The sequence below is a fragment of the Rosa chinensis genome, chromosome 2 (assembly GCF_002994745.2).
Source record: "Rosa chinensis cultivar Old Blush chromosome 2, RchiOBHm-V2, whole genome shotgun sequence".
Classification (NCBI taxonomy): Eukaryota; Viridiplantae; Streptophyta; class Magnoliopsida; order Rosales; family Rosaceae; genus Rosa; species Rosa chinensis.
In genome coordinates, this window is record NC_037089.1 from 25,278,300 (window position 1) to 25,422,478 (window position 144,179).

General features: G+C 38.2%; 8 protein-coding genes and 3 long non-coding RNA genes across 23 annotated transcripts in view; 4 read left to right on the top strand and 7 right to left on the bottom strand.

Moving 5' to 3' along the window:
* LOC112184001 overlaps nt 1-1,087 on the bottom strand; it is a 1,762-nt gene extending 675 nt beyond the window's left edge. Inside the window, exons 1-2 of the long non-coding RNA XR_002930002.2 lie at nt 868-1,087; nt 723-760 (exon numbers count right to left, since the gene is read on the bottom strand). This is a non-coding gene — a long non-coding RNA (uncharacterized LOC112184001). The remainder of the gene's footprint in view (nt 1-722; nt 761-867) is intronic.
* A 28,767-nt stretch (nt 1,088-29,854) lies between these two features.
* Nucleotides 29,855-31,180, bottom strand: LOC112190248 (zinc finger protein STOP1 homolog). Its single transcript, XM_024329670.2, has one exon. It carries the CDS (start codon nt 31,079-31,081, stop codon nt 30,038-30,040), a length of 1,044 nt encoding a protein of 347 aa, XP_024185438.1. The 5' UTR covers nt 31,082-31,180; the 3' UTR covers nt 29,855-30,037.
* Nucleotides 31,181-56,779: 25,599 nt separating this feature from the next.
* LOC112188449 (transcription factor MYB92) lies at nt 56,780-70,524 on the bottom strand. 2 transcript variants are annotated; one of them, XM_040515003.1, is made up of 5 exons: nt 70,434-70,524; nt 60,006-60,126; nt 58,144-58,483; nt 57,919-58,048; nt 56,780-57,745 (listed from the first exon to the last, which is right to left on the bottom strand). In XM_040515003.1, the coding sequence occupies exons 3-5, from the start codon at nt 58,274-58,276 to the stop codon at nt 56,959-56,961; spliced, it is 1,050 nt and encodes a 349-aa protein (XP_040370937.1). In that variant the 5' UTR covers nt 58,277-58,483; nt 60,006-60,126; nt 70,434-70,524; the 3' UTR covers nt 56,780-56,958. The 2 variants fall into 2 exon arrangements, with proteins under 2 accessions (XP_040370937.1, XP_024183334.1); XM_024327566.2 differs by lacking the exons at nt 60,006-60,126; nt 70,434-70,524 and having other exon boundaries at nt 58,144-59,204.
* Nucleotides 70,525-70,978: 454 nt separating this feature from the next.
* Nucleotides 70,979-77,507, bottom strand: LOC112188934 (tubulin-folding cofactor C). Of its 2 annotated transcripts, none has more exons than XM_024328178.2 (2): nt 76,374-77,507; nt 70,979-71,113 (listed from the first exon to the last, which is right to left on the bottom strand). In XM_024328178.2, the coding sequence occupies exon 1, from the start codon at nt 77,448-77,450 to the stop codon at nt 76,407-76,409; it is 1,044 nt and encodes a 347-aa protein (XP_024183946.1). In that variant the 5' UTR covers nt 77,451-77,507; the 3' UTR covers nt 70,979-71,113; nt 76,374-76,406. The 2 variants fall into 2 exon arrangements, with proteins under 2 accessions (XP_024183946.1, XP_024183945.1); XM_024328177.2 differs by lacking the exon at nt 70,979-71,113 and adding an exon at nt 75,307-75,833.
* Nucleotides 77,508-78,242: 735 nt separating this feature from the next.
* On the bottom strand, nt 78,243-80,387 carry LOC112188013 (50S ribosomal protein L29, chloroplastic). The gene is made up of 2 exons (XM_024327019.2): nt 79,938-80,387; nt 78,243-78,623 (listed from the first exon to the last, which is right to left on the bottom strand). The coding sequence occupies exons 1-2, from the start codon at nt 80,277-80,279 to the stop codon at nt 78,441-78,443; spliced, it is 525 nt and encodes a 174-aa protein (XP_024182787.1). The 5' UTR covers nt 80,280-80,387; the 3' UTR covers nt 78,243-78,440.
* A 3,660-nt stretch (nt 80,388-84,047) lies between these two features.
* LOC112188401 lies at nt 84,048-85,772 on the bottom strand. Its single transcript, XR_005806942.1, has 3 exons — nt 85,700-85,772; nt 85,431-85,608; nt 84,048-84,384 (listed from the first exon to the last, which is right to left on the bottom strand). It is a non-coding gene; the product is annotated as an uncharacterized LOC112188401 (long non-coding RNA).
* A 2,467-nt stretch (nt 85,773-88,239) lies between these two features.
* Nucleotides 88,240-89,616, top strand: LOC112183982 (F-box/FBD/LRR-repeat protein At1g13780). Its single transcript, XM_024322298.1, has one exon. The coding sequence runs from the start codon at nt 88,240-88,242 to the stop codon at nt 89,614-89,616; it is 1,377 nt and encodes a 458-aa protein (XP_024178066.1).
* Nucleotides 89,617-108,573: 18,957 nt separating this feature from the next.
* On the top strand, nt 108,574-112,882 carry LOC112186003. Of its 8 annotated transcripts, XR_005805552.1 has the most exons (7): nt 108,574-108,897; nt 109,555-109,633; nt 109,734-109,806; nt 110,172-110,208; nt 110,341-111,495; nt 112,211-112,291; nt 112,592-112,882. It is a non-coding gene; the product is annotated as an uncharacterized LOC112186003 (long non-coding RNA). The 8 variants fall into 8 exon arrangements; XR_005805555.1 differs by having other exon boundaries at nt 109,734-111,205; nt 111,301-111,495; XR_005805551.1 differs by having other exon boundaries at nt 109,734-110,496; nt 110,580-111,495.
* An 18,034-nt stretch (nt 112,883-130,916) lies between these two features.
* LOC112183985 (protein ALP1-like) lies at nt 130,917-131,657 on the top strand. The gene has a single exon (XM_024322300.1). It carries the CDS (start codon nt 130,917-130,919, stop codon nt 131,655-131,657), a length of 741 nt encoding a protein of 246 aa, XP_024178068.1.
* Nucleotides 131,658-135,494: 3,837 nt separating this feature from the next.
* Nucleotides 135,495-140,403, top strand: LOC112188004 (ubiquitin carboxyl-terminal hydrolase 4). Its single transcript, XM_024327000.2, has 6 exons — nt 135,495-135,851; nt 136,753-136,869; nt 137,395-137,493; nt 138,293-138,481; nt 138,872-139,053; nt 139,591-140,403. Exons 1-6 carry the CDS (start codon nt 135,735-135,737, stop codon nt 139,994-139,996), a joined length of 1,110 nt encoding a protein of 369 aa, XP_024182768.1. The 5' UTR covers nt 135,495-135,734; the 3' UTR covers nt 139,997-140,403.
* Nucleotides 140,404-141,854: 1,451 nt separating this feature from the next.
* The window catches only part of LOC112190644 (calmodulin-binding transcription activator 3), a 6,602-nt gene continuing 4,277 nt past the window's right edge, over nt 141,855-144,179 (bottom strand). For 2 of the 4 annotated variants that reach the window (XM_024330088.2, XM_040513910.1), the window contains 6 exons: nt 143,931-144,089; nt 143,592-143,768; nt 143,253-143,429; nt 142,914-143,090; nt 142,426-142,751; nt 141,855-142,290 (listed from right to left, as the gene is read on the bottom strand). In XM_024330088.2, the coding sequence (XP_024185856.1) occupies nt 142,683-142,751; nt 142,914-143,090; nt 143,253-143,429; nt 143,592-143,768; nt 143,931-144,089 (759 nt within the window). In that variant the 3' untranslated portion in view covers nt 141,855-142,290; nt 142,426-142,682. The remainder of the gene's footprint in view (nt 142,291-142,425; nt 142,752-142,913; nt 143,091-143,252; nt 143,430-143,591; nt 143,769-143,930; nt 144,090-144,179) is intronic. The other 2 variants (XM_024330090.2, XM_024330092.2) reach the window with 2 other exon arrangements.

Sequence of the window (144,179 nt, forward strand, 5' to 3'; positions counted from 1 at the left end):
ATGAAGAAAATGTATGATACAAGGCCCTCCCAATAAGTGTCAGTAAGTAAATGTATAAATAAAACCTTATTCATCCTACAACAGTAAGCCCTTATTCATCCTTACTATTAGGTACACAAGCACATATATAAAAGAGAATCTCAAAAGTCCCTCATTCTAAGACAATAGATAGAGTGAAAAATGATCTGGTTTAAATAACTCAGAAAGTATTCTCTTTTAGCAGGAGGCAAACTCAGTGAATCGGGACATTGCCAAACAGAGAAGAGACACCAAACATAGCACAAACCAAGCCTAGAATTAGCCCTTTCACCATTTGGTCACACAGAAACCATTGATAAAACACAAAATTGCAAAGCAAAAACCATGGAGTTAGACACAACACCAGAAAACGTCACAGAGAACCATCTTTTATGGTCAACACTATGATCCAACTATACAAGAAAATAATCTATAAACTGACGATAACAAAAGTAATGCACACAACTAGAAACATGAACAAAATCATGTAGGGATTACTTTACAGAAGCAAGGGTATTCCAAAGCATCCAAAATTTCAAGAATTTACTAAAGCTAAAAGCAAAACCCAGTAATAGATGCAAATCTCGGTGAAATTCAAAACAAAAACTTGCATGGCTTCCATGGATGAAGCATCTCATAGAACCAACCAAACTAGCAAACATTACCATCATGATAGGTTCTTAAAGACCTTTTGAGAAACATACCTTGCAAATTGAACACTGGAAAATTGACCGAAGAACACCTGTAATTTGCAATTCGACAAAAGAAAAAAAAATCAAAAGTCAAATCAAGAAAATAGAGGAAATTGGAAAAGAAAAAACTAACAACATACATTCATACATACTCAACCTTATGGAGACAAGAGAGTAGTCAATTGTGTGGTGATCAAAGGAGCAGTATCCCTTTTATATTGCCTTCGATCTCGCTTGGGTTAAGAAGAATCCTAATTAGGACTCCTCTCTTTTCTCTAAACATCCCGCCTAGATTTCCCGCCGTTGAGAGAAGATTGATAGCTCGAAGAACATTTTGCGGCTGTTTGAGGGAAGAACGGGAAGCACTGATTGAGTTCTTCCATAGGGTTTAGATATTTATTTATGTTTTTTAATAAATTTATAGATAAATATTAAAGAAGTAATAAGTTTAATGGATTTTACGTCAACCATTGATTAAATCCTCAATCTAATGGACCACAATTAATGCCAAAATGTTTGATAACAAAAATGTTCTACGAGAGTGTAAGGGAAAAAAATGGAATCAGAATCGTAATTATGGAATTATACTTATAATTAGTTTTATATATGATACATGATTATGAAATCACAATCATAATTAGTTTGTGTGTGTGTATATATATACACACACACATCTGCGACAAAAACAAAAAAATAGCAAAAAAGAACATATGAAATTTCCCTTTAAAAAAAAAAGGAACATTGAATCTCAGTGTCAAAAATATCAAACAACATAGATGATCTAATGATTCAATTGACTCGGGTCATAATCTCAGCATTTGGTTTACTTCCTGACAGGTTTCATTTTGGTCGATTAAAGGTTGTCTTGACATGTCGAAGATAGATTGAACAAAATGTTAATGATTCATACGAGATATAAGTCTCAGCAATAGAACCTTCTAGTAATTCTTTATTGCGCACATATTTTTTATATGTTCCCACCACCCTATGAATTAAAAACAGCTACTTAGTTTATGAATGCACACGAGAAAAATATAAATAAGTTCAAACAAAATAATATGCATTACCTCTCAATTGGATACATCCTATAGTATCCTATTGGGCCAGCAAGTTTAGTCTCGCGTGGCAAGTGGACAGCTGAATGAATCATGATGTCTAAGAATGTTGGATGAAAAATTTATCAATAAGCTTCGATGAATCTATTCTTCTTCATCTTGAAGGTATTTATAGAAATTACATATTGTAGCAAATAGAGAAGTAAACAAAATAAATATAAGTTGAATATGATTAGAATCATAATCCAATAAGGAATAGAGTACCTAATCAAACCAGTCTAAGTAATATAATTCAAGTAGGAAAGAAAAATTTCACCTCAACAAGAAAGTACAAACAATAGTAGAAACTTCATAAAGAGAGGACTTCTCTTCACCCAGATTTCCCTTGAGGGGATTACTCCTCACCCATATTCATCTTGAGGGGATTTCTCCTCACACAGATTTATCTTGAGGGAATTTCGCCTCACCCAAATCCGCCTTGAGAGATTTCACCCCGAGGCATTTTTCTCAAACAGATTGAGGTGCATCTCTATTAGGCCATTTCCCGACTAGAAACCGTTCTTAAATTTTACACCCCCACATAACCACCATATAGAAACCTTATGAATAATCGAGTAACTTTTTGATTTTTTTTCTCTTCTCACATTTGACAGATATTTGTGCATTTTATCGGGATATATCTCAAATATCTAATATATCGGAGAAATTTTCAAAAACAGTGGAAGATAAGATATTTTTCCTCTATAATATATCAGTAGGTTGTGAGAAAGTTCAAGTTGTCACATAATCATTAAGCGACAACCCTTAGATGTCGTAACCTAATTGGTTTTTTTGTGACAAAATTAAAGTTTTCACATAAACATTAACTGACAACTTGTACAAGTTGTCATCTAATTGGTTTTTAGCAAGGAAGTTCAAGTTGTCACACAAACATCAAGCTACAACCTGTAGAAGTCGTCACCTTATTAGTCTTTTGCAAGAAAATTAAAGTTGTGACATACACATTAACTGACAACTCATAAAAGTTGTCACCTAATTGGCTTTCAGTGAGGAAGTTCAAGTTGTCACATAATCATCAAGCGACGACCGGTAAAAGTCATCGCCTAATTGGTCTCTAGTGAGGAATTTCAAGTTATTACATAAACATTAAGCGACAACCCATTGAGATCATCGCCTAATTGGCCTTTTGCGATAAAATTAAAGTTGTCACATAAACATTAACTGACAACTCGTAAAAGTTGTCACCTAAATGGGTTTCAGTAAGGAAGTTCAAGTTGTCACGTAATCATCAAGCGACGACCAGTAGAAGTCGTTGCCTAATTGGTCTTTTGCGAGGAAATTAAAGTTGTCACATAAACATTAACCGACAACTAGTAGAAGTTGTCACCTAATTAGTTTTCAGTGAGGAAGTTCAAGTTGTCACATAAACATTAAGCGACAACCCGTTAAAGCTATTGCCCAATTGATTTTCAGCGAGGAAGTTAAGGTTACCACATAAACATTAATCGACAAATCACAGAAGTTGTCGCTAAATCAGTCTTCACCGACAAAAATATGGTTGTCACATAAACATTAAGTGATAATTCTCAGAAGTCGTCACCTAATTAATCTTTTGCGAGGAAGTTAAAGTTGTCACACAAACATTAGCCGACAGTTGGTAAAAATTGTTGCCTAATTGACATTTTGCGAGGAATGGGGTGTCGCATAATGTCAAATGGGCGACAACTGTCAATTTGTCGCAAATACCTATTTTATGCGACAAATTGGTTGTCGCCGATGGAATCATGTGCGACAATTGAAATTTCCTCGCATTTGCTAAGTTTTTGCGACGAATTTTTGGTTGTCACAGTGAAATTCCTCGCTTTTGCTATTTTCTATTGTAGTGATGAGAAGCTCTAAAGCTCATCATCTGAGAGATTTGGTATAAGCAATTCAACCAACGAACTCAAAGAGACCAAGGGACAAGAGAAGGCTAGGTGTACGGATATAATCAAGTACTAGAGATGAATCAACATCCAACCAAATATGTTTCCAATCTCGAACCCAAGCAAGCTCAATGGCCTTTATGACAGTCATTACCTCCGCTGCAATTGAACTAGGAATGTCAAGATTTGAGGCAAAAGCTCCAAGAAATTGACCTTTATAGTCCCGAAAAATAGCACCACAACCACCAATTAACTCCCTATTCATGTTTCCATGATCCATCAGAAATAATTTTCACCCAACCAAGAGAAGGTGGGAGCCAATTTACTTCAACTACTCTAGGAGCACGACAAGGTCGACATGGGGCTCCAAAAAACTTCAATATTCTTAGCTCTTGGACAGTATTATGCATGGGGCCCGTTGTAAGATGGCTAGCTTCTCTTATATGCCCAGATAAAAGCCTACAAACAGCTTGAACCGAGAAGCGACAACGATCAAATTTGGTTTTGTTTCTCACATGCCAAACAAACCACAAAATGGAGGTGAAGCAAATATCTAGCCGTAATTCCTTTAATTGAGGGGACTTCTCCCATCTTGTACACCAAACTCAAAGAGCTCCAAAATAGAAGAAGGAATCAAACCCAACTCAAAAAGTGATGCAAACTGATTCCAAATTGCCGTAGTAAATGAGCAAAAGAGGAAGGTATGATTCAAAGTCTCTAAGCAAACACCACAAAGATCACATTTGGAAACCCAAGCCACACCCCGACGTTGAAGGAAATCATCAGAAATAATTCTTCCCCTTAACACCTTCCAAACAAGTAAAGATATTCTTGGCAAAATATATTTAGCCCATAATCTCTTGGCCCATACCATTGGAGGAGTAGGATGACGCAAAAAAATATAGGCTTGCTTTGTCATTAAATCACCTGAATCTGAAGAAGTCCATATAAGTTTGTCATTTGTTAAAGGATCTGATGCAATGGGAACTTGATTAATCACATCACATAATGTTGGTAAATGAATTTGCAGCAACGGAGGAAGAACCCATGAGCCATTGTCTATATACTTTGACACCAAATCCGGGTTAGCTTGCATCACCACATTAGCACCAAAATAGTCATTAATTGGCCTACCCATAGAATTATCCCGCCAAAAATAAATCTCATCTCCAGAACCAATTAACCATTGAGAATTATCCTGAACCATCCCCCAAAACGGACGAACACCAGGCCATATAGAAGATGGAGCATAAGATTTTCTTCTAAAGAAACGATTGCGAATAAAAGAAATGTAATGCCCCGTACCTTAAATTCTTTTACCAGTTACATTTTACCGTGGTTGTCCAAGGAGTGACTCTTAATTACTTTAGCCCGATAAATTAGGAAATTCTTTGTGAATGTCGTAGGTTACGAAAAATTGAGTTCGTGGACACGTAGTTTGTCTAGATCGGAGTTGTTACGGAGAAGTTGTGATTTAATGATTGAAGTTACTATTCTTTTTCTTTTATTTATTTACTGGTTTCTAAAAGAGGAAAGTGGGTAAATAAGAGGAGAGAGAGTGTGAAAAATCGGGACAGAGCCCGACCTCCAGCCCTCCCCCTTTTCTTTTCTCTTCTCCGCGGACTGGACCCAAATTCCGGCGAAATCACCGCAGCTAGACCTTGTTGGACACGTCGCCGGCCATCGAAGCTTCCTCTCTTCATCCTCTTTCATCTCAGATACGTGATTTGTGTTGGGTAGCCTTGATTTGGGGAGGAATGCCGAACGGGTTTGGGAATTTTTTTGATTGGTTTTTCGATTTCTGGCGGTCTCTGGCCGAAAATCCTTGTGATTTTGGTTCTCTGTGAAGTGTTAAACATATTTCCAACCTTATTGCAGCTTGATTTGGCCGGAGGAAGTGGATTGATGATGGACAGTAGCCATCAGATTTTCCGATTTTGGAGTGAATTTCCGACCACTTCTACTTAGTTTTGGTTGTTATTACAGTATAAAGATTGTTGGGTTTGTTGTGGTGATGATTTTGGGCAAGATAGGTTTGCCGGATTTGGGGTTTGGAGTGATGGTTCGTGAAGCCACGCGCCGCCACTGTTGGTGGCGTGTGGAGGCTCCATTAGTTCATTACAAATGTTTTGTTTTAGTTGTTGAACTACATTTATTGTTGGAAGCCCTTGGTTGCCACTGTTTTTGCATATTTTGATGTTGGATGTGCTTTTTAGGGTGATTAAGGTTATAAATTTGGGTTGAGAACTTGTTGTCATAATTTTCGTGGTGAGTTGAGATCATTGAGAAATTGGAGAAATAAAAATGGATTTTAGAATGTTAAGAGAAATTGGAATTTTGGAAGAAAATATATTTTTTTTCTTTACTTTTTTGACTAATTGTTGGTGGCGAAATTAGAGATGGAATTGTGAATTGAAAAAAAGGAATGAGTTTTGATCTTGAGATTGTTTCCTCATTATGGTTAATTATATCATGCCCATTTACTACAGGACATACTGAGCCCTCGAGTGAGGACACGGGCAGGCAACAGGATTAGCTGCAAGACTCACCAGTGAGTGGACTTTTATTTTATCTAAATAATGCATGCAGCATGGTATTAAGTTTTTTTTTTATGGAATATTATTTGAGTAAATGTGGTATCAAGAAAGAAATGGATTTAAAGAAAAGAGTTGGCAAGGCTATCTTTAGCGCATGCGTATATTACCTGGTTGGCAGTCCCTTCTAGGTAATAGTCTGGTTGGCAGTCCCTTCCAGACTACATCCTGGTTGGCAGTCCCTTCCGATGCGTCAACTGGTTGGTAGTCCCTTCCAGATGACATGAGGTAGTTAGGTGGCAGTCCCTTCTAACTACCTGTGGCTAGTTGGCAGTCCCTTCTACCCACCGCATCCTATTCCGGTTGGCAATCCCTTCCGATGTGTCATCTAGGTGGCAGTCCCTCCTAGATGGCATGAGATGATTAGACAGCAGTCCTTTCTAATCATCAAATAAGTTTTCTTGAAAAGGATTGAGTTGGAAATATTGTGGAATCTCGCTGCATGTTGGTTTTGTTAACAAGAGAAATGGGAAAGCATTCAATTAATCGTTTCATAACTTATTTTAGTTTTGTCCACTCACTCTAACGGATTTTAAATGTTTTCCCCTGGGCCCTTCCTTTTTCAAGTGCCAAGATTTCAGATTTGCCGAGAATCCGAGATCGTGTCCAGGAACTTAAGGCATAGGAATCAGCGCTTCCGTTTTTGACTGTAGGTTAATACTTAACCTACCTTGTATGATATCAGCTTAGTTATGTAGCACTGCTCTGATAACCTTTTATTTTGGTGAATGTTAATGCTTGAGAATCTGTTATCGTATTGAAGTTAGGGTGGAATTCGTACTTACTGAATGTAACTTATACACGTGGAATGTAAATATTGGATTGTGCATGTGAGTAGGAGTTTATTATTAACTATGTCCAGGTTTTGTGAAATTTTGGGTTGCCTGTTTTAGGGGAGGTCTGCTGATTTTTCTGTAGAATTTCACCTAAAGTGGGCCCCACAGGCTCGTATCTGAGTTTCGGGGTGAAACTTGGGTCGGGTCCTGTCAGTTGATATCAGAGCACTAGGTTATTAGATTCTGTGGCCGATATCTTGTTATAGTTTTCTTACATACTTGATTGTATTTAGTACCTCCCAAGTGATGGCCCGACTGCAGCGGTTCCCCATCATATACTCTTCGGTGCTGAAGTACATATCAAGTGTGTAAGATGATTGATGTTGGTGTAAATACCTTGGTGTAACTAAATCATGGAAATTTCAGGTGGAATGAGACGCAGACGCAGATCTCGTGCTGGTAGGGACTCTTCACCCGCTGGTAAGGGTGATGATGAGCAGGTCCCTCGTGGGTTGCTACGGACCGTGGAGCGGTTGTTTGAGCGCTTTGTAGCGGCACTCCCTAATCCTAGTACTGACTATACAGTGGAGCATGCCAAACGCCATGGGGCGTATACTTTTTCCAGTGCTCCTACGGAGTCCATAGCAGGAGATTGGATTACCCGTATGGAGAGAGTATTCGAGTCCTTGGGTTGTCCAGCTGCTAGGAGGGTTCCTTTGGCTATTGATCTCTTAGATGGGGATGCATGGCTGTGGTGGCAGGGTACCAGGAATATGGGTTTTGACCCAACTACCATGACTTGGGAAGAGTTCTAGGCGGAGTTCTCGAATCGGTACTATAATTAGGCATCCCAGCATCGTCTACGACTTGATTTCATGCAGTTGAAGCAGACTGAAGAGATGACTGTGTTGCAGTATCAGGAGCGTTTCATTGCTTTATCTTGGTATGCACCTGAGTTGGTGGCGACAGAAAAGTTGAAGGTTGAGCAGTTTATTAATGGTCTCCTACCTATTTATCGAGACTGGTTGGCACCTCACGATTTCCCGACTTTTAAACTAGCTGTGGAGGCTACTATGAGATGTGAGGCCAGATACCTAGATGGTTCCCGACCTTTGGAGAGTGGCGGTCCCAGTCAGGGGCCATCCAAGAGGATTGCATCTAGTTCGGGTTCTGCATCGTCATCAGGCAGTAGACCGAGCAGTTCAGGTTCTAGCTCTCGGCAGCGCTTCAGGGGACGCTTCAGGAGGCCTGGACAGTCAGAAGGAGGCAGTCTAGGGGTGGCACTGCTGGTTCCAGTGAAATTTTTAGTAAACAGTCGATTCAGATAGACTATCCCCTGTGTGCTACTTGTGGTAGGTACCATATGGGCCAGTGTCAGGCATGTGTGGGGACTTGTTACCAGTGTGGCCAGTGGGGCCACTATAGGAGGGATTGCCCTCAGTTGACCCAGGGAGTCCTCACTACATCTGATCAGACTGTGGGTCAGACCACTGTGGGTGCTACTAGTACAGGTTCTCGTGGCAGTTTGTCAGGCAGGAGCAGCACTCAGCCAGGTCGAGGACAGGGAGGGCGTCCAGTGACCCAGGCCCATCTTCATGCTATGACCCAGCAGGAGGGTCGCACTGCACCGAACATCATTATGGGTACGTTAATTGTTTTTGGCCAACCAACTTTCATTTTTATTGATCCTGGAGCCTCTCATTCCTTTATGTCTAGGAGGTTTTCTTTCTTTGCTAATGTGCCCTCATCTCTCCTTCTTGGAGAATGACATGTTGTTTTACCATCAGGAGAAATGCATAGAATTAAATGGGTATATCGTTTTTGTGGAGTGTTTGTTGAAGGAGTTTGTTTAGAGGCGGATTTGATTCCATTAGTGTTAGTGGAGTTTGATGTAATCCTGGGAATGGATTTCCTTCGGATGCATCATGCCTTAGTGGATTGTTTCTGTAGTACAGTGTTGTTTCGGAGTCCGGGTAAGCCAATTGTCACCTTTTATGGTGAACGGGAGGTTCTCCCATCTTGCATAATCTCAGCTTTAACTGCTAAGAAGATGTTGAGTAAGGGTTGCCAAGCTTATTTGGCACATGTGGTGAATACAGATGCAGAAGTTATGAATCTTAGCCAAATTTCGATTGTTTGTGACTATCCAGATGAATTGCCTGGTTTGCCTCCGGTGCGAGAGATAGATTTTACCATTGATCTACTTCCTGGTACAACACCCATCTCTCAGGCACCTTATAGAATGGCACGGGCGGAACTAAAGGAGTTGTATTTACAGTTGCAGGAGTTAACTGACAAAGGGTTTATACGACCTAGTGTATCTCCATGGGGTGCACCTGTGTTGTTTGTGAAGAAGAAAGTTGGTACTTTAAGGCTTTGTATTGACTACCGGAAACTAAACAGGGTTACTGTAAGGAATAAATATCCTTTTCCCCGCATTGATGATTTGTTTGACCAGTTGAGGGGTGCTAAAGTATTCTCAAAGATTGATTTGAGGTCTGGATATCATCAGTTACGAATTAAGGAGGAGGATGTAGCCAAAACTGCTTTTCGATCACGTTATGGTCATTATGAATTCCTTGTTATGCCTTTTGGGTTAACAAATGCACCAAATGCTTTTATGGATCTTATGAATAGGGTGTTCCGCCCGTACCTTGACTGCTTCGTGATCGTGTTTATTGATGACATTTTGGTTTATTCTAAGAGTGAGGAGTTACATGTTGAGCATTTGAGTATTGTGTTGGAGACTCTGAAGATACACCAGTTGTATGCTAAATTTAGGAAGTGTGAGTTTTGGCTTGACCATGTGACATTCTTGGGTCATGTCATTTCAGCTGCAGGTGTTAGCGTTGATCCACAAAAAGTTGAAGCGGTGTAAAGTTGGGAAAAACCTATAAATGTGACCGAAATTCGTAGTTTCTTGGGTCTTGCTGGTTATTATCGACATTTTGTGCAAAATTTTTCTAGAATCGCCACTCCTCTTACCAAGTTAACTAGAAAGGGTGTTAGATTTATTTGGTCTGAAAATTGAGAGTGGATCTTTCAGGAACTTAAGAGTTGTTTGACTAGTGCTCCAATTCTAGCCTTGCCTGATGATAGTGGGGAGTATGTAATTTCCAGTGATGCCTCTAGACAAGGTTTGGGTTGTGTCTTAATGCAGCATGATAACGTGATTGCTTATGCTTCTAGACAGCTGAAACCGCATGAGTTGAATTACCCAACCCATGATTGAGAGTTGGCAGCTATTGTGTTTGCTCTTAAATTGTGGAGGCATTATCTGTATGGAGCCAAATGCCAGATTTTCACAGACCATAAAAGCCTCAAGTATGTGTTTACACAGCCAAATTTAAATTTAAGACAATGAAGATGGATGAAATTGATTGAAGACTATGATTGTACCATTGAGTACCACCCCGGTAAGGTGAATGTGGTGTAGGATGCACTCACTAGAAACCCCTCCGTGACTTTGTCATATTTAAAGGCCACTTGAGTACCGTTATTGTCAAGTTGAGGTCTACTGGGGTTGAGTTATCGGTTGATGAGGTTGGTGCTCTGGTGGCTAGTTTTCATGTGAGACCAGTGTTCATTGATAAAGTACGGGAAGCACAATCTTTTGACCCAAGAATTGAGGGGATTAAAGAAGGTGTTCATGGCGGTTGGGAACCTGGATTCTCTATTCGAAGAGATGGAACTTTAATGTTTGGAAAGAGACTGTGTGTTTGTAATGATGAAGCGCTTAAACAGGAAATACTTAATGAAGCTCATAATTCCGCGTATGCTCTACATCCTGGTGGTACAAAAATGTATCGTACTCTTAAGGAATACTATTGGTGGCCAAACATGAAAAGAGAAATTACAGCCTTTGTGAGTAAATGCTTTGTGTGCCAACAAGTGAAGGTGGAAAGGCAGAAACCGTCGGGTTTGTTACAACCCTTGCCAATTCCAGAATGGAAATGGGAACATCTCACCATGGACTTTATGTATAAGTTACCTCGTACCCAGGATGGTAATGATGGTATTAGGGTGATTGTGGATCGACTCACCAAATCAGCTCATTTCCTGGCGGTTCAAGAAACTTTTAGTGTAGATAAACTGGCAAGACAATATGTGAATGAGATTGTGAGGCTTCATGGTGTGCCCGAGTCCATTGTTTCCGATCGCAATGTCTTTTTCTTTTTCAGAGGTCCAAAGATGATGGTAACAATAGTGCAACTTAGATGTCGAAGGCATATATACATGTGAAGTTGTCAACAAGATGAGATGGTCGAAGTCCCTTTTTTTTTTTCTTTTTTTTTAAGCAAGGTTGAAGAATTCATAAATTGTTTCAATAATTTTCACTTTTTTATTTTTTAATTTATTTTTTATATGGGTTTAATAACTCACGAAGAACTGCTTTAATGTATACTAGCCCTTCAGCACATGTCGATTGGCTTAGAAAGAACATCACAGTCTCAGATCTCGTGCTCTGTCTAAGAGTCTTAGAGTGACTGAAGAGTCTTTCGTAAGCATAACAAGTCACTCTCAGTCTATAGCTGTGATATAGAAATGAGACTACTACCAAACCAAAGAAAGTGACATTACAAATACGCAAGCAGTTAGCACTGTGTCAGCATCTACAGAAAGACTTTGAGCAATTAGCACAGACACACATTACTGCATTAGACATATGCATATACGCGAGCAGCAGAGTCTCGCAAGTATACTACTCCCTGCATAAGTGAAAATTTGAACACAGAAGTGATTTAACTGCAAAGTAGTTCATCTTCACTCATTAATAGTACTACCAATATTAATAGCATCCAACTGACCACCATTCATTATTATCCCTCCAGATGGTCACTCCTACCGAAACGGTACAAGATAAATTAACCAGTTCAGCCTCCTAATAAAATCCAACATACAACATATCTTACAGAAACATTGGTAATATAACTTGGCCTAAGAGATAAACCCCTGCCAGTCGGCCGGCCACCAAAAACAACTTGGGAAATCCCAAACAAGATCTTCATACTTCCTGATCGTCATCCTCAGCAGAAGTTCCTTTGATGCTATTTTCCTGATATGTAGAACAAGATAAATCACAATCCACATTAACCAATTATGATCTTCATCAACTTTCACAAAAAGGGCCTAGTAAACATGAATCCATCCATCTTCAGGACTACGTCTAGCAAAATTCTAAATTTTTTTTTTAAAGAACATGGAGGTTTCATAGTTAAAGCCAATTTCTCCATCAGTCATAATTTCAATCTTGTCAATCTTATCCATCTGATGTAGTCAATTAACAAATGCAATCAAGGCAAAGTGAAGACCACATTTTGGGTTACTTCAATCATTTGAGCAGGCAACGACTATGATAAGTTTCGAGGCCTTTACATAAACTGAAGAAGCCGTACCACTATTAACTAACTATAGGTACCAGATTGACAAAATTAAAGCTACGGAAACCAAAGTGAAAATCGACACAAGCTATAGGTTGCTAAGATTGTAATTTAGCACTTTTTGTGACAGCAAATGAGAAAACATAAAGATTAACATGAAAAGCCCATAGATGAAGTAGTCCAATAGCTATTGTTTCATTACAAACTGTACCCAAAAAAAAAAAAAAAGATAAATCTTTGCATCTCACAAGGTTCACTGGTTCAGCAGCAAATAACAGAAAGAAAAAATATGCCTAATATTCTCCCTTCTATAAACAAGCTTTTGAGGTACCACTCCCCAACCAACAACCTTAGCCTATTAAGAGAGAGGCCAGGTTTAGTAGCATCCGTTTAAGTTTAAGATGTTGGACAATCTCCTTTACTAATCAAATGTAGATCTCATTTACAATGAGATTTGTTATTCAGGTAAAAGACTGAACTCGCTAGGACCAAAGAACTGCCTTACATATGCATGCATACTCATATAAACATTGCCATCCTCAAACCACCTAAGTCGGTTGAACTGACCAAGTCGATCTAATTTGTAACTTCCAGTAGATGTTGACACACAAAGAAAGCAATGTCATAGATCCTATCTGGTAAAGTTTATATTGAAGACCCACAATGTTTATAGACCCTATTCAACCACGCCAATGACTTCAATTTTAGCTTTCAATTGCTTTCCTTCTTTTTCTCTATGGTTAATTTACTTTTACTTAAGACCATCTCACTGACGAGCAGGAATTGAGGCAAAGAAATCTGGAATCCGAACTTATAACTGATATACTTGAGAACACCACTGCACACAAACATTAAGAAATCAGGAAAGAAATGAGTGAAACAAATAATTTTTAGTAGTAAATATCAAACTATTTATATATGTTGTTCAAGATAGATGGTCAGAATGAGAAGAATCACATCCTTAAGTTGTGTACTGTAACTTTAGCAATAGACATAATAGAGTTATAGACAATCTCCTAGTCATGGAACAAAATTCTTTGTATTGGCCAGCCTGTTAGACTATTTATTTATATTATGCAGATAAATGATGAGCATGGAAGTAAAGCTGGAAATTAAAGAAAATCTAGTAATTGATAAACAAAACTTACAGATGGTTAGATCAGAAATGCACCAGTCAGGTATGCTGTGTTGGTCCATGTATCATCTGGTTTACGCAGCTGCCTGGTAAAGTATCGACGGCGGTGGGTCCCGAGCAATCGGGTCTGGATCTCCAAGGTGGATTTGGAATCGACAGTAGTATTACTACTAATAATGTCATATTCAAATGTTATAATGAGAAGAAGACTGCCCATGTTTCCACATTGAGCCTTCCTTGTTGATGGGGAGAAGAATTTGTGCAAAACAAGGCAGACTTTTTGAGCTCCGAGATGGACAAATTGAAAATCGGTCGAGAAGGTGTCATCATACTCATCCCCTCGAAATTCATAACACAATTCTGGCAGCTGAAGAGGTTTGTTGATAGGATGGAAAGAATCACAGTTGTTTGGCATGAAAAAGGCGGATACAAGGAGGAGGTGCATCGTCAGGATCATAGTTAAACATTAGGTTGAAAGCACCAAGATTGGGATGATGGTGGCGGACGAAGAAAGGCCCATAGTCAAGAAAGGGAAGGCTGTTTCCTAGACAAGAAGGTGACTCTATCCATCCATTTTCAGGCTTGGTGTCATCAAAGCAAAACACTCCGGGCTGATGCCGCACCCAACCTAAGATTTTGTTGCTCCCCTCCAAAAAACACGCAGTGAAGTCCTCCGACTCTCTGCCGCGGATAAAGGGAGGCGCTTCCAGTGACCGCCACTTGAGGTCGTTTTCGGGGTCCAATACCTGAAAAGGCTGAGAGGGAGGAGTCATGCTAAAGGCGTCGTTGTCGATGCAATAGAGTTTGCTGTTCAGCTCCCCCAACAGCACGCATTGTTTAGCTGTTGAGAAGCTCTTGATTTTGGTTTTCGTTGGGGAGGAAACCTCGAATTTCCCCTGGATCGTTTCAAACCAATAAATATCTGTACGGTTAATAGTGGGACCCACAACGTCTGGCGGGGGCCTTCTACAGCCGCCGGCGACAAGAATTTTGGAGCCGAAGCGACTGTAATTGGAATACCATAAATTAACCTTGGACCTCTTATAAGCTGCCTCGCGCAACTCCACGGCAATATCATTACTAATAACATGGCTCAATCTGATGGGGCGAATAACTTGATTCAGGTATACAACCGCACCGCATCAACTCGACTCAAAGAAACATAAGTATAGAATCTTCTCCTTATTCAATTCCAATTCCATTTCCGATTCTGATTTCATGCTTTTCTTCTCCCATATATCTGCTGCTGCTAAAGTACTGGACCTTCTCTTCAATTTCTGCCTTGAAAGTGCAGCCACTAATCCTAACCCTAGTCTTGCTGCGGCTGTTCTCAGTTCCATACCTCAAAAACGCCTAATTTTTTTTTTTTTTTCCTTTTTGCATGTTCTTTACATTAGAGTAGCGCTAGGGATACAAACTTACCAAATGACATGGCACATGCCATATCATCAGTTTTTTGGAATTTCTGTTGACATGAATTTCCTTGTTGGATATAAAATAAATTTCATTTTTTTTAAGAATTAAGAAAACTTATATTAAACAAAATCACAATTAAAAAAAATATTGAATTAATCACTCAAGTTAAAGGCCCTAAACCAGTCTTCTAGTCTGTTTGAGCTGGAATTGGATAGTGGAGAATTGATTATCTTGTCTTCTGTTGTTGGTTTCTTTTGCTTGCTTCTAGGAATCTTTTAGTTTTCCATCTAGTGTTTACCAGTTCTCCTTAATTAATAGTTTTGAGAAGAGTAACCTATGCTTGGAAGGTTGTTCCAAGAGTCCATTTATATTTAGGAGTCTTGTGTACTGTAGAAGGGAGTCTTTGGGGGAATCAATCAGTTAAAGAGTTTCCTTGAGAAGTGTTTCTCCTACTCTGTATCTCGTTGGATAAGTCCATCGAGTGGTGAGTTTGTTACTAGAATCCTTCGGCAAACACTATAGGTGGTGAGTTCTCTGTATCCTAGGGTGTTGGCTTGGAAAGGGGTTTCAGTTTTATTTCATTCTGCTGAACTGGTATCAAATGTAGTGATTCCTAATCTTGTTAGAAGTAACTCTACTGTTCTGTCGATTGAGTTTACTTCAGTACGTGTTACATTCCATCAATCTCTCCATGAAATCAGTGAAGAAAACATTATGGCGGATGCATACTGTCACAATATTAATTCTTAAAACGAAATAAGAAATTAGACAATACATCTCTCGCCGCCATGATTGTACAAGTGATGTGGGAGGACAACACGTACATCCTCCCATAATTCAAAATCACTCCTCATATATCAAACGTTGAAAGGGGGGGAGCGGAGTAGTGAAATTGTGTGGAGGATGATTTGGGGAGTTGGAGTTTGAGGATAATATAATGATTCGGGTGGTAGAGCTGTGTAATACCACATATCACACTTATCCTCATCTCACGTGAATGCATTAAAGGATGCATAATGAGCACCTTCATATCCATCTTACAACAATATGTGAAAATTATGTAAGAATAAATATTCAAAAATGTATAAAGACATACTTAGTCTTTTGTTTTTAATCACAACATGTAGAAGATACGAACCGGTTTTTAATTCGCTTCGCCTTTTTAATGTAGTGATTCCTAACCTCCTTATTCTCCAGTTGCACTCTGGGAATATCAGCTCAAGTAATTCAACTGTTGTGTTGATTAATTCTGCTTACATTTCATCAATCTCTCCATCAGATTAGTGAAGAAAACATTATGATTTTCATCCTCCGATAATTAGAATTCACTCCTTGTCCTATCAAAAATTGATGGTAGGTTGAAAGGGGGAGGTGAAATTGTTGGGAGGAAGATTTGGGAAGTTGAAATTGAGGATGGCAGAATGATTTGGGGAGTTGGAGTTATGGACATGCATTCATATAGGTGTATTGACATGTTTATCAGTTGCACAACAACATGCACACATGCATCGAAATTTTTCCATCCTTTCAAAATGAATGATTGACGGGTAACATTTTAACCTGGATTAGATTCGGAAATATAAAGATGAACTTTGTAAATAGGTTATGACAAACTTAAAAATAGGAAAGAGAAAAGAGAGGTCAGGTATCACATAGATATATACCCGGCCGGCCCTCAAGGGATTCCTCTATTTTGGAGCTAAAGGCCATGATCTTCATATAGAAATATAGCACTACATAAGACAATTCAATCGGATTTGAGGTCAGAATCGAGCTGGCGGTAAAATGAATGTGTGAAACGTGGAATCATGCTATGAAATTAATTTAACTTAATAAAAAGCGTAATTTGTAGACTCAAAGTTCAAAGTTAATTGTGCTTTTGATGATGACCTAAAGTTCACATAATAGAACGTTCAAATTTTGAAATTCAGAATTCGATATCTGTTATTCTTCAAATAGGGAAGTAGAATTAAGAGGTAAAGTTCTAGTGAGTACGCATAACTTGTATTCACTTTTCTTACCAACGTTGTTCTATTTAAAGTCGTTTGATAGCACTAGAGAATTTTGTGATTTGGTGATCATGCATGTAATGAGCAAACTAGCAAAGTCATGATGCAATAGCCTTGTGATGGAGCTGATGAAACTTTTGCTTTAACGTCCGTTTAGCCTTGTGAATACCAAGACACTCATGTTCCCAAAATCAAGCATAGGCGCCATCTAAACTTGAAGTGGACATCTCCTTCTTTGGCTTCTTCATCGAGCTGAACAATGCAGCTTGTTGATTTTAAATTTTTCGAAGTTATTCCAATTATCAATGATGTAATTTCACGTGCTCAGCTTCAAAGTATTTAGTTTGTGAGGTTCATGGCATTGAATTTTGTCTTTTTTATCAAAGGTATTAAATTCTGCAATGTATACCCATGGCATGGTATAAAACTTCCGTCGTAAGATCTTAGCACGGTTGGCAATCTTCATGCCTCATCAGATCAACTAAAGCTTTTGAGCTCCGATCTTTATGTAACAGACACATCATAAACTCGGTGCCGAAATAGCCAACTATTGATAGCTATGATTTCAGCTCTTGTAATACTTCTTGCGCGTACTGCATTTACTTGGGTAAGACTCATTTGAATAGATTAATTACTGTACAATTCGTACCGAAACGATCCATTTAAACTTTACTGGAGTATTTTACTCCATAAAACTCTCATGCTACAAGCTAGCCTACAACATTATCTGATTGCATTTTTTGATGAACAATTTCTTGAAAGACATACAATCTCATTCATGGAAGCGACAGCCTTTGCCCATGCCCGCATCCTTGCTTTCATCTCTTCTTCTTTGTCCGCCATCGTAGTGTCTGCTTTACTACCTGTATTGTTCTGAATCTGAACTCCATAGCTTAAGCTTTGCTCGCTTAGAAGATATGGAGGCTCTTTCCAAGCACCATTCTCCAACTCTTCTAGATCAATCCCGGACTTCGCATAATCCATCCCTGCCATTGCATAAGCTTCAACCGACATTTTTTTCTCAAGTATTCTTACTAGGATTTTTTTTTTTCTTCTCTTTCTGGAAGTGATTTGAAGAAGATATTAATGCACAACATTTATATATGCATTAGTACTAGAAAAGGCACGGGCACTTCATGCTCAAAAATCAATGGGGAAGAAAGATAATGCTTCTGTCACTGCATATGTCATAAACCATCCATATGCATTCTCAGTGTTCTTGAAATTCCCGTGACCAGAAATGTCATAGTACGTCCTGCTATATGTAAGAAATCTCAGTGTTCACATGTTATCGTTGAGAATTGGTTAAGGATTGGTAAAAGTACTTCAGTTGATCAATCAAAAGTGATCCAGCTTTTGGCCATTACTACCCTCGTTTGGACAAGGAAAATCAAACTGCGACCAAATTCATTTTGTATTTTGTATTTTTCTGAATTTCTTCTTTCTTATCTTAGTAAGGAAATGTCAAAAATTTAAGAAGATGAAATTAAGCGAAAAGAAAGGGAAAAAAATTGCACATGAGTCCTACGTGCAATTTAGCATTTGTAAAAATGATAAGCTTCAAGAGAAAGATGAGTAACCCAACCTTATGAAATCTTGAATATATGGCGAAATTGATGAAATATAGTAAAATTAAAGAAGAATATTAATAACATGAAGGAAATGAGATATGATGATCAACTATAATCGCATACTTAAATTTGAAACTTGATAAAAACAGAAGGACTAAAATTTATTTTTACCATTTAGAATCTCGCTAAATTTATACCTATCAATCGGTGACGAGCGACTCATCATGCATGCTTATAATACTCTCAAAATGTATTCAGCTATTATTAAAACTTTCTTTCCCCTTCACGTGAACTAGCTTGGGTTTAGAATAAATCACCTTTACTTCCTAATTAATAGTTGGAAAGAAGATAAATTTAGTGTTTAGTAGCAGTTTTTTTTTTTGGTAAAAGGGTTTAATTAGTAGCAGGTTCAGGTGGGTGTATTGATGGAGTAGAGAAGGATGGTTATTTTTCTTCAAGCTCTATAAATCCACCTATATGACAGTTCAACTTGTATTCAGATGAGCTTGGATGGTACGTAAAATTAACCAGCTGACCTCAAACAAAGTATTAAATTTGTAAGAAAGCCGAGCTAAACTTAAGCTTTGAAATACTCGATCCGCTCTTAAAGTTGAGTTCGTTTCACAAACAAGTACAGCAAATATGAGCTCAAGCTTGAGCTTGATTTGCACCCGTCCAGCTTTACCAGACCTTGTACGTACTTGATAAATTGTATTCAACGGCTTAAATTTGGACATGCACATTGATACTCGACTTGACTCGACAACCATTAAAACCATGCCATCTTTTGTTTATAATAGAGGCTGATTTCACACATTGTGATTTATCATCAGTGGACAGTAAAAGCCTAAAGGGAGAACATACATTCGTATTTGTACGGAGGGGACTTAACAACGGGTCATAACTATAATTGATGTAAACAAAATAAATGGAGGCCACAAATACAACAACTAATTCAGTAATGCAGTATATATCCTCTAACACGTACATATTAGGGTTTCTCCTCTTAAAGTAACTCTTTTTAAATTATGGAAAAATTAGCTTTTACTTCTCAAAAACACTCAAATACAGACTCAGAGGATGGGAAAATCCATAGACAAAAAGCAACATCAGATTGTTCATGGAAATATTAGTGGGACTTATACATCTGGAGCTCAGGATCGCCCAATATCGGCTTTGTAATCTTCTCTAGTTCCAGCTAGGTTGCAACGGCTAGCTTCTATGTTGGTGACATTAACCCACATTTTCTTACTGATAACCTGAAGTTGCTCTCCTCTTTCTGTGCTTCTTCTTAATTTCTTTCCATGATCTGCTTCCTCTTTTCCTTTTTCTTGTTCTTCTTCATCTTCCGCTAGTAAATGTGGTGGAGACAACTCCAAGTCTCTACGCTCCCATTCTTCAAGATCTATAGCAACGGAAAAGCAATCTGCACCAGCCATAGCCAAAGCTTCTAATGAGACAGACATGATAATATTCTTGCTGCAGTTTTGGTATTTTGTACTCTTTGAATGTGAGCGCTGCAAGTTCAATTCTGTGATAATGAGCTGATGATCACTTGAATGACAATGAATCATCACATGCAATTATATAGGCGAGCAATTTTTATCAAGAAGAATCGTATTGGTTCCATAATTTTTTTTGGAATTAATGTTCTCGTGAAGTCTATTGAATAATGTGCTAGCTGGCTAGGTCAGGCTAGGCTTTTTATATATCTATACATGGCATATGGTGACGTAGGATCGATCAAAACCATGACGCAAGCTTGTTACGTATAGCTAGCTACTAACCTTGTATTTACAAGCACCAACTAAACCCTTCCAAGTGTAATGATTCATATTAAACGTGCTTGTTGTTCAAACTTCATATTAAGAGTCCCACCTTCATTTTAAAGTAACAGAAACTCGAAAGGTAAGATTTTGATCTTGATGCGAGTAATTTGGCAGAGATTAGTGAAAAAGAAGAAGGAAAAAAAAAAAAGATTAGTAATGTGTGTATGGTGTACCTATGCAAACAACATCAACTCAATAACATACATTAATTAATACTAACCTGATGATGATGCCATTATTCTCAAAATTAAGCCCTTCTATTCTGCGCAGATCGACGTATTAGTGCAATATATTATAGGGCAAGATTAATTATAAATTGCTGGTGATTTGTGAGAGTATGAATCCACTTATCGGGTTACATATCGAGTTATCTTTCTATTATGTCACTGCTATGTCAAAGCAAATGGAGTAGCCAGTAGAGCACTCTTGCTAGTTGGTGCTTGTTAGAATACAAGTATTTTGTAGATATTAGAGTTATACATTCGAGTTATAATAGAATACAAGTATTATGTAGAGATTAGGGTTTAGAGTTGGTGCTTGTTAGAAGACATTCGAGTTATATTTTGATGAAAATTATGCATATGTGTTGGTACGTTGGATTTTGTTGCTTCCTATTGCTGAAGTGCATGTTTCTTGTCTTGTATGGTGGAAATTCTAAGATATCTACATGTATGTGATACCCACATTTATAGATATGACAACAAATTTATTTTCATTGTAGTAAAGAGAATCATTTTTTGGGTAATTTTAGTTTAGGTTTAGGGTTTTTACTCCATCTATGATATTTTTACATGTTTAGAAACAAATTATTGTTGATGTGGTAATCTGGTTCAATTATATGCAAATGTGTGAAACAAATATAGTAACTTTGTTGTCAGTGTCGTAAATTATTGGTTCAATTAAATTATAATTTTGGTTCAGTTAGTTATAAAATGAGTGTGTAATATATTCATCCAAGTACAATAAACAACGCCATCTTGTATATCCCTTTTGTACGTTATTAAAAAAAAAAAATTAAAAAAAATTCCCATCTTCGGAGCTTGTAGTTCACAAATACAAAAGACTAAACAAAATGAAGAAAACACTTATGCATGCATGGTCTTCTGGCACTTGCATCAGAATCATTTTAGTTTCTTTGATGAAACCAAAAAATAAATTAAAAAATCAAATTGAATGCTAAGTAATACTTTACATATCCATATATATGCGCGCAAATTAAAGTGTGATGTTCCACAATCTCAGATTGAAACACAGCTTTAGCCATTCCACAACCTTAATCTACATGTAATAAAGATCATCTCTTTCAGCAGCAGTAGTACTACTCTTTTCTCTGAATTCGAAGAAGTGATGATCAGTATCATTACTTTGCTGATCACCATCATCATCAACCAACATATATGGCGGCGGTGGATCTTCGCCCCGCTCCCACTCTCGAAGATCAATACCAGATTCATTGTAGTCTGCACCTGCCATTGCCAGAGCTTCAATCGACATGATCCCTCGCTCAAGTTAATCTCTCAAACAATTACTATGCTGAAATCTCACAACGTTAATTTGAAGATATCTATCTGCTTATGTATTATGCTTCCACGGCGCGCCGTTTCTTATATATGGTTTTCTTCTCAGGGAAAGTGATTAACACGGGAAGGCATTGTATCCATGAACAAGACTGGAGCAATATTGGTCAATCCAAAGACTCTGACCATCATCATGACTTGGCAATTTGATTATGTGAATGCATTTAAGGGAGTTATTTCAGGGAACGACTCGTGCGGGAAAGTATTTGACGTCACTTGGGAAATCAAACAAAAGTTTGGCATGATTGTTTGCACGGTTGCATACGTAGTACTTGTCGACGTAGGAATTGTGAGAATATGGAGTGTCCTTTCACATTTGTGAAAATTAGAATTATGAAAATACATATTACAAAGATTTAGGCTTTTTTGCCAATTGCCAATTGGTTGGCATGTAATACTCAAATTATTTTGTCATAATATTAGAAGCAGGTTCATTTGCCTACATGTGCGCAACAATTATATATGTTCCACGTCACCAAACATAAGTTGTCTATATATTTAACTTAAATACGTGAAGAAGTGTGAGAATTAATGTTTCACATTAAAAAAAAACAATATATAAAAAAATTAGACTTCTTCATCCATTACCAATTAATATTTCAGATTACATTATAAATACTGTTCTTGATTTGAGACTATGAATTAACTACATAAAGTTAGTAAGTAGAATTATCTGTCTTAGTTATATGGGTTTGACTTGTCATTATTTGCCAAGTGCAGAATATACACACTAGTGTTGGAATTAATATTACTAAAAAGGGGAAAAGTCATTTGAGCGATTGCTATGCTGAATTTTATTATGTCATGCACTACGTTCGCTCAAAAAGAAAAAAAAAATATGCGTCTTGATTAATCAACTCCTCTCACCTCTTCCTCCCTCCCTATTATTCCAGAGTTTAGTTAAGAGAGATAGATTCTAGATAATTAAACAGCTATGTCATGACTTCCCAGAAAAGCTAGACCACCATTAGCTTCAGGTTTAGTCTAACAATCAGATCGATGCATGTAGATATCTAGCAGAATCATGCATCAGCCAGGGTAGTCTTTAGTTCAAACTTCAAAGTTCTAAGTTATGGAATTAGATTGCAGATTTCATAATCCAATTTTCGATCGGATCAGACTCATCTCAGTTAATAAGAATCGAAGTATCGAACTGGCGGAAGAATTAATGTGTGAAATTTGGAATCATGCAAACTAGGAAATTAATTTAACCTTAATTTTCTTAGAAGCGTAATTTGTTGAGTTTTGGAATTAGAATTAGAAGATGGACTCGAGTCACGGGACAGCAGAAAGTTTCATTTTCCCTAGCCTGTTATTCTTCAAGAAATTCAAATAGGGAACCATATGATATTTTCTAGATCACAGGCATTATTCTCGTGAGTACGGATAAGTGGATAACCTATATTCACTTTGCTTACTAATTAGCATTGTTCTTCTATTTGAAGTCTAAGGTTGATAGCACTATAGAATTTTCTGATTTGGTTATCATGCATGTATATGCAAAGCCATGATGCAAGCCCTGTTACGTAGCTGATGACGTTAATTTCCAACTTATTTATCAAACTGTCTATTTGTATAAGAATTAACTATTTTAAAGATGATTCATTTAAAACACATGGTTTTAAATTTTTTTTTTGGCTAGAAGATCATGGATAGGAGAGGAAAAAGCCTCCCTATCGCACCAATTTATTAATCAAAGAAGAAGAGTGAAGGAGGGGGACCAAAACCAAAACCTCTTAGAAAAAAACAAACAACAGACTTGTTTGGCTCCAAAACCAATCTGATTGCAAACATTCTCTTTTGAGTGTGTGCGCAAGCGTGCCAGCACCGCGGGGTGCAGTTGTCGGGACGTCCCTTGACCTGACTTCTTGATCAAACGCTATGGACGAGGAGAGCACCAACCTCGTCACCAGGTTCTTCTCTATGCCTTCCGGAAAAAGGACTTCTTGCCTTACAGATAAGGACTTGTGTTGTGATCTCTTGCGTCACCGAGTCGATACTTAACGTTGTAGGTTAAGCAGAGCAATCATCGGGAAGTGGGAGAAACCACAGGTTTTGCTAAAGCGTGACTTTAGTTTCGCTGGGCTGCGAGGGTGTTACCCTTGCTTCACTGGTTTTCAACTAGGTTGAAGGTAGGTTTGCTCGGGAGAGACTTTGATAATCTGAGAGATTGACTGACTGAGAGTTGTTTTTCTTTCGTCCTTGAAACCTGGTATTTATACCTTTAAGGTTACGATGGTTCCTTGCTATAGAAGAATTATTGATTGAAGTTTCCTATTCAATCTCCGCTACTTGATTCTAATAAGGGCTCGTTTTCCTTATGGATCTCGGAATGGGCGAAGCTATAACCTAAACCCAAGAAGACTTAATTTTGGGTCGCAGGTATCGACCCGCTACGCTAAATCCCCTAAAAGGATCTTGCCAAAAATACGTTTGGGCTCAAACAAGACTAACTAACACGAAATTGAGGTATACCTATAATGTCACTATTACAATATGATACTATAAAAAGGTGGAGGATCATCCCACCACACCAAATTAGAACAAGACGTACCATGATTTGCCAAACCATCAGCAATTTTGTTTCATTCCGAAAAAATATGAAAAGCACTAAAGCTCATCTGAGAGATTTGGTATAAGCAATTCAACCAACGAACTCGAAGAGACCAAGGGTCGACAAGAGAAGGTGTACAGATATAATCAAGTACTAGAGATGAATCAACCTCCAACCAAATATGTTTCCAATCTCAAACCCAAGCAAGCTCAATGGCCTTTATGACAGATTGACAGCCATTATCTCCACTGCAATTGAACTAGGAATGTCAAGATTTGAGGCAAAAGCTCCAAGAAATTGACCTTTATAGTCCTGAAAAATAGCACCACAACCACCAACTCCCTCTTCATGTTTCCGTGATCCATCAGAATTAATTTGCACCCAACCAAGAGAAGGTGGGAGCCAATTATCTTCAACTACTCTAGGAGCACGACAAGGTCGACATGGGGCTCCAAAAAACTTCAATATTCTTAGCGCTTGGAATGTATTATGCATGGGACCCGTTGTAAGATGTCTAGTTGCTCTTATATGCCTAGATATAAGCCTACAAACAGCTTGAACCGAGAAGCTACGACCATCAAATCTGGTTTTGTTTTCTCACATGCCAAACAAACCACAAAATGGAGGTGAAGCAAATTAGCCATAATTCCTTTAATTGAGGACTTCTCCCATCCTTTAGACCAAACTCAAAGAGCTCCAAAATAGAAGAAGGAATCAAACCTAACTCAAAAAGTGAGGCAAAGTGATGCCAAATCGCCTTAGTAAATGAGCAAAAGAGGAGGTATGATTCAAAGTCTCTAAGCAAACACCACAAAGATCACATTTGGAAATCATGCCACACCCCAACGTTGAAGGAAATCATCAGAAATAATTCTTCCCCTTAACACCTTCCAAACAAGTAAAGACATTCTTTGTCGTTATATCACCTGAATCTGAAGAAGTCCATATAAGTTTTTCATTTGTTGAAGGATCTAATGCAATGGGAACTTGATTAATCACATCACATAATGCTGGAAAATGAATTTGCAGCAATGGAGGAAGAACCCATGAGCCATTGTCTATATACTTTGACACTAAATCCGGGTTATCTTGCATCGCCACATTAGCATCAAAATAGTCATTAATTGGCCTACCCATAAAATTATCCCGCCAAAAATAAATCCCATCTCCAGAACCAATTAACCATTGAGAATTATCCTGAACCATCCCCAAAACTGACGAACACCAGGCCATATAGAAGATGGAGCATAAGATTAAGAAACCATTGCGAATAAAAGAACAACCCTTAGAGTGAGCAGTAAAGATTTCCCAGCAGCGTTTTAATAAGAGAGAGTGATTGAGAAGAACTAATTGCTTGAGCCCTAGACCACCCTCATTAATTGGGGAACAACAAGATTTCCAAGCCACAAGTGGAATCCCTCTTTTATCAATAGAGCCAAACCATAGAAAGTTACGGCACCAAACTTCATTTTTTCTTACCACAGACACAGGCCATTCGTGAACTTGAAAAGTGTATACCAACAAGGTAGAAATAACAGACTTAATAAGTTGTAAACGCTCTGCCATTTACAAAAGAGTGCTCATCCAGCTCGATAATTTTATCCTGATTTTGTCAACAATCTGAGTAAAATAAGAAGCATGAGGATTTCCATGAAATATTGGGGCACCCAAATACATGAATGGAGCAGACCCCAAAGGAACGCCCAAGAAATTTGAAATAGAATGCTGCCTTGAATACATACTCTTCCCAATAAAAATCTAAGACTTCTCCTTGTTAATGACTTGCCCAGAAATGGTACCATACCCATCAAAGAACCTCATAATCTTCAATAAGTTGCGCTTGTCACCCCGGCAAAATACAATAACATCATCTGCAAATAAAACATGAGAAGGAACAAGACTGCCTCATGGAGAAGAAATAAGCTGCAGTTGCCCTGAAGAAACGAGTAAAGTGATTCCACGGCTAAGGACCTCCTCTGCCAAGCAAAAGAGTAAGGGAGAAAGTGGATCACCTTGACGCACACCCCTCTCACATGAAAAATACCCCACATGTCTCCCATTAACAAGAAGAGAAAGCTTGGCAGACAAAAGAAATTAGTGCACCCACTGCACAAAAATATGGGTGAAATCCAAAAGCCAGAAGAACATGAAGAAGAAAATCCCATGACAGAATATCAAATTAGTAATATCAACCTTAATTGCAAGATTTCCTCCATGATATTTGGAGTCCAACAGATTAAAGCATGGTTTTAAAGTTGAGCACAAAACAAACACAAACAAATTAGTGTAGAACTCGAATCTGGATAGAGAGTATCACAGACAATACGAGAAAGATGGAAGGGGAAGAGGAAGTCAAACCGTAATCAAGCTTGCCTTGAAGGATCTGGACAAGTTCTTTCTTTCAATATAAGTTACCTAATATAAATCGGCATTCTTTGCTACCTCTAAAATCTGTGCAGTTGACAGACTAAACAGTGTCGAAACGGTTTCCATAATTGAGGTACAGTTTTGGTTTGATGTTTGTAAAACTAAAGTCACGGAATTGGCTTGTAGACAATAGTTTAAATACTGTCAATGATGTTTGAGTAAGAATTTGAAGACAACACTTAACAGTATATTTGATATATGGTCTATAGGCAGTATAGCTAAATGTATGAATTGGGTTCTTTGGTTAATCCCATCTTGTAAATCCTCGTATGACGAAGTGCTCCTAATACCTCAAAAGAATCTTGATGTAAGATATAGCCGGACCTCCCCCTCCAACCAAAATTCCTAACAATCCCATTGCCAGCTTCCCAAGGTAAGTTGATCTACATCAATTTGTTTGTCTGAGCCTTTGAAAAATTAAAAATTCGACCGTGCGAAAGGGGATCTTGATTCTCTATTGAACTTACAGAATGGATATGTGTTTCCCAACTAATGGAACTTATCAGTAGTCTTAGGAGTGCAGGCATGTTCGCATCCTAATATAGGATTGCAATATAACTTGAATCCTAATTGAAACTGCAGATCTTTGATGAAGTTATGATTTATTCAATTCGTCAAACCATCCAAAGTAAAATCATCACACATAACACAAGATCTGTTGGCGCAGTAAAACCCTCCAAAGAGGTAAACAACTGCGGGCACTATGCCCGTGAACAATCCACTATATGAATAAGAAAGTACATAAAGATCTTACACAACTCATCTACTAGAACCAATCTAGTGGGCAACGGTGTTTTCTCGTCTTTGCTACTTTCAGATCAGCGAACTTGTTCTCCTTTGTCAATCTTGAGATGACACAACTCTCATCTCGGTTGTCAATCACCTCAAAGGCACAAATCATGCATGAACTACCAACACACATGAAGCATAAAACCAGAAAACCTTTTTGACAGAAAAAGCTTGGGATTTGATAATCCTTCAAAAGCTAAACAAGGAACAGCTTATGAAGGATTCTCACATGAAACTTTAGCTCAATGCTTTCTGAAGATAAAGGCAGAAAATTCTCAAGAAGGCAACGACCAAATATTCTGATATGTTCCACACCTTGAACAACCCTAAGAGAAACATATATATATAGGAGAGTACGAGCTAGGGTTTCTGATGTACATGGGCTTCATGACGTCTTTTAAAAAGCATGGATTAAAATAGAATCATCATTTAGAAAAGCCCATAAACCAATTTAAGAAAGTCTGAATGTTTTGGAGAAAACCATCTAAAAATTCGCACATCAGTACAATAGGATTGAAAAGAGGATTGCATCCTATAATAGGATTTAAAGGCAAGTTCAGTCCTAACCACTTTACAAGCATGCACATGCATGCAAGACATACCTGATTGATGAGAGTTATGCATGAAGCTTGAAGCATTCCATTCTTGTAAGGATCCAAGAGTAGAAAGTTATTACATGAATATATGACTCTTGGTTGTTGTGCATAGGAAATGACAATCAAATAAACATTGAACTAACATCTATTGTGCTTGTTGTTATTATGGATTCAAGAGTTGATTTATCATTTAATCTCATAGCATATGCCCCACCTTATAACCTCACATATCCACGGCCCTTGTAACTCAAACACACTTGACCTCTATGAGTAACAGTCGAGCAAACGCAAGCACATAAAACCCTAGGACCCTGAAGAGAATCTTCCCAGAAGCCATGGATCCAGCTGATAAATGACACCAAAACCCTCTTGTTTCCATAATAGAAATAGTGTAAGAGAATCTTATCACAAAAACTTAGCTGGAACTTGACCAAAACCGTACGTGGTTTCCCATACAATATCCTCTCTGTGTGAATATCTGTGTGATGCTAATTAATCTGAAATGGCTAGTTTTTCTAGTAGTATAAATAGTTATGTACATCTCACCTTAGGAGGGTTTGCTTTGAAAACGAAATCCCCACCCCATCTTAATAATGCACATTGACTTCTCTCTGCCATTGCGTGCCAACAGAAGAAGCGAATCTTCCGAAAGGAAAAACGGCAGCACAGAGAATCTTCAATGTATTATAATCTCTACGGTCCCCAGTGTATCTACCCATCTCTATTGGCCTGCGAACAACTCCTTCATAAGTTATAGGCACTCAAAAACAGAGCATTTTCAGTAGACAATGTACAGAAATGGCCACAATATGATGCTATGTGCTCGCTTGCTCAAAAGCAGCTTTACCCGAATTATTCTGTGCTCCCCTTTTCTAAAAGTGGAATTTATAGCAAGTAGAGGTTCAGTTAGACAAAAGGCACAAGCCACTAAAATGCACTAAAAGCCAATAAGCCAATAAGCAGGTGGTGGAAATATTACAGAGTATCCAAAAGAGAGAGAAATAGTACAGATCTTATCCTAATTAAGCATTCCACAATTTTGGCCTCTCTTACAAAATAGCACTGGCCTCAAGACTTTGAGCTTGTCGCAAAAGAAACCCAAGTCACCCAAAAAACTACACACATTAAGCACCACACTATCCATAGAGCTTCAAAATAAAACCATTTCTAACCATTCTCATCCTTTGGGAGCTACAGAGACGCTAGAAGAACATAGAATGAGATTTACTTTGCGAAAAAGTTTACATAACATTAATGTATCATTGCATTAACTAACCGTAGAAAGACCGGCTCCCTTGGGGCCGGATTGAACTAGTCCGCCACTACATGGACGCAGTCTACCAGTGTATGAATCCGGTCTCTACACTAATGTATCGTAGGCGAATCCTTTCACGTACAACTTTCATTGCTAACAAGTAGAAATCTCCTACAGTTGTAATCCAACTATAACAATACTGCAATCTAAACCCAATCCATGATATCAAGCTACAACAGTCGAGAACAAACCATATTGAACGAAAAAGAATGTGATTTTAATAGAAATTGCAACAGAGATTGCAAAAAAAAAAAGAATAAATCTTCAACAACAAATTTGCAAATCTCCAATCACAAAAATTATTACACTGCATATACACAGCTCTATAATCTAAACACCTAAATCCAGACCCAAGCAAGTACCTGATCATCATCACTGTTACAAATCAACAAACATATCCTCCAAACAAAACCCTCCAATAGATCCCAACCCACTAAACAATTCCTCCGAAAAATCAATGTCCTCATAAATCGGCCTCGAACCCTCACCGTTCCACGAGGCCGTTCTGTGCCTTTCCTCTCCATCCTCCTCCTCCTCTTCCATAGCCGTGACCAAACAACTCCCGGCGCCATTGTTGTCGTCCTCCACGGCCGGCATGTGGCCCTCGAACAGCGCCATGTGCCCGAACAGCTTGCTCTTCCTCGAGAAGCTCGTGCCGCAAGTGCACCGCCACCGCGCCTCGCCGCAGTGCTTCAGGTGGCTCTTCAAGTCCGCCACCACCGAAAAACTCTTCTTGTTGCAACGATTACACGAGTACATCTTCGGACAGTGGCTCCGCTTGAAGTGATTCTTCACGCAAATCACCGACTTCAGCGCCCGGAATTTCGCGTGCCCCTTGTTCCGGTTGCAACCGACGTAGGGGCACGAGAACCGCGTGTTCCGTCCGCCGCCGGTATACACCTCACCGCCAACGCCGGCAATCTTCTCCGGCTTCGCCAGCGCTTCCGGAGTCTTGAACTGGTTGCCGTGGGCTCTCATGTGCATCCTCAAATTCGCGTCGCGCTTGAACCCCTTGCCGCAAATCTCGCAGTAGTGGATGTGCTCCGCCAGCAGCTCCACCGCGTCGACCTCCACGATCTCGGAGTCTCCGCCGTCGACGACGCCGTCGTCGTCTTCGTTGTTTTCCTCTTCTTTCTTGACCTCGGGTTTCCGGGTCGGGTCGGGTCGGGAGATGCGGGAGCAGGCGAGGAGGGCGGCGCCGTTGGAAATGATTTCGTGGATGGCGGAGGAGATGCCGGCTGAGACCATGTCCATCTGGTGGGGGGTGATCAGGGCGTTGTTGTTGATGGATTGGGTGAGGAAGAGCTGGAGGGAGTCCATTCGGGTTCGGACCGAGTCGAGATTCTGGAGCGGGACTCTCGGGTCCGGGTCGTCGGAGTAGTAAGCCGTCGGGAACTGAAGTGATTGGCCTGGAAACGACATCGTATCATCAGAAAGGGAGTGGGGGGTCTTCCTTTTCTTTGTTTATGGCTCTGGGTTGGATCGACTTGATATAAACTGAGACAAAGGTGGGGACTGGGGGAAGGGGGAAGGGGACTGCACGCGTGGCGAAAATGACTGGGCTGATCTGGGACCGTTCAACAAGGCGGGAAGTGTGGGACAGGGAGGGGACACAAGCCGTCAGATACTGTGATCGTGGATCCCACTAACGGAGTAGACCAATCGGAGATAATGGACCAGACTGGTGTAAGAAGCCAAGTCGTATCTGGATTTCTATGAATTTGGGGTTTCTTCTGGGGAGGTTTGGGTTTGGGTCCAAAAATATTAATAGAGAAAGGGGGTTGGGAGGAAAAAGGGTAGTGAAAGTAGTCAGAGAGGTGGGATTGAATATAAGAAAAGGGATGATGATTTTAGAACAAGACATGGTAGAGTAGCGTAAGAAAGAAGTGCAGTGTATCGGGTGAGACAGCTTGTGACTGACGATGTTATCCATGCCACTGCCGATGCCTGTGGATGAGGAAGCTGAGAAAGCTTCATAATTAAGCTTGTTTACCCATTAACTCTTCATTATGATTATATAATGTATTTTCACTTTACAATTCATTATAACACAATTTTCCGTAACTTAAATTATCTTTTAAAAATCAAGATTTATAAGAAATCAATTGAATCAGAGATTGTTTAACAATTCAATTGGATAAAATAAATGAATGATATTAACGATAATTATTATAATGAAACAATCATGTATTTCATATAAACCAATGACTAAGATGTCTCTAATTTGGTTGACTTCTTACAAACTTAATTTTTACATTATATATTTATGTTATAAAACATAAATGGTTAAATCATGACAATATGACATTACAAAGTGAATATGCGTTAAATCGCAGGGAAGAGGGGGTGAACTTGAGTATTATTTCACAATAATTTCATAAGAAAAAAAAAGGGAAAAAATAAATAAAAAAGAGAGTGAGAAATAACCAACTCCAAACGAGTAGACCCTAATAAGTCTCGAGCTATATAGGATTCAGTCAAAATATGAGTTACAGATTCCGGTCTTGACGGTTATCCATATAATAAGCAATAATTCAAATGAACCCGAACACATATAATATGGATGGCTTAATTTATTATGGACTTAGCTGGCAGCTTAGTATAATAAGATTGTACTACGCGTAATTTTGTTATTTAATTGCATTCTCCCACTTATATTTCTGTCTAGAAGTTTAGCAAAACAACCCCTATCATTTTATAATCTGGCCATAATGACATTTCCTGATCTCATCTGTTCATGTGCTTATTTCTCTTATTATTTGGCCTCAGAAAAGTTCACCTCCCTTAATCTGAGATCCCATATTCCCATTCAATAGTTTATTATCATTATTACAATTTGATAAGAAACACCACTTCTCTAAGAAATATAATGCACTAAAATAAGAGAATGCTGCTAACAAAAGCACAATTGTAGAACAGTATTGGTATGGGAAGGTTATTGCAGAGCATCTCGATCTGACAATTAGATGCAAGTACCATATAAAATAACCACCATATTTAACAGATTGGATGGAGAGTGATGCTCCGTCCTCTAAATTGTCCGTTCCTTTGTTTGTTTGTTTTTTTTTTTTTTTAATATTATTATTATTATTATTATTATTATTATTATTTATTTATTTATTTTTTTTTTTTTTTTGAGGAGGTTCCTTTGTTTGTTTGTTAAGCAAATGTTCCATACTTTAAAGTCAAATAATAATGCATTTTTTTTAAGAGTTCATTTTACTATTTTCTCTCGTAGAATTTTACAGTGAATGCTCTAATTAGTATGGATCACTTTTTTGATCAAACGTTTTCGGAATCGTGGTTTACCTTATATGCTCTGTAAAACTTTTTTAGGTTCGGTTGTTTTAGGGATATGTTGTGGGAAATTACATAAAATGAGCATGTTCCATAGTTTGTAAATAAAAATGACATCTTATTATAACTAAAACAAATATTTGATATGAGATATAAGGTGCTTCTTTATCTTGTCAGAATGTCAGCCATGCATATATGAATAAAACAGTATGAAAATGAAGCGTTATCCTCCATCTTTTTCTTGCTGTCTTTTTTCATATTTAGTTTGCTAAGATTGTATAAAGGTCTTTTCAAAGAAAAAAAAAAGATTGTATAAAGGCCTTGAAATAGAAAGCGAGTAAATGGCCTGCAAGATAACTTGGCTACCTCTACTAATAGAGGCAGCATTAAAGCGTTTGGTGCTACCAAATCGCTGATCGGAGTAAAGCGGGTATGAGATATATGATCTTTGTTCGAGTTTTCTTCATGGTACGTTTTTTGTCGCTTGTTTTAATTGACCTCCTATTGCTCGTATAACTGAAAATGAAAGAGAAGAGTGTCGAAATAGCTAGCGCCCTTTTACTTTGTGATGAGTTTGTGTAATAAATTATTAATTTTATTTCGGAAATTTTACGGAACCAATTTCAGAAACTTTCTTCTTTGTGATTTCTGAGTTTTTAAAGTAGTTCTATACGTGCCCATATTTGATGGTAGCTTCAAAAAGTGTGTATTGCCTTGAAATGAAGGACAGTCTAGTCTAGGTAAGAACTAAAATGTTTATTGTAGAACATAATATAGATAATAGATACAGGCATACAGCATACGAGCACGTAGATCCAGTAGGTTTTTCTAATGCGTAATATATGGGTAAAATTGGTGTTTGATTCTCGGTCGGTCTCGTTGATCGATCATGCATTATGGCTTTCCTATCAAACTGCCTTCGACTGCGAGTCTAGCTAGTAAGTAGAGCTTCTAAGAGCCTTCTGTACTTATTTTTCTTATAGTTTCATACTGGCCCAAGGCATGTAGCTATTACCTCAGCTTGAAAATTACACTGCATTGACAAACTGATTCTGTTATTTAAATTTACAATGACTTTTGTTGCGTTTTTTGTCTTGCAAGTTAGGTTCATAATGACCGACTAATTTGACTTATGACTTCTGACAGTGTTGCAATCCTGTGCAAAACGGATCGAATTTGCTTTAACAAAGCAAAATATTTCACATCCATGCATATTAGTTTGACGAAGTTATATAAATTCCTCATGCCTATGCTCTCTACGAAACTGCTTCTTCTCACTAAATTAAAATAGACTTCTACTTATTTGTTGGCCACGATAAATTGCCCTTCATATTATTGTCCTGTATAAAAAACTGAGTCCACCGATTCAAATTGAATTTCGCACCACTTGAGAGTAGTTCATGATCACCTTTGTTCAAGATCGAGTCCAAGTGTGAGACCAATTCAAAGACGTATGCGCCCTACCAGCACTCTGTTTGACTAACCCTAGCCTCAGTCATTTCTTCATGGCATCAAATCCTTTTGGCCTTCGGCTTAGAATAGGAATGATTCGTTTCATCTGATAACACTTTTGATAATCCTTTTGTTTATTGAGGAAACCATTGAATAATTGCACAAAGTTACAAGTTTGAAGAATAACAAATTTGCCTTACCAAACATCTTGGCCGGAAAACAATCAATGAGACTCTGAGACTCTAAGGTATTTTCAGAGATTCTGAGGGCTTGTTCATGGATGCTTTCGGCAGTTATTGAAGCCACTTTTGTGGCTTCAGAAAGAGGTTGGAATAAGCTTTGGCTAGAATCTGATCCAGCTCTAGTGGTTCATTACTTCAAAGCACCTCAGTTGGTTCCTTGGAAATTTAGGGTGACATGGGTCAATTACTTCCATTGTGCGCACTCCATGCAATTTAAAGTGACCCATATTTACAAGGAATGGAATGCACTGGCTGACAGGTTAGCTGATTTTGGAGCTACCAAAATGGGTTCCATGATTCCATCTGGTCGATTAACTCCTTACTTTTGTTGCAAGTCTATACATACGTGATTTGACATCAGTGTAGTCGATTAGTATTATTTTGTCATAGCATTTAGAGTTAGTAAAAATGTAAAATGTATTATTTTACCGTGCCTTATTTTACCCACTTCTCTAAAATACCAAACTAAAAATAAATAAATTTAAAAAACGTTAAATTAGGTAAAATAAGGTCAGAATTTTGTCCACACCTCTGGACCTCTATAACTAATCTCACCACCACACACTTCCCCGGCCATTCCTCTCCGCCACCATCACTCTTCATCGCCACCTTACGCCAATGAACACCCACCTTCAATAACAGCACCCACTCCTGGCAAGAAAACATCACATTCTACGCTCTACTGAACTATTGTATGATTTTCATGAGTAGAATTTCACACTAATTGACTGTTTACATTTAATGAATTCTGCAAGTTTCCACTAAAATAGTATATTCTTTCCAATAAAATTCCCCTGAAATTTTGGATGATTTTGGATGGCATATTGTCGTCAACGTTGCCTTTCCTTCCCCTCCTCCCATTATTGCCGACATCAATTCCTCGCAATATAAAATCAAGATCATGTTTGAGAGAATTGAGATTTGAGAGAGAATTACTGTGTGTTCTCATTGATAATAGGGGCCTCTTTATATAGAGGATTACAAGGCATAGAATTTGAATTGTACAAGGAAAGGTAATCATACAATGAATGAATATCTCTAGATTCTTCTAATTAAACCCTATTACCAATAAGTCAAGTAACCTAGAGTTTGGGCCAAACACAAAATAGAGTTTTACTTGAACACTCGCCCTTGTATTGCGCAAACGCGGTGCTTCTCTCATTGCCTAGCTAAAAACCTTGCCGAGTAACAAAAACCCAGTGGGACAAAAATAACCTCGGTCGAAGGGGAAAAAGAGCACAACACACCCTTATGCGCCTCCCTCTGATGACTACGATCATGGGAGTTCAGATAATTTCCACAAGCCAATTCTGGTCACATGTTTCTCGAACGTGGATTTGGGCAGTGACTTAGTAAACAAGTCTGCCACATTATCCTCAGATCGAACTTGGTTCACTTTGATCTTGAGGAACTTCTGTTGTTGCTGATTATAGAAGAATTTAGGCGATATGTGCTTGGTGTTGCCGCCTTTGATCGATGTAGCCTTGCTTCATTTGTTCAATGTAAGCAGCATTATCCTCATAAATGCTTGTTAGCTCATCTGTGGTAAACTCCAGACCACAATTGCTTCGAATATGCGTAACTATGGAACGAAGCCATATACATTCACGAACTGCTTCGTGAAGAGCAATAATCTCTGCATGATTCGAAGAGGTAGCAATTAAGGTCTACTTTGTAGACCTCCAAGATATCGTGGTATTTCCCATGGTGAATACATAACCAGTTTGGAATCAACCTTTATGTGGGTCAAAGAGATACCCAGTATCCGCAAAACCTTCTAAAACACTTATATCGTTTTGGGATGGGGAGAGGGAACGTAGTCCATCATGTGTGACGTCCCTGGAATTTGATGGGTCCGAATCCATCGTCTCTCTGTAGGGATAGAACAAGCTCATATCAATCATACCACTTACACTACAAGAAAACAAGCCATTTACAATGTGCAAAGCACACTGTAAATGACAATTTACGACGTGCAAACTCGGGCAAAAATGCGCCCTTATAGACGCGTCGTAAAAAACGTGATTTTTTTTTGTCTTTTTACTGTGTGCAAATGCACGCCGTAAATAACCCAAAAGCACGCCGTAAAATTTGGTATGTACGCCGTAAATGACCTAAAAGCACGTCATTAAACTTGATATGCACGCCGTAAATGACCATAAAGCGTGCCGTAAATTTTGGTTTAAGGCATGCTTTGCACGCCATAAATTCAATTTTTAAATAAATAACAAAATTCTTTGTTGTTCCAATGTCACCCAAAAACTTTATAAATAAAAACGAATAACAAATATGTCTAATTCTTTGCTTGTTGCAATTTCATAAGAGAACCTTCACTTGTATAAAAAGTTAAGCAGTATACAAACAAATGCTATGGAAGCAATCGCAAATGAAGCTTATAGCAAAACCAATACAAATAAAATGAACCTAAAGTGGTAGTGTAAAGCCACTGGGGTGGATTGCCTCAAAACATTCACTACACATTGCCACATTCCACTTCAAATACATCTTGTTTATTAAAAGAACAGCTTTACTTGGATCTTCATGATAAATTCAACACTTACGGATGCCTCTTGTTTCCCCATTGAAGTTGGAACTGGACAATATTAAATGACATTAATAAACAGCTACAAAATTTACTATTTCAGTTTAACCCTGAAGTTATTTCATAGAATTTTTAGATAATGCAAAGCTCTCAATTCTCAAAAAAAAAAAAAAAAAGATCAGGAGGAAACTATTGGTGCTCTAAAGTCAAATTAACACCAAGGAAAAGAATATAGAGATTGAATAGGGTTTACCATATTTATATTGAACCTTGTTGTAGCTATAGCAATCTATGGTGCTAAGAACACATCAGTCTGCAATTAGAAAGATCTAATTGATCAGATTTGCTTTAAAGAGCTCAAATAGTTTGGGAAAAAAATAAAATAAAATAACAATCAAGTCTCTTCTATTGCTTCAGAATAAGCAATTTCAAAAAGGTTCATTCACATAGATATTGAACTATTGCATTATTGCAACTAACTGATGTCATCTCACAATGTCCTAGAAACTAGTTTTATCAGTTCATATTGGTTAAACCAAAGACTTAGGTAGGAGTTAAGCTAACGGGATGTAAATACGAGAGACCATATACACGTACTTCATTTCCAATAGCAGATCCTTCAGCAACTTCTCAAGAGCTACAAATAAGAGAAATGTATAAGAAATAAATTATGTAATCATGAATGAGAAACAATCTGTAATGATTCACATGCTGGAAAACTAATGTATGTGATATGAATAAAAGCATTAGCACAACGAAAAAGTGGTAATTCACACATGAGATTAGAAACATACTACTAGAAGAGCTATCAATCTGCAAAGTGGTAATTCATACCAGCTGCTATTATACTAGTCCTAGAAATTACAGAATTTTAGAGATGCATAAAGACACAACTTTCTACGACACTCATTTCCTAAAACTTCTTATCCATCTACCTTTATAAACTACACAGTTTGATATATAAGATGTACACTGGTATCTTTGCCAAATATACCTACCTTATTCTAATCATCAGCGAATCATTATCAAGAAATCATTAAGGTAACTATCATTGACAGGTGACTTTACCTAAAAGCATGTATGGTATAGAAGACATAAAAAGGAGAACTAGATTTTCTTTTGTCTCACTTCCGTATCATTTCTCATTTTTATTAAGCTTATGTTAGAGAACATTAAATATATAACATTACAGGCCTTCTGGTGTAAAGCTAGTAGAGAAGAACCATTTAAGAGAATATATACTACAATATAATGGCTAAGGAATTGCAATTGATAATTCCAATAGAAGCTAAGCACAAGTCTTTCAATTGATAATTCTATTCTGAAACCCCAAACAGAGCTTAAGGGGAATTTAATCGAACACCTGGTGTGCGATAAACACCCATTTCCACAAAAACATATTGAAAAAGAAAACGATTCTAGAGTAGAGAGTAACAACAATTCAGACAAACTCTTAACACAGACTCTAGCTAAGCAACCAACAAAGATATCAATAGCAACATCAATGGCCTCATAGAAATTCCAAATAAGCAAATTCCGATCATGATAAAATAAGATAGAGGCGTACCTTTGAATTTGTATGGTGCTTCCGATCCTGCGAGAGCTTAATCGTCAATGATAAGATCTCACTACTTCAGGCGTAGATGAAGCTCAGAGAGAGAGAGAGAGAGCATAAATCGATTTAATTGAAAATGAATAAGGAATTTTAAGGTCCAAAGATGCAAAATCCAAATACAGAATCAAATTCAACAGAAAGATCAGAAAACCTAAATCAAAGCTTACCTCTGGCCTTTCGAATTGCTTGTGAATTGGTTCACCGATGGCGAGAGAAACGCTCTCCGGTTGCAGAATCGAACATGAATAAGGAAGATTTGGAGTACGAATCTGACCTCCTCAAACTCAGGACTCGAGCTCTTGAAGTAATCGGTGATGGCGGTGTGATGGCGTCCTACGTCTCGGTTAACGTCATCACGGCGGTGCTTGGGAGGAGAAATGAGACAAAGGAAGGTTCGGCTCTCAAGGCTTTTGGGAGAAGAAGAAATCGATGGCTCTTGCCGGCTTAATCTTCATCCTTTATCGGACGAGAGAGAGAGAGAGAGAGAGAGAGAGAGAGAGAGAGAGAGAGAGAGAGAGAGAGAGAGAGAGAGAGAGAGAGAGAGAGAGACCAGATAAGGGATAGCGGGGTTTGTAGTTTAAACCTTTGACATGAGAGGGAGAGATAATTAACAAATTTTCTAACGCTTTTTACTACACGGTGTGCTTTCGACGCACGCCTTAAATTTTATTCTAAAATTGTGAGTTTTACGGTGTGTATTAAATGCACGCCTTAAATAATACTCATTTACGGCATGTATTAAATGCACCTCGTAAATTACGTGTCGTGAATAATCATTTTTCCTGTCGTGTTAGGTATCGAAAGATATCTTTAACACCAGTTCAATGGCGTCGTGTTGGTACAGAGCTATATCTAGCTAGCAAGTTCATAGCCAATGAGATGTCCGGTCTTGTGCATTGTGCTAAGTACAATGATGCACCTATTGCACTTAGGTAGAGCACTTCTGCCTCTAGCACTTCTTCGTCGTCATCTTTTGGACGTAATGGATCCTTCTTTGGTTCAAGAATACAGACGACCATTGGGGTGCTTGAAGGCTTAATCTTGTTAGTATTAAAACACCTAAACATCTTTTGGGTATAAGCTGATTGATGAATCAGGATACCATCTTCACGGTGCTTAAGTTCCAAACTGAGGCAAAACTGTGTTTTCCCAAGATCTTTTATCTCAAACTCGGATTTCAAGTGTTCAGCGGTTTCCCTTAACTCTTTAAGGGTGCTAATTATGTTCATGTCATCGACATAAACTGCTACTATTGCAAATCCAAAACTTGTCTTTTTATGAACACACATGGGCATAGTTCATTGTTGACATATCCCTTACCAATCAAGTAGTCACTTAGATGGTTATACCACATTCGTCCAGATTGTTTCAATCCATATAGTGAGTTCTTCAATCTTACAGCAAACATACTCTGTGGTTTAGAGCCACTTGATTTGGGTAAATGAAGTCCATCAAGAACCTTCATGTATATTTCTGTATCTAGATCCCCATATAGATACGCAGTAACCACATCCATAAGTTGCATGTTCAGTTTTTTGGAAACTACCAAACTAACAAGGCAGCAGAACGTATGTCTCCTCGTAGTCGATTCCAGGGCGTTGTGAGAAGTCTTGCACCACAAGGCGAACTTTGTACCTTACAATCTCGTTTCTCTCATTACACTTTCTAACGAATACCCATTTATGACCAACTGGTTTGGTGTTGGGCAGTATTGGCACAACCTTTCCAAATACCTTTCTTTTCGTTAGAGAATCAAGTTCTGCATGGATCACATCTTTCCATTTAGGCCAGTCAGCTCTACGTTGACATTCGTCAATGGAGCGTGGTTCGATGTCATCAGTCTCAATAATCTCACGCACTACGGAGTACGCGAATACATCATCAAAGATGATGGAGCTTCTTTTCCACGTCCCATGTACACATGTGTAATTTATAGAGATCTCTACGTTCTCAAGGATAGGTTTTAACATTAAGGCATCCCCCAATGATGTCTCTTAGACATAACCATAATCCGGAACATTCTCATAGTACGGATTTTGAGTATTGATGATCAAAGGATTTGTTTGTGCCTCATTTGCTCTCTTTCGAGGGCGAGTATCCTTCGAACCAATTGGTCTACCGTGCTTCCTTGCGGGACCTGCATCCATAGTCGCCACATCATTGCCATTCTGGGCAATGGCGCCATCTCCTGGTGTCACAAGAATGACGTTATGTCTAGTATTCGGGACATCGATCCTTGCAGGCAAGTTTGCAACAGGTATGTGTGATCTCGTCACTTTGGCAACATTAGAAAATGCATTAGGCAGGGTGTCTGCTACGTTCTAGAGCTCGATTATTCTTCGCACTTCAAGTTCGGACTGTGAAGTACGGGGATCGAGATGAGACATAGTGGGGACAGACCATGACAATTCCTGTCATTCATGTTGAACATCTGTGTTCTTATCTCCCCCTAACGATGGGAAGACTATCTCATCAAAAGGACAATCCGCAAATCTAGCGATAAAGAGATCGCCTGTCAAGGGTTTAAGATAGCGGATGATAGTTGGAGATTCATAGCCAACATAGATGCCCATTCATCATTGTGGACCCATCTTAGTACGCTGTGGCGGCGTAATAGGCACATAAATGGCACACCTAAAAATGCGTAAGTGCGAGATATCAGGCTCGTATCCAGTCACTAGCTGTAACACAGAGTAAGATTGGGTTGTAGTGGGTCGTAGACTAATTAGCGACGTTGCATGCAATATTTCATATCCCCAAGCACAAACAGGGAGATTGGTATGCATAACCAATGTTCGTGCTATCATCTGTAGTTGTTTGATAGCGGCTTCTGCGAGACCATTTTGGGTATGAACATGGGGAACTGGATGCTCTACATCAATCCCCAGTGACATGGAATAGTCATCGAACATTTTCGATGTAGACTCGCCAGCATTATCAAGTCGAATGGACTTAATAGGATGGTCAGGGTAGTGAGCCCGTAAATGGATAATCTGGGCGAGGAGTTTAGCATAAGCAGCATTTTGAGTGGACAACAGTGCGACATGTGACCAGCATGTCGACTCATCAACCAATACAATAAAATATTTAAAAGGTCAGCATGATGGTTGAATTGGTCCACAGATATCTCCTTGGATTCTCTGTAAGAACGGAATGAGTATTTTGGGATCCTTTGCTTAGGGCTGTCTTGGTCCTAATTTTCTGAAGGAACAGGCTTTGCAAAATGAGCGAGGGGCTTTAGAAGCAACCAATGAGGATTTTGGTTAGGCCTGAGCGTCTGTAGCTCTATTAGAAGCAAAATGTATGACAACATCACCCATCATGGCGTTGGAACCATAGAAAGTGGCATCCATGGCGTCTTGACCATGGGGAGGGACATCCATGGCTTCAAGGCCATGGGTAGCACCATTTATGGCATTGTCACAAGGCACTTGGGCTGCCCTATTGCTTCCCAAGATAGCTGCAGCGCCAGATGCTACGATGGCTACTGTCTTACTAAGTCCGGGAATCAATTTTCGATTCTTGCTTCTTCTCACTCTGAAGAATGGATGTCCGTGTGAAGTCTTTAGTATACAAAGCATCATATCACTACCAGGATGTCCTACTCGGTCATGCCAAAGCCAGTATGTGTCAGAATCTAAGAGATCTTCTCTTATGACATTATTGGATTCAATTAGTTGAATTGTAGTGACATAAAGTCCACTAGACTGACACATAAGCTTCTCTAAGATGCGCTTCAGTCCACAATCATTAGAGGTAATGCAAAGGAACTCTTTTCCGTTCTCAGTATGTGTTTCCTCATGGAATCCGTTGGCTCTTATATCTTTAAAGCTCAATAAGGTTCAATTTGGCTTAGGAGCGTAGAGAGCTTCTGCGACTTTAATCAAGGTGCCATTTGGCAATAGGAATTGGGTCATTCCATGTCCTTGAACTAAACCTGATGGCCCAGTCATCGTAGTCACAGAGGAATGTGTAGCCAACATCTCTAAGAATAATTGCCTATGGCGTAGAATGGTGTGCGTAGTCGCACTATACGCAAGACATTGTAGTTCTCCAAAATTCATTCCTAAAAGAAAAGCTCGTAATTAAAAAGGAGTCATAAAGAAAAGAAATCAACTTTTATTAATAAGCCAAACGGAATTACATTATTGTTTCTTTGACCAAAGAAAATCTAATCTAATAAACTAGCTAATGCAAAACAATGACAGTCGTCTAACTTCTTTCGGTAATTCCAATGCAAATGTGACCAAGTGAGTAGAGAGATGTCAGTGGAGCGAGGCTCACTTAAGTACCACTTATCTCAAAACCTTCCTAGACATCACATTTACATTCAGTACGCCTACTTTGAACAAAGACTAATACCATTGGCATCTACTACAAAAATAATATAGCAATTGCCTACATCTCTTGGAAAATAAAAGGACTTAATCAAAATCGCTAGTTTCTTGGCCCTTGAAGTCATCCACCCTTAGAGCAACGTCATCGTCTTGATCTTCTTGCTCCATGTAGTGCGCCTCCCTTGCTTCACGATACGCCTTGTATGCGTCTGCAACATTCTGGGATACTCTACATGCTTTGGCTCAATGTCCAATTAATCCTCATCAAAGACAAACATCATTATGGTCAGGCTCCCTTGATCGAGGCGCTTTTGGGGCGCGATTTGGACGACCATTGCTCTTGGTAGTGTCACCACTATGGCCAGAGGCTTCGCCTCTCTCTCTCTTCACACGTTGACCTCCACGATTTCGTGCACGCCTCTCTTGGCGGTTTCCTTCCTCTTTAGGGCGAGAATATGGATCAGAACGTCCAGAATTGTCCCTACTCTTAGGGTTTCGCTCCTTGCGTCCTCCTTTAGGGGCGCGATTATAGTTAGACTCCGGAATAGACTTGGTTCCCATGGATCTAGCATTATAGTTCTTCATAAGGATATTGTCGTGCTTCTCAGCTATGTTCATAGCACCAATAAGCTCATGAAACCTTGTGATACGTCCTGCATTCATATCAATCCGATAATTCTTAGAAATCATCAGTGCAGAGACGGGGAAGGTAGAGAGAGTCTTCTCGATCAACTTCGTATCAGCAATGGTTTGTCTATAAAACTCCATCAAAGACTTGATACAAAGGGCTTCCGAGCTATAGTCAAGTATAGACTTGAAATCACAAAAACGGAGACTATGCCATCTTACTTCTAAATCAGGAAGTAGGGAGTCACGAACGTTGCCAAATCACTGCTCAAGTTCCACCCATAGTTTTTCTGGGGTCTTCCTCATTGAGGTATTCACTTTGGAGCTCGTCATTCATGTGTCTTGTCATGAGAATTATGGCTTTGGCTTCATTTGCCTCTCTCGTAGCTCTATTTGCTTCAAAAGCAGCAGCTTGTTGAGGAGTAAGCACGTCCTGACTTGGCTCTTGGATGGTTTCTAGAAGTCCATCAGCCTTAAGATGTTGGCGCACATCTCGGACCCACCTATGGTATCCTGCGCCAGTTGTCTCCAGTGGAACAAAGTTCAACTTGTTCAAGTTACTCATCCTGAAAAACAACACAAGATTAGAGTTAGTTTGGAGCGAAAAAGGCTACCACGAAAAACTATAAAATTTATGAGCGTAGTCGCTTCCAAGAAATTAGGGATTTTCTGAGCATAGTCACTTCCATGAAAATCCGATTCCAAGAGGAGTTTTGGATTAGATTGAAACAAAGATATATGTGGTCGATCATTTCTTCTCAACAAACTAGAAGTTTGGGGGACTCTATAAGCTCCAAGCTTGAGTGAGCACGAACCCCCACAGTTCAGCTTTTGGTCTCCCATATGAAGAAGAAAGGGGGGTAGAAGAAGGGAGGTTGCAAGTCCCCGATAAAAAGAAGAGAAATTGAATTGAAAAACTCTAAAAAAAAAGGGAACTTTTAGAAAAAAAAAAATACCTCAAAATAGGTCGCCGGAAAAATTAGTAGGAAAAGTTGCCGAAAAAAGTGGCCGGCGGTGACATGGCAGTACCGGTGCTGATATGGCAGGAAGGTGCTGACGTGGTGCTGCTGTCCCTGACGTGGCTGAGCTGATTGGACGCTGACTTTGGGCTAGTGCATGTCAATGGGCCTCATTACTGGGTTTCAGGCATATCCTCTCTTTTTCTGGGCCGAGGACTGCTCTGTTGCTCTGGGCCGAGGGCGCTTCTGGGCTGGGCTATGTGTCTGAGTGGATTGAAGCAACTAGAAAAGGCTGGCAGGCAGGTGGCGGTTCAAGGTGCTGTAGCTTCTGGTGGCCGGTTCTGGGAATTCAGGCCGGTTCTAAGAAAAACGTTTCCGATTCCGGCAATCTGGGATCAGGTTGCAGCTGGTGGTAGAAGATGTGATACGCTTGAAGCAAGCGCGCAATTTAACCCTGCAAAATGTAGTTGTCAGTATAGAATAAGTAGAGATCGTTCTAGCTGGGGATTGAGGGTACACCTGTAATTGCAAAAACAAATAAAGAATCAATAAAAGTAAAAAGTATTATTTACAAAAATATATACAAGTAAACACAAATAAGGGGGTTTTCGGAGGATTTTTAAATTAAAAATTAAAAGAAACAAAAATAAAATGTAAAAACATATATACAAGGGTGGAACGCAAGGAATAAAGATCAAAACCATATTCATATGCAAGAAATCCGATTACAATTCCTATAGTTGATTATCTATGTCATGAGAAAGAAGTTGACCATGTGAAACGTTAAAAAGCAAACGATTTCTCATTTTTTACTTTCCTAGCCTTGAGTAATTAATCTAACTGAAAGCACCTAAATTAATCCTATTGAACATGCAATCATAGTTTAGAAAGCTAGCTAATCAGGAACACATTCAATGCATGAAGAACAAAGAAATGATGTCAACCAAAGTACACAACCTAGTATGAAAAAGTTCATCTATTTGTAATCCTCCTTAATTGATTTCGACTTTTGTCCAAAGTCTTTACTACTTATGAAATAAGTTCACAAAACTATTAGGTGAATTGTTTACCTAAATCTAGCTCCAATTACATGCATGTATCCTAAGTTGGCCACCCAAGAACATAAACATGCAAAAGTTTTCTGTAATCCAAAATCAATCAAGCAATCTCACATAAGCAACATAAAAATCAACATATACACTACTAGAATTTACCCAATTGGTGTCAAACCACTTTTGTCACCTATTTTGAAAATTTCTTCACCCAATAGTATGAGTGACAAAATAAGTTTGTCACCAATTTCGTCACCTATAGTGCGTGACCAATTCCTTTGGGTGACGAAATGATAAGTTCGTCACCAAAATATGTTTAGGTGATGAAATGCATTTGTCACCTAATCCATGATATTCCGTCACCCATTCTATTTTAGAATTGGACTGATTTAAAAAATTGGAGCTAAATTTTTGGTAACCACCAAATTTCACTCAATGGGTGACGAATTTCATTTCGTCACTATTTTTAGTTCCACTGATTATTTGAAAATTTATTTCATATCCATAAATTTATAGCTTATTGCATGTCCTAGCATAAATTTCAATTCAACTGTCATATATTGCATTTCAAAGTGAATACAAACTAAGTATTCATATATAAAAAACAAATATCTGTAAGTACTGGACAGTACTTTACATCCAAAATGTGAAACTCCTAGTACACATTTCAATCCTTTCTAATCCTCTCTTGCTCATTTCATCAATATTATCATCCTTATCGCGACTAGGAAGGTGCCTTTGGGTCTCGACCTTGTAGCAATACAATGTAGCTCAAAAAGTTTGCCAACTGTTGTATAAGAAGTTGATGCAAAGCCAAAGAAGATTATATAGGTACCTATAATATCCCAAAGAAGAGGGTATGTCAAGAAACATGAAACACAAAACACTCCCATATCAATCTCAAAAGATGAAACTTGAAGCTTCCAACAATTTAATACCTTTACTGCATGTGATACAAATTACAAGGAAATATATCACAATTGACCTTAAATGGAGGAAAATAATTCATATGCAGATATGTAGGAATAGGAAGATCTTTAGCATACCTAAAAATGATGAAGATGATAACCCTAAGTGATAAAAATAAATATGTTCAAAATCATTTTGAAAATTTGCAGGGAGAAATTATCAACTGATAATGAGTTTGTATTGAAATGTCATTTAGTGTATATAATAGATATATACTCTATGTATATGGAACTAGTGCCATGGCAATTAATAAGTATATGCACATATTCTTTTTAACCAATGATATAGAAAATGATAGGAAAAGGAGCGAAAGAGAAACACTGACCAAAGTACTTGTAACATAACCACACTCAGACCAGTTTTATTCCCCACTTTTTTTCTTTCGAGGAGATAAAGGAGTCTTTAGCCAAGTGGAAAATGAAAAGCAGTACTATATATAATACAAAGAAGCTGTAAACTTGTTATGCATAGAGTAAAATACACAATAACTTTCAAAAAAGAAAACAAAGCACACAATGAACTTGATAAACAGATATGCTACTTTGTTATATTGAAAATGCAGCAAGAGCGGTACCCACTTTGAGGTTCCATGCATAAAGATAACTAAGATTATTGGCCCATGATTGATAAAACATTACAGGCATTTGCTTCAAGAAAGATAGAATTCTGTTTATACTAGGACAGAGCACTCAAAGAGACACTTGACATATCTTAACCTCCTCAGAACTGTAACCATGGAGATGCTTGCCATTCTACACCCAAGCATGACATAACTTGACGTTTTTTTTTTAATTCTTGAGCATGGATTACCATCTGACTTATACATGACATATGCATAATCATAAGACTGATTGAACCATTATCATTGGCAAACTTATTAAAACTCACACCAAAACTGAACCTCATAACAAAATAAATTCAAAAACTTTAACAAAAACCTAGTGGGAGTTTTGGCCTCAATACCTGAACCATGACCGGCATATCAGTCTCCACAGTCCTATTCGCAAGTTCTCCATAGAAACTCATCTCTCACCTATACAGAAAGGTTCAATAAAACTTAGAATTAGACCAAAAATTCTGAAACTTACTCACAGATAAACTAAAAGCCTTCTGTTTTTATTCTTGCAAGGAGAAGATCTCCACCTACCCTACAAATCCTAGATAGCCAAAAAAAGAAATCAGAAAACCATGCCAACAAAACATTAAAAAAAGACACAAATTGTCAAATACCCAAAGCCAAAAATTTCTACGACAAAACCCAATAACCTGGGAAATATTGATTTCCTAAAAGCACAATCAATGAGACTGCATGTTTCAAAAAGCAGAGTTCAATGATCATAAGGCCCAAACACGACAAACACATTAGTTCTATATCAAAATCATGTAAAGAACAATACAGAGTTTATACTTCAATAAGTAACGGAGCCTGAGATGATTCAAAACTCCATAATTGAACTCAATGCAAGCTACAACAGCATGAAGCAGTTACAAAATGATAACCCACAAATTAATTCAACCCTATGATCAGATATCACAGAAGAAGATAATGAGTCAGCCCTCTGTTTGATGAAAATCCCAGTTCAAATTTCAACAGCACCAAATACCGATCAGTCTCCTTTTCATCTATCTCCATGGGTACCATTTCTGCGAGGCAGAGGAAAAGAGAGACATATGTGAAGTCAAGAATTAGGTGGTGGCTCAGTAGACCAACATGTGGAAGGGGAAAAATTAAAAGTTACCCTTCTTTTAAACATGCATGTTGTGTGCATTTCAAAACTGAGAACGTGGCGCTATTTGACATAACAATGAGTCAAAAACCAAATTAAAGATATAACTTTGGAACTAACTGCTAGCTATTCCTATGTACCCTTAACAATATGTTTCCTGTTCCATGGTTTCTCTTAGAGAAAGTCAAGGACAGATATGAAACTGAGTAGTAATAGTATGAAGCATCTCAACTCAAAGCAGGCAAATACTATTACCCAAGCAAAGTTTAGAATTTCAGGAGATCAACCTTAACAAAAATAATGGCATGATCAAGAAGTGGAAGCAAGATTAGGATGAGTGAAAAGTGATGAAACTTGGATCTCCTCCTTCACCAACTCCAACTGTTCGCTATTCTGAATGAGAAATTTTTTCATGGCATAAGTTCTATCGTCTGCAAGAGAATAGTAAAAACAAGCTAAACCCACCAAACTAGTAAATAAAGCAACAATCATCTCAAATGTCTAATGTAATACAATATCCAGATTGAAAATCCAATACCACACAAGAACAACAAAGCCAAACTCGACAAGTTATACAGCCAAACCATGGATCTATAAACAAAAGTAAGAACCTTCAGCTGAATGGCTAAGGCCACCAGATTGATTCTATGGAGTTAACGTAAGACAATCTCATAGTTTCACAAATATTCACATATCAAGCATTCATAATCACCAAACAACAATGAGTCACATTTTAAACTCAGTTTAGCAATTCCAATGTCAGCTCAGGCTAAAATAAATGCTTCAGATCACAAATTCCTAAACCAAAACCAATCCGGCTCTATAAAGAATAAAGCTCTAACGAATTCAGATTCATACAATACAAATTAACCATTTCAGATTCACATATACACGAACCAGATCGCAGAATCGAAAAGCAAAGCAGAGAAATTGAGATGAGGAGATCGAGAGGAAGCAGACCAGAAATGTGAGAAGGGTGGGAGTAGTCGGAGCCGAAGAAAAGTTAGTGATGCGATGCAATCGATTTCCTTACCTCACTTCGTCAACTCAATCAAGCCTCAGGAGGAGTCCAATGAGAAACCACACACCAACGACCCGAATCGGAAATTGTTCGAGTGATGGGCGATTTGATTAGGGCTCGGTTACGGGTGATGGCGATATCTAGAGAGAGACCTAGAAAGTGGATGGATGAGAAGTTGTTGACTAGATAGAGAGCCAGACTTGGTGGATAACTTCATAACATTTACCAAAATGACACAGTTTTGCATTTGTTCCACTTTCACTGATGGAATCATCCGTCACTAATTTTATGTGGTTCGTCACCAAAATACAGATAGCGTAGCTTCTTCAAAGAGTGAAAAATTTAGTGATGAATTCAAAATTTTGTCACCCAAACCCTTATGGGTTACATATTTTTGATTTGTCACTAACACTTTCGTGACTAATTGGGTAATTTCTTGTAGTGATAGAAATCACAACTTTATTTCAAAACATATAAATGGGCTTTAAACTTTGCCATTAACGTCATGTTAACTAGAATTCATAACTCTACTAATCAAACAAAGGAAGACAAAAGAAAGTATGAAATACACCGTGAAAGATAAATGACAAGGCCTTGAGACGAAGAACTTGAAGATCCTTGAAAGCAAGCAATCTTCTAGGGACGACATAAGGGTGGATCGCTGCTAGGTTCTTGATGTATTGCATGACTTATTCTCCTCCTTGGTTGAGACGTAGAGCTTCTGAAGACTAGAGAATGGAGAGAATTTTTGGTGTTTAGAATTATGGGAGAAGTGGTGTGTTGTGGTGTATATGATGCTCCTATTTATAGGAGGATGGCAGCTTAGTCTCCAAGTCTTCATGAATCTTCTATTAATTTCCTATGAATTATCTGCTCATGCCACACAGCTTCAACCAATCAAATAATGTCACGTCAGCTCTGCTATGTCATCCAACCAATCAGAAGTCTTCAAATTAGCACCTTGATTCTAGGGAGATTATTTTTGCAGTAATTGCATGATTATTTTCTGATTTATCTTCTTAATTTCAGCCAAGAATGAATGTGGACATCAAGGAATGTATCTGGACCTGTTTTAAACCTTTCTGCTTGTTGTAATCCCTTGAATTTCTCTAAGATAAGTTCAAAACGTCACCTTCTTGAATCTTCTTTTATTTTCATGACAAATCATGTATTTATCCCCCAAAATTACTCATTTTATCTCCAAGACCCCTATAATGTCTAGGGTTCTTGATTTTGCCAAAAATTCCCAAGTATTCTAGAAGAATCTGGAATTTTGAGTCATCTTGAAGCCACACGGTCTCCTAGTGCCCTCAGGTTTCTAGCCTCATCAGGATTCCTACTTTGACTAGGATTCCTAATCGGACTAGAAATAGTCAATTTCTTCATTTCAGCTCATTTCTGCATCCCTTGTGGCTTGCCTTTGTCATCTCCAACGTCTCACATCCTTCTCATGTGTCTTTAGGCTCATTTCCTTGCCATTTTCTCCTGTGTACCTAGAAAATAGAAACTAAATTAAAATTGATTTAGTAAAGGAAATAACTAAGCAAAACATGAGGAGTTAAATATTAAAATGCTCCTATCAAGATGGCTGCAGTAGGCGGGGAGGAAAACCTTGAACCGGGCAGAGGGACTTTCGTCACTTACGGAGGCCAGTTCGGTATTTTTTTGGCCTGTTGTAGAGGTAGCTCCGCTGGTTCTGGACTCCTAATTGTGACCATGGTATATTCTCAAAAAAAAAAAAAAAAAAAAAAAATCGAAGGTGTGGTCACAATTTGGGATTGGGCCAACTCATGGACTCAACTCACAAATTAATTAAGTACCAACTCTTGATTATCAAGACCAAAGATTGCATTGAACTAGTACAAACCAATCCATTTTGAAAAGTCTCCTTTCAATCCAATTACAATTTAGAAGATCCATAGTTTCGGCAAGCATGTGAAAACATATCATCAATCGAAACAAAAGCAAGTGAATATGACATAGAAAATGTTTCAAAATAATTGAATAGGTTCGGTTGTAAGATCAATTTCGATCCAAAAACTGACATCCAATCCAATTTAATTGTGCTTCAATTTAATTGTGCTTCTAAAATTGACATCCAACCTTATCCAAGATTCCATTAAAGTTGGATTGAATCAATCGTTTTAGTTCGCATTATCATACCTCTAAAATATATCGTTTTGTCATTTGATCATACACTCATGGACTATATCGATCCCAGTCCAATTAACTAAGTTATAGTCCGAAGTTCACCCTAACCAGCTAACCTCTTCCCGTCGGGTGGTCTTTGGACCTTTACCGGGCCAGTCTATTTCTGTCGAAGATGAGATCGATCGATGGTTACTATTTACTGAGTTCGCCTACGGTCTCTACCAAGGGGGAGAGAGTTTTCATTGCTCTCTAATCACAAGCCTTCTAAGGTCGCTGATAGAATAATATGGATTCTTTCTGTGAACCAATATATAGCAACATATATGTGGGACATTGGTCTTAAACAAAGGTGAACTTTAGTCATCAACCAAGTAGGATTAGGTGGTAAACTTACATTTCTGTTTTAAAGTGTGAGATTAAGATTTGAGATGCTTATTTTGACAAACATAACCTGCTTGACTTTAGTGGCTTCCACCTTGTTTTTTCCACAACAGCTCAAATTTAGCTTACTCAACCAGACCTACATCAACAACTCAGCGCCATATGAGTTTGATGGTGCAGACACGCCATCCAATTAATCTTTTACCTCTGGATAAATGGCTTATAATTTGACTAATGATCTTAATGGAACAGTTAAGTGGAAAGCATATTACAGTCAAACCCTTGTTAGAAAAGAAACAAAGTCACCAAACTATATATCTTTAATTAAGGGCTAAATACTGACTACTACCCTGTAGTTTGGGTCTAAAATCAATTCAGTCCCTAAACTTCTAATTTCATCAAGAACACCCTGCACTTTCAATTTTGATCTAATATGTCCAATTTGTTAGTCTTCAGACAATTGAGTCATTTAACTTGTTGACGTGACTCATATATGGCCTATGTTTTATGATGTGGTGGCCTGCATAGTCAATTTTGGAGTGAGTCCCACTATTAGAAATCTATCAAATAAATAGTTTTTCAACAAATAATCCAACTATAACTTGAACTCATAACAGAATATTAATGAATTGGACCTATTAGATCAAAATTGAAAGTACATGGGTGTTTTTGATGAAATTAGAAGTCCAGGGACTGAATTGATTTTGGACCTAAACCACAGGGTAATAACCAGTATTTAGCCCTTTAATTAATTACTGATACTACGTACTCAAGTAGAAGGTTCTCTAGTATATAATCTACTTACATTTTCATGATTTTCAGGCTACAACGATGTTCAACTATCAGTAACAGACTATATGAATTATGCTCAATTACCCTTCATTTTACATCCAAAGGTGAAAAATAAAAAAGTTAATTAGACAACTTAAAACATAATTAGAGAACGCGCTTGCACGCACCTGAGAGAGAAAAATTAGAGTTTTCCCCTGTCCGGCGGAGTGCCCTTCCGCCGCCGTCGGACAAGCCGTTGTCACCGCTGAGTGACTTAGATGTGTGGCCGGATCCCTCAATCAACGTTGACGTTCCGATTGGGGTGATCATAGTGGTTGCCAGTGAGATGAGGGAGAGGAAGACCACGACTATTGGCCGACATGGGTTCTCTTTGCAATGGCCTAATCAATGGATCAAGTCAGCGATCTAGTGGCGGCCAGGTGGTGTGGCGTTTGGCATGGCGTGGTCGAGGGCTAATCGGAGCTACTCGATCTGGGTTGGATCTTTAAATCTCGATCCGGTTGGGCGACGAAGATGGTTTCTCCATGATGTGACGGAGATGGTGTTGCTGCAAGGCTGTGATGACAGGTTCCCTAGGTGCGTCAGAGATGCCGGTTGGTGGACGATGTTCTGGCGAAGGCAGAGGGGGGGCGCTGTGCAGGTTCCCGCGGCGGTGGCTGTGGTGAAGTTGGGCCTGACCTGGCTAGTAGTTTGTGGGCTCCTTTTTCCTAGGAGTGTGGCTTGGGCTTGGGCTAGCTATATTTTTTCTGTTTTTAATTTTATTTACTGCAGTTTTTTTATTTTGGTCACATATTTGGCGTGAAATAAGGGTCTACACTTGTTGTGTAGGACTAGTAGGGCCTTGTGCATGCCTGTGTATGCACTCAATGTGCCTTATCTGTTCTAGGTTGGCAGCGAGCTGTTTGCTTTGTCAAATGGTTGCTACCGCCTAGTGGCAGAATGAAGCTAAGTGTTGTCGGATTTATCATTTGGCGGCAACATAGTAGGAAAGCTGTGCTAAAGAGGGTAATTATGCTATGTTGAAATCAGGTTACATATCGAGTTATCTTTCCGTTATGTCACTGCTATGTTAAAGCAAATAAAGTAGCCAATAGAGCACTCTTTGCTAGTTGGTGTTTGTTAGAATACAAGTATTATGTAGAGATTCCTGATATTATTTCAGGACATACTATAGTTGTTTATTATAATCAGGGGTTTAGACTCAATGTCCCCCCTTGTATTCAACAGTTTCATTAATCAAGACTTGAGGGCAACTGTACCAGGCCTTCATTCAAAAAAAAAAAAAAATTTAATCTACTTAAAAGTATCTCTTTCTACCGTTGAATGTAGAGCATAGTTTTCTTAATAAATTACTGATCATGAAAAACATTATTGTTTCAGGCTATCTCTGACTTTGTTCCACAACTGTTATGATTCCATAATTTTACTCAACTACTCCTATCGATTTACTATATTTGTTTCAAAAGTTTTCACAAAAATGCTCCGTGAAGTTCTAATTCATTCTTTTCTCGATCACATCCCTTTCTAGCGTAAGTCATTGTCATTCGACATTTCATTAAAGAGATATCCATGCATATTTCATAATTTCATATTGCTACTTACTACCCTTGATCCAATGACTCCCCTCAATATTTCTCTCCATTCTTATTTCTTGCCGATCGAGTTTTAATTCTTGACCATTCATAACACTCAATATATCCTAATCTTATCCATGAATAAGATTACAAAGTTGAAAATCTACAACAATGACAAATTGACTAAACATATATCCAAACGTGACGGTTGAGGATAATATGGAAAAACTGAAACTTAAGGGGACATCGAAATTAAGGAAGTGTTTAGTTACAGTACTTGACATATATATTATTAGCCTAATTTTTACCAACTTAGCCTAGTTTCCGAACATAATATAATCAAGCACTCAAGTTCCAAAACTGTCGAGCTTATTCAACCCTCATATATTCACTGATGTCTTAGCTTCCAAAGAATTTATGCAGTACTCTTGGCTGAGCCGATTGCAAATTAACCCTAGATTGTGGTAGCAGACTGTCTCAATATTATTCCGAACTACTTGCAGTGGGGTCCTTAATTCTCAGATCATTGAGAATCCTTTTCGTCACTCTTTTGACCAAACACCACCATGGTCAACTATCTGTTCTGTTTCTGATCTGTTAAAAGTAAGAGGAGCCTAAAAGAGGAACTTCTGTGTTGAAAAGAAGAAAACTTGAGGAAGATTCCGAGCTATATATAGAATAGTGGTTGGCGGGTGCAGGTCGAAATTGTATGAAGGTCAAATGCTTGCTTAATCTTTACTTACTCGGATAAAAATATGAAATTATGGATTTATATACCTTAAGCAACGTAATCATGATTCATGAACATGACGAAGGCAGAAAACTTTGCTCTCTCAGTTGCTATATATACAGTTTTTCTTTGGCTACAGCCTACAGTAATCATTTTCCACCATACATACATATATACATATATATATATATATATGTATGTATATGTATATGTATATAGATCGATAAGACGATAACAAATGCTATTTTTTGGCCATTTTCTAATAATTTATATATATATATATATATATATATATATATATGTATATATGCATATGCATATGTATATGTATATAGATCGATAAGACGATAACAAATGCTATTTTTGGCCATTTTCTAATAATTTATATATATATATATGTATATGTATATGTATATAGATCGATAAGACGATAACAAAAATGCTATTTTTTTGCCATTTTCTAATAATTTATATATATATATATATATATGTATATGTATATGTATATAGATCGATAAGACGATAACAAAAATGCTATTTTTTTGCCATTTTCTAATAATTTAGGGTTTAGTGTTGATGGTAGGAACGAGGATGGAATATTAGTAAATACACACGAAGGACAAGAGCAGTTCAGAAAAGGAGAAGCCCTGTTGATCTCTTTGAAGGTCAAGGTACTTAATTAATTACAAAGAAACACATTAATCAACTCCCAGTAGCAGAAGGACTACAACCCTGATCATCAATTTTGATAAAGTACTATCGGTTGCCAAAAAAAGGTATAGAGAAATGAAAAGGAATAATAATAAAAACCCAACGTCTCGTGCTTTTCTTTTTCTTCTCTATTTTTTCTGTATTAAATGGAATGACAAATTCAAACGGTCCAGATTAGTCTAAATTTAGAAACTATCCGATGTCTGACATGGATGAGTTCAAATCCTTCAATTTGAGTATAAAATCCATGTCTGATTCAAGATTTCCGCAGAAAGAGGAATGATCGTATGGATGAGTTTTCCTCGATATATATATATATATATATATATATATATATATATATATATATATATATACATACATACATACATACTATAGAATTGTTAGCTCATTATCATATGGCGATCTATAATAAGTGGTGTTATATCAACATTTTTAGGTGAAAATTAGTTTGGACAACAAGCGTTATATATCCCAATTATATTCCATCTATGCTCCTGTATGAATAGAAGCACTCAAATTGAAAATCGTTGGGTCTATCTAAATTGCTGGGTTACACTACAGTATTTTATGGTTACATTGAGTACATTTCAAACATTAGGTGATAACAAAGATGATTGTGATTATAATAACAATAATGGCAATCGAAAGAGGATGATGATAATGATAGTAATCGCAATATTGTTAATTTATACGGCAAATCTTTCTGTGTATATTGGTGATAGTGATACATGTACGTAGACATGTAGTACTGCATAATTATAATGGCAAGAAATACTTATGTAGGTTTTGTTTCTCGCTACTTCTGTATTATAAAATATTCAAGCTAATTAACAAACTACGTACTTAAAATATTTATATTAAGTAAATTAAGATCCAAGCTAATTCCATACTCCTGCATGTTTAAAAGATGATGAAATCTTAAAACACACACATTCCATGAGAACATGTAATTAAGCATAAAACCTAATTAGACAATCTTACGTACCCTGGAAGGATTATACATAAAATAAAGAGTATATGTATGCTCATCAGAAAGTACATACAGTAAAAAGAGGTGGTGATCATAATGCAAATCTAAGCCTAGCCTCTTCACGCTTCAAGCATACATGTAAAGTAACTAAGAAATCTCATTGAAAAAAGGGTAGTCCTCCAGAAGTAGGTCAGACCAAGCAGAAATAGTAGCCACTCCTCCATAGCTTGAAGTAGTAGTGCTGCAAGCATCACCCATATTATTATTGCTTGTTGAAGTCTCCGTCACAGGAGGAACCGCCACAGAAGGAGGAGAGGGAGTACTAGTATTTGAAGAGGAAGGAATATTCCATGAATTATTGTTGGGAGAGTTGTCCAGTTGGCTCACCACTGTAAACTGATCTGGAGCTTGATTAATGATCACGTCCTTTTGATAAGCAGAGGAGGGTACCATTTGCAAATCAGGCAAAGGAGAGAAAGGGATTGAATCCTGCACCGAAGATGATCCAAGGTATTGTGCTGAGGTTTCCAACTGCGATGAACCAAACACTGGATTAACATCTTTGATTGATGAACAGAGTGAATTCAAAAGACCAATTGTCTCCATGTCAGTGAAATCGCTTAGGTTGTTTGAGGTAGAAGCTTGAGGTTGGAGGAGGTATTGTAGGTATTGAATTTTAGCCATTTGAGCAGCTTCTGCTTGTAGTCTCAAGGCTTGTTCATCCCAAGATGTCTGGCTGCTGCCTTGGTCAATAAGATCTTTCAAATTGACAAGAGCTAGAAGGTGTGGCAAGCTGGAGAAGATGTCAGTTCGAGGCCGGTGGGTCATCGGATCAAAACCCATCTGAATCAGCTTTTTCTTCAAATGGGTGTTCCAGAAATTTTTGATTTCGTTGTCCGTCCTACCCGGTAGGTGGCTTGCAATTGCTGACCATCTTGTAATGTGCAAAACAATGAACAGCAAGTTTATATCTCAAGCAACATAAAAGTGTCAAACTTTATCTAATAAGAGAATTTGGCCGGCAGACTATCCGATAAGATATAACATGTCAAATTATATGAAATATATATACATATTTTAAGTTCGTGAAACAATTAAGGGAATTACTTGTTGCCAAGGATGGAATGAAGGTTCAGAATTGTTTGCTCTTCTTCTTGAGAAAATTTGCCTCTCTTTATATCTGGCCTAAGGTAGTTTGTCCATCTTAACCTGCAACTCTTGCCACATCTGTTCAACCCTGCAAATTATAAGAACAAAACATCACTCTTGAACTCTTGAGAGAGAGAGAGAGAGAGAGAGAGAGAGAGAGAGATGATGATGATCAGTATATACCTGCAAGTTTGGGAAGGGCTCTCCAGCTTCCATGGCCATGTTTCTGTATGTAATTCATTAGCTTCTGATCTTCTTCAGGAGTCCAGGGACCTTTCTTGAGGCCACTATCATCACAACAAGGAGACCTTCCCATTTTTCTCTACCTAATAAGTGAGAAGATTTGGTTGCCTTCTTCCAATCCAACCTTCAATGATAGCTTTCTATTTATATGCAATCCATCTTGTCGTCGCCTCCAATCACATCAAAGCTGACTGACGTGCTAGTCTCCTATTTGATAGCAAAACAACCCTGCCCTTTTTCTGAGCCATATGACAAATATACCCTCATCTGTAGACAAACCCTAATGCCCCTATGACTTCATATTAGATAATAGATTATGATTGTTTTGGTTTGACAATTCAATGTGTCCTGATTAATTAAGATTAAGTGGCTAATTGACGATGGTCCACAGGAGACATATAGGGACTAATGTTTTGTGATCAAAGATCTGTGTTACTTGTCACTTTAGTTATAATTCATGGTAGTGTGCTCGATTCACCAAAGCTTTGCTTTAATTTGATGGTAGTGTTGGTGGGCTACGACAAATTGGAAAATGTCAGCTGAGCAGGTTATAACTTGAGAGCTAATATTAATCATGGAAAGTTATGATCAAGTGCAAGTGCGGCGGCTGTTCCCCTATTTGGATTTTCTGTGTGTGATTTTATCTTCAAAAAGAAAAGAAGGTATATATATACTACAAATTCATATCTTAATCCTAATTATCAGATACACGTACAGGTTGTTGTTTTTCCTACTACTTTGAGAATTAATAGACGACTCTTACTTCATGTACTATATAGTCTATATTCGCCTAACCGTAGAAAGTCATATAAGGGCAAAATGTGCATGCATGTAATTAATCGTGGGTTAATATATGAAATCTCATTCATGAAGGTACATCTCAAGACCGGTGCATTGTTGCATTTCCTCCCTATTTTGAATTTTCTACAACCTCTTTGGGATAAATAATTTGTCTAAATAACCTTAATTATAACACACAGACTTTGAGAGTTCTTAATCTATTTCGCACAACAGATTGAGTGGAATAATTATATTGCCTACGTTCGTCCGTATATCTATGTATTAAGTGCGTTTGAATTATAAGGCAAATACTAAGGAAAGAACTTGGCTGACCAGGTTCTTTCCATCCTGACCACAGCCACTAATAACTTGACATCTGCCTTTTTTTTTTGGACTCTTTCCCCTTCTCTTCTCCTTCTTCAGTTCTTCCCCCCGTTCTTCTTCTTCGACTCCTACAGTTCACCATCTCCACAATAACAGATGAGCGGGACCTTGGGCTCTTCGGCGATGGCGAAGATGAGATCGAAGCAAAGGAACGGCTCCGGTGGCTTCTGGGCTAAGGAGGCGACCATGGACTTCATTGCTCTACCAAGACGCCAAACTGAGAGAGCGACGGCGGAGATGAGATCGAAGAAGAACTGAAGAAGGAGAAGAGAAAGGGACGCCGACGCCGAACTAAGAGAGCGACGGCGGAGATGAGATAGAAGCAGAGTCGATGGGCAGCCATGAGAGTGGAGAAGAGGAATGAGAACAGATGAGGAAGAACTGAAGAAGGAGGGGGGGGAACAGGTGTCAAGTTATTAGTGGATGTGGTCAGGATGGGCTGACCAGCCCTGGTCAGCCAAGTTCTTTCCAAATACTAATGCAAGGGGGAAGCTGGGTAGAAGTCAACAACAGGAAACAGGACGTGGCACGTCACCGGTGGATGGAGGAACTCATTCCATGCACGCAATGAGACCCTTTGGTTTCGTCACTGATTGCATGGCTCTCACAAAAATCAATTATTTTTATTATTCACGTACCTGGCTATAAACTAAAATGCATGGGTCCTCGATCTAGTTCCTTATGAAATATTTGGCCAGCTTACGCATCACCGTAGTACCCACTCTCCTCCCAATTTGCCTTCGATCACCACCTTTTTCCCTTTCTCACCGGAAAAGAAGAAAAAACCAAAGTTATTTAAGAAATCCAGAAGAGGGTTCACAGTACTAGAATTAGCCAGCCCTACATATACATCTATATAATCATCCCATATTAGCGCAAGTAGATAAATAGATTAATTTCAGTTTACCCCCCTGAGGTTTGGGGGTGTCACCTCTATTCTCAATTTTGAATTTTTACTCCCCAAACTTTCCAATTTCAATCAGCAGTGTCAAATTTCTCCTATTCCGTTCAAATTGGACGTTAACTCTGACGATCGGACTCACTTTGAGGGCTAAAATTGTCATTTCAAGACAAAAAAACTATTTTTAAAAAAAATTCCTTTTTTTTTTCTTTCTATTTCTTCTTCTTCTTTTTTTCTTCTTTTTTTTAAAAAAAATTTTGTCTTCAACCTATACACCACAAGTTATAATAGGTTTATAAAAACAAAAAGATACTCTAAGTGGTTGAAAGCCGCTTGTTAGTCTACGATATTTGTGATATATCTCCGATAAAGTAAAGAATTTTAGGATATATCCCCAATAAAGTGAAGAAATATATGTGTAAAATCATTTTTTACAGATATTTACATATAAAGTGTAAAATCGTATTTTACAGATATTTCTTCACTTTATTGGGGATATATCCTAAAATTCTTCACATATCCAATAAAATCACAAATATCGTAGACCAGCGAGCGGCTTTCAACTACCTAGAGTATCTTTTTGTTTTTATAAACCTGTTATAACTTGTGGTGTATAGGTAGACAAAATTTAAAAAAAAAATAATGAAAAAATAGAAGAAAAAAAAAAGGATTTTTTTAATAGTTTTTTTTTGTCTTGAAATGACCATTTTAGCCCTCAAAGTGGGTCCGATCGTCAGAGTTAACATCCAATTTGGACAGAATAGGAGAAATTGGACACGGCTGATTGAAATTGAAAAGTTTGGGGGATAAAAATTCAAAATTGAGAATAGAGGGGGTGACATGATGACACCTCCAAACCTCAAGGGGGTAAACTGAAATTAATCCTAGATAAATTTATACTAGTAGGTTGGTGTTCATTAAGATATTTATCTTCAACTTTAATGATCCAAGTATGTATTAAAAACCCCACACCAAAAAGAAAAGAAAGAAGAAATTATTAACCAACATTCCATAGACAATTACAATCCACTAGCCATCTCTCAAAAGAATGACTAGCTACATTCTTAAGCTCATTGTTTAATGTGATCAAATGGTCCAAAGCCTCCAATATTTCCCCAAAAAATGCTTTATATAAAACTAAGCAAATTCAAAAATTCTTCCACATTCAGAATTATCGCAAATACTATACCTGTATAATGTTTTATTCCCCACACGGTATACGGTTTTCAATTTATCTGATTTTGATAAGTCAACTATATTTTGGTTATTTTTGTTTGTTGTCTTTTACGTATATACTAGTAAAAAAATAAAGGTCTGAAGGATTATGTATATTTTTATTCTACTAATTAAGCACAAAAATGACATGATATGATAATATGTATTAAACGATTTTAACATAATTAATGTGGTTTAGGGTCTCTAGCCCTGAACTAGGGCAACGTTTACGTGCATTTTGGGTAGTTGATGGGTTTTGAATTATTTAAATAGAAACGCAGCCACCCAGCTCCATTGCTTTTCTGATTTCTAGGGTTTGGACCAAAAGATGGCTTCCTAAAGAGTTTGAAAGGAGATGTATAAAACCAATTCTTTTCTCATAATTGCATTTTATATCCTTCATAACCTGGAGAAACTTCTCATTTTTCTAATCAATAACCAATTAAGCAGGTAAGCCATAAGTATATTCTCCCTAACCCCTGACATGTGTGAATGATACGATCTGCATTAAATTACCTTAATCGATCCCTAGCTCGATCTCTCTCCTTAATCTATATATTTTGCTTTTGGCAACACTTACACAAGGGATAAGGATGTGTGAGGATCATACGTATCGATCGATCAACAGTTTTTCTCCAGTTTTACCTATATAAGCAGTTTATATGAACTAGCTCGAAAACATCATATATACCAAGACCGATCACAGAGGACAGCTAGTTTAATCACAGAGGATGGTGATTAATTTTCAGAAGAATCACAATATTGCTTCAATTATGTACTAAGTAGTGCTAACAGTTCTATATAACTTGTGAATTTTTGTTTAGGTTTTGCAACACTTACACAAGGATAAGGATGTGACTGTGACCCGTTTGACCATTGAGATGATTAGACAAGAAGTTGGTGCGGCAAGCGCTCTAATTTCTAACCCTTTAAAACCCCAAATGCATCCTAGCTTCCTTCTCCAGCTATAACCTGATCAAGAATGCGTCAATGGCATTTGTTGAAGGCTAGCTTCGTCCTTTATCCTTTGTCCTGTTAGGAAAACACCGATCTATTCATTTTAGTTTTCACCGAAAAAGCAGGAAGATACACTAGAAGATCAGTGTAGGTGAAGCTAGGTAGGATAAATTATTCAAATGGAAAATACTCATGATCCATAAAGGAAACTCATTGTCACATCTACGTACATATCAACATATGGTTTATACACCCTTCACATTTATAGAACCCTAGTCACCCTTTCAAAAAAAAAAAAAAATAGAACCCTAGTTACGCAAATATTCAAGTTAAAATACTAGGACACAAGCGCACAGAAGCTATCATCTATGAGATCAAAATTAATCTGGAAAGAAAGTCTTCCTGAATTTAATTCCAATTAGGATTTAGGAGTAAAATAAATTCCACTATTTCATGCATATGCGCGCATATATATAGACACACACACATACGTGCATGTATATATACAACGTATAGAATAGGATCGTTACTTGAGATCAAATACTTGATGTCCAACTAATTGAGAATAATTATGTATATGTTTTTCTTGTTACTTAAGCGATCTAGCTATGTTAAACTAACTCGTAGTAAAGCACAACATATTAATACTTAGGTACATGTTTTTCTTGTAACTTAAGCGATCGAGCTCTGTTAAACTAACTCGTAGTTACCACATATTATAATTTGCCCGTACTGAGGTCAAAGGAACAAGGACGATCAAGAATTTTGAGAACCCCATTAATTTTCTTACTTTAATTTTTTTTTTCCTCCCCCCTCTGACCTCATTTTGCTGTCGGTACAAGTTTTACTCCTGAAAGGGTTCTCAAATTTTGACTTTAGTGAGAGAGAAAAAGGAAAACGCTTAACATTAATTAGGGTTTAACATTATTAACCTGATACAAAAGATTGCTTCTTCAACTCAATTAAGGTTCCTTGTCGGAGGGACCATCATCATCTCACATCAAAAACAAAGTAGTAATAATTAGAAACGAGGCAGGTTTTGATTAAACTAATCATTTGTAGCTAGGTCAAGTGATGTCACCTAAACAGACTAGGAGAGTAATGTTGATAAGAAAAGATCAATATCTTTATAGCTGTATAGTGTCAGCTAAACAACTGAATTGCTTGCTCTCTGAAGTTTCTACCCAATACATCTAAACTCGGACTTTCTATGCCTTCTCTAGCCACGTATGTATCATTCTCTTTCTCTTTCATCACTCCTATCTTTCCACAACAAAAGAAATCTCCCATTTAATATGTAATACTAAGTTGAGGCAAGATATTATAAATCATTGATGATTTGTTTTTGTTTGATTTTTTGAAAGATCCATTGAGGGGAGAATTTGACCTAATTGATATTAATGTCTTAGTTGTCATACAAACATTAATTCATCGAGAGTATATGCCATCGAAGGGTGTCAGAGTAGATTGATCATCGAATATTGTTGATCTTTTGAACTGTTTATCAGTAAATTCATATATTTTTGTTCTGCTCTTTAATGGTGTGTGAGAACATAATGTTCATTAAATTCATGAAACAGGCTGCCTGTTTGTCAAATTATGAAAAAGGGCTTAGGTAGAACCAAGATATGTTGAGTGGGGATGAAGAGTGCAAGGAGATTAGGACAAGGAGTTTGATGAATTGACTAAAGTAATGATGTTAATGAAAGGGAATTTGTTGATCAAAGCAACCTAGGTTGTGGACTCGCTTATTCCTCTCAACCCCAGAAAGTCTGCCATTGCATCTCACAGTGGGAATGTGAAGTTTCAGCTTATAATAGAATACGTTTTGATGTTAGAGATTTGTCTGTTTTCCATTCAGTTTAATTATACCATAACAGAACCCAGAAAGAGGCAAGGTTTGAAGTTAGAGGCTTATCGATCACTAGCTATTATAAAAACACTACTCCCGGATGTCTCGAACCGTGTTCAAAGATATATATATATATATATAGAATCGATGAGTATGATCAGCAGTACCATGCAGATCAAACCCAGGTTTCTATATATGGCTTTTCTGCAGTATAGTGACTCTGAAAACCCTAACTGACTTCGAAATAGGTTTTACCAAATACTTTCCGTAATTAGTTGGGTTTCACTATCGTCATCTTTAATTAATCTTCTACCCGGAAAATGAAACCTCATTTAGACCTTGATCAAAGATTTAAACTCGAGGAGTTTGATCAGTAGAAACGAGGCAGATCAAACCCAGGTTTCTGAATTTGGTTTTTCTGCAATTATTGGCTCTGACCTAGCTGAGTTTGATCAAATGTAGTTTCCATCAAATACGTTCCATTTTTAGTGGGGTTTCACTGTCCCCATCTTTTATCAGTTGTGGTTGATCTCCTTCCTAGCAAATCAAACCTTATTTATTTTCTAAATGAACTGTGACTGGTTTCATCTTCTCTAACATTGAAAATGACACTTAGAATAATAAGTATTGTTAAGTGCTCTAATTAACAAATAGAAACTGCACCAGAGAAGCAACCAAGCTTGTTTCTATATATGAGAACGATTAACCCTCCATTACGTCTATTACACGTGAACTGCCATGGAGCATTCATCGAAGAACAACTTTACTCTTTAGTCTATTCAAACCATTCATAAGCCAACAACCCTAATACAAAGCAGAAAATTTGCATGTGGGGTCTTGTAAATCTATGCTAATTTCATCATATCTTTACCGTTTTGAATCACAAATAACGTGTCCATGTATCGAAAGGCTTTCGTTCTTCCATAATTGTTCTTATTATCGTATATCTACATAACTTTAAACTCTATTGGTTTTTGACTAAAGCTGGCATACACGGTTGCCATCACCTTTCTATAAGATGCTTTGCATTACTATAATGAAAAGATTCAACTTATAATATAGTTTCTTCCTAACTGATAGTCTGACAGTACTATGACTCCAAATGATGCATATTTTCTAATGTAATCTATCACGATCAGACGATCAACCATTTCTGAATGCTTCTTCCTCACTCCTCATTTACAGACTACCAAGGCATCCATTTTTTCTCAACCATTATGCCTAATATTGTTGAACAGAAACTCAAACAAACATAAAAGCACATTGTACGTACTCTCATATGCCATATTAATTATTTCATTGTTAATAAGAAATACTGCATATCTAGACCATGCTCGACAAAATTAATGGCTCAAAATTATACAGTAATTAGTGTATAATATATGATGAAGTTCATGTTCTCTTAATGGTTACGGGACTATTGTTTTTATGATTAAGTACTCAGCATATTATAGTGTTACACTGTCAATTATATTAAAACCTTCTGAATTAATTATTAACACCAGATACACGAAAATATTTTATTCCGGATGCTACATTAGCTTGAAATGCATTTTTCATATCAATTCGATCAAATTCAATCAATTAAGTCTCATATCGGCATTTTTTTTTTTTTTTTTGAGAAACCATATCGGCATTTATTTAGGCAAGACAACATATGAAATAAGATAATGAAACTCTCTGAATACAAAAGAAGAAGATGGGAGAAAAAGAACGCGCCTCACGCGCCTGGTCGTTTCTACTGAGAGTTCATGCCTTGTCCGGCGGCACGCCCTGGAGGCTTCGTCGTCGGACGGGCAAGAGAGAGAGCAGACCTTGTGTCCGAGAGTGGGTCTTCCAGGAGTAAGCCCAGTCGAAGTGAAGGTGATGTAGTGATGGGATCGCTGTCCAGATCGTTTGAAGGGGAAGTTGGGTGGTGGAGGCGGCGGTGTGTTGGTTGGCGGACATGGCTGGTGTTGCTGAGTGGTCTTCTAGGGGCGGCTTCGAGTTCGGCGGCGCGAAATCCAGATGGGATCGACAGTGCACGTATTTGGGTGACTGCCCGGCGCACAGGGGGTGGGGGTGGGGGTGGAGACGCTGTCGGTGATGGATTGGCAGGGGTGTTTCAGGCGGGATGGTGGCGGCGTTGTTGCTGCATCCTTGCACTTGGGTTTGGGCTTGGCAGAGTTTGGGCCTGGGCTTTGGCTTTGGGCCCATGTTACTTTTGTTTGTCATTTATGCTTTATTGTTTTTTGCTTTAGTAAGATGTGGGTTTATGCCAGCAATAAGACCCTACAACATTTTAGTAGGGCGACGTAGGCTCTGTCCTGGTTTGTACACCTTGTGTGCCTGGTCTACCCTAGTTAGACAGTGAGTTCCTTGTCTCGTCAAATGGTCGCAACCTCCTAGTGGTAGAATGAAACTTAGTGTTGCCGGTCTTAATTCCGGCAACATATTAGGAAAGCTGCACTATTTGTATTGATGCTTCGGTTTTGAGTTATCTTTCCTTTATGTTACCACAATATCAAAGCAAATGAAGTAGCCAATAGAGCACTCTTTGCTAGTCGGTGCTTGTTAGAATACATAGATTCTTTGGAGACTCCTGATATTATTTCGGGACGTTCTCTCCATGCTTATTGTATTTTAGGGTTACGGTTCTATGTCCCCTCATTTTATTCGACAGTTTCATTAATTAAGGCCTAAGGGCAGCCACACTGGCCCTTCTTAAAAAAAAAAAAAAAAAAAGATGACGACTTATAATTGAGCTTTTGTTTTCGTTTTTGGCTTCTTCTTTTTGTCCTTTTTGTGTAGATATGATTTTTGAATGTTAGACCCATATAATGGTTGTTCTGCATTCTGCAATGAGACTATATTATTATGTGGAAGTTCCTATGTTTCAAAAAATATATAGGCTTCAATGCTAGGGTACCCTCTAAAGTCTAAACTTTGTAATAAATTTCGATTTTCACCGTCTCTGTCGAATCAAATATTTTCTATATATATTTCCACTAATAAGTGATATGTCAATTGTAGGGTCCATTTGTTTCCTAACCCAGCTACCAACATGACAAAATTAATGACTAATACTATATAAAAAATAATAATAAATTTTCGAAACAATTTAGAAGAAGAAAATGATTGAAAAGATGAACGTAAATTTCTAATTGGACATAAATGGTGTAAATTGATGGAATTATAGATGAAAAATCTCTAATTTGACAGAATTAGGGATGGAAAATCGTCAATCTCATGGAGAGGATGTAAAGTGACAATTTGTAGCAAGTAAACGGATGCTAATTTTTAAAATTACAAATTAAGGGTGTAGTTCAACTATTATGATCAAGTTTAATTAGGAGGATATTGAAATTGAAGCCAAATATATATATGGACATCATGATGTGTTTATGGAACTTTAGCACCACAATTTTTACGGAAAGACTAATAGTTTTTTGTTCGGCTATTTCACAATTAATTGAAGAGAAGGTTAAAAGAGTATCGATGATTCCAATAATTAAACTTCAATGCAACATAATAGGGCAAGATTGTTGGAACAATTTTGTCTGTATGGATTATGAGAGATTATATGTTTCAAATGCACGTTGTAACAAGGCTTTTTTTAAGAGATTATTTGCCTCCACTACTATATGCACAGAGGGGAATATGTAAAGATAATTTTAGGATACAATAAAATGCAATACAATGTTGTTGTTAGTCTGGCTCTACAATTATGTAAACCAACCCTAACACCAAAACAATATTTACAAGATGGCTGAAGGTTAATTGTGTATTGGTTGTGTCATAGTTTTTGTGGTTTGAGAAAGTGATGTACTTTTTTTTTTTTTTTTTAAAGAGCTCGAGTGCTAGCCTAGCTAGGCACTGTGAACTGTCTGGTATTATTATTAGACGAAGAAGAGCACCCCCCCGGGGGGGGGCGGCTAAACCCCCTTAACATATGGCTAGGATCCTTATATAGTTTCTATGGTTTGAGAAAGTGATGTACTTTTGGAGATCTAGATCATCTTAAGATACTAAAGACCATACAATATATAGAGAATAGATGATTTATATAGAAGTATATGTGTACTTTCCAATGGTACGCTACCTCTAGAGTCTAAATTTTGACATGTTCGATCATGAAACGGTTGTTCATTTAAAACCCTGAAGTCTAAATTTTGTTCTATAGCTCTATTTTCCTCAAACGAATGGAGTAGAATTTTAAAAAATATGTCAGGTAATTTTTTTATCAGGCTTTTCCCTTTTTCCTTTTTATCTAAGGTTACCAACCATATTCGGAATTTTTACGTAAATGTTCTTTTATACAGTCATGAGAAATTACTTAACCTGGCATGATAGAAGGAACATCTAATTGGGCTTGGTGCCAGAACACCAAGTTGTCTCCATCCTTACCATAATCATGAATTGGTTTACTGGAGTTTACTTTTGATGGAGGGTTTCACCACTTCTACTAAAACCGATTAATTCTTTGGAGCTTGAGGATCTTATCGATCAAATGCTCATGACCTCTATTTAGCTATTGAAGGTGAAGTAATCAAAAGTTATTTTGCTCAAATGTTGGTCAGCTTGGGAAATCATGGTATTAATTCTAGTTGACTTGGTGTTCCAGCATTCCTACTCTACCCATTAACTATGGTTATAGATTTGTGTGTATTCACAATTTTGTAAATAAATAAGGCTTAGACGGAATTTTGATACCAAGAAATGAAACCCTGATATACACTCTTTGCGCACTTGAAGTTTCAGAGTTTTGAAATAGGATTTGGGAACTCCTTTCATGCTTCTGCCTTTAACCAATAGAAGGGCTCCTTCATTGCTTTAGTCCAGCTCATGGATTTGTTTAGCTTTCTGGAGATGGAGGTTAGTGTATTAGTTGGTACGCTCTTCTACAGTACTGTTGTAAGGATGAGAAATTCTTACATAGGGCAGCCGTGCTACGTGTCTGATATGACTGTCCAATCAAAACTCAGAAACTAGCTTGTAAAATTTCAAATCGCTAGAATGATGGATCAGTCCTGGTCTTTGTATCATTTACTTAATTAAACGAAATTTCACTTTCTTAAAATTAAAATAATCATAAAGTGCTCGAATTCAAAATTGTTGGCAATATTTTCTGAAGTCTCAACTCACAAATTTGAAGTCCCAAGTTCAAACTTCAGGGTCTAAGTTCTAACCAATAACAAGCAATATTATGCATTGAGAATAAATGAATACATTTTCAGTGGTTTAAACTCAGTCCTTAAAATTAAAACTAACAGTGAGCGATCGACCAACGTGACTAGGTGAGTGAATGAAATCGATCTTACGTATCATCTACCGATCTGATTTTGAAGTCAGTTTTGAAATCTTGAAGATGATATACAAAAGAAAATGCATTTCATTATGAAAGAATGGCTTAGGAACAGAGTAAAGTAACTTAAATATGATGGCAGTCATACTTTTTCCTATATCAGTAAGGAGATGGGGGAATATTCAAACTCTGGCTTGGCCGTGAGGGTAAATTTTCATTACTAGTCTTACTGTTGTAATAAAGTAAAACCTATCCCCAATTTACATATTTCCAGCCGCGAATACAAAATGGGTTAGATCTGAGAGACGCTGTAAGCTATTCAGCTCTAGCTAGCCTCTCTCAAAAAGATGACTCGATCAATATTCTGATCTGATCGGGGCACAGGCATGGGCACGGGCACGTCCTGAGGACAAGTACTGGAACAAGCTTATTTGCTTTCACGCAGGGAAATGTAAAGCCATTTTTTTCTGTATTTTAAGAAGCAATTGTCTGAATGCCAGTTTCATATAACTGGTGTCTCAATGGGGAATTTGAAGGCATTAACCAAATATGTGTCCAGAAATGGTCATTTCTGGTGTCTAGAAATGGCATCAATCCACCCGCCATCCAAATCAGATGTGTAATGAGAAAGACCAGACAACCATATAACAAATCCTAGCTAACGACAAAAATCATTAACATTATTTGTTTTGCATTAAGAAATCCAGTTTCATTCAAACAAAACGATGATCAACAAATTTGTGATTCATACAGCCAGATCCATATTCTAAGCACTTGAGTTTAGTAGCATTCTGACCAACAAAGTAACACATACATATATCCAACAATCAGACTTCAAAACCATATTGAAGACGTACCTTAAGAAGTTCACACCTTGATCTTTTCAACTTTCCACAAGCAAAACGAATGCGACGCTGAGCGAATGACCACCAAAGAACTGATCATAACTTGATGTAACATGTCCGGTGAAAAGCTATAGTATATGTTTAAGAGAAATGAGAGAGAGATCACCATGAAGGCATCATCAGGTCTCTTACGCCTTATATAGATATATCTTAGTTGATTGGTTATAAAAAGGTTAAGGGAACTTTCTGCATGGAAAGCTTCAAGTCACATTATATATGGAGTAGGAATAGATTGCCATGAGAGTAGATGTGTCCATGATTACATCCACCAGATCATTGGACATATGATATAAAAGAATATAGTCAAAGCTTTAGAATTTCAGTGCAAAGCACATGGAGTTGGTAACACTGAATAGAATTCATTAACAGATAAGGCTAGGCTCCCATGAGGGCATCCCCATATGCGTTGCCATGTCCCTTCCCTTCCAATGATCATAATCATGAAATATACTATAAACACAAGCGTTAATATATATAATGAGGGCCCACATGAATACACAGACCAGATTATGACTTCTGCCAAGAGACAAAGTGCACATAGGCTGGAAACCTTTCCAGGCTTCCACATTATGACTTCTGCAATGTGAAAATGGCACAGAAAGTTCAAGCAGCCATCTCCAACTTTGACAGCACTGAGAAAAGGATTACGAAACAATTAAGCAAGTCCAGATGATTTAAGTTCTATCACTATATAATAATAAAGCCGGTGATCAATCCTTCAAAAGGAAAAGGAATCTTGATTTCTTCTTTAACAAACAAATCCATGTTTGGTCATAAATCCAGGACAAACACAGATTGTCAATTCCTAATTTGAATGATTAGCCGGAAACTATTAGATTCTTATCTGTATGTATAAGGTCAACAATGAAGTCAAAGTAACTGTCAATGTCTCATTACAATGGACATGATATTCAAAGAGCTTTCATTATTTTATCATTCTATCAACAGCCTACCTACTAGCTAGCACAATTAGACTGGAGAGAAGATCAGAGAAGGGAATAACCAATATTTAGAAGAAAAACCCAAATGTTCATCCTCAAATTGGGTTTTCCACTTTGCCTAGGAATTCACAGAAAACATTTCCAAATAATTGAACAGGACTTTATAAAGCCAGAACAAAAGTGAACCCTGTGATATCCATCACATTTGAAAAGAATTATGATCTAAAGTATTAGCTGAAATGCTTGCAGCACTAGACAGCTAAAGTTCCACTTTTCACAAATGAATAGATGCATATTGCCTACCATGCAACATGACTCACGTCTGGATTAAATGATGGAAAATTAAGAGAAAACTAATCCAAAAACCAGTTCCAACTTCAGGAAATTCAGTGTAAATTAATCAAATTCTAGATACGTCTTGGAATTTGTAAGAGATCACTTATTGTCCACGAATTCCAAAATATGAAGCTACTTATAGAATCTTTAAATCTAAGAAAACCTAATGAAAACCGGTTCACGTATGCAGAAAAACTTTGGCAATTTGATGCAAATCATAATAAGACTATTTCTTCAGCGTGATTTATGCATTTCTAATACAATCAGGAAGGGAAAAAAAATTAACAAAGACATCAGCATCAGTTTATTTCTTTGTACCATGCAACAGAATCACAAAGCATTCAATCCAATGAAAAATATAGATTGTCTGGTATTGACGCAATGTATAATTACAGCATCATACCATGACAATTTATTTCATTCAAACGTCTGTAAAAATAAATAAATAAAGAAAACAAACTGCAAAACACTCTTGATTAAATTGATACGAGAACAAAAGATTGCTAGGTTCTGATATTCAATTTCCAAATATGAACAGTCTGATGTTTATTGAGATATATAACTCAAGTAGACACACTGCATTTTACTAAATCTGAAAGTAATGATGTTCCTATATGCAGAGGGATCAACTATGATCCTGAAACTAGCTGAGTAAAGATGAGCCAGTTACGAACAACAGAAAGGAAGAAAAGTGACTCCAACAAGAATACATCTAACAAGTATGCCCATCAACTTCAGGTCAGCATCCTACCTTTATAGGTTGTTTACCACCATCATCCAAGGGAAAGGCGAGAGGAAGTTACCAGAGGAAGGTATGTTGCAGAGGAAGGGCAGTGTCAAAAGCATCCTTGATTTAGATTTCACAGTCAATTCATATAATGCAGGTCCATATGTTTATATATCATAGATTCAGTCGCCAATACTTATGGTGCTAATAAACAGATTACAAAACTAGTTTAGACCAAGTCTTAGAATCAAACATCTTAAGAAAGTGGTTGTAACTTCTGCTAGGAGACAAGCTATTGGCTGCAAAGCTTTGCAGTGTTCAAGATTATTAACTTCTGCCATATAGAACTGCCAGAGCAAGTTCATGCTGTGAACCTCAACTTTGACTGTTCTGACAGAGGAAGTATCAGATAATTGGTTTCACCTTTCTATCACTATATAGTATCTTATTTGAAAAAGAAAGTATGAGATCAACAATCAAAACTCAAAGACTTCCAATGGTTCACATATCTCAAATATCAAGCATCTGAATCACAAATAGAATATTGCATGGCCTCAATTGTATCTTGTGATAACGCCCTTGACCGTATCCAATATACAAAGATGGTCATTAAAAAGAGAAGACTCTTAACCCTCAAGCCCTCCCCATGATGTATGTTGCTAACTTCAAGATTGTCACAAAGGAGCTGATATAATGCTCCAAGTGGTCAGCATTCATCTCTATCACATCAGCAGGTTCTCTCTCTAGTTTGTTTGCTCCACCAACTCCTGTCAACATTTCTGTTCAAAACACTCGGGATACCAAGCTGATGAAGGGCTACCTCTCAGCACCAATCCTAGAGAAAAAAGAGAGGACATCAATGTCATTGGAAACCACTCTTTCAAAATGGAGTGGTGATAAGCCACTGTATCATTCTGGAAAGAATTCCTGAGTGACTTGTATCTATTAGTCCTGCTTATTCCCTTTGTGTGGTTCCTCGGGAACCCCAAAAGCATTTCTACTTCATCAGCCTCAAGTGAGGCAGCCTTCCCTACCCAGACAAGGTTCCACTTGCGGCATTCATAAAGAACATACCGTTGGGACTCTTTCTGGGAAATCGCATCTGTGCATCATATTCCTCAGAAGCCTTCCTGATCCTCTCAAGTAATTTTGCACTAGCAATGCAAGGCAGTGAGCAATTGAGCTTTCTCTGCTCGTCCCAAGTAGGCTACCATTCCCTTTGAATGCATCAAATATAGTTTGTGGCGGAAGGGGAATAAAAGGAAATCTCTCCTCCATCAGGAGATTGTAAACATAACCCCTTTATCTTGCAGTCACAGAGAAGTACTTCAAATCAACAAACTCAGGCTGCACTTCGTACAGAAATCAGGATATTGTGCTTCAAACCCCCTTTTAGGAGTCGATGCCACATTCTTATAGTAAAAACAAGGAAGTCCTGAGGCAGGTGGTTGCCTCTGGAAAACTCCTGTGGAATTGACAAAGATTAGATGGGATCCCAAAACCAATTACTGGATTTGGGAGATGAAGAGCATCATCATCTTCCCCTATGATCATGTTTCTAATCCCCGCCATCCTTGTCCTTTTCCTTATCAACTTCACACATTCACAAAGTTTCTTTTTCTTCTTATCAGGATATCAGTGTGTAGATGTCTAGGCTTCTCTTCAAGGAAGAGATAGCAGAAGATGCCTAAGGAAAATTGAGCTGTTGATATAAAATCAGTCAAATCCACAAGTGACGAGCCAGCATCGCATCTTTCTATTGCAATTGGAACCTCCAATAAGTTTTCATCCTCCTCAGATGTAGGATTTTTTTCATCAACAAAGTCATGGAGATTTGAAAAGCCATCCAGAAACTTTCACGCTGAAGAAAAAGTTTTATGGAGGCTAATGCACTTAACCTCCATAAAACTTTTCATATATGCCATTGAACAGAGAAATGGGACACAGTGAGAGAAGCTATATGCGGAGAAGTGAGGAAAGCAGCAAAATAGAGAGAACACCTTTTTGGTCTAGAGACAGAAAATCTGGTTGCAGTCTGCTCAAGACTGTGCCAGAATCTGTGGACTTATTTGTAATGGAAACCAAGCAGTTATCTGGTGCATTTAAGAAAAGCGCACCTATACTAAAGACCGTTATTAGTATTTTGAAGCAAAAGAAAGATTTCCTCTTTAACAGACAAATCCATGTTTACAGGACAATGTACCATTTCTTTTCAAACAATCAAATCTTAGTTGGATTGACACAGTGCTAGCAAGATTCCCCATCTATATATAAGGTCAACAACGAAGTTGAAGTTGGTATCAATGTTAATTCTAATGGACATGCTTCCAAAGAACTTACATACTCGGCAAAATGTCCAGAGAAGTAAAAAGACAAGCTTTAGAAGAAGAACCAAAATGTTCATCCTCCATTGGGCTTCTACTTTCCTTAAGAGCTGACAGACTTTGAAACAAGTAAATTGATCCGAAGAGAGCCAAAACTAAATCAAGGCAGTGCTTTAATCTTATACCAAAAAATAAATAAATAAATAAATAAAATAAAATAAAATAAGGACTAGATGTCCTGCTTGAAGCATTAGACTAAAGGCCAAACTTCAGTTAACACATATGAATAGAAGCCCATTGCCAACCATGCAACATGTGCTTGGATGATATGGTTTCAAAATCAACAAAAGAAGTGGACTCTGTATTTGATTCCAAGATAAGAATGAACAAAATCCATTTAGATAAGAGGATTTTATTACTAATATCACAATAGTGAGTAAACCACATTAAACTCCTTTGTGATTTTGTGATTTTGTGATTTTGTGTCATTACAGATGTCTCCCTTGGACCAACACTAACCTCCTCTTGGATTCATACTACACCCTCTCTGATAGTTTGATGCATTATCTACAGGTTGGCTAGAAAAGAAACTTCTTTTGAATTCCAAGATTAATGCCATTGGCCCACACTCTAAAGCCAATCCATTTTTCAACCATAGACTCCAAATAAAAGTCTCCATGGTAGTTTGAGAGTTCAAGTCAGTAATTATAATAGCTAGATAGAATGAAGAACCATAGTTAAGTTCTATTACAATTATTTGCTTGAGTCTTATATAGAGAGTCTTTTAATAAGTCCAGGAGATGTATTGGTAATACCGCTATCCGCTGTAAATCAGACCAGATTGGAATTATCAAAAATCAAGTGTTGTTGAAGGCCTGGTGCTTTGGTGTCTTGTCTCTTACTTGTTCTCTCTCTTCTCCTCCCTTCCTTTGGGATTTCCCACTAAAGCAGCTACAAACCTTCTCTCAATTTCTATCTTTCTAATCCCACCCTAGCCATATTGTTTACCCACACGTGCTTTGTCCTACATCATAGTGATTAGATTGTGTCACATCATTTTAAAACGAGTTAAATTTCATTTTTATATGACTAGAATATCAACCATGGAATGTGCCAAAATATGAAGAACATACAGAACAGAAATTGGGAGTGCAAACTCACAACCAAGGCAAATATTTTATAGTCCAACTCCCAAATCTCTAAAGTGGAGTTAAGTATCCAAAAAGTGCATTTTAACAAGCAACAAAATTCAAATAGAAATCCAAGTAAATTTGTATTGAGATGTTGATTTGAAAATTCCCCAGTGAAGGGTATGAGCAATGGGATTATAACAAAACCATGGCTTTTGTCTCTTTATCTCACTCCCTCAGTCAGTATGAATCTCAAACACCAAGTGGTACATTCAATTTCACACAATTCATATTGCAACACTATGGAATATGATATTTAATAAATAAAGAAACAGAAAGGTAACGAGAGTATTTGATAAAGGCATATCACATCCAATCAACTCACATTGCCAATATCTATATCCAAAATATTCAATACATGGAAAGAATGTTACCTCTTACTAGAAACAAGCAAAACCGGTAACAGCTTAACTTTCCTGTGAACTCGAAATATCTATCAAACCAACTCTCTCATTCTCTGGCAAGACAGACCAATTTGGCGACTGAACTGCCCTCAACCACAAGAAGTCATCCACATTGGCCCAATTCTCCGTCTCCTCATCAAGACTAGTCTCCCTAAGCTCTTCCTCAATCCCATTATAACTCAAACAGTACGGCGCAAACCTCACCCCGCAGCTATCCTCAATTATAGGCCTACTCCTCACTCTCAGATAAAAATCACACCTCTTTGCATTGTGAATTCGAATCTGATGCGAAGCCATAACAAAAACACACTCTTCAACTCCTTCAATCAGAACCGAACCGGTCACAGGGCCAGTATAAACCCTACAATTCCTCAACCTATGAACAAATAGAGCCCTCACGGACCCCATAAGCCTCACCTCACAGGAATCCAGGTCCGAAATTGTGAATTCTCCGACTTCCGAGCACTGAAACTTCCTCACTAAGGTCTCCCCTTTCTTGTTCCAAATCCCCGGCGACGCCGGAACTATGAACTCCATTTTCTCGGGCTCTTTCTCATTCTCCTTCTCCTTTGGCTCGGTTTTCTTGGCGCCTTTGTTTCTGAAAGAGAATTTCTTCTTCGGCAGTAACTCCGCGCTCAGGTTCTCTAGGGTTTGTCTCAGATCGGAGATCGTTTTGAGCGAAGATCGGACTTCGTATGAGGGGAGGAAGTAGGAGTTCTCGGCGACGAGCTTCTCGAGGTCGGAGATGGAGGCGGAGATTTGGTCGAGGTGGGGTTTGAGGTGAGCGGGATCGGTGAGTCGGCACTGGTCGAGTTGGGAGTCGACGGAGGACTTGGAGGTGGAGAAGCGGGAGAGGAAGGCGGAGGTGGACTCGAAGGAAGGGGAGGGGTCGGAGGAGTCGGCGGCGGCGCGGCGCGTGAGGGTGGTGTCTAGGCGGGATTGGTGGCGGTGGGTGAGGCGGTCGAGCATGGATTGGTGCTTCTTTTGGAGGGCTGGATCGGAATCTAGGGCTTCTTCTTGGGTAGGGTTTGGTGGTTCATTTTCCATTGGTGGCAGCGATTTGGGTTGAAGGTGAGAGTGAGGGGAGGGAAGAAGAAGAAGAAGAAGAAGAAGAAGAGGGAATTGGGAATTTCGTATTTTATACGTTGGTGTGTTTTTGAAATTGTAGCACGGTGAAACTTTTTTACGCCCAAGGAAAAAAAAAACTTTTCTCTTTTACGTTTACTAACGAGGTAACAAAAAAAAACTTCGGAATTGAGATAGACGGAGCCGCTTAGGTGAGCAGTCACGGGATCTTAATGATGGAGTATTATGTAGACAATTCCACGATCTTTTGCGTCGGTGTGTTTATATTTCTTAAATGTATGATAAGATCGCACATTGTGTGGCTAAAGTCGCTTTGTCTTTAACGAATGCTACTTATTGATTGAAGCTCGAAACTCTATGATTTAGTTCAAATGCATGTAGATTGAGGAACTCGGGTTCTGCTTATCATCTATTGCAAGGTTTTAAAGTGTTTCGATACGGCCAAAGAATCAAACTTGCAGTTTTATGCGCAATGCTGGATATAATCCAACTCACGCCTTCGGCAGAGATGGAGTCTTCAACTGCACTTCAGTTTCTTTCTGTTTCACACACATTGGCTTACTATTGTATATTCGTGCATAGCTAAATAAAGCCTCATAGCACCAGCCCCCAACAATGAGTATCATAAGTGTGTAGAAGTGCTTCCTTTTTCTTTTCTTTTTTTTTGACAAATGAAGTTGCATTAAAACCACACCAACTTTCAATCCATCAAGTACAGTGTGTAGAAGTTTGAGTAACCCATACTTGAGAATATCAAGCAAAACAATATTGATTAGGTAGTTGAGAAAAGAAAGCAGTCAGTGGACTTGAGAGGAAAATACCACATTACCCTACCGATAACAACAGATTATACACAAATTGTCTGGAGGAATTGTACGATTTAAGCCAAGAAAATCTCATATTTCTAATTTGCATAGGTAGACTACATGGTATTCGCTGAATACATACAACTCAAGCAGATTTTGCAGCCTCTGCGGCTTCTGCAGCTGCTTCTTCCTCTTGCAACTTCTTCAAGGACGGAGGTGGTCTGACAATGATGCTTCTCTTCCATTGTCGGTCGAACTTTCTTGATAACCTCTTACCAATTCCATCCTCGATCTCTCTTTCCCGTTTAACAGTAAGCAAGCGAGCAATCTACAATTAAAAACGAACTTCAAATAAGTATAGTACCAAAGTGTAGTATCCCCCAACAACCTCAAAAACTCATCATTGCACAGAAAGATGGATACCAAACAACCAACTTAAGTCTAACAGTCGAGCAATGTCTAACTCAGATTGCATGAGTATAACTTAAAGATGCTGCAAATGCATCAAAGCTTGAGTACAGGAGACCAAAAGTGAAGCAACATTAAGCACCCAGGGTTCAATTTGATGCTTAATGTAATACCCAGCTCCAGTCATCACCCAATCCAAACTCAAAAGTTGCAGCCAAAAAGAACTACAGAAATTAAAAGATAAAAATAGAAAAGGATAGACTTACTGGGGTTGTAGTCATCTTAGATTCTTTTGCATTCTTGCAAACGCAATTTGTTTTTTAGAATAGAAACAACATTCTTGCAAGCTTTTTAAGTGAAAGACTTCACAGAACTCACATATCTTAGGTCATTTTAGTAGACTGTATAGTTAAGTGACACACTACAAGTGTTGTAAGTGAAGCTTTCTACTGTAGAAGTTCCAATTCTGTGTTATATATAGGTCTCAAGTTGCCACGCTATAAGTGTTTTTTGTTTTCAAAGAACAAAAATACAAATACACACGCTTCAGTTGTCATCATACACTTACTTTTGGCTTCATTCTGAGTCGATAGGCATTTCCCTATGCAGTGAAAACCTTATTTCAGCTACCATTATGCCAAAACAATTTAGAATTGGAAAGTTCCATTTCCATTCCCTTTCTCATTTGTTTCTCTCAACAAACTTTTTTTCAGATAAGTTGACTAGAATAAAACCCACATTATCATATTGATTCAGTTCACAAATCACAATTCATTTGAAAAAATGATCTGTAACTTAAATAGTTAGATGACACCTATACTTAAAAAGTGCTGAGAAGTCACCAAAAATCAAGTTCAGGAAATTGAAAATCAAGCAATCGAAGTCTAGTGAACTAGCAATATGAAACTCGGCTGTGAATACATCAAAACTCTCGCACATGCTCAAGTCTGGGTTCCCAAAATTAGAAAAGAACAGAGCTTTAAACCAAAAGCAAAATGATAAACAAGCTGGTGTCATAGTCTACTTAGATTTTTACCCAATTCTTGAAAAGTTTTTACACAAAATTTACAAATTACTAAACTTTATGGGTTAGTCTATCAAATTCAAAACTAATTTCACTAACGAACACTTTAAAGCCACAAAATTTCCATTTCCCATCTTAAACTAAGTACCCTACATCCACATTTTTCACAGTTGTCTTCAAATTATGATGAGCTATTTGAAAATGAAATACCCTTTTGCGCATACGCCGGAACTCGCTGGATGTGAACTCATTCCGAGCCGATTTCTGGAGGCGAAGCATGAAGAGCTCCCCTTTAAGGTCGACCACCTCCTCGTTGATTTCTTCAGTGGTCTTGGTTCTGATTTCCTTCATCTCTTCCTCTCTCTTGGCCATCATAACCACGGAGGAAGACGGCGAGCTGGACCTCCGAAACGACGCCGTGGGGAGTCGAATGCCGACGGGGCAGACGTGTTGGAGTCTGAGGCCGTTGAAGGAGGACTTGGGGATGGGGGAGAGGAGCTTTGGGGGTAAGGCAACCGTGGAAGGTGGAGCTATGGAGATTGCGCCCAACATTGTTCGTCTTCTTCTTCTTGAGCTCCCTCTCTCTCTCGAGTCTCGACTCTCTGAAATGTTGTGTGCTTTTGGGTTTTGGGATGTAGAGATAAGGCTTTTGAGCGCGTCCCAATCCAACCCCTTGCCTTTTCCTCTCTTTTTTTATCTTGATGGTTTTTCTTACCGATAGCCGAGGATACCTAGGTGTATTTAACCGAAGATGAATTTTTATTGGTCAAAGGTAATTACTACCTGTAAAAGAATATTGTATAGGGGAGTAAGCTTAACAAGCAGTTAAGTAGGGACGTAAAAGCATCTCTAACAGTGATACCTAAAGGGTTAGTGCGGTTGTCTTCAAGCCTTGATTAATAAAACTGTCGAATACAAGGAGGAGACATTGAGCCTAAACCCTTTATTATAATAAGCATCTAGAGAACGTCCTAAAATGATAAGGAGGAGACATTGAGCCTAAACCCTTTATTATAATAAGCATCTAGAGAACGTCCTAAAATGATATTAGAAGTTTCTACCAAATACATGTATTATACCATGCATCAACTAGCAAATAGTGCTCTACTGGCTACTCCATTTGTTTTGACATAGCAGTGACATAATGAAAAGATAACTCGATTACAACGAAGCATAATTACCAAAAACATAATTTTCCTACTATATTGTCGTCGGTAGATAACTTCGACGACATTTAGTTCCACCATGCCACTAGGAGGTTGTGACCATGTAATGCAATAAGGAACTCACCGCTTACTTAGAGTAAACAAGACACTTTAAATGCACACACACATGCATATAGCCAGACTAGCCTTACAGCATAGATGTAAGGACTTATTACTCGCAAAAGGTGTAACAAAACTAAACAGCTTGCATTTTTTATTTATCACTAAATAAATAAATAAATGTAAATAACAGAACAGCCAAGGAAGGGCACAAAAATTGAGCCCAAACCCAAGCACAAGCCCAAATAACAAGAGGATCATAGTTAGCTTGCAAGACCCAGCCCAAAACATGTGCAAGCACCACTGACTTCCTATCACACCACCATTAGCGTCGGGTTGCCACCGCTAGGTTCTGGTTGCCAGGCCAGTCCTCCACCCTGTCCAGATGGGACCTGCGAATCCTCATATCTCTAGCCTTGAAAAGGTCAAACACCCACCCCTCTCTGACTCTGACTGCGCTGGATCCCAAACTTGCTAAGCTTGATTTGGACCAACAACCTCAGGTGATTGGACCTACGACATCACCCTCAACCTCCAACCTCCAACCCCACCACTGTGAAAAGAACCGCCACCCGATGTCACGCCCCGATTTTTAAACACAAATGAAAATAAATATATAATCTCATAATTATACATGCATGATAATTCAGTCATCAACACAAAATACCTGAAAAACTTTTTCCTTTTAATCCAAGTACATACTGATGCCCCGAACCCACAACGTCAATATATACTCACTCCGCAGAGTTATATATTACACGAGTTTACGAATTAAATTGCCACAACAAAATAAACCTAAATGCTCCTCAAAGCTTACTATATAGCGGAAGTCATAACAATGGCAAAACCAACAAAATTTGTTTCCTACCTGTACTGCTGCCAACAGGCTACCTCAGCTTCAACCACGTACTTCTACCACTTCGTCCCTTTATATATATTTGTGTGAACTGACCTTTATATAAATTCATTTCATGTAAATAAAGTTGTAAATTCAATTCAAAATGCATTGTTTCTTTTTCATTGCTATTTATATGAATAATTATTGAACTTTTAGGTAAATCGAGGGGGGGCCATGTGAGGCAAGTTCCAAGGCAACCTACAGCTCTAGTAAGCACACAAGGAACTGGAAATTGGGTGAGGCAAGTGTCAGGACAATCTGCTACTATAACAGCAACCACACACTCTTCAGTTATTGCCAAGAGGGCAAGGCCTTGGAGGCCATAGAGTTGATAAAACATCAGACTTTAGGGATAGGGTGACAATTTTTGTGATATCCACTTTGGGATTAAGTGATTAAATAACTTTTACATAGACCATATTTTGTTTGGGTTATCTTCAGACGTGTGAGAAAAGACTGTGATGTTTTGATGATCAAATCACCTTCTATAATTTCTCAGAGATTGAACTTGTTTTTTATAGGGTCATTCTAAATGTACCCAGCAAATTTCTTAATACACCCAGCAATTGGTTTATTTTAAATATATTAATTAACTTCCCCAAAATATCCATGTCTTCACTACCCAGCAATAAAAATCCAAACTTCTGATCTTTGTGAATCCAATCCCGCCAAGCCTCTGGGTCAACTTCATTTTGATCAGTATTCAACAAATTGAAATAGGACTCACAAATTCAATGGATTCATGAAAAATTCATGTAATTATGGACCCTTCAGTCTTGCTCATATGTTTAAAGAACCATCTAGAATTCATCTGTTGTGGAGGATGAATAGCAAAGGTTTATATCAACCAAAAGAAAATCATTATTAGCATGCAAACTCAGCAGCACAACTATTCTATAATTAATTTCAATAAACATTTGCCTCTAAGCGTTGATTTTTTTTTTTAAATATTCTTAGTCACCTAACTAAAAATGTTAGATCAAAGAAAGAATCACTATAATTAATCGTAAATTCACCCAACCAATTGTCCTGGATATACCACAATTATAAGATTGATGCTAAATTGATGTTTGTCAGATAGGTTTTTCCCAGATTTGCTGGGTACAAAAATGAGATTTGTTGGATATAAAGATGAGGGTAATATGGGGAAGCTAGTAAAAAACAATTAACAAATAATAATTGCTGGGTCTATTAAGAAATTTGCTGGGTACATTTAGAAAGACCCTTTTTATAACCTTTTTTATATTTTGTATGATTCATTTGATCAAGAATCATGGATTGAATTGAATGTGTAATGTTTTTTTTTTTTAATTTTTTTTTATGGCCTTCAGATGCTTGGTTTTGAAAATATATAGATTTGCACAAAAAAAAATTACAAAAATGAAAATTACAAAAATACCCTCATGTGTTGTGCACGTAGTGACGTTTAGACGGAAAAGTGAATTGAAATTAGCTTATTTGACGATTGGGTTGCAATATGGCCAATTTGGAAATCCTTAGGGTAGGTTCTTTACTTGACGATTGGGTGGCAATTAGGCCAATTTGTAAAGTGATTTCCCATGAAAGAGCTTGAAACCATTCATCCATACACCCAAAAGCATAAATTTACTACATCCTAGGAGTTTTATGACAAGTCGACATCTTAGAGTTTCACGACAAGTCGCAGGCAAAGGAATTGTAGAGATACTATTGCGCCCATCCTCATAAGGACCATGACCTTAAAAGGTATAGTTCATAAGTAGTGACATTGATTCTCCAATTTCTTCCTCATCCTGATGAATTTTAACAATAGAGCAATCAATTCCACCAGCTGCCCAGCATGTCCCAGAGTGGACAAGCACTGCATTCTGGCTCCAACAAAAAGAACCTGAATATGAGTAAAAAGACTCGAAACTTGAGACAACCAAACCACATTGAAAACAAAATAATCCAGATACAAATCCTATTCAACATTACTACCAAATTCAAAATCAATATATCAATAGCCAATACTAATCAGTTGCCCCAAAATGAATGCACAAAACCATAGCAAAGTCAACCATTCTGTAATTAGATTCCGATCCTCACCAACCATGGCATTTCGCCATAACATTTAACCACAAATTACCTCAATTACTTAGCAACCAAAACAGAAAGCATAAAACTTTTTGCTGCAAATATTTACAAACCTGCTGCACCACACATTCATTGAATTCTACTATCAATTCAAAAGTATTAACATTTCGCCTCATTTGAATATCACTTTCTATACTCATCAGCCACCTCATTTCTACTATACATACAAGTTCCTGTTGCCAATTCAATATCTCAACATTCAACATCAAACTATCTCTCAATTTCTTAACTACCAAAACAGAAAAGCTCTAAACTATCCACTGGCAATTATTTCTGCATCAACTGAGTTTGCAGCAGAGCAACAAAATGATGTACTTCTCTTCTGCTTCACCAAGCCAGGAACAGCTTATTGCAGCCACTGCCCCCCATTTCAATCCACCTGTAGCACAAGCAGGAGCCAACAATCAATTAGCAAGAACTGATTGATACCTCAAAATGAATAGTAAGATACATCATCTTAAAGAAAACAGGGATTTTAATGGAACTAAACAAAAACTTCAGGCAATCTCTAACCATATGACGATGTTGCAAGTATAATCACTGAGTTTCCAAGAAAAAGAATGCATAGCAGACAGCAAATGAAAGCAAATAAAAGAAGAAATAGTCCCACTGGTTTACCCCCAACACACATAATTTGGCCTGTTCACACTTTATATAATACATTTTCTAGTTGCAATTGATAAAAACATAGATGAAGAGAATAGTGGTATAGATATTCCTAGTAGTATAGATATGCCATCAGAAGAAGCAGCCTTGTACTGACTCGGTCATTGCACTAAGACTGATTAAACCGCAAAAGTCCAAATCTTTTAATCATCATATTCAGGCGTAAGTGTTTTATTACATGCATATGCTGCAGAGTTTCAATAAACAACAACCAGAGTTCATCCATTTACAAACTGTTCAAATTGAGGAACTGCCCTTTCTTTAAAGGCCCACCAAACTACTTTCCTTAGTAATCTATCAGATCCTTTTTCCAGTCAATGATATCATATGTTTAGTTTTTCTTTTTACTCATGCATTACTCCCTATTAGAGTATTAGGCTTAGTTCTCTTGTTGCTTTCCCTTTTCCCATATTTTGAAATTGCTTTTTAAAATTCTTACCAACACTTAATCAGACTCAAATCTGAAATACTTACACTCAAAATATCCATAAAGCCTAAATATAAAGTTTCTCACAAGTCACCTTCAGACCCCACATACTAACTCAAAAATTAACTTCAGTAAGTCACTCACAGGAACACATCAAAGCTTGGGGGATTGATAACAAAAACTCATCAACAGAAAAAAGACCAATCGACAAAATAGAAAACCCAATTCATGAAAATCATGCATAAACCGGCCCAAAGAACAAATAAAACACAGAAACCTTTCAACTTCTTAAAAAATTCAAACCCAATTCTTCCAAAAGATCAGAACTTTACCTATAGGATGCTGGGTTTGAGCCAGATGCTCTTCCCACCCAGCATCCATTTCTTAAGAGGCAGAGGTCCCTCACCAAGGACACCTTTTACAACTTCTGGACTGTGAAATGTGATCCAAGCATGGAGAGGGGGATTTTGCTCATCCATTCTAATCGAATGGATCACATCCCCGTAGTTGCTGCAAAGAAACGAAAGCACACAATTAAGTTTTGTTGAATCAAAACCTACTAAACACCTCAAGAAGATTACATGGACAATTAATGGTATACCTCAAGAAGAACTGGTACACGTCGTTGCGTGAAGCCGCTGGCTTCTGGGAGCAGAAAGTCGCATACACAGTGCGTTCATCTAATAAAAATATGAGAAAAGGTCAGAACTTTTTTACTTTCATCTTTTTAACTTTTAACTTTTAACATTTACCATGAAAGGTTGCGTGACATCGGGTATCCATTCGTCGGTAGTGAAAGTTGTTCGTTCTTAGTCCTATATAAACAGAGTACTGAAACCATTAAACCCAGAAAATGTTGTAAATTCTGAAAAAGCAGTTAAATTTTACAAGAAAACCCATCATAGAATGAGAGTTTATAGAGATTCAATGGCCTAGGAACTGTTATTTTCAAGAAATGCTCATGATTCCAAGAAATGCAAAAGGTATCCTCAAACAAATTCTTGAACAATCTATCAAAAATCAGTAACCAAGTAATAGAAGCTAGTAAAATCGAACAGAAAACTCACCAGAATAGAAGTTGTGATTCCTCCAGGATCTCATTGCGGGTTTTCTTTCGAAATTTCGGTACCCACCTCCTGGAATCGGGTTGAAGATGAGAACAGAGATGAATAAGAAGAAGAAAAAGAAGAAGAAGAAGAAGAAGAAATAGAAGAAGAAATAGAAGTGGAAATGAAATATAGAACAGTGTAATACTCATTTTGACTTGAAGACAGTTCTGAATGTCTGGTTTTTCTGGTTTTCTTGGACTGCTTTCTTGCTTGGGGAAGAAGATGATCAAAGAGACGAGAGGGAAAACAGAGTTCTGTTACTCTGTTTGACTCTTTTAAGTAGTCAACGGAAAGTCCCACTCTGAGGCTCCCACCCTTCCTTACTCTGTTTAAGTAGTCAATGGCCCACTCTGAGGGTCCCACCCTTCCTTACTCGTCTCCCACTCTGACCAGCAAATTCAGGCTAAAAAAACAATAAGCAAATCCTTACTCTGTTTTGTGATTTTAGTTCTTACATTCTGTACCCTTAAACCTTTGTTCTGCCAATGTCTATCCTTTAGCTAACTCAAACTTGTGCTCTGAGATTCAGTTGTGGTGATGTTGATCAGACTTGTCTAGATTCAGTTGCCAAAATACACATATGGATAAATAAACTTGTATTCTGAAATTCGTTCGAACTTTAAACTTGTAACTGAGAGTGACATTTACACCGTGGCTTTTTATTCGTGTCACTATTTTCATCTCTCCCACTCTCCCAGCATCATATATTTCACCCTAGTTATGTTACTATCTCTGCAGGTGGATATTTATAATTCTGGAAATGTACTTTCATGTTTTGATGACTCCGAATGGTGCTTCTAGAGGACACATCCTGCATCATCTCTTTTCCCATCACCTTTCATATTGTGGCACGAAAAGTAAAAATTAATGTCAACAGAAGTTAGGATGTTAATTTAGTTGATAACCTCTTATATATATATATATATATATATATATAGAAACCAAGTGCAGAGGAATCTGTTTAGAACTCGACTATGGTAGAGGAAGGCTAGGGGATGGGAGGAGATTGTCACACTTGCATGTTCCTGCCTGCCAATGATTTCAGAACTTCTGATATGCAGAAAAGAGGCAAGCTAATTAGTCTAGAGGACTAGAGGAGCTTTAATTTTTGTCATCCTGTTAAAAATTAACCATACATTTTTGTTGTTGTGTGAACTGTTTTTATGGTTTACACTATACCAATAAAGTCATTTTTAGGCTTTTAAAAACCTGTGCAGGTTTCTTGCACTCTCTAAATGTGCATCATCCACCTAATGTCTTGGAGTCTGCCTGCTTCCAAATTCTCCCGCGCAGGTCTCCCTTTAACTTGTTGGCTAAGTTTCCTATTGTCTCTGTAGTGTGAGATGAATCGATGTCCTCAAAGATGGTCTCGATCAATTCTCGTATATTTCCACTTCTAAGCAATTTGTCTTGCCATCTCTATCGATTTCGTCTAGAGAGAAAACAAGTGCAGAGTTCTAAGAGTCGTACTTGCCCTCTGAATGTCACTGTAAAGATCTTTAATATTGTTCGGAGCGAGCTCTGTTGTTTTGGGTTGAAGATCTCGGCTTTTAATACCAAGTAAGCCGGATATCTTTTTGTGATGAGCTCTTGTTCCTAGCTTTAATTCTCTTCAGAGTAAATTTCTTCTTTCTTGTATTGGGTAGTGCCTGGCTCTTGTTTTGTTGTATTCCGTTCTTTGGGATTTTCCCTCCTTTTGGTTATTCAATTCATTTACCACAAACAAACAAACAAAAAGTTAAGAAAACAATTATGTGCAAGAACACGCCGCTGATCATAATCTAGGCCTCTCCAGTTGTCCTGATTGATCTAGTAGACTCCCTAACGTGGAATCAATTATCTTCACTCTAGTTTCAAGATTTCCAATTCGTGAAGGATTCGACCTAAGCTATTTATTGTCTCAATTTCAAGGTTTCCAAATCCGTGAAGGATTGGACCCAAGCCCATGCTTATATATAGATCGATCCATAGATCAAAGCTCATTGATGAAAACAAAGCACGCAGGAACCCTAGACAAAAGGAAATATCGATCATGGCTTTAGAGTTGCCCGATCTTGTCATCCACCAAATCCTCCAATTCCTTCCCACTAAATCTGCTGTGCGCTTGAGCTTTCTTTCCAAGCAATGGGAAGGTGTATGGTCTTCGGCCCCAATAATAGATTTCGATGAGGGAGGTGAGGATGGAAACAACAACCTCAGCCAACATAAAAGGTTCGTCAAAAATATTCTGAGCAGGTATTTGGAATTCCTTGTTGAGAAAGAGAAAGAAAAACAAGGTTTAGAAAAATTCAAGCTTCACATGACAAGGTACTTATCTGGAGATGCTAGTATCGTAACCAAATTGTTGAGTTCTTCATTTGAGAGAGGCGTGAAAGAGTTAGATATCAGCCTTAGAGTAAGTAAATCACAGTGGGATCATTGGAGTGGCATGAAAAACTACAACAACTTGTCCCCGATGGAGCTTATCAATGCAAAATCTGCGGCCCGTATAAAAAACTACTACTACTTTTCTCGGACGGCTCTTGCCAATGCAAAATCCTTGACTACTCTAAATCTAGGGTCTGTTAGAATAAAGAACATTAGCTTTAAGGAATGCTCTACATCCACATGTCTTCTTCCCTCTTTGAAATCTATGTCTCTCAAGAAGGTCCACTTTGACAAGGAAGCTCTCTTCTACTTGATCCGTGAGTGCTCTTGCATCGAATATTTGTCAATAATTTCATGTTCTTTCAAAGACGGTGAATTTCGGGTCTCGAGTTCTAGTCTCAAGTCTTTGCAAGTTGAGCATTGCGACTCTTTTGCAATTCAAGTTGATGACGCTGTGAATCTTGAATCTCTCACAATTGTTTCAGATATCGGTCCACCTCAACTTCCCAACTTCCATAGTATAATCTTGAAAGACTGCTTCAACTTGAAATGTTTGCACATATGTGCTCCGCAGGTGAAAGTATTCGATTTAGATGGATGCCATGATGTGAAAGGCACGATCGACGCTCCACTTCTAGATTCTATTACTTTCAAGGGTTACTTGAGTTCCAAACTTTCTCTCAAAGCTCCAAACTTGAGTATGACCCGCATCGTACTATTTGACAAATGGGACAGCGAAGCGGCCACTTTCAACAGCAGGCCATGGAACCATTTTACAACATTGAGCAATTTTCTTGAAGAATTTGGTAGCTCTAAAACTTTGGATCTTTATGTGAGTGATTTTAAGGCCCTTATGTTTCCAAAAAATTTCAGAAAGACCTTGTCTTCTCCAATATTCCCAAGTCTCAAAAAGCTTTATTTCTCGGTGAAGAATCCTCCAAGAAAGATGAACAAAGAGTTGAGCGATTCGTTGTATTGGATGGCACCTGATGTGCTGTTCATTAAAAATCTACCCTGGAGAATCAGGCACAGACCTCTTTGAGTGCAAGCTGAGGGGTGGCTTGTAGCAAGAAATCCAGTACTCAGTCATCACAAACGTGCCAAACTATTATCAAATATGATTAACGGCAAATAAATAGTTCCCTTTTGTATCTAACTTTTCCTTTGTGGCAGGCTTTTGTATGGTTTGATGGCTATCTATAAATTAAGTTTGGTAGTTGTTTGAGTGTACGTACAGAAATGATTTTCGATTAATCTATCACATGCATGCACCAAGATAAAAAGTTTGGGGTATTCTCGCTTCAAGCCTAAAGATGAATCTTTATAGGTGGCCGTGGCGGTGGCTGCTTAAAGCGAGAACAACCTAATTAAGCCTATTTCAACTGGATCACTGGATCAGGGAGGTATTCGATCGATCAAAATCTTTCCTGATACAGATCATGGTCAGGAGGAGCTAGGTTCAAGCCAATCAGAATCTCACCTTCGTCAATTTAAGTTATGAGCATATTGTGCAATTGTTGCGAGTCTTACAGGTACATATCCCGCGAAGCTAACAGAGCTGCTCAGCTAGCCGAACGGAGATTGGTGAAGAGACCTCCAATCTCCTTGTATCTGTTTAATTTGTCAAGATATGGGCTCGACTTCCCTCAAGATATTTCCCTTCTTTTTGTTTTCCTTTATTCAATATTCGATCTGTACTTGCATTTCCTCTTGTATTTTCTTTCATGAAGCCAACTCTCTCTCGTGGCTTTTGTGAAGTTTTCCCTCTGACCCAAAAAAAAAAAAAAAAACAAAAAACAAAGTTTGAAACCAATAACAATTAAGACAAGAGACTTTAATTAATTTGATCAAGAAAATGCTGTAGAAGATGAAGAAAAAAGGCAATTGGTTTTAAATTCAATTTTATTTCCTCATTTGTAGGATGGGTATTACACACCAGATGTTATCCCACATTAAAGGGTTTAGATCGATGAGTTTTAGATTTTTAATTAATGCTCCACAAAGGCTGATTACTCTCAACGAGTAACATTAATACCATTCTATATTTTATCTTGGATTAATTCCCCCCTGAGGTTTGAGGGTGGCATCATTTCACCCCCTGTACTTTCAATTTTAAATTTTTACCCCCCAAACTTTCCAATTTCAATCAACTGTGTCCAATTTCTACTATTCCGTCCAAATTGAACGTTAAGTTTGACTTTTGAGGGCTAAAATGGTCATTTCAACATAAATTTTTTTTTATAAATAAAAAATAAAAAAATAATTTATTTATTTATTATTTTTTTTTTTTCTGTTTCTTCATTTTTTTTTTAATTTTTAATTTTTTTGTTTATTTTGTCTTCAACCTATACACCACAAGTTATAAATTATAATAGGTTTATAAAAACAAAAAAGTACTCTAGTGGTTGAAAGCCGCTCGCTGGTCTATGATATTTGTGATATATCTCTGATAAAGTGAAGAATTTTAGGATATATCCCCAATAAAGTGAAGAAATATTTGTAAAAAATAATTTTACACTTTATCTGTAAATAAATATCTGTATATCCCCAATAAAGTGAAGAAATATCTGTGTAAAATCATTTTTGGTCTACGATATTTGTGATATATCTCCAATAAATTGAAGAATTTTATGATATATCCCCAATAAAGTGAAGAAATATCTGTAAAAAATGATTTTACACTTTATCTATAAATATCTGTATATCCCCAATAAAATGAAGAAATATCTGTGTAAAATCATTTTTTACAGATATTTATTTACAGATAAAGTGTAAAATTATTTTTTACATATATTTCTTCAGTTTATTGAGGATATATCCTAAATTCTTCACTTTATCGGAGATATGTCACAAATATCGTAGACCAGCGAGCGGCTTTCAACTACCTAGAGTTTTTTTTTGTTTTCATAAACCTATTATAACTTGTGGTGTATAGGTTGAAGACAAAATAAAATAAAATAAAAATAAATAAATAAATAAAACGAAGAAACAGAAAAAAAAATGAAGAAACAAAAAAAAGAAAAAAAAGAGAAGAAACAGAAAAAAAAAAAAAAAAACAGAAAAAAAAAAAAAATTTATTTTTTTTTAAATTTTTTATGTTGAAATGACCATTTTAGCCCTCAAAAGTCAAACTTAACGTCCAATTTGGACGGAATAGTAGAAATTGGACACGGTTGATTGAAATTGGAAAGTTTAGGGTGTAAAAATTCAAAATTGAAAGTACAGGGGGTGAAATGATGACATCCCCAAACCTCAGGAGGGTAAACTGAAATTAATCCTTTTATCTTTTATTTCTTTGCGAATTATACATGTGACGATCTTTCTAGTTATTTTCCTCAAATAAAAGTAATAACAACATACATTAGTCATAGTCAAAATTTATTTGACAGTTTATTGAGTGTGTTCATATACATATTTTTGTAAATTAATCTTTATATTCATGTATCTCATGAAATGTGGTAAAAAAATTCTATCTACCTAATTGCGATTTACACACATTATAGATGGCCGTTGATTTTTCTAGTTAGTTTCCTCCGATATTTAATGTTCATAACAACAACGTATGCACTAAAGGAAACTAATCTGAGAATTTGTTGAGGGTTTGACTCGATACACTATTTTTTTTTTATCCAAATGCCTTTACATATATTTATGTGAACTGAACTTTATATAAATTTATTTCATGTATATAAAATTGTAATGACATGAAAGATTGATTTCTAATTAATGTTGTACATGCACTAGGTGTGATTTTTATCCAACCGCGCCTTTATATACATTTTTTTATATTATTTATTAAAGATGATCAAAATATTTCACTCCTACCTGTATAGTGACTTGAACCTAGGCCTCATCAACAGGCCGGGCCTTACTCCCTTTTAAAATAGTAGCGGGCCGGGCTTTATTGTAAATTGAAGGATCCAAGCCCATCAATTTAATGTGGGCCTCGCGGGCTTTTTCGGGCCTAGCCGGGTTAAGCCTTGCGGGTTTTTTCGGGGCGGGCCTTGCGAGCTTTATTTACAAATAAATCTTTAAAGATAGTTTTTTTTTTTTATAAACTTATATTTATATATCATACACTCCAAAGAGAAACTTCTATCAACTTAAATAAAATGGGAAAACCGACCGTTGGATGAAATTATTATAATAAATTATGAGTGTGGTAAAAATTTAGCCAATTTCACCATATTTTCGAATCCGATCGAATTGGTCAACCGTCGTTACTTATATGTTTTCTTGGTTGACCGATGGCATGACGACCGCGAAACGTGCTTATTTTTTCACATCATGTCTGTAAATATTCTATCGATGGATGTGCGTGGACATAAGATAAAAATTTCAATTTTAATTGCAAAGATGTTGGCCTATATCAATTTGCCTCCTACAGTCGTATGACTTGTATATTGCATTTAAATTGTTGAGGTTCATTCTAAAGCAACCATGAAGTGGAAAATGAATTTAGAGAAATCAACCGCTCGATTGTAATGTTTTATAGTGATTGTAAAAAATTCAGCTATTTTGATTCTCGTTTCGAATTCGATCAATTAGGTCAAATTTAGTTACTCTTATAAACCTATATCTATATATCATACACTCCAAAGAGCAACCCCTATCAATTCAAAGAAAATGGAAAAATGGACCGTTGGATGAGATTATTACAATAAATTATGAGTGTGGTAAAAAATTTAACCAATTTCACCATATTTTTGAATCCAATTGAATTGGTCAACCGTTGTCACTTGTATGTTTTCTTGGTTGACCGATGGCATGACGACCGCGAAACGTGCTTATTTTTTCACATCACGTCTATAAATATTTCATCGATGGATGTGTGTGGACATAAGATAAAAATTTCAATTTTAATTACAAAGATGTTGGCTTATATTAATTTGCCTCCTAAAGTTGTATGACTTGTATATTGCATTTAAATTGTTGAGGTTCATTCTAAAGCAACCATGAAGTGGAAAATGAATTTAGAGAAATCAACCTCTCAATTGAGAGATTGTAATGTTTTATGGTGATTGTAAAAAATTCAGCTAATTTGATTCTCATTTCGAATTCGATCAACTAGGTCAAATTTAGTTACTCTTATAAACCTATATCTATATCTCATACACTCCAAAGAGTAAACCCTATCAATTCAAAGAAAATGGAAAAATAGACCGTTGGATGAGATTATTACAATAAATTATGAGTGTGGTAAAAAATTTAGCCAATTTCACCATATTTTCGAATCCGGTCGAATTGGTCAACCGTGCTCACTTGTATGTTTTCTTGGTTGACCGATGGCATGACGACCACGAAACGTGCTTATTTTTTCACATCACGTTTGCAAATATTCCATGGATGGATGTGTGTGGACATGAGATAAAAAAAAAAAAAAAATTTAATTACAAACACACTGCCCTATACCAATTTTCCTCCTAAAGTTGTATGACTTATACATTACATTTAAATTGTTGAGGTTCATTCTAAAGCAACCATGAAGTGGAAAATGAATTCGGAGAAACCAACCGCTCGATGGAAAGATTGTAATGTTTTATGGTGGTTGTAGAAATTCAGCCAATTTGATTCTCGTTTCGAATTCGATCCACTAGGTCAAACTTAGTTACTCTTATAAACCTATATTTATATATCATACACTCCAAAGAGTAACCCCTATCAATTTAAAGAAAATGGAACAACTGACCATTGGATGAGTTTATTACAATAAATTATGAGTGTGGTAAAAAATTTAGCCAATTTCACCATATTTTCAAATCCGATCGAATTGGTCAACCGATATGTAGAATATATATATATATATATATATGCACTAATGCACATATTCTATATAGAAGTATAAGAACTTCCACACACACACACACACACACACACACACATATATATATATATAAAAACACACACACACGTATACATATATATATATATATATATATATATATTTATAAACACACACAAATATATATATATAAACACACACACACACACACACATATATATATATAATATTTTACGGGCTTTTACGGGCCGGGCCTAGCGGGCTTTTACGGATCGGGCCTAGCGGGCCTTTGGCAAGCAAGGCCTATGAGCGGGGCCGGGTTTTGCGGCTTTTGGCGGGCCGGCCCACTACCTACCGAGGCTGGCTTTTGCGGGCTTTTTAAAGGGCTGGGCCTCCATCGGCCCACTTGATCCGCGGGCTTTTTTATGAGGCCTACTCGAACCCAGGACCTGGCTCCTAAGTAGTGGGCGTTCTAACCACTGAGATAACACCACTTCGTCCCTTTATATACATTTGTGTGAACTGACCCTTATATAAATTCATTCCATGTAAATAAAGTTGTAATGACATGAAAGATTGATGGAAATGAATCAAATTTTGATGGGTAGGAACAATGTGGAAATGGGTGTGTGATTTAAGGTTAAAGATCGAGACTTTGAATAGGGGGCAGGTGAAAATGTGGAAAATTTGGTGCAGTGTTGGAGTGAAGGTGTGGTAGGGTAAGGGGATTAATGGTGGAGGGTGGTGTGGAAGAGACGCCTAATGATGAAGGAATTAGGGCTGGGGTGATAGATTAAAAACACTAAAGCACACATAATTGCATATTGAATAAACACCACAATCATATCATTACAAAACAGAGAGCTGCATATATATAAACATGTCCCATACTCCCATACTCCCATGAGCCTTCATAACTTGCAGAAGGACTCGTACCAGTAGACGATGAAAAGGAGGCCATTGCTTAAGAAACAAGAACTTCGTGATCCTCTCTTTGTTTACTCGCAACTATCTATGGGGCTAGATTTCTGAAAGCTCGTGTATAGAGAGGTCACAGGGATCCTGTTTATATAGTGACCAGTTTAAAAAAGTCCTCCCCATAAGAGGCACTATATTTGATTAGAACTCAATCACTATATTTTTATCTGAATATCTGATAATCTTTGCTTGGTTGCCAAGCTGTTTTAGACTTCTTTTTACATTTGTGTGACTCATAACACAAACATAATTCGACAAGGAGTAGGAAACATATATGATCTCAAATTACTTACTCTGCAAGTATTAATAAGTTGTCAATACTTGATATGTATTTCACACACGTTCAAATACGTCTTACATTAATTTGATCACAAGTTTGAGGACGAAAAAGGGGACGAGCAGAGATATGAAATCCATGTTTAGTAGTAGAGGTGGCAAACGGGCCACTAAGCACGAGCACGGCATGGGCCCGGCACACTTAAAAGAGGCCTGGCACGGCCCAAGCCCATTAGTGGCCCAGCACGACCCGAGCACGTTAGAATAACGGGTCGGGCTGGGTCTAAGAATATTGGCCCGCCCTAGCCCTAGCCCGTAATGGGCCCGGCACGGCCCGAGCACGACATATTATGGGCCGGCCCATTACAAATATAAAATTTCATTTTGTTTTTAAAAATATTAAAAAACTACAATGATGAGATTTGAATATGAGACATTTTTATTTAAAATCTCATGACAATTCCACCAATGTTAAAGAAAAAACACATTATGTGCCTTCATCAAAGAAACAGACGAAGAGGGAATCAAGCAATTACAAATCACAGCTCAATCAGCATTTAGTATCATCAATGTAATTGATATTTCCGTTGTAATCCTATCCCTATATAAATGGGTTATGAATGAAATGAGTAGACCAATTCCAATCCCAATTTTACTTTTACACGTTATCAGCACGCTCAGAGCCAATAGCCAATTTTTAGTTTAAAACACCCAAACCCTAGAAGAGAAAAAAACTCTCTTCCATTTTTTTTCTGCCACAATCCCAAAAAAAATTCTTGCCCAGATCGGGCCCCCCCCTTCCTTCAGCGTTGCAATCTGCAAGCTGCCACACCCGAGCAGCCCCAGCATCCTTCACCGGCCGAGCAGCCCCAGCCTAGCAGCGCAGCACCCTTCACCGGCCGAGCAGCCCCAGCATCCTTGCAGCCCATTGCCTAGCCCAGGCCACCACCCGCCTGCACGCACAGACCGGCCTCACCTCCCTGCTGCAGATCCCAAACCCGGCTGCATCACTTCGATCCCGCATCGATCCCAGATCGGCGTTAGCCCATTAGCTCGCTGCCCCACCTTGCAGTCGCTGCCTCCAGCCCACCGGCCTCCAGCGCGCATCCCACATCTGGCCAAACCCCCTGCACTTCAAGAGCAAACCAAAAGAACCAGAAGAAAACGCGGAGGAAAAAAAAAGAAAAAAAAGAGAGAGAGAAAAAGGTCTGACCCGGCCCAATAACCAAAAAAAAAAAGGCCATGTGGCCCAGGAAAAAAAAACAAAAAAAACAAAAATAAGGCCCACTGCTGAAAGGATAAAGGAAGCGGCCCAGTTTTTTTTCTTCTCAAGCACATCGCTATGCATGCCTGCATCAACACGCGCGTGCGCTAGGATTGTTTTATTTTCTCGAAATCAAGTATGTTTTCCTTATTTTAATTTATGATTTTAACAAAGCATGTGAATTTTATGTTTTCTACTTTTTTTTTTTAAAGCATATGCTTTATACTTTATTGTTAATTTGCTATTGAGCATGTTTAGTTAGGTAATATTGATTTTTAAACATGCCTTGTTATTTTATATATGTTTTATTATTATTCGTAGAAATTTAAGCATGCTTTATATTTTATTGTGAAATTTTGAGCATGGTTTATCTTATTTACGCTTATATAATTATTTCTTAGCATGTCTTTATATTATGTTTTATGCATGATATATGTAGCATATATTTTGTTGTATATTTGTGCAATTTGAGCATGCCATGTGATTTATTTTTATATATGCTATGTTCTATTTATTGTTAAATGTGTTATAGTTATTTTTGTAATGCAACATATAAATTCCATTTTGCCATGATAATGAAACTTCATGCGCATTATACACACTTACCGTGATAAAGCATTTTTCACATAGCATCGAAAAATGTGACCATTACGAATCTTGGTCTTAAAATCTAATTCATAGGATTTGGAAAATAATTTACGTGGATGTCTTTATGACTGCGTAATTTATATCTTCTCTCTTGTTTATGTAGATGGCTGATCCAACTCGACCTGAGTTTGACATCTTGGACTCAGACGGACTTGAGTACCACCGTTTCCGATGTAGAAACTGCCTTTGTGGCAAGAGATTACACTGTCACCATTACCGACCCCAAAGACAATGGACCGTCTGACAAGGTGAAAGCAAATGTCTTAATGTTTCTGAGGCGACATATTGATCCTAGTCTCCGCTGGGAATACCTTCAGTTGAAGACACCCAAAAAACTGTGGGATGCCCTTAAGGGACGTTTTGGGAACATTCATGACACATTGTTCCCAGAACTGACCGTTCAGTGGAATGAAATCCGCTTGCTTGACTATAAAAGGATAAATGACTTCAATAAGGATATGTTGCGTCTAAAAGCACGTCTCAATTTCTGTGGAAAGGAACTCACAGAAGATGATATGATTCAGAAGACTCTTTCCACTTTTCCTACTTCAGCAATTATACTAGCGAACCAGTATAGGCTGGAGTATGATAACAAAAGAATCACAACCTTCAACAAGCTGATCAACCTACTGCAAGTGGCTGAGAGGCATAATGAGGTTCTTTTGAACAATAATGTCAGGCCTGTTGGGACAAAGAAAATTCCTGAGGCTAATTATGGCAAAGTGAAAGGTGGACAGAACCCCAATGCAAAAGGGGTTGGACGTGTTGATCCCTACCCACGTGGCAACAATGCACCACGTGGCAAGGGACATGGGGGTCATAATATGGCCGTGGAGGCCCTCCCAATGTATGGCGCAGAGATGGTGGCGCTGGCCCTAGTGGTAATGGAAACAAGGTGCAAAGGGCACCTAAGAACCCTTCAGTCAAACAGAATAGAGTTGGCAATGAACCATGCTATAGGTGTGGAGTCATTGGGCATTGGTACAAGAACTGCCAAGCAAGCAACAGAGTAGCAGCCAATTACAAGAGGTATAGGGAGTCTAAAGAACAAGAGGCTCACTATATGGAAGAAGGAGGCCATGACTGAGACGTCAACCTCACAATTGCAGACTTTAATGGCAACAAGGAACTTGCTCAGTCAACCGATGCCCCAGATTTTGACTGATCTGCTTTATTTACTTTATTTTCCAAAAACAGTTGTGAATGCATAATGCCTCTTTCTTAATTAGACTATTACTTGGTCTTAAAGTTTATTTCAATAATGGTTTGATGAATTAGAACAAGACCTTGATTTGATTATCGTTGGCTCATTAATAAATTTTGAATTTTATTCTCAAGCACTGAATTTATTCAAATTTATTTACTACACATATTTACATGGTTCGAAATTGCAATATAAAGATGTAAAGCAATACATCTAGAGAAAAAATTATTATTAGAATGAAAAGATTATCATTCTACTAAAATAGAATTACTCTAAAGAATCTGAGATATATTTAAAGTCAAAGATGCTCTGTATGCACCAAGAGGTAATCGAACCTTGTTAAAGTTTCAAAGCTATTTGTGCCAACGGTTATCATGTAAAAACACACCGTGAGAATGGAACTGAATACCTTGATATTACATCTAATGACTGTGGAAGGAAACACATCTTAGAGAAACTTATGAGTCAATCTAGTGGACTGTACCTCACTACGATTCGGATCATTGAATCCTATACTGTCACCAACAATGAAATGTGGGACACTGATTCATACAGGCTTTGGCATGACCGCCTAGGGCACCCCCGTCGTGAAATGATGATCCGTATTTTAACGAACTCATATGGACATCCCTTCTTTCGAGTGAAAAATAAAATGGGACAAAAATCCTTCACACTGCAAGGTGTCGGTTCTAGTATTGCTCAAATGCAGTCATTGCTTTCTGAAGTACCAGAAGCACTACCTCCCTCCCATTATGCCTCATTGACTATTTCAATGGTACTTCACTCGTTTTGCAAAGCCTGCTCTTTAGCAAAAACAGGATCGAGACCTTCCTATGCTAAAGATACAAAACAAAACATTCCATTCTTACAAAGGATACAAAGAGATGTCTGTGGACCTATCCATCCAGAATGTAGACCATTCAAGTACTTTATGGTTCTGGTGGATGCTTCGACAATCTGGTCATATTTTATTGTCCACAAGAAATGATGCAATACTCCTAGCACAGATTATAAGTTTAAGGGCTCACCACCCCGATCACCCTATCAAGTCTATAAGGCTTGATAATGCTGGAGAGCTTACATCAAAATCATTTGATGATTATTTCATATCTATTTGGATCGATGTAGAGCATCCTGCACCCCATGTGCATACACAAAATGGTTTCGCAGAAGCCACCATCAAAAGGCTACAGATGGTGGCTAGGACATTGGTTATGCGCACCAACCTGCCTATATCTGCATGGAGTTATGCAATATTGCACGCAACTTTACTTATTCGTTTCAGACCCACAGCTAGCCAACCATTTTCAGCGTGCCAGTTGGTAACTAGATATGAGCCTGACATTTCACACTTACGCATATTTGGTTGCGCAGTATATGTGCCTTTGGCGCCCCCACAGCGCACTACAATGGGTCCTCAGAGACGATTAAGTATTTATGTTGGATACAAATCCCCAACAATTATCCGCTATTTGGAACCCTTGACAGGCGATCTCTCTACCGCTAAATTTGCGGACTGTCACTTTGATGAGACAGTCTTCCCGTCGTTAGGGGGAGATAGGAAAAAGGATTTTCCAAGGGAACGACAGGAATTGTCGTGGTTTGTCCCTACTCTGTCTCATTTTGATCCCCGCACTTCACAAAGTGAAAGTGAAGTGAAAAGAATAATCGATCTTCAAAAACATAGCAGATTCGATGCCTGATGCGTTTACTGATATCGTAAAAGTGACAAGATCACATATACCAGCTGAAAATGTGCCTGCAAGGTTAGAAGTCCCCAACAAGGGGCACGGTGCCGCAGATAGAGGCACTGCAACCACACTTAGTGGAGGTGTGGTTGAGGCCGTGGCTCCCCAAGGAAGAGGGGGAGGTCACTTGGTTCGATTGACACTCACCCAAGGAAGAAGAGGGTGAGTAAGGCACAAACCAATCATCAATGTATAGAATCCCTCTCATGAGATTGTCTCTGATTATAGTTATATCCATGAATCAATACTGGAGGACACTCCGATGTTTGAAATGATTCCAGAGGACAAATAAATCTCAAAGGATTACGAGAGTGCGTATGAGTTGATAGAAAGATCTTCCATACACATTGATGATATATACTGTTGCTCAAGGAATCATAGAGCACGATGATATCGAACCACGCTCTGTTGAAAAATGTCAACAAAGAGCAGATTGGCCAAAATGGAAAGAATCAATCCAGGTAGAATTAGATTCTCTGACAAAGAGACATGTATTTGGTCAGGTAGTACTAACCCCACCAAGTGTAAAGCCTGTAGGACATAAATGAGTCTTTGCCATAAAGCGTAATGAGAAGAATGAAGTCTTGAGGTACAAGGCTCGCCTTGTGGCGCAAGGTTTCTCACAACGCCCTGGAATTGACTACGAGGAGACATATTCTCTCGTAATGGACGTTATAACGTTCCGCTACTTAGTTAGCTTAGTAACTTCTGAAGGACTGGAAATGCAGCTCATGGATGTGGTTACTGCATATCTCTATAGGGATCTAGATTCAGAGATATATATGAAAAGTGCCTGATGGCCTTACATTACCCAAGTCAAGTGACTCTAAACCACAGAGTGCGTTTGCAATTAAATTGAAACGCTCACTTTACGGATTGAAACAATCCAGGCGGATGTGGTATACCTGTCTAAGTGACTACTTGATTGGAAAAGGATATAAGAATGATGAAGTATGCCCCTGCGTATTCATAAAGAAAACAAGTTCCGGATTTGCAATTGTAGCAGTATATGTCGATGATATGAACATAACAGGTACTCTTGATGAAATAAGAGAAACCGCGAGCTACTTGAAATTCAAATTTGAGATGAAGGATCTTGGGAATACTCGATTCTATCTAGGCCTTGAACTAGAACACCGAGTTTGTGGAATACTAATCCACCAGTCTGCGTATATCCAAAAGTCAGGTGATATAACATGGACAAAGCGCATCCTGCTAGCACTCCCATGATCGGTCGAAGTTTGGATGCAAGGAAAGATCCATTTCGTCCAAAAGAAGATGACGAAAAGGTCTTGGGAGATGAAATTCCCTATCTAAGTGCAATAGGCGCATTATTGTACTTAGCCCAATTTACTCTACCAGACATTGCATTCTCAGTGAACTTGTTAGCTAGATTTAGCTCAACGCCAACGCAGCGTCACTGGAATGGTATCAAGAACATCTTCGATACCTAAAAGGGACCATTGACTTGGGACTGTTCTTTCCCTACAGAGAGACAAGAGGGACCGCAGATGAAACTGTAATCCCTGAAGGAAATATTGATGGCGAAGGTGCCACTCACTACACCAAAAAGCCAAATGATGTTTTGGTTGATTTTGCTGATACTGGGTATCTCTCTGACCCACATAAAGGTCGTTCCCAAACTGGTTATGTATTTACCATTGGGAACACAGCGATATCTTGGAGATCAACCAAGCAAACTCTTGCGGCTACCTCCTCGAACCACTCAGAGATCATCGCTCTATATGAGGCAATCCGTGAGTGTGTATGGTTAAATGCTATCATCACACACACTACACTGCACCAAAAACGTTAACACATAACACTTTTTGCACAACGAAAAAAAAAAAGTGTTGTGTGATGAAGAAAAGTGAATCACACAACATGTTTACTAAACTTCCGTTGTATAAGGTGGTTAAAATTTTGAAGTTTTTGTTTAGAATGTCATTGCACAACGGTTACAAGAATAATCTGTTGTGTGAATCATAAAAAAAAATAGTGGCAGATTTCCCTCCTAGATCGACTCAAATTTGGCTCAAAATTAGTACTACATAGTACAACAGTATAGTTATATCTGTCGTGTGAGAGTAGCATGCAAAATATTATACAACGGTTTTTTACTCTGTGTTGTATGAGCAAGAGGGAAAGGTTTGGATGTGGGTATATTTGCCCCAAAATAGCACTCATTCTCCCCAAAACTTTCAAATTTTGATTGAAATATTTCTGGTGATTGATGATCCCACAACCAAATGACTTATTTGTGTTGTATGAATGAGTAATGCCTAACGCAGCGCCAAAACTAATACATTGATTTCACATAAGCAAGAATATTTAGAAGGCTGGGCCTTCATTCCTTCACTTGTAAAAAAAAAAGAAAAAGGCAGGGGTCGTTGAACTCTCACGTTATACTCTCTCTCTCTCCCCAGATCGCTCCTCTCCCTGTCTCACTCTCAATCTTCTCTCGCTCTCTTGTTCGTCCAACTCTCTTCTTTACCCAGAAATCTTAGTCTTCCTCTCTCTTTCATTCTGAAATCCCAAATAGGGAAACCCTAATCTCAGATTCCCTGAAATTAACCCAATCCCTATTGGTCAAACCCTCAATCTGAAACCCAAATTTCATTGACCTAACTCTCATCTCCACAATTAGCTTGATTTACACCACATAGCCATGGGCCAGGAGCTTGAAGAACAAGCAGCGCCGCCGGTCATCCTCCGATGGCAAGATTTGGGCGAGTTGCCGGAAAACGAGTTGATTATTAAGGCTCCTAAAGACAATACCCCTCCCTTCAAAGCTCTTCTTTTCTCTCAACCTACCCAATCCCAATGCCGAATCCGAAACCACGACGTCCCCAGTCGACCCACCAATTCCTGGGAATGTCGAATTGCCTGCTGTTGTTAAGACTGCAATGGAGAGAGCTAGAGAGTATAAGCAGAAGAAGACAGGGACTAGCAAAACTTCAGGTAATGCTCGGTGAAACTTCATGTGCTATTGTAGGGTGTTTCTGAAGAATGAAATATGTAAATGTGAAAATGTAAGGGCTAAAATTAGGACTTGAATGGTTTCATAGGTGTTGAAGCAAATGAGAAAAACAAGGGAAAATTGTCAGTGTCGAGCATGGATTTTGTGGGTCTTGGGTTTGCTGATAAGAAGGAGGGTAGAGCACTACCAGCTGGGTTGGTTCCAATCGCAGACGATTTTGCTCAGGGCAACTTGCCTGAGGTTGAGATTATTGTTGGGGACTCCAGTAATTTCGGTGCAGCCACACCCAAGCCTCAAGGAGATGACCCCCTGGATCTTTACAAGCCAAAGGTTTCTTCATGAGGAGTCTTTCCCAGACCCAATGACATTTCAAAAATGGTAATGATATATAGTTCAATGTTTACATTACATATTATTGACGTGTATTTATGGAGTGAAGATGTTGAAATTGTGATACAACTGATTTTGATACTGTGTTTAGGGAAATGGCTTTAAAATCTACTTGATTTTACAGAGGTTTCTTTTTTTGATCAGTTTGGTGGTGGGCGAGTTATACACCCCGGGGAAGTGCTTGAAACACAGGAAGAAAAAGCTGCTAAGGAGGAACGAACAAGACAATTAGTTGCTACTTACAACACTAAAATGGGCTTGAACATTGATCCCAAGCTCAGATTGGACTGTGAGAAGGATTGCTTCGCTTCTTTTTTCTTTTTGAATTTAAAAGCTTTTCTTCCCTGGCCTCCCTTGATTTTTATTGTCTTCTTATTGATTTGGAATCTTCATATGTTTCGTTGAAGCTCAACTTCAAATAATTTTATTGTGTTATATGTTTCCAGCTCTATTCTACAAGGTTCTGATTTATCTTCATATTTTTCAAGAATATCATATGCATTTTATGGTTGCAATGTACAATTTTTTGTTGTGGTTGACAACTTGACATACAATCTGTTATTTAGTCATACTGGAATGTTTGGTTGAGATATTTTAGGTTCTTACAAGAGTTACCATATGTCTTCACTTATCTCAACTGTTTAAAATTGTTGATCACAAATATGTAAAGATATAAACCTGAGTCTTTGAAAAATGCTCCCTAAAGTAACCATATTAGACATTTTTGGAACCCAAAATTCTTGTATACTTTTAAGTGTTATAAACAATATCTTGATGTTATATTTGTGTTGACATTTTTCTCATTATCATCTCCTTCTAAAGAATTCAGTAGAACAATATCGTTTCCTAAAATTGATTACTTCTATGCAGACATTAAAGGATGGCGACTCATTGATGAACGTCGGAAAGCTGAAGGAAGCATTACCCTACTATGAGAAAGTTATGGATAAGTTACCATTCAAGGTAATGCTTCTTGCACATGTTTAAAAGAATATTACAAATGATATTTTGACAATGGTATAAGACTATCATACTCTCCAGTTCAATGCAAATAGAATAATGTACATGCCAAATAGATTTCTTTGCATAACTATTAGGAAAGCCTGTGGCACATTAAAATATCAGTACATGAATGGTAGACCAGCTCCATGCAACAGGCCAACCTAGTCTACACTGCATGAAGTTAGTACATTAACATATCGGTACCACTGTATGGAGTCAGTCTAGCACAGTATCGAGCTGGTGTACTTCATTTACTGATGCATTGTATTGTAGGCAAACCCAACTGTTGGCGTAAAAATGTGAAGACTTGATAAGATTTTAAGTGGCATGATATCTTTTATGTTATCAGTGTTACAATGGCAGAAATAACTTATAGGAGTTTGTTGTGTATGGGTGCTTACTAAATCTGAATTAAATGGTCTACCACTTCTTTATATTATAGAGCAGGTACAATTTTGGGTTGAAAAATTTTGAATCCAAAATCATCCACTCGCTGATATTAAACACTAGTGATAGTGAAATAGCAATTACTGTACAGCATACACATTTGGAATTTTTTTTTCCAGAAAAATTCAACAGGATCATATTGAGCTTTTTCCAATGCAAGTGATGAATGTTAAAAATTTTCTGCAAATTGAGCCTTTTGCAGTTCAGTTACTTTCATTGGCAATTCATCACTGGCCTACTAAGTAGCTACTTTGGTTCTAATTTTCCATGGTATTCATGGTACAGATATCTATCTTGAACATCAATTTTAATGTCATAAATGATATAGTTTGGTTCAAAACAATTCAGCCGTGTTTTGAGTCCTGATAAGTAAGTCCTGACAATTCAGCCGAACATGAGTTTTTTTTTTTTGAATGGGAGTTTAGTTGAACACTAGTCACTTTTTGAAAATATTTTTGTTTAGATAACCAACCTTTTTGTACTCGAAAGAACCTCAAGCATCTGCTTCCCTCCTTTTCCATCTTAACCTACATCTCAATCATGATATGATCTTCTAGTAAGTTCCTTAGACTGTCAATATGCATAATAATGTATATCACAATTTGTATCTGATTCTCGTTTGTGCAGATTATGACTCCGAAAGCTCGTGCAGACATACACATCAATCTTCCAGCACTTAAGAAGTTGGACTCGATGCTTATTGTAGGTGGCCTCTTATATGCCAGCAATGTTCATAGCACTTTTTCCTTTTCTTTTCCTGGCTTACATTAACTGATAATTTCTGTTCACCTCATTAATCTTTAATTTGGTAGGAAACACTTGATTCAATGGTGGATACTGAGTTTGGGTATGTAGAAGGTGGTAGTAGGGCAGAAGGATGAAACAGAACTCCAGGTCAGAGCAAGAGATGGTGGCTCCTATCACCTCAGGTACCAGCTACTGGACTCTCTGATATAGCAAAGAATAAGTTACTTAAACAGGGTAAGGTGGTATATCAGGTATTCAAGGCTGCCAGAACCATCAACGAAAGTGTTCTTCTTGAAATGCCTGTGCCAACCATTATCAGGGATGCACTTCCCAAGGTAGTGAAATTTTTTCTGGTTTAGTATCTTGATCGATCTGTTTGGTTTGATTCTGGTATGCAATTATAGTGTCTCAGATGTAGTCCCATGCATTTCAGTTAGACGTTCTAGTATTAGTGCTCAGAATGGTGATCGTGGCTTTTTCCTTTTTTTTTTTTTTGCAGTCTTCTTTAATCAATCCTTGCATTTTTCATTGTCCAATGTTGTGTTATTGTTTACTGTAATTCTTTTGGTAGATTTTTTTTTTTGGTTTTCTGAAGAAATAGTTTTCATTTATGGGTTCTTAATTTTTTTCAGTTTTTATTTTAGGTGAGTGGCTATTATTGCTTGTGAAATACAATGGTAGTTCTTCATTTTATTTGGGTGTATATTGTGCTAGGATTTTTTTTATATTATTGGATTGACTTTTCTGGAACTCAAGCAGGTCTATTTCCCACCTTTTTTTGTTTCTCTATGTTTGGTTCAACTATTAAAGTAAATTCTGGATTGCAGATGATGGTCGCATTTTCCTCGCTTTTCTCTAGTTTTATAGTGGAGAGGGTGGGAGAGAGAATTGGCTTAAGTTGCCTATTTGCACTTTTCTTCATTGCACTTCTTAGGACTGCCTATGAAAGTCAGTTTTGCACTTTAAGTCTGTATCTTCTCCTCTGTGTTCTTTTCTGGACTCGTATTTTGTAGGTAGCATGAAATCTCTTTGCTAATTATGGTTCTTACTAGTTGGTTGCAGAGCATGCAATGATATCAGATTGTACATGATTTTCCAATTGATTCCATTTATACTCACTCAAGTATTGGCACTTGATTCAATGGTAGGTCATTCTCATCATTTTTTTCCTAAAAAAAATAGAGTTGTTTACTAGCTGGTGTGCAATAGAAAATGAATGGGGCTAATCAAACAAATCATATTAAGAGTGTAGCAAATGACTAATATACAGCTTAGAGATGTATATGACTTCTATTTGGACAACTTAACTTGCAACTTTCAATATTTAAATCATAAGCATAACAATTAGATATATGCACTTTTGGATGGCATGCAGAAGGTTGTGTTCTGATGGATAGAAAGGAATTTCAACTTTCTGAAGCTTACTTGTTTGTATATAGGTTCTGGATTGGCTTTTTTGACTGAGGTGTCTTCGGTTGGACATTTGGACAGAAATTGCAAACCACTCGCTTCAACTTTAAAGGTTTGACACCATGGCTGCACAGACTAAGTTCCTGGAATAGTGGGAAGACAAGAATTTGTATCAATTTATTGGCTATTGAAACCAAGTTTCTGCACAAACTCTATATGTGGCATGTTTTACGTAGTTGTATCAGCTTTTGGGAAATGCTTTTAACGTTAAGAGATATATGGAATAGGTTTGATTACTCATTTGAGCATTTGCAATGTGTTTTCTTTCCAATTGATCAACTATCTAGACGTACCATTATTTGGGTTATAATGGAGCATTAATTTTGCCTAATTCTGATCACACAATGATCAGGTAACAAAAATGGGACAAAAATACATTGTAATCAATCATATCACACATCGGTTTTTAACGAATCAGTGTCTTCTGATTTACACTCAGACAACAGAATTAATTGAACTATGTTGTCCTACAAGTTAATCACACAACAGAAGCAATTGAACTCTGTTGTCCTAAAGTTAATCACACAACAGATATAGTCTAAGAACTGAAGTTTGAAGAGCAATCAGACAACAGACAAAATAAAAAAATGTTGTCTGACATGCTTAATATACAACGGTTGCAAACTAGCACTGTTGTCTGAAGACGCCCCTCAACTGCTGCGCAGCTGCGCTAGGCATCTGCCGATAGTTATAACACATACCTGTTGTCTGTGTGTTTATCACACAACTGTGTTCCACCGTTGTCTGATTTTTCATCAGACAACGGCTCACTCTACAACGGTGGGTCTTCAAATCACACAACGGTTTTCTGCCGTTGTCAGATAACAAAATTGGTGTAGTGCTACTAGAATAATGTTAATAGACATCATGTCATAGACATCGGTCAGAAATTCACGCGATGTAAAAGATTTTTCTAACATCAGTTCTTGAAAATCCGATTTCTATTTGTACAATTAACATCAATTATCCTTTTTGACCGATGTCTATGTTTTTTTCCAAAATTTTGAAAAAGCGCGGATATAACTCAGTTACAAATTTGATGAGGCGGGGGAACAAAATTTCAATTGCCTCCAACACTTGGTTTCCCACGTGACTCATATTGACTAGCATGATACTTGATCAATTTTCTCTCTCAAACCCTAAACACCACGACACCCGATGAACACCCGTCCTCCTCTTCTTCATCCTCCACCTCCAATTGCTCTCTGCTTCAGCCTCCACCTCGACTCTCCTCCTTCTCCGCCTCCGCTATCATCCTCCTTTTCTTCCTTTGGCACACCTGTTCTCTCATCTCTCTTCTCAAATTCACCAGATTCGCCAAAGATGCAGTCCACGCCGGAGCTCCGCCTTGCCCCTCCTCCTTCTCTTTTCTCCTCCCACCTTGACGGTATCACTTTCATCTTTATCTAGTCAATTTTGCTTGAAATTCGCTTCATGTTCAGTGCCTTTTAGATTCGTTCATCATTGATTTTGCTTCTCTAGACTGCTAGTAGCTCTTTTTTTCTTGATTTTAGTAGAAATTGTGAACTGAACCCAAGGTTTTCGATGTTGCAATGGGTGTTTGTGTAATTTGGAGGATTCACAATAATATGTTACAGTTAGGTTATATAAGCCTGTGATTTAACCAATTAGCAACTGTGTGCTGGGGACTTACTGCATTAGGTGGCTTTGCTATGAGTTTCTGCAAACATGAAGCATAGTATTAAGAGTTGATAAAGTCGCAAATTTCTGCTTTTAAACTTGAAGATGTTATTGCTCAACAAGTATTTGTGCTCCTGATAGAGAAAATAAATGCGAAAAGGTCAATGACCTTTGTTGCTTTTTATCATCTTAGAAATAGGTCTATGCAATTAAAAGAAGGAACCCAGAAACCATCTTATGTAAGCTGACCATGCTGCATGTCTCTGTGTATATGTATGTATGTACAATGGCCCTGTCACTTTCATTGGTGGTGGGACTTATTTCCATGGCTTAACTAGAAGTCTTTTTATTTGTTCATCAATTGGGTTCCACTCAATTTAATTTGTGTTAAAATGTTTTATAGATGCTTCTGGCTTCTGCTGATATACTCTGGTTAATGTTCAAGGTTGAATAGAGGGGATGTTGATTCAAACACTCAGCAGGTTTGTACGTAGTTTCCTTTACTTGTTTTGCCTACTATTATCATGCTTGGGAACCATCTTAATTTGTCCTTGTCTTTCTATCTGTGATGGTATTTTTCAGCGGTCAACTGAAGCAGCAGGGCATTCTAATTCAATTGTTGCAGACCACATATTTCTCGGCATCAAAGATACTGGTATGTGAAATAGGGATTTAATAATTTTGTTACATGGAAGAAACAAGATTCATTCTAATGAACCAAGATCCGATGCTAGAAATTTGATACCTCAAAATGCTGGATCATTAGCTAGTAACATCATTTAAATGTCTTTCTTGTTTACAGAATTGCATATATTTATAGATGCAGTAGCTTATTATGCAAGCAGTAGCTTATTATGCAAGCTGTATATTTATAGATGCTGGTGATAAAAAAAAAATTCCAAAATTGCTTCATGTTTTCAGTTCACATATCAGGTTTTTAATTTGCGAGGCATGCTTTGATGTACTTTATCAGATGTGTGAATACAAACACATTATTAGTTTGTCTGTTTTCATGCATAGGTATGATGCATACACAGTTGAATCAGTTCTTGCTCAGGTACTCACTATATGAATAATGGCTTGGGGGCAACCAGAGAAAGCACAATACTATAAAAGCACGACCATTTATTTGATTGGGCACATGATCTGTCTAAGTTGTATTACTAATCTTGGCAAGCTACTGATGTAGGACAAAGCAATGGTGTTGTGAGAATGGTTTGACATGAACAACATTGTTTCTTTCTCTCTAAAGCCACCAGCTCACCACCACAAACTACTCCAATTCTCCTACACTACTAGTCGCTGCCACATGCATAAATAGATCACCAAAGCAGGGCCTCCTTCAGTTTGGTTTATCCTTGTTATTCTTTTTGAAAACATTTGTTGATCACTTTTTGTTGTAATGACTTTGAAATTTATAATTTTCAGGCTCTAATCTATGCTTTGAAGGCCATAGAAACTAGAAAAGAATTATACGATAAGTATTTTGCTGCTAAAGATAGTCAGAAGACTGATATGTGGACAAAAGTGTGGTCATCGGATACTGCAGACTTCGGGTCATTTTGTTTAAGTCCATGGAGCATCCTTAGATGTTATCTTGAAAGCCTGCTTCATGTCTTTTTCTTTTGGGTTCCTTTTCTTAACCCTTGTAATTTCAAAATTCAAGAGTTGCTATTGTTTTTATACACTTATGCTCAACATCAGATAATGCTCATGTAATTCTTCAGGGAATATATATATAAGAAGAGTAAGAAGAAGATGGATAAAAAGGAAAGAGAGAAGCCAAAGAAGGCATCGGATTATTTAAGTCTCTTAAAAGACTCATTTACTTGTGGCATCTGCAATTGGCTTATTAGAGGAAGGATTTTATTGGACAGATTAGATCTTGATGATCCAATAGAGAAAAAGGACAAAGCATCATTATCGGAGCAGCTGAAGTCTATGCCTAAGATTTCTGTTGATTGTGTGGTTTCTAATCACGATTGCATATGCCACAGGGTGGGCTGTTGGCAATGCATGCCATTGGACGTCCTAAAGTCCCGTTCTGTTCAAGAGTTGGTGGATTTGAAGTATCAATTCTTTTGCAGGCGTCTTGCTTGCCTTTTCCTTTCCTTTGTAAATATATTGAACCTTTTCTTCACGTTTTCAGGAAATCATGCTAAAGTTTCTGAAACGGCTGATATTTTTGGGAGAAGCCTTCATTTCTTATTCAACAGAGCTTATACCTCTAACGGTGACTGGACTATTTATAATTCATTATTGACACGGCAGGTCCAAGGGACTGCCTTGGCAGTTGAGCAAGCAGAGCTTCTATACTACGCAACCTTTATGAGAATCATACCAGGTGTGTGTTCACAATTATATTTACATTGTAGCTGACCCCATGTATCCATGACTGTCCTTCCAATTTTTCATGTTCAAAATTTTCACCATGTCTGATTTCCAGTATTGTGAATTCAAGGTTATTTTGATTTAATTAATTTTATTTTGACTTGTGAACTAACGCACCATAAATGGCCATAGGTCTGTTTCTCATATTTGGGAACCAACTAAAGAACATTGACTTGAAATAATTAAAATATGAACAACAGCCTAATACATATAAAAACCAAATAGGTACGCTCTCTAGCTTAGGTTTATGCTGTCTACATGGCTAGACACTGCTTAAGTTAAGCAAACTAATAAAACAAATGGGTTACATATTTTTCTAGTAATGATTGATACGGGAAGCAACTCTGAGAGGTCATCAATGACCCCAACAAATTTGTTTAATATGATGAAAGCCTGGAACAGCTCATCAGAAGGACAAAAGCTTGTCCTAAGAGAGGTGGAAGAAGCATTTTGTTGGCTCTCTTTAGAATAGAATAAGAACCTTTCAGAAACAAACTCGAGTCTATTTAGGTTGGTTTATAAGTCTTCGGTTGCCATTGTGTGCATTGTTAGGGTCACATATGTAAAAATTAACATAAGTCCATACTCATAATTTTAATTACAGCAAGTGCTACTCCGAAGAACTGATAATGCTTTTGTCTTTAATTATGGCTTATTCTCTTTACCAGTTATGTTATTGATAGAGAAGGAAACTTGACTATGCTAATGCCTTGGTGCTTTCCTGTGAAGTGCCGCCGCTATTTCAGAAGGTGAAACTTGTACTATTTCTGTGTTCAATCATATTGCATTATATGATTTTTCGTTATATTTTATGGGTAAAAGCAGCTTCTAGTTCTTCAAGCATTATGAAAGAGAATATATTGGTCTTCATTGCTGCATAACTTGTGTTCTTCATTATTTTATTTTATTTGAGATAAAGGTATGTGTTATTGTGTCTAAAGAACTTGTATGCATTTCAACCAAGGTAAATGCATATATTATAGTTTGACAAGCAGTTTGATTTAAATAGCTTCAATGATTATGACTTATGTTGTGCTATACATTTCTAGTGGGCGGCAAAGAGTCGGAACTCATATACCCAAGAGCAACTTGATGAGGTGGGCATTGAAGCGGCTGACTACTTGCAGATTTTGCTATAGCTAGATCTTGACAAGCAATATGATTTTGAGTAAGGCTATTTTGCTGACCATTTTGTAGTAGATGTAGTGGTATCTTCTACACTAGCCTTAAAGTAGGTTAGGGTTTATTGTGCAAAACTTTTGAAACTACCTCAAGCTCTAATTTTGTATAGAAATTAATACAATTCCCTAATATTTAAAGTACATTTGAATTTCATGTTATTTGTGGATCAGCTTTCTAGTACCAAATATAGCAGCAAAAGGGATATATAACAGCAGTTTGAATTCACAGACTGATGTCAAGAAATGAAAAAAACATCAGTTACTGATGAAGAACTGATGTCAGAAACAGAAATTACATCAGTTTGAAAACAAAAACCGATGTCAGAAAAGAGAAAATACATCAGTTTGGAAACAAAAATCGATGTCTAGCATTACTATGAACATCGATATATAAACAAAAACGATGTCTAATATAAACATGGACATCGAGATATAAACAAAAACCGATGTCTAGCATTACTATGGACATCGATATATAAACAAAAACGATGTATAGTATAGATATGGACATCGAGATATAAACAAAAACCGATGTCTAGCATTACTATAAACATCGATATATAAACAAAACCGATGTCTAGATTACTATGGACATCGATATATAAACAAAACCGATGTCTAGATTACTATGGACATCGATATATAAACAAAAACCGATGTCTAGAATAACTATAGACATCGATATATACACAAAACCGATGTCTAGAATAAATATGGACATCAGTTCAAACTATACTACAGAATGTAGATTGAATATCTAGTGAAATATTATGTACCAAACACACGAAAAGCTTATGAACCACAAGCAAAAATTAATGAGAACCGATGTGTAAAATATTATCAGACATCGTTTCTAAATCAGAAACGATGTTAAAATGGATAATTGTGTTGTTAGACCTATATTTCATTAAGCATCTAATGCCAAAATATGAAGGTTTGACAATAGCTAAACAAACCAAAATGGTGATCACATTAACGTTTTTACATCGGTTCTGAACCTTAAACCGATGTCTAGTCGCAAACTAGACATCAGTTGTGAACCGATGTCTTAGTTTTAGCAATTTTTAACATCACCCACTAAGACATCGGATTTTTTTTTTTTAACATCAGTTGTGAACTGATGTCTATGAACTTTATCCTAGTAGTGACATATTCGAGGGACTAGTGGTTTGAGTTCTACCACTGAAGAGCCTACTTGCATTTATGAAGATAATGTAGCTTGCATCGGACATATGAAGCTAGGATATATCAAGGGTGATAATACAAAACACATATCGCCAAAGTTTTTCTACAATTAGCAACAACAGGCCCTCCTCAAGATTCAAGTGAATCAAGTGAGGTTTGAGGAGAATGTGGCAGATTTGTTCACCAAATCATTGCCTAAGACCATATTTGAGAAACATGTGAAAAGCATAGGAATGCGAAGACTTTCCAAGCTCCCCTGATTAATGTAAGTATCAGGGGGAGGTGTAGACGTCAGGGGGAGTCTAACACACACATGTCATACTCAAATGTAAAAGGTGCGTTGTGCTCTTTTCCTTCGACCAAGGTGTATTTTTGTCCCACAGGGTTTTTATTGTTACTTGGCAAGGTATTTAGTGAGACAACAACTCATGCACCATTTCGTCTTTGACTTGGCACAAGGGGGAGTGTTAAAGGAAAAACACATTATGTGCCTTCGTCAAAGAAACAGACGAAGAGGGAATCAAGCAATTACAAATCACAGCTCAATCAGCATTTAGTATCCTCAATGTAATTGATATTTCCGTTGTAATCCTATCCCTATATAAAGGGGTTCTGAATGAAATGAGTAGACCAATTCCAATCCCAATTTTACTTTTACAACCAATGCTTTCTTTTATATTGTCAAAATAATGAAACAAAACATTATATCCTTGTTTTGACATAAGTATTTTTTCTAAATATTAAATATATGTTTATTAATAAAGACTAATCTCATAATAATATAACTATAGAATGAAGGAAAGAATAATAAATACTAAGGGGGGTGTATTCAATTCAGATTTTAAAAGATTTTGTTTGAGTTTTTATAATCCATGGATTTACTTAATCCATGGATTGTTTAAATTGTATATGGACTTTAATTGATTCTAATGGATTGATTTACTGGTATTTAATTGTTTTGATTTTACAAGTCCTATGATATTTTGGTAGATTATTTTTTTCTTCGATCTTCTTTAAAAGCAATGGATGTATGGATCCAACTATAATTATATATCAATGACAAAAATGTGTGTGTGTGTGTGGTAATGTACCACTCTTTATGTTGTGTGTTAGTGTGTAATGATATATGAATAATAAGAGAAAACTAATCAGCCAAAATGTTACACAAAAAATAAAGTAATAAACTAATGACATAATTTATTTCATATTTAATTTACAAAAGAAACATGTGTGTATGTATCATCTTAACAATACCATTGAAAGTGAGCTTAATTAGCTAGAAGGATTAAAAATAAAAATAAAATTATTAGATGAAAACAGAGGCAGAGGTACAGGAGGATAATGGGAAGATAGGTCTAAGACAAAATGGATGAGTGTCATCTATTGAGAGCTACTTCTTATTTTTATTTTTTTGGTGAATAGCTTCTTCATTTTTTGAGTGAGAAAGAATCCATCAAAATCTCTTGGGAAGTGGTTGGATTGTTTTTGAGTTTTGATATGTATAAAAAGCACTATAAAATCCTTCAAAATCCAGCATTTAATGAAATCCTTAAAAATCCATATACTTTTGAATATCTGCATATTTGAATGGATAATTCTAAATCTTAATTGAATACATCAAGATTTTAAAGGATTATTTAAAATCTCAATTGAATACTCATAGACTTTCAAAATACAAAAAAATCTTGTAGATTCTTACATGAATACACCCCCCTAAATCTTCATTATATTAATAAAGATTAATCTCACAATAATATACTAAAAACAATATATTTTAATTTTTTTTTCTTTCTTTCTTGTAGTGGAATATAAAAAATTATTAAAAATCTAATCTTAAAAAGCTAAGATTAAGAAAATGGTTGTAGAACTTAATTTATTTTAATTTTCTAAATAGTTAAATAAAATTAATTTTTATTTGTTCAAATTAAAATTTTAAAATCGTGCTTTATAGTGGGTAGGCAGGAGCATGACCCGTTATTGACCCGGCACGATCACGGCCTGGCTTAATGTTTAAGTAAATGGGTCGACACGATAATAAATGGGCCGGCCCAAGCAAGGCACGAAGCACGACTAGGCCCGCTTAAAATGGACCGGGCCAGCCCGTTTGCCACCTCTATTTAATAGGGTGGTAGAGTATTTGAGCTCCACGCTGTCTTTGGTAGCTTTGCTTCATCTGTAATCTTCCTTTCACGATTAGTGATCCCTCAAATAAATTGATATCGAAAATTTTGATGGGTGACTGGGTGAGACCGTGAGAGAAAGTCAAAGAGGGATGGGCCCGCTAGGCATACAAAGGCTACGAAATGACTCCATTGCCTGTCTTGTTTAACCATGGCGGAAAGAGAATTACTTTAACAGATGATTAACGGTCAAATTTTTTCCACAGTGTGCATGGCTAGTAACAAGCCACGTTGGTGGGCCCACTTTGGTGTTTAAACTTGTTGGCTCCCTTTTCCGTAGTTTGTCAAGAATTTCATTTCTTATTTTAATATATTGGAAAAATTTAGAGATAACTACAAAGGACTACCTGCCCACATTCTATTTAACACAAAAGTCCACAACCTTTTCCCTTATACAATTAAGGACACACCCTATTCCCTTTTACCCTTTCACAATTTTTCACAGTATCAGCCAAAGTTTTCTGCTGTAAATTTGTCACACAGTATCAGCCTAAGGACTAGCCTTCAACATGCCACAACTTCGCCTAACGACTTCCTGTCTAAGCAGCTACTAACAAGGCAGAATCACTGCTGCCTTAGTTTGATAAAGGTTCAGTTTTTAAAACAAAGAACATATCAACTGCTACTGCTAATAACTGCTACTGCTACCCACAAATGTAGAAATAACCAAAATATTTTTGTGACGGTGTATTGGGCACAAATTGAATTTATTTTATTAAAAAATAAATACAGATACAGAACCCAGAGCCTCACTCTTGGGCAAACAGCTAAAAGCTGTTTAGCTACTCATAATAGTTTACAAGTACTTACTTGGAATAAGATGCACACTGCATCAAAAGACTTATAGAAACCTGCTACCGCTATGGCTTTCTTACTTGAGAGAATATGATTCTGCTCAATTTTCTGATCTAGAATTGATCTGGAAATTTTCGAATGCCTTACAACTGAAGCTAAAGCTTCTTATATAGGGAGCGGAACTCAAACTAGAATTCAAAACATAAAAATGTACAGAACAACTCCATGATTTTCTGCTTTCTTGAGTGCTCCTGCTGGTGGAGGTTGGACGGGAAAAAGCAGATTTCTTTAGGTGAAATGTTTTTCACTTGTCTTTTTGAAAAGCAAAAGAAACTTTTGGGAAAAGTCCAAAAATGTTTTCTGTGTTTTCTACACCTGCTGCTTCACATGTTCTCGTCTGTTTCTAAATTGTGACCAAGGACAAATGAGTTGTTATCTACCTGGGCCATACGAGCAGTTGTTGCATTATCTTCGACATCTATATCAACATACATCTTGTAGTGGTTGTCAGTTTCAAGCCTTTCAACCCACTGTAAGCATGCCAATGTCAAGTCTATCTCCTTTCTTGTGAACACTACACCAAAAGTAGGCTTTAGAGACAGAGCCTAGTGACGGAATAAGAAAAGCGTCTCTAATAATATATAGTAGAGACGGAATTATTAAGAACGTCTCAAATAATGATAAAGGCAGTAGTATCCGTCTCAGTTGATATAGTGGGTCCCATCAATTTTTGTAACTTTTAATTTTTTATTTTATTAAAATTGTGAATAACAAAACCTCAGTGAGAGTCCTCCGCTCTCCCAAACGCCCATCCATTTACATGCCACGTTTTCTCCCACCTCCTCTCTTTCCCTCTCTCTGTTTTTCTTTTCTTCACAAATAAATTATTTTTCTCAATAGTCAGTTTCTCTCACACTCAAAACACAGACTTTCTTTTTTTCTTTTCTTTTTTTCATTCTCTTTTTTCATCTTCCCCAATTACTCTCTCCCTAGCTATGAAAATTGGGGATTAGGGTTTGACAAAGTTCACGAAACCTTTCTTGCAATGGCTTCTTGTTCGCTACCCATACTAGAGCGCGCCTTTCTCTTACCATAGACCACTTCTAAACGCTGGCCTTCTCTCTATGGCCGGCCTTCGATAGTAGGAGATGGATTTGAACCCAATGAATCCACCAATAAATCAATCTTTGTTTCATAGTCTCTGATTTTATTTTACTTTTCACTTTGTTCTTCTTGTAGTAATTGAGTGCGAGCATTTGGGGGAAGATTTAGAATTTCGAATCAACTGTGATGTCGAGGAGCGACGACGTTGTTTCAAGTCACGGGAAGAAGACCACATTCCTGGACAAGGAGACCATGGAAAATTTGTATGTTTCCCCATTACTTAATACTATAGTTTTCTAATTACCTGATTGTACTAAGTTTGCTTATGTCTTGAATATATCTGGTTTCTTTCTTGAATACATGCTAATTTAGGGCACAAATCCGTGATTTGAGAAATAGTTGGAATTTGGGGCTCAGGGTTGGAGTTATTATAATTTTCCAGAAGTTTCAAACCATAAAATATGGGTAGAAGTAGTCTGGTTGGCTCAAAAAAAGTAGAAAACTGAAAGTTGTTGACCTAGCCCTGCAGAAAGGGTGCGATAATTTTCCAGTAAAGAAAAGAAAGCGAAAAGCTTTTAAATGGTCTTTATTTGTAAAAGCCATTCTAATTTGGCAAGCTACTTTAGCTGTGTTTATGATTGACTATAGTTAGTAAGGTGTCATTAGATTGTTCTACTATTTTTGTTTAAACATGGTTTTGTATTATTTGTGATTTATTTTGTTTTCGCAGCTGCAAGACTATACCAAATCTAGTCTAGATGAAATCGAGGTGAAGTTCCAACTAACTAGGGACACTCTTGAAACAATGTTGAGGTCATTAACCTACATCAAAAAACAACTCCCAAGCATGGTAGGCATGCCTTTTCTAGCTTAATTATAATTTGCTTTCTTTGTTTTCATCTCATATGTATAGACATATCATATGGTAGATGTTGCCTTGGACGTCCTAAACTTGAATTAGGTTATAGCTAAATAGTCATCCAATTTTGATGTTAAGGATTTAACTTTGTCTTAAGCATAGCTTAGTCTAATCCATTTTTATTCTCTTCACAAAATCATCGCATTTCAATGTACATTCTTGTTTTGTTGCCAATGACATGTTAACATAAGGCTCAGTCTAATTTTTTCATCTGTTGATATACAGTAAATAACTTTCTTTACTGCTCTTGGGCGAAACAATGATGTATTTCACTGAATTATTGAAGGTCAGTGTCATTAGTTTTCAATCTGTTACAATAGGTGACACTTGATTAGGTGTAAAACTACATTTCGTAGCAGTCTTCCTTCTTTGTTGAGTCATTATTGAGTTTGTAGTGCTCCAGGAATTGTAGACTGCCGCGCTGATGAGTTTAGGAATCGACAGGAGAGGAATAATAATTTGAAGAATTTGTGCAGGCCGATTTGGAACTTGGCTCCCCAGTAGCAGGTTTTCTCTTGCCATTCCTTTTTGTTAATTGAAAATGTAGATGTTTGTTGTGTGATTTGGTAGAAGTTTGGTTATATAAATAGACGAATCGTTAAATGATTTCTTGAACATTTTGCATTTGATTTTTTATATTTCAAATACTATCCCTTATTTGAAGCGATCAATGAATTCTAGTATCAATGTTTTCTTGTATGGCTATATTCGAGATATTTATAGCTGGTCCAGAACGTCACAGCTCACTCCCACTAGTTTGCTTACTCATTTGGTTTACAATAATGATCCTAAGCTTGATGTCAACTCTTCTAAAGTAAGCTTATATTGACTTGCAGGGCAAATGGAGTTGGAGGTCAGGTATCAGCAAAAACTAGAGCAAACCCAAGTGAGCAACTCTTACAAATCCAACAGGAATTATGAAGGGAGATGATACAATCGCTACATGTTTATCCTACCACTGGTTTAGCTAGACTGCTTATGGATGACAGTATTCTTGACCCACATTGTTGAATTAGTTTTTAGAGCATCATCTTATCAGTAGTTGTTTTTTAATTACTTTGTTAGATAATTAGATGAGGATTGATAAGGTATTAGATACTAGGTGAATTTATAGTTTTATACTCTTATAGACACTGTCAGGTGGGTCTGTATTCAACACTAGAAATTTTATATGAATTATATGTTATTATCATAATTTATTTCCCATAAAAGAAATTTATTTTTTATGTACATAAATGAAAATAAAAAGAATTTCAAATGTTTGGCCCAAAAAAAAAAAAAGTTTAAAGGCTGTGGTCCTGTCAGGTGGACAATTCTCGTTCTGTCTCTAAAAGCAGTAGAGGCGGATTACATTGTCCTTGGCTACTTTTGCGCATGTGGCAGCAAAATATTATTAGAGACGGATTTTTTAATCTGGGTGTCTCTAATAGGCTTTAGAGACGCAACTTGTAGTGACGGTTAATTAATTCGCCACTCATTCTATTAGAGACGGATTTAAGTAAATATTTGTCACTAATATTCTTTTAGAGACGTTTTCTAGCTGTCCCTAAAGCATAATTTTGGTGTAGTGGAAAGATAAGAAAATGTCACTGTTGACAACGTCAGGATGATCATAAACAGTGATAATTGTTTTTTCTCTTGCTGCCAGGAACTTATTTTTTGTATCTTCAGAGATGATCTTTTTTATATATTCCAGAGAAATGGCCTTCATCCATGGAATGCTTGAATTAGGCTGGCCATTGTATCCAACACAGGCGGGCTGAAGATATCTCTTTTGAATAATTCTCACATAATGATATGGAGAAATGTATTCAACTTCACCATTTGTCTTCCTTATCCATTTTGGTGGAGTAGATCTGAACTTCAGTCTCAGCATACAGTCATTTTTTCTGACATTCTTGACTGTGTTGACAATGATAGGGGGCAGTCCCTTGAGATCATCATTTGTTTTAGTCCATAGATTATGGACAAAACTATTTTCAACAAACCAGAGCTTGTGTTCTTGAGGATGTTCACTCTGAACATTGACTAGATATCTTCCAACATAAGGTCCTGCAATAATGAAGAGAGTTGGAGGAACACGTGCCTCAGAATTATGGCTTCCTATCAGATTACGGAACTCGAACCAGTCTGATTTTGTTAACACTATGATAGGAACTCTAGCACTTTCTGGATCTTCAAGAAAATGAATTTTTTTTTATTTCTATCAGCACTCTGCTGTGTATGAACTTCTTCAAACTGTGGCTTGCCATTTTCATGGAGCTCTTCTGCTAAAGAAAACAGAGCTGGGAACATTATGCCACTGTTTCTTTCTTGAAAGGCAAATAAGATGTTATCTAAGATTGCCTTCTGGTGGTAAGCAAGTCTCCTGCCAGTTCTAAACACAAGAGTATCAAACATTTGGAGTTCATAGTTAAAAACATTTATTACTCCAGTTGGAGTAGGTTTGTTTTTTGGCAAAGCAACAGCCGTCAACGGTCTTGATGAGCCTTTACTGTCTGCCGTTTGAGACGGGCTAACCAATCCTTTACCTTGGGATTGATCAGTTGTGGCCAAACCTTTTGGGTTTAGCAGAAATCTCTTGAGGATTTTTTCTTTAGGATCCTCATTAGTTTCATGTTCTTTCCCAGATCTTCTGCTTCTGGGATTGTGACCTTCGTCGTCCTCTTTTCGGCTGAACATCGCCAGTTCTCTGGTTAGGGCGTCTGGAAGATAATTCTTGTTTCCTGCAATTAATTCAATATTATAATCATATTGGTTAAGAAATAATTGCCAGTTTGCTAATCTTCCTCTATCAGCAGCTTTATCAAGTTTAAAATTTTTGAAATTCTTTACTCTAGCACAATCGGTGCAGACAGTAAAGGGTTTTCCAAGAAAAGCTGGAGAATTTAAAATTGTTTTCTTGACAACCAAAATTTCTTTTTCTCCTGTGGGATAATTCAGTTCTGCAGGGCTGAACTTGCCACTACAAAATTTACAGATATTTTCAATGTTAGTTCCAGGTGTTTTTGCTAGGACAACACCAGACCAGTAATTATCACTCGCATCTATTTGGAGGATAATTTCATCATTTTCCTCTGGTTGTTGTAGAGGAGGGAGGTTTTTGCAGAGATTTTTATCTACTTCATAATTTTTTCATCATTTTCTGTGAAGTTCCATTTTCTCTTGGAACTTGTTTTAGGAGATAACATTGCTGTTAGTCCTGAGATTTTGAGAATAAAATCTCTCCCATAGTTTATGACTCCTAAGAATCTCTCTAGACTCTTAGCATCAGGAATTTTGTCTGGGAACTTCCAGATTTTCTCAAGGATGTGAGGTTGGAGTTTTATTACTCCATTCTTGATGTTTATTCCTAGGAAATCAACTTCATCGAGGATAAAGAAGATTTTCTTTTCTCAAGGATAATTCCATGCTGAACTATCAGCTTTACAAGGATGTTTATTCCTTGAAAAATTTGACATATGGTTTTTGTTGGTTTGAAGGAGAAGGGAAAGGTTGCAGAGATGATGGAGGGGGTTGGGGTTGTGGTTGTGTTGAGATTTCTGGAGGGGAGAGAGAAGAAGAGATAAACAGAAAAAGAAAAGGGAAAAAAGAAAAAGAAAAAATTAATTAAAAAAAAAAGTGTGAGGGTATAATAGACATTTTGATGTAGAAAAAATGCCACGTCAGCAATTTAATTGAGGTTTTGGACGGAGAGTAACGGATTGGACCTATTGGTTCAAAATTTGAGAGTACAGGGACTAAACGTGTGAAATTAGAAAGCCAGAGACTGAAGTGTTTTTCGGGCAAAAGTTCAGGGAGTAAACAGTATTTAACCCTTATCTAAAATAATTAAAATTATGAAATGGCTATGACTTTTGACTAAAGAAGTTGGAGATGCAAAATATGAATGAATAGTAATGACACTAGGGGTGTCAAATTTTCCAAATGACTTTGGCTTTTGACTAAAGGGTTGGATATGCCCTCACAACACTTTTGAAAAACAGTTTACTAAACACTCGCTACTTCTCACAGCAAAACCAAAAGCACTTCTGGCCACAGTAAAACTAAAAGCAATTCTGGCCACAGCACAGTAATCCCAAATTGGGCATAAGACAAAACGAACTTTTAAGTGTACTACACCAATTAATTGTTTGATAACAACTAGAGGTGGCAAACGGGCCACTAAGCACGAGCATGGCACGGGCCTGGCACGGCTCAAGCCCGTTAGTGGCCCTGCACAACCCGAGCACGTTAGAATAATGGGTCGGGCTGGGCCTAAGAATATTGACCCATTGGCCCAGCCCGAGCACGACATATTGTGGGCCGGCCTGTTACAAACACAAAATTTCATTTTTTAAAAAAAAATATTAAAAAAGTACAATGATGAGATTTGAATATGAGACCTTTTAATTTAAAATCTCATGACAATTTCACCAATGCTTTCTTTTATATTGTCAAAATAATGAAACAAAAAATTATATCCTTGTTTTGACATAAGTATTTTTTCTAAATATTAAATATATGTTTATTAATAAAGACTAATCTCATAATAATACAACTATAGAATAAAGGAAAGAATAATAGATACTAAATCTTCATTATATTAATAAAGATTAATCTCACAATAATATACTAAAAACAATATATTTTGAGTTTTTTTTTCTTTCTTTCTTATAGTGGAATATAAAAAATTATTAGAAATCTAATCTTAAAAAGCTAAGATTAAGAAAAACGTTGTAGGACTTAATTTTTTTAATTTTCTAAATAGTTAAATAAAATTAATTTTTATTTGTTCAAATTAAGATTTTAAAATCATGCTTTATAGTGGGTAGGTACGAGCACGGCCCTTTATTGACCCGGCACGAGCACGGCCTGACACGATATGAGCTTGGGTCATGGGCCGGGCTGGGCTTAATGTTTAAGTAAATGGGCCGGCACGAGCCAGACACGATAATAAATGGGCTGGCCCAAGCACGGCACGAAGCACGACTAGGCCCGTTTGCCACCTCTAATAACAACAATGAAGCTCACTTCTTGAAATCAAAATAATAGTGAAACTACACATTGATTAGAACTACTCTCATCCCAGACAAACAGCCTGCTCCGCTCGCCAAACCACACAATTGTGATGAGCATAGTACACTTGTCAAACTGAGACTTCCTGAAATAATACATCAATATATAAAGAAAGAAGAATAAAATGTCGAACACAAAACTTGAGTACATCTCCGGAACATGACACGAATGGACGCACAAACATGCCTGATTTGGTATATGTACAAACTCAGGTCCCTTTCTTATTAACATAGCAAATCATAACATTCTTAGGATAAAGACCTTAATTCTCAGACCAAAAAAAAAAGAAAAAGACCTTAATTCGTGATGCTTCTCACCGGAATCCTACACTCGAAACCCTGAGCAACATAACTTTATCGAGAGTCCAAGAGCTATCATAAGATTTTGCATAACACCGAGCTGCTCAATAAAGAGAGTGTCTCCACCATAATAATGAGCACCATCATGTCGCCAGCATAAAGCCATGACAGACGAGATACCGCAAAGCAAATGTGACGAGGTTGATCTATATCTCGCTCCAACCCTTCAAGAACCTGACTACCCACCAAAAAACAAATCCAAACACTCAATGGCAAAAGAGTACGAACCACAACAATAGCTGCATTACTGACGTCGATTGACCCATCCGGTTTGTGCTTGATGGTAAAGATCCATTTGCATGCATCCCATAATCTTCTTACCCTTATGCAAAGGTTTTTAAGGAAAGGTGAGGCAAAGTGGCATTTGTTACAACTTTTTTTGTCTGCTTAACATAGGAATAAGATGTTAATACGTACCAAAACCTAACTAATCATGGAAAAAAGCAGGGGAAACCTGTGGGCAAACCTGCTTTTTTATGTCCGAGAATCATCATCTGCTCTAAGTGGGCGGGCTGCAATCCTAGTTGGTTGTTCTCGATCATAGAACACAACTAAAACAAACTGCAGAATTTCACTATTAGAGGAAGGACGCACGAGAACATCAATGATGAAGTGGGGTACAAGGACATCGTCATAATGAAGTCGATCAAGGAAGTCTAGAGTTTTGTTGAGAGATGAGGAGACCTCCACACCACTTAAGAAAATTTTCACATTATAAATAATGAGATTGACGCATGAATATTATATAAACTTGGTCTGGCATCATGTATATTACCTAATCAATACATTATAGGACCTCCTGAAACTATTGAGAGATTCGAGATGAAGTTAAAATTCATGTCTACGAACATTAGATATCTAATGATCATTTACGTTAAAGAAAGATTTGCATACTATAACCGGAAACTTTTACATCTGGAGTGTGGTAAGCATCCATACATTTAAGTTTCTAAGGCCTCGCTAGCACCTGTGTATACCCACAAATTCACTAATCATTTTTTTTTGAGGGTGTACATACCTCCAACAATATGGAGTATTTACTACATCACCAAGCATAAGTAACACCTACTTTGGGACATCCACAAGACATGGCAAGGCCCAACCGAGACATGCATCGTGTAGCCCTATGTTCAGGCTACGCGGCGGTATCCGGAAGTCGCAAATCCGCCACCGGGAAGCCACCTTTCCGCCCTTGCCAAGATGCCCCCATAAACATAGCTTTCTACATGTTAAATAGACTAGAATAGTAACTTTGCTTGTCCCACATCGAAGAACAAGTAAATGAGAAGCATTCCTTCATCTATAAAAGGAATGCCTCCTCCCACAACTCAGGACATTCATTACATCTCTTGTAATCTTGTTAGGCCGCAAGGCTCGACACACTAGTATAGCTTTCAAGTGGACGTAGTCTCCCGCTCATGCGGAGGCGAACCACTATACATCTTGTGTCAATCTCTCTCTCTCTCTCTCTCTCTTTATTTATAGCTAACTAGAGATCCCCAACGGATCCAAGCATTAACATTGGCGCCGTCTGTGGGAAGCCAACACAAAGGCTTCGTCACCTACCACGAACTTTGACCCGAAAGTGTCGAGTCAACACTCATTCAACATCAAATTGGAGTCGGTCAACGCCCGGCGGGGTCGGTCAACGACCGGCGGGGTCGGTCAACGCCCAACATGGCTGGTCAACGACCGGCGGGGTCGGTCAACGCCCAACATGGCTGGTCAACGCCCGGCGGGGTCGGTCAACGCCCAACTCACAAAGGTCAACGCCGAACAAGGCTTGGTCAATGCTTGGTCAACGCTGGAGATGGTTGGTCAACGCTGACCAAGGTTAGTCAACGCTGAACCTAAAAAAAAAAAAAAGGAGTCTGGGTGGCAAAAATTTCTCTGGGCACCCAGACATTCTTTCTGGACACCCATCTTCTTCTTCGCTGCGTTGTGGTGATCCGCCGAACTGTAGCTCCGCCAGACTTCAGCTCCTTCCTCCGCTGCAGCTCCGCCAGGCAGACATCCTCCAGCCACATCCCCCGCTGGCGCCGCTGGCTCCGGCAGACCTCCGCTGGCCCAGCTTCGCCGCTGCAGCTCCGCCGAACCGATGCTCCGCCAAGCTGGTGATCCGCTGACTGTAGCTCCGCCAGACACCAGTTCCGCCGAACTCCTGTTCCACCGGACTCCAGTTCTGCAGCTCATCACCTCCGCTGAAGAATACCAGCGGCTAACCTCCGCTGACCATACTGGTCCTCCGCCGAACCGGTGCTCCGCCGGACTGTACACCGCTGACCCCCAAACTCAGCCATCGCAAATTCCAGTCCGGTCACGTCTCCACCATCCTCAGCTCCGCCGGGCTCCAGGCCTGCTGCGAATACCCGCTGAGCTCCGGGTTCCGCCCACCTCGAAGTTCCGCCCACTACAGGCCTCCGCTGAGCTCCTCCTCCTTCGATATGCCAGTAGCCATGGCCAAGTTGCTTCATCCACCTGCTGGGTCAGCGTCCATACATCCGGTCTCTGCTGCGAGCTCGAGCTTCCGCTCCGAAAAAAAAAAAAAAAAAAAAAAAAAAACTCCGCCGGACTTGTTCCGCTGTACTTTATCAGCGGCCACTCTTATCAGCGGACAGACTCCGCCCAACCCTCCTTCTCAGCATCCCAGGGCCTTGCTCCGCCCAGTGCTGCACCGCCCGGCTCTCCCCTGCTGGTGTGCAGTCCCCGCTGCGAGCTCCCTGTTGCAGGTTGCATCTCCGTCGGATTCTAGCAGCGGACTCCGCTCTGCTGAACGAGAGCTCTCGCCGGCCATTACCGCTTGGAAACTCCGGGCAACTTCCGCCAACCTTGGCTCCGCTGAGATCCTCCGCTGGCGGTAGCAGCAGCATTCATCCGCTCCGGTCCGTCACTGCGCACCATGCTCCGCTAGGCTGCCTCGACCGGCCAGGTGCTCCGCCGAGCACCATCCTCCGCTCCGCTAGCCGGCACGAGTCTCCGCTCGACTCTCGAGTTTCCGCCCAACTATTTCGTCTCCGCCGGATTTTTTCTCCGCTGACCGAATCATTCTCCGCCGGAAAACCCACTTGCCATTTCCGCCGAGCACCATTCTCCGCTCCGCCGAAGTTCACCGCCCATCTGCGCCGAACTCCGCTCCGCTGAGATTTCTCCTCCTTTGGGTACCACCGCCCAACTTCCTTCGTTGCGCATCGCTGGACAACCATGCCTTCATTTAATCCCCAACTTCAGAGATAGGTTCAGAGATAAGTTCTCTTATTCATATCCTTACTGTCCAGCTAGTACTCAAACTTCACGTGCTCATGCCTACATAGATGCTTTGCCATATGGCCCACAGTACTATGCTCTGCGATCAAGTGCCACACACCAATATCATGGGACACTTGGTTGCCAAAATAGACGTACAACACAGGCTGCATGTTTCTTATATGTTTTCTACACATGATTCCACTTTGTCGTGGTTCACAAAAATTTAGCACAAGCCTATCACTTGTCATAACATGCTAGCTCACTAAGAAGCCTATGTTCCTGCGACAAGTTGAGAACACATCATTTATATACTTCCTTCACTTAAAATCTTCTTCTTATTTGGAATTTACATGCACACAAATTCTTCTTATTCAAGTCAACAACGTCATGCGAACAAATTGCTAACCGCCTATTTTGTTTTGACTTTTGAGGGAATCAACGGAATACATTCCTAGCTGGGCACGGTCAAACAAACTATGGGCGGTCACTAGTGGACCACATGGAGCGCCATGCTTGGACAACTCCAACTTCAACTCACTCCAAATCGGCACAAGATAAGTCACACCATCTTATCTTTTACGCTCTTTCAATTTGAGCTACCGCCATGCCAATACCATGCTTTTACTAATTCTAAGCATGCTTATAGAATATCACACTTGATATGCTTTTACATGCTTCCGTAAACTTTTGAGCATGCCAACAACATTTCGTAGATTTGGCAACACTTTCTAGACCTCACATGCTAGATATGCCATGCTTCACATACCGATCTCAATGACCCGTTAGCATATCTACAAAAAATGCAAAAATGATATTAGCATCCACATTACAAGTACATGCTATACACATATGCCATGCTTCTATTTTAATTGCAAAATTAAATAAGTATGGGACACTCAAACAAAATTTTATTACTTGCTCTATGTGTTTATCATTTTTTCATTCAAACCGCCAAGCGGTAAGGCAACGCCTCATCATGACAATGACCGCTACGCGGCATTGCAGTCAAGTTTCTCTTCCGAGAAAACAGCTAGGGACTAGTTAACACAGCCCACGGCAGCCATTGATCCGGCAGTTAACCCCGACGCTTGGGTATCTAAGATTGGGCTCGCTACCCAACACCCTCTGCTCCGCGCAGCTCCCCTCATCAAACAATTTTCCGACCATACGGAGGTCTATAGCCAGGAGTGGGGGACTCCCTGGCGGGCCTAGCAGGGGCCCACCCGAAAGGGCAAAAGCATTCGCTCCAACCAATTCTAGATGGACGACGCACTCGCACTAATTATGCTTGATATACGGCACAAAGCTACGCTTTGGTATCAACCCGCAAGAACACCCTCCTTGACTGGGGACTTCGGGGACTTGTACATACAACCTAGCATAATTAGCAACGGTCACGCTCATGCCTCAGGGCATCACCTTCGAGCTACCCGTTAAAGCCTCAGCGCATCACCGCCACGATTTCGCGCTTGTGCCTCAGCGGCACCGCCACGATTTCGCGCTCGTGCCTCGCGGCACCGCCAGGCTTTCGCGCTTGTGCCTCAGCGGCACCGCCAGGCTTTCGCGCTCGTGCCTCAGCGGCACCGCCACTCTTTCGCGCTCGTGCCTCAGCGGCACCGCCACGCTCTCACGCTTGTGCCTCAGCGGCACCGCCACGCTTTCGCGCCCGTGCTTCAGCGGCACCGCCGAGCTTCCGCTCACGCCTTCGCGGCACCCTTGAGCTTCCGCTCACGAGCTTCCCGCTCACGCCTTCGCGGCACCCTTGAGCTTCCGCTCACGAGCTTACCGCTCACGCCTTCCCGGCAACCCACGAGCTTACCGCTCACGCCTTCGCGGCACCCTTGAGCTTCCGCTCACGAGCTTCCCGCTCATGCCTTCCCGGCACCCCGAGCTTCCGCTCATGCCTTCCCGGCACCCCGAGCTTCCGCTCATGCCTCCCCGGCAACCCTTGAGCTTCCGCTCACGAGCTTCCCGCTCATGCCTTCCCGGCACCCCGAGCTTCCGCTCATGCCTCCCCGGCAACCCTTGAGCTTCCGCTCACGAGCTTCCCGCTCATGCCTTCCCGGCACCCCGAGCTTCCGCTCATGCCTTCCCGGCACCCACGAGCTTCCCGCTCATGCCTCCCTGGCAACCTTTGACCCTTGAGCTTCCGTTCACGAGCTTCCCGCTCATGCCTTCCCGGCACCCCGAGCTTCCGCTCATGCCTTCCCGGCACCCACGAGCTTCCCGCTCATGCCTCCCCGGCAACCTTTGACCCTTGAGCTTCCGTTCACGAGCTTCCCGCTCATGCCTTCCCGGCACCCCGAGCTTCCGCTCATGCCTCCCCGGCAACCTTTGAGCTTCCGCTCACGAGCTTCCCGCTCACGCCTTCGCGGCACCCTTGAGCTTCCGCTCACGAGCTTCCCGCTCATGCCTTCCCGGCACCCCGAGCTTCCGTTCATGCCTTCCCGGCACCCCCGAGCTTACCGCTCATGCCTTCCCGGCAATCCTCGAACTTTACACATGTCTACTCGACACACCACACGTTAATGGAACATTGAATTCTTCTACCATTTGTCGCCCGTGACAAATTGAATTCTTTTCGCGTTCCATTAATATGAGCGACAACCAAACAAACTTAAGCGTTCACGTATTCATCATTCACGAATTACAAACGTTTACCTTCGCAGCGCTCATACAACTTACATTTATCATATGCAATCCATATGCTCACACGACCATACGCGCTCTCGAGTTTGTACGTCATATTTGATCGTACTCGGCGCCATACATCAACATGTATCACGCACCCCATACGTTCATATATGCCAACGCATATCATTGCAACTCACATTTGTTGCCCAATGCAACGAGCATTCTACATATGCCTGTTTTTTGTCTTTGTTGTGCAGGTTAACGAGTCCCTTCTTGCTTACGGAGTTCGGGGACTTGTAGGGGCTCCGTGCCGCCCGGTTACTTATGCTTGATGACTTCGTGGTTATAAGGGCAACTCCAACCATGGGATTCATTTGGGGGTGCTATTCTCATTTTAGCACCCCCTTGTTGCACTATTCATATAGGACTGAATTCTCATCTCCAACCATGGGGGGTGCTATTTTCACTATTCTTGACTAAAATATAATATGAGTATAATTTTGATGAATATTATATTAAAAATATGTTAATTTAATTAAATAAGGTAAAAAAAATAATTTAACATTTTATCATAATATTTAAAAATTATGATAATTTATTTAATGAATTTAAAAAAAGTTTTAAAATTTTTTTTTGTGTCGGCATATACGACAAAAGTGTCGGCACATACGACAAAATGTTTATACGACAAAGTGATCGGTAGCCTTGATTGTATGCATTGGCAATGGAAAAATTGTCCCACCGGATGGGCAGGGCAGTATACTGGCTACAAGGGGAAGCCCACAATCATCTTAGAGGCGGTGGCCTCCTACGATACTTGGATTTGGCATGCCTTCTTCGGACTTCCAGGTTCCCTGAATGATATTAACGTCCTTGGATGTTCACCGTTGTTCAATGACGTATGCACCGGTGAAACCCCTGAAGTGAACTACCAGGTACATAATAGGCATTATCGTCAATGTTATTACCTAGTTGATGGCATATACCCTAAGTGGGGTTCCTTTGTACAAGCAATCCGAAACCCGAGGTCGCCGCAGACACAACATTTCACAAGGATGCAGGAAGCATACAGAAAAGATGTGGAGAGAGCATTTGGTATTCTCCAAGCTCGTTGGGCAATCATAAGAGGACCAGCTCGTGGGTGGAGTAAGGAGAACCTTCAATACATCATGATGACGTGCATTATCTTGCACAATATGATTGTTGAAGATGAGCATGATGAAGATGCAGCGCAGCCATTTGATCCGGATGATATCCCAACCAGACCAAGGAAAGCAGAGATATATAAGAGACTAGTAATGGACACCGATGTTGATCGCAATCCGCAACAACTAAATCAATTCTTGCGTCGTTATAGGGAGGTTAGATGTCCAGTGATGAATAAAAACCTCCAAGAAGATCTAGTCGATCACCTATGGACCATGAAGTTACAAGCTGATCAGAACCACCAGTGAGCATTTTTTTTGTTTTGTGCTTTCAATAAGTGGCCATGTTGTCATGATAAGTGGTCATGGCCTACTTTGGTTGTATTGTTGTGTGGTATGCTTTTACTTTGTGTTGTGTGCTTTTTATTTGTGTGGTTTGCTTTTACTTTCCGTTGTGTGCTTTTTATTTGTGTGGTTTGCTTTATCATGAAAATAAAAGTTCAATGCTTTTTTACGAAGATGATATACTCAACATAAAAAATTTTATTATCATAAATTAAAACACAAACCATTCAAAGCAACCAACAATATTAATTACATCCAAGATGTCTCGCCAAGTGGATCATAAGTGGTCAATCCAGTGTTGTCTCCTTCAGGGGGTGTAGGATATTGAGATTGTTCCGGGATGCTTGAAGTTTCGGCCTCCTTATCAATTATTTGTTGTTGCTTCCTCTCCCAATAACTCCTCTTTCTTGGGGTGAAAATTGATGGATCCACCTGCATCGTGCGAGCATCCTCAGCGCGTTGCTCAATTAGTTGACCTTCCTCAAACTGTCTTTGCCTTTGTTGGTACTCGAGTTCGGTTTGTTCATAACATTTCTGCATTTGAACTCGTAGGCCATCCGCATCCTGCTTATTGCTTTTTTCTTAGCTAGCTTCTGAGCTTTCTGTCCTTGAGGACGTGCCTTTCTTGATGAGGGAAGCTCATCCTCAGTAGTGGGTGTTTCATCGCTATCCAAGTTGACATGATTAGGACTAAAGTGGGTGTTTTCCATTGATGGCGTTTTCCCAAACTTTTCCGTATTTTTCAAGTATTGCCAACAATGCTCAAACACAAAATCGCAACCTTCCGAGTCGTAGTACGTTGATTTAACATTCATGAGCTACATTTAATATTAAGTAAATAAAATATTAAAAAAAAACCCTTCATATAAATCAATCAATAAACTATATAACAACATTTTACTTTTAACAAATACATGAGAAATAAAAAATTATCATTATTGAACATATTTCAATATAATTACCTCGTCCTCCATATTTTCGCCGCTTCTTCGTTGAAAGTGTTCGACCTTGTTAAGAGCTTGGCGCCACTTCATACATGCCGGACTTATTCTCTTCCAACGAGAGTGGCAACTAGAATGTGTTCTCTCCATGCAACCGGCCGGTCTGTGAGCATTGTACTCCTCCGCCACACGACTCCACAATAAATCCGACTTTTGATCTTTTCCGATGCAACCATCACCCCCAACGGTGATCCAAGCTTGGCAAAGAATAACTTCTTCATTGTGCCTCCAAGAATCCCCTCTTGGAGCCATTTTTTCCAAGACAAAATAAAAAGGAAGATATATTTAAGAACAAGAAGATGGGTTAATGAATGGAAAATTGTGAAGGAGATGGAGGATATTTGGTGTGAGGAAATAGAAAATAATGGGTAGGTATTTATAGAATTTCCTACAATTCACTGTTCCAACGGGTAGATTTTTTTCCCTTAATTTTCTGGTAATTCTTTTATTTTTTTTTGAAACAGAAAGGATATAATAACCCTTCAATTAATAAGAGCCGTAGATGAGTTTTTTTCCCTCAAATCTGAGCCATCAGATCGAAAATAGATCCGTTCAGTAAAAAAAAAAAAAAAAAATTTAATGCAACATCGGACCGTCCATTTTCAAAATGGAGCGATCTCAGCCGTGCATTTCGTGACCGTTGCTTGTCCCAACGGTCGGCAGCAGACAAACTGAGCCCCGCGGGGCCCACTGGAGCAGACCACCAGCAGCTGCTTTTTCTCTCTCCAGCGCAAGTAGGCGCGTCTTCCTCCTCCCATCTTCTCCCTGCTGCGCGTGCTGCCCACAAAACTCATCCAGCGCGTCACTCCACTTATTGGGCTGGGTAATCAGAAAGCGTGGTCCCGGGCCACTGTTCTCAGTCCTGGATCTGGAATTGTCTCAAATATGAGACTACAAATGAGACTTGGACTCAAATTTATAGGACCGGATCCACCAAAAATACATGGTTGGAGAAGAAAAAGTCTTATAATTGGCAAAATTTTGGTTTGGCACCCCATGGTTGGAGTTGCCCTAACTCCCCAACCAAGAAGCTCCTCTTACTCGGGGACTTCGGGGACTTGTACATACCTCCAACAATATGGAGTATTTACTACATCACCAAGCATAAGTAACACCTACTTTGGGACATCCACAAGACATGGCAAGGCCCAACCGAGACATGCATCGTGTAGCCCTATGTTCAGGCTACGCGGCGGTATCCGGAAGTCGCAAATCCGCCACCGGGAAGCCACCTTTCCGCCCTTGCCAAGATGCCCCCATAAACATAGCTTTCTACATGTTAAATAGACTAGAATAGTAACTTTGCTTGTCCCACATCGAAGAACAAGTAAATGAGAAGCATTCCTTCATCTATAAAAGGAATGCCTCCTCCCACAACTCAGGACATTCATTACATCTCTTGTAATCTTGTTAGGCCGCAAGGCTCGACACACTAGTATAGCTTTCAAGTGGACGTAGTCTCCCGCTCATGCGGAGGCGAACCACTATACATCTTGTGTCAATCTCTCTCTCTCTCTCTCTTTATTTATAGCTAACTAGAGATCCCCACGGATCCAAACGTTAACAGAGGGCAACGGAAGACTAATCCATTGATCGAAATCATGACGACCTCACTCGGTCAAGCATGAAGGGTACAAGCACCCCTCATATTACACTGCAAGCTCACGAAGAGTACTAAATTCAAAAGAAATCCATACTTGAAAACTAAAATCCTAAAGGAACTGCTGATAAAGAAAATGCAGAGTTGAAAAAACTCCCTAATCCTACACTGCCCCAAAAATGAAACCAATGTCCTGAATATCTTGACGCCTAAGACCCTTTTGGTGTACGTCGCGACATTCAACACATCCACAGCAACATTCTAGGAACAAATGCAGGACAAAGAGCATGACAGACCATCCCAAAAAGCCCAAACCTGACCCAAGTGTGAGAAAATAGGGGGAATTGGGCTATAGACCCAAGTCTCTAGACTGCAACCCTGCAGCCCAGAAAGGCAGAGGCCCAAGGCCCACTACCCACACCCTACGTGCCTCACACTCAGCCGCCAAATCTGGCCCTTCCGAGAAGCCGCCCGCCACCGCCAACTCAGTCCGGCGGCCTCCCCAGGCAGGAGACCGTGGCAGCCATATCGCCGCCCACCAAAGCCTGTGCTAGCCACCGATCCGAACGCCGATCTCTAGCAGGAAGGCTCCGATCTCGCTCCTCCTCTAGTCCTGAAACCACGACCGATCTCCTCTTCTAGTCCCGAACTCCCGACGTCGATTCACTCCGACGTCGAACTCCCGACGTCGATTCACAAATTCACTAATCATTTGGATTGTTGAGACATAAAGAAAAGTTCGATGGAATTATGCTCAACCAAATGATAATCAACTATAAGGCAACCGGAACAATGGAAAAAACTCCATCGTATTCACTGAGAACGAGCAAAACCTAATCGAAACTACATTGAAAGAAAGAAGCGTCTTGGTTGCTAATCGAGAAGAGTAGGCGTCCTCCTTCTTGCTCTTGCACACAAACTTTCTTGATTGCTTCAACACATGTAGAAAAGCCCCGCATGTAATTGTTATGGTTGAAAGCTTTTAGAAATAGTGCTAACAAAACCTTAACCTAGAGAGAAGGTTTTGTTGAGATGTTACTCTAGTCTGAATCATATATTTTACTTTCGCACACGTGAGCATATGATGTGGATCTTCACCACCAAATAGTGTAGCTTCTTAATTAATCCCATTTTCTTTTTTCTCTAATATATAAAAATTTTACCATTATTTATTTATTTATGGGTTTTATTAATTTCGGTAATTTCCTGATTTCTTTTCTTCGTTTCCTTCTCCTCCTCTCTCTCTTTCTCTCACCTTCACTCACGAAACTCCAACCCTCTCATTCCCTCAGAAACTCACTTGCAGACAAAACCCTAGCAATTTCCAGCCCCACCTCGCCGGCGATTGAACCGGATTGTACATGGCATGCGAATCGCTGAGTCGAACCGGCGAAAAGAGGATCTGAAATTTGGAATTGGGGGCATTGACTCGGTCCGACCATGGGTGCTGCCGGCTCCAAACTCGAGAAAGCTCTCGGCGACCAGTTCCCCGAAGGCGAGCGGTATTTCGGCCTTGAGAATTTCGGCAATACTTGCTATTGTAACAGCGTTTTGCAGGTTCTTCCCGTCGAATTCAATCGCTTTTGTTGGTTAATTTTTGGAAATTAGGGTTTGAGTTTTGATGGGAATTGGTGATTTTGGGGTTAAATGAGGGTTAGGTGAAGTGTGTGTAATGTTTGAGCTGGGATGGGGATAATTGGGTAATGTTAAAGTTGTGGAATTGGGAATTGTAGTGCAGCTTGAATGCTTAAGGTAGTTTGGAGAGTGCTTGGTTTGTGGTGTAGATTGTCTTAGCATTGTTTATTCCTATCGGGAGTGTGCGTGCCGATTTTGAGGTCAATATGTGAGTATTTTGCTGCATTGCTGTTTAAGTGTTTCATTGGTTGTCAAAACTTAGCTGCACTATGCAAAATGCTGGTGTGGGTAATGGCAGTGTGCTATTTTGTTCAATTTAAAATGGATGACCCCTATGTGAATTTTGGGCAGTTATATGTTCTCATCTTGCCACAATTGAGATTCATTGGATTAAGATAGGATCGGCAGTTATGTTGTTGTTAATGTGTCATCGATCGAATGAATGTTAAATTTGAGATCTTGATGATTAAAACCATTGATTGAATCTGAGTAGAAGGTGTTATCATTGATTGTAACCTCGCTAGGGTAAATACTTTCTTCTGTTGATTCGTTCTCAATTTTCATCATAAACCGCTTGTTCTTGAAAAGTTAGCTCTCATCATCCAACTACAAATATCGTTTATACAGTTATATTTTAAAAGACTTTTCTATTTTTGAAACGAATGCAAATCTATGTGATTGATTTTTAATCATTATTACTAGATTTGAGAGGGGAGCTCTTTTAGATAGTTTGAAAATAAATTTCGTAAAGTTGTCATCAATGCCCTATTCTCTTGTTGTTTCCAAAGGAAAACAGGCTTATCCTTTTAATTTCTTGATGCAGGCGCTTTATTTTTGTGTTCCGTTCCGTGAACAGTTGTTAGAATACTATTCCAACAGTAAGAATATTGGGGATGCAGAAGAAAATCTCTTGACATGCTTAGCCGATTTGTTTACGCAGGTAAAAACTATAGTAGATAAATTTGACACCTGTTCATGAATATGATCAGCTCAGGTGTAACTTGTCTGATTTTCACTTTGTTTTCAAACTATAATGATGTGCCCCTCTCCCTAATCCCTTTTTGTGCAACCTTACTGTAACTTACCACCACACCCCCCACCCCCCGCCCCCACAAAAAAAAAAAAAAAAAAAATCTGGAGAAAGTAAGTTATCTTTTCCTGCTTTCCCGCTACATGGTTGTACATCCTCTGGGGCCTAAAAGCTTTTGCTTTACTGTGAAATTGTGAATTAAATGTGTTTCTTTTGACCTAATACTAGTATCCAATCTAAGTCAGCTGAGGATGCATCTCCCAACAATTGTGCCAAAAAACTATATAGTTCATTGTTGCTCAGAAGACTGTACTAGTACTGAATATTGTGACATGTTATACTAGTTTCTTAGAGGTGTTCCGCAATTACACAGATGGCTTTCAATATTGTTTTAGTCGCAGCTGAGATCAATTGATGATTATTCCTTTGTTGCAGATAAGTTCACAAAAGAAGAAGACAGGTGTAATTGCCCCAAAGCGTTTCGTACAGAGATTGAAGAAACAAAATGAACTCTTTCGTAGCTACATGCATCAGGTATATCTTCCATTTTAACAACGAAAGTGAGGTTTTGCTGGGGGAAAAAAATACATTTACTAGAAATTTATACTTGAAATATGAGATTTTACTAGAAAGATTAACATTTTTACTACTAAACTATACAATAGTATTTAAATGTTCAAGTAGAAAAAGAAAACATGATCAATATTATTCAACTTAAGCACAAGCCTTGTGAAGAACGGAACACTAGTGTGTTCACTCTTAGGGGCCTTGGGGATGTCTCTTAACAGTAAGTAGTTTAACCATCTGAGTCATTGTACGTGTTTAAAGTGATGGTGTATAATTGAAAAGTGATGAAGCTAATTAGCTAAATGAAGTGATTACTGACTTACGGGGTATATCTGGATGTCTTTGTGAACCCTGACTATTGACCATCAGAGAAGCAGTTGTAAACTCACCGCATTAAAATATCATAATTGTTGGGCTTTGTGTAGGCCAATGCTGATGTATATTTGTAAAAATTGCAAACATTACCAAATTTGCATCCACTTCTCACTTTTGGCAGAAGTTTTTCTCTTGTAAACAGGTTGTAAATGTGGTTCCAAATGTTCTATGCTGTTACTCAAATTTATTTATGTGATGATATAAGAGTGAAACTCTTTGCCTCTTGGTATATAAGTTCATGCCTTGTTGCCAAATCCTTTTGTTGAACAGTTCAAGAGAATGCTACTTTCATTTTGTCTGCCTGTTGCTCGAATAGTTTAGTTCTTTTTAGTTTATTACACAATAGTATATATGAATAAATGCTGTCGTCTTTTTCATTCTGGTTTTGTAGGATGCTCATGAATTCTTAAACTTTTTGCTAAATGAACTTGTCGACATACTGGAGAAGGAAGCACAAGCTGCAAAAAGTGATCAAGAAACTTCTTCACCTCCTGAGAAGCTGGCAAATGGTCCAAAGAATGCTCAAGCTAATGGTTCTCATAAAGATCCCTTAGTTACGTGGGTGCACAAAAATTTTCAGGTGATTTTGCTCTGTCAAATCATATACTAGTTTCAGTTTCCTTGTAACTCCCAAGTACATCCAATAAGCACACCTCTGTGCCCTCTCTCTTGCGGGCGTGTCTACACTTCTGATGGTTCTGTTGGTTGTGTTGTTGTGGCAGTCTGTGAATTGCTCTTATTATTGATGCACATGCTTTGCTCTAATCTTTTTTATTTTCTCTCATCCAGACAATCAATTATACCTAACCGACTCTTCTACAAAGAATAATAATAAAAATAAAAGGCAAAACACCAAATGCCTACCATGTTATTTCCCACCTCTCACATTTTCATACTCTGAAAGAAATTTTATTCTCTCTATGCTTTCGTTATTAAGAGTCTAATCATTTTCAATGATTATTTGAGTCAGGGAATACTCACCAATGAAACGAGGTGCTTACGGTGTGAGACAGTGACCGCAAGAGATGAAACATTTTTAGACTTGAGCCTTGATATTGAACAGAACAGTTCAATAACAAGCTGTCTGAAAAACTTCAGTTCAACAGAGACATTGAATGCTGAGGACAAATTTTTTTGCGACAAGTGCTGCAGGTAGATTCTTCCACAGAATTTATCTATAATTTACTTGCCTTCATTGATATATGCAATTTGTACTTCTCTGTTTTCACCGTTAAACTTCAGATGGTTATTACCATTGATCGGCACTTTTGTTGCTTATCTTGGTTGTTATGTTACTGACATAAGGCTTCAAGCATCTAATCTAGATATTGTTCAAGAGTATTTTTGAATTTCTGGGAGTTCAACCATAGAGAAATGGGCCATACATGGCTTTAGGCTGTTGCGCCACTGCAGTCACTTACTGGTACCCTTCTGCTTAAAGTTTGACCTGATTAAGCAAAGTGTGATATTTTATTATGCTATCGGGATTCTAGGGTTTATCCTGCATTTGTAAAGAATCAGTCTTAAGGATTTTTGGGCATTAGATAACTCATGAAAAATTAGGGGGTGGTCGTCCCAATGTGTGAACTGCTCAGATAATATTTGTGGAAAAGGACAGATTACTTCCATTTTTTATTATGTCAGTGCTCTTTTTTCTAGCTGACAGGCAGAGCTTTATACCATATGCAGTTTGCAAGAAGCACAGAAGAGGATGAAGATAAAGAAGCCACCTCACGTTCTGGTCATACATCTGAAGCGGTTCAAGTACATTGAGCAGCTTGGCCGTTACAAAAAGTTATCTTACCGGGTTGTATTCCCGCTTGAGCTCAAGTTGAGCAACACGGTTGAAGATGCAGAGGCTGAGTATTCCCTGTTTGCAGTTGTTGTCCATGTTGGGAGTGGTCCAAACCATGGACACTATGTTAGCCTTGTGAAAAGCCATAATCACTGGTTATTTTTTGATGACGAAAATGTGGAGATGATTGATGAGTCTGCTGTGCAAACTTTCTTTGGGTCAGCACAGGAGTATTCGAGTAATACAGATCATGGATACATCCTGTTCTACGAAAGCCTGGGCACCAGTAACAAGAGTTAAGATTAAGAAGACGGCTTTGGATTTAAGATGGTTAGGTATTTCTAATCATATGGACTTTTGCTTTTCTTCTGTTTCTGATGTTTACTATTTTTCTCTTTTTCCCCTTTTTTTTCAACCTGTGGGAAGAGCTGTCAAATATCAATGAGATGTGATATGGGTTGTGAAAAAATGTATACTTAGGTGGTTCGCATGTACAGTGGATGATGGAAGCACAACATCCTTTTTGTTTCGAATTCTCTTTTCTTCTTTTCCTAACAATAAGAAAAAGGGTAGTGTAAATGGTGAGAATATTCAGACAGTATTTATTCTTCACGGTTGAAAGAATGTTGACATTAGAAATGCCATGCAATGGGAATTTGCTCATCACTCTTGTATGGAACGTTGTGATCTTTTTGAGGCCTTGGTTTTGCTGATGGATACACGAATCTCTGAGATGCCTTCTCTTGCAATGTTGTCTTTTCTCAATATGTATGGGCATTGCCACAAATAATAGCAGCAGATAACAAAATTAGCAATTCATGGGTACGATGGTAACCCATAGATGAGTGTTTTTGAACCGGACGTGTAATTGATCCACACTTGGATGATATTTACATTGAGCAAGAACTGTATTGATTGGTCTACTGTCTGTCTTAAGAGTTGTTCGTGCACATGGCACAAAAAATTGATGTGATTCATCCAAGTTGAGGTACATCCGCTTCCGTGCTATTGATGGAGTAAATCATTTACTTATTCAATTAATTTCTACTGGGTTATACTTAATTATTCCCGGAGTAAATCAAATAGCGTAGAATAACTTGACAGTTGATATGAGTTTATTTGCCCGACTATTTTGCTCCATAGAATTTAGATCTAAAGACAATTGAATATAACTGAGTAGGTGAACGAGATATTGATGGTGAATAAGCAAAATTACTAAATATTTACTCATTACCTATTTCCCATTACACATGCACCACTCATAGTGCAAACTGCACAGCAGAGTTTTATGATCTACGGTTTGCTGATGAACTTGACAATGATTTTGCTTGAGAGGACTTGGCTATACATCCATTTTTGTTTCCCTCTGTTAGACCATAGATTGAGATTTGAAGGGATAAGCTAAACAATTTTCAGGTTAATATTAAAAGAAATACATATTATAAACTGATAAATATAAAACAGAGTAAACCCTAACAGAGTAAAGCACCAGAAGTTTCATTTAGAAACAACCCTTTCATCAGAAGTCAAAACAGAGTAAAGCTAGCAAAGCACCCATCACTTTCTACTCTGTGGTCTAATATTAGCATGATCTTCTGGTAATATTATAATATGCAAAGTCCCAAAGTTCCAAAACTAAGGTGTTGTATGCAGAGTACAAATTAGCCGGACAATTAAAAAAGAGAGAGGGTACATAGATATGCAGAGTATAGACATCCAAAGTCGTCGTAGACGATGTTTACGTGATTACACTGAAAACATTAGGACGGAAATCCTCGTACCCTCAACTAAGTTATATATGCAGAGTAAGCGTGGCCGACTTTTGAAACTACCACTATGCTACAAAAGGATCGACTCGTGGGTATAGATTGCAGAGTATTTCGAAAAAGAAAAAATAATATACATATGCAATATATATGCCGAGTAAATAAATTAAACTTGGAGGCGCATCCCCACGCGTTGAATCATGACTTAGAATCATCCATAGCTAAGCTGGACAAATAAGTTAATAGTAGTACTCGGCAAAATAATGCTCTGCAAACTTGTCTTGCTCTTTTTTTAGCCACTGGAGGGTCATTTTCCTATATATATAGACGAGAGCAAAGTGTTATACTGGAACAAAGAAACAGCAGGAAGTGGAAAAGAGAAGGAGAAATCATAGACAGATCGGAGATGGATCTCAATGATGCGATTAATCCTCAGTATCAACCAAAGTAAGTAGAGCTCGGCTTTGTTGACTCAATTAAATTATCTTCTTTCTAAGCTAGTTTGTGCTTGTTTTTCAATCATCTAAAATTATACATTCCTATTTCTCTCCATATATAGCAGCACAAGGCAAGAAGGTCACACTTCTCATGGGACAATTTTGCACCAGTGTAACTTTTTCACCAGTCGTGGGAATTTTCGGATGGCTACTCCAACTGAAGTACACATCTGCTAATGCATCTCCATTTATCACCGACTATGTCACTATGCTGATATTTATCGTTGCTTTCTTTGTTTACTTTGGGTCCTTGACTGTGAAGCTATTAGCCCATGCTCCCAATTCAGACACGGGAGAGTTCATCAACAACATTACCTTCTGTTATATGAGCCTGTAACCAAACAGGATAAAAGTAAAAATTCAAGGATGTGTTGGTATAAGGAACAAAGCTTAATGAAGAAGAAAAATATTACTTAATTGTAGACCCAAAAAAACTCTTATTAACAAGGCCATCGTGGCATTATACCTGAATTTTGAGAAATTCATAATCATAAGGGCCCCCACTGTGGTTCTAGGTCTAACCAACGCAACACACTTCATTTTCCTCCCCAACGCAAAATGATCATCACAATTCCTATGGCCCAGGCCATATTTCTATAGGTTTTCTTCACCAGGTGAACTGGTATATGGGCTTATAAGGGCTCTCACTAAGCTGCAGATAATCATCCCAAAAGTTCTTATAGCCCAACCTTCTTCGTTTCCCTCGTCCTCTCCAACGCAAAATCATCCCAATAGTTCTTCCAGCCAGCCCATGCCATAGTTTTTCTTCACCTGGTGACCTGTTACATGGGGCTATAACCAAACAAGATAAAAGTCAAACTTCAAGAATGTGTTGGTATAAGGAACAAAGCTTCATCAATAAGAAAAATATCACATAACTGGAGACAAAAAACGTTTATTAACAAGACCATCATGGCAGTATACCTGAATCTTTATTATCAAAAAAACATATACCTGAATCTTTAGAAAGTCATAACTAATATTATAAGGGTCCTCATAATCATTCCAAAGGTTCTTATGGCCCAACCTTCTTCGTTTCCCTCGTCCTCTCCAACGCAAAATCATCCCAACAGTTCTTACAGCCCAACCCATACCATAGTTTTTCTTCACCTGATGACCTGTTACATGGGCCTATAACCAAACAAGATAAAAGTCAAACTTCAAGAATGTGTTGGTATAAGGAACAAAGCTTCATCAATAAGAAAAATATCACATAACTGGAGACAAAAAACGTTTATTAACAAGACCATCGTGGCAGTATACCTGAATCTTTATTATCAAAAAAACATATACCTGAATCTTTAGAAAGTCATAACTAATATTATAAGGGCCCTCATAATCATTCCAAAGGTTCTTATAGCCCAACCTTCTTCGTTTCCCTCGTCCTCTCCAACGCAAAATCATCCCAACAGTTCTTACAGCCCAACCCATACCATAGTTTTTCTTCACCTGGTGACCTGTTACATGGGCCTATAACCAAACAAAATAAAAGTCAAACTTCAAGAATCTGTTGGTATAAGGAACAAAGCTTAATCAATAAGAAAAATATCACATAACTGGAGACAAAAAACGTTTATTAACAAGACCATCATGGCAGTATACTTAAATCTTTATTATCAAAAAAACATATACCTGAATCATTAGAAAGTCATAACTAATATTATAAGGGCCCTCATAATCATCCCAAAGGTTCTTATAGCCCAACCTTCTTCGTTTCCCTCGTCCTCTCCAACGCAAAATCATCCCAACAATTCTTACAGCCCAGCCCATACCATAGTTTTTCTTCACCTGGTGACCTGTTACATGGGCCTATAACCAAACAAGATAAAAGTCAAACTTCAAGAATGTGTTGGTATAAGGAACAAAGCTTCATCAATAAGAAAAATATCACATAACTGGAGACAAAAAACACTCATTAACAAGACCATCATGGCAGTATACTTAAATCTTTATTATCAAAAAAACATATACCTGAATCTTTAGAAAGTCATAACTAATATTATAAGGGCTCTCATAATCATTCCAAACGTTCTTGTAGCCCAACCTTCTTCGTTTCCCACGTCTCCCAACAGTTCTTCCAGCCCAGCCCATGCCATAGTTTTTCTTCACCGGGTGACCTATTACATGGGCCTATAACCAAACAAGATAAAAGTCAAACTTCAAGAATGTACGTGTTGGTATAAGGAAGATAAATATAACAGCAGCTTGGGTATTTAGACA

Excerpts from the sequence above, each read along its gene's own strand:
- LOC112190248 (XM_024329670.2), bottom strand. The coding sequence starts at position 31,081 with ATGTCGTTTCCAGGCCAATCACTTCAGTTCCCGACGGCTTACTACTCC.
- LOC112188449 (XM_040515003.1), bottom strand. The coding sequence starts at position 58,276 with ATGGGAAGGTCTCCTTGTTGTGATGATAGTGGCCTCAAGAAAGGTCCC. Across the intron at positions 58,049-58,143 it reads AGCCCTTCCCAAACTTGCAG|GGTTGAACAGATGTGGCAAG; the intron begins GTATATACTGAT and ends TATAATTTGCAG. Across the intron at positions 57,746-57,918 it reads CATTCCATCCTTGGCAACAA|ATGGTCAGCAATTGCAAGCC; the intron begins GTAATTCCCTTA and ends GCACATTACAAG.
- LOC112188934 (XM_024328178.2), bottom strand. The coding sequence starts at position 77,450 with ATGGAAAATGAACCACCAAACCCTACCCAAGAAGAAGCCCTAGATTCC.
- LOC112188013 (XM_024327019.2), bottom strand. The coding sequence starts at position 80,279 with ATGTTGGGCGCAATCTCCATAGCTCCACCTTCCACGGTTGCCTTACCC. Across the intron at positions 78,624-79,937 it reads TCCGGCGTATGCGCAAAAGG|ATTGCTCGCTTGCTTACTGT; the intron begins GTATTTCATTTT and ends TTTTAATTGTAG.
- LOC112183982 (XM_024322298.1), top strand. The coding sequence starts at position 88,240 with ATGGCTTTAGAGTTGCCCGATCTTGTCATCCACCAAATCCTCCAATTC.
- LOC112183985 (XM_024322300.1), top strand. The coding sequence starts at position 130,917 with ATGCATTGGCAATGGAAAAATTGTCCCACCGGATGGGCAGGGCAGTAT.
- LOC112188004 (XM_024327000.2), top strand. The coding sequence starts at position 135,735 with ATGGGTGCTGCCGGCTCCAAACTCGAGAAAGCTCTCGGCGACCAGTTC. Across the intron at positions 135,852-136,752 it reads ATTGTAACAGCGTTTTGCAG|GCGCTTTATTTTTGTGTTCC; the intron begins GTTCTTCCCGTC and ends TTCTTGATGCAG. Across the intron at positions 136,870-137,394 it reads TAGCCGATTTGTTTACGCAG|ATAAGTTCACAAAAGAAGAA; the intron begins GTAAAAACTATA and ends CCTTTGTTGCAG.